At 47.6% G+C, this 143,097-nt stretch overlaps 5 protein-coding genes across 10 annotated transcripts; 1 reads left to right on the forward strand and 4 right to left on the reverse strand.

Moving 5' to 3' along the window:
• Positions 1 to 4,911: 4,911 nt before the first annotated feature.
• MAFF (MAF bZIP transcription factor F) lies at positions 4,912 to 14,642 on the forward strand. 3 transcript variants are annotated; one of them, XM_077829743.1, is made up of 4 exons: positions 4,912 to 5,063; positions 6,703 to 6,794; positions 10,953 to 11,022; positions 11,649 to 14,642. In XM_077829743.1, the coding sequence occupies exons 3-4, from the start codon at positions 10,987 to 10,989 to the stop codon at positions 12,060 to 12,062; spliced, it is 450 nt and encodes a 149-aa protein (XP_077685869.1). In that variant the 5' UTR covers positions 4,912 to 5,063; positions 6,703 to 6,794; positions 10,953 to 10,986; the 3' UTR covers positions 12,063 to 14,642. The 3 variants fall into 3 exon arrangements, with proteins under 3 accessions (XP_077685869.1, XP_077685865.1, XP_077685877.1); XM_077829739.1 differs by lacking the exon at positions 6,703 to 6,794; XM_077829751.1 differs by lacking the exons at positions 4,912 to 5,063; positions 6,703 to 6,794 and adding an exon at positions 7,789 to 7,896.
• Positions 14,643 to 20,473: 5,831 nt separating this feature from the next.
• TMEM184B (transmembrane protein 184B) lies at positions 20,474 to 60,873 on the reverse strand. Of its 3 annotated transcripts, none has more exons than XM_077829764.1 (10): positions 60,681 to 60,873; positions 45,479 to 45,604; positions 43,228 to 43,487; positions 36,422 to 36,587; positions 32,903 to 32,993; positions 32,206 to 32,281; positions 28,494 to 28,585; positions 27,958 to 28,127; positions 26,911 to 27,105; positions 20,474 to 24,018 (listed from the first exon to the last, which is right to left on the reverse strand). In XM_077829764.1, exons 3-10 carry the CDS (start codon positions 43,426 to 43,428, stop codon positions 23,777 to 23,779), a joined length of 1,233 nt encoding a protein of 410 aa, XP_077685890.1. In that variant the 5' UTR covers positions 43,429 to 43,487; positions 45,479 to 45,604; positions 60,681 to 60,873; the 3' UTR covers positions 20,474 to 23,776. The 3 variants fall into 3 exon arrangements, with proteins under 3 accessions (XP_077685890.1, XP_077685900.1, XP_077685909.1); XM_077829774.1 differs by lacking the exon at positions 60,681 to 60,873 and adding an exon at positions 56,854 to 56,958; XM_077829783.1 differs by lacking the exon at positions 45,479 to 45,604.
• A 6,509-nt stretch (positions 60,874 to 67,382) lies between these two features.
• CSNK1E (casein kinase 1 epsilon) lies at positions 67,383 to 94,845 on the reverse strand. 2 transcript variants are annotated; one of them, XM_077829806.1, is made up of 12 exons: positions 94,640 to 94,845; positions 91,375 to 91,509; positions 90,292 to 90,379; positions 81,900 to 82,010; positions 80,919 to 81,067; positions 79,966 to 80,194; positions 72,612 to 72,782; positions 71,667 to 71,815; positions 70,126 to 70,318; positions 69,873 to 70,012; positions 69,395 to 69,460; positions 67,383 to 68,761 (listed from the first exon to the last, which is right to left on the reverse strand). In XM_077829806.1, exons 3-11 carry the CDS (start codon positions 90,365 to 90,367, stop codon positions 69,428 to 69,430), a joined length of 1,251 nt encoding a protein of 416 aa, XP_077685932.1. In that variant the 5' UTR covers positions 90,368 to 90,379; positions 91,375 to 91,509; positions 94,640 to 94,845; the 3' UTR covers positions 67,383 to 68,761; positions 69,395 to 69,427. The 2 variants fall into 2 exon arrangements, with proteins under 2 accessions (XP_077685932.1, XP_077685923.1); XM_077829797.1 differs by lacking the exon at positions 91,375 to 91,509.
• Positions 94,846 to 120,770: 25,925 nt separating this feature from the next.
• On the reverse strand, positions 120,771 to 124,688 carry KCNJ4 (potassium inwardly rectifying channel subfamily J member 4). Its single transcript, XM_077807586.1, has 2 exons — positions 124,651 to 124,688; positions 120,771 to 122,106 (listed from the first exon to the last, which is right to left on the reverse strand). The coding sequence occupies exons 1-2, from the start codon at positions 124,686 to 124,688 to the stop codon at positions 120,771 to 120,773; spliced, it is 1,374 nt and encodes a 457-aa protein (XP_077663712.1).
• A 2,932-nt stretch (positions 124,689 to 127,620) lies between these two features.
• Positions 127,621 to 128,775, reverse strand: LOC144259373 (endosome-associated-trafficking regulator 1-like). Its single transcript, XM_077807587.1, has one exon. It carries the CDS (start codon positions 128,773 to 128,775, stop codon positions 127,621 to 127,623), a length of 1,155 nt encoding a protein of 384 aa, XP_077663713.1.
• Between the last annotated feature and the right edge of the window lie 14,322 nt (positions 128,776 to 143,097).

Here is a 143,097-nt window from a genome sequence, read left to right on the forward strand (position 1 = left end):
TCCCATCCAGCTCGAAGCACCGAGACTGGCCTCCTTGCCAGTCTCATGCTTTGAGCTAGGCAGGGCCGGGAAAGGACAATTAATTCTCCCCCGGACGTTTTGCAAATCTGTTTTTTACTTCCTTACAATTTTCTGTGAAAATGTTTCAGTTTTGGGTAAAAAAAATGTCCAGTGTCAGAAAATGTTTCCATTTTAAAACACCCAGAACCGGAAAAACAGGCCCCCTTCCTACCACAGATAGACCTTTCCACTGAACATCTTTCAGGTTTTGTATTTTGTCAACCACAATTAAAATGCTCGTTCTGAGACAAAAGCCCCTGCTCTTTAAAAAAAAAAGGGGGGGGGGAGCAGTTAACTAAAATATTTCAATTACCTTTCCTAAAGTCATAGATTTTAAGGCCAGAAGAGGGGTCATTAGATCATCTAGTCCAGGGGTGGGCAAACTTTTTGGCCTGAGGGCCACATCAGGGTTGCAAAACTGTATGGAGGGCTGGGTAGGGAAGGCTGTGCCTCCCCAAACAGACTGGCCCCCACCCCCTATCCGCCCCCTCCCATTTCCCACCCCCTGACTGCCCCCCTCAGAACCCCCGACCCATCCAACCCCCCCTGCTCCTTGTCCCCTGACCGCCCCCTCCCAGGACCTCCATCCCTAACTGCCCCCCAGGACCCCACCCCCTATCCAACCCCCCCTCCAGCTCCCTGTCCCCCCTCTCCTGGGACCCCCCGGGACCCTACCCCCATCCAACCCCCCCTGCTCCATCTCCTGACCGCTCCTGCCCCGAACCTCCGCCCCATCCAACCGCCCCCTGTCCCCTGACTGCCACCCCAGGACCTCCTGCCCCTTATTTAACCACCCCTCCCCCCACCCCCTTACCATGCCGGCGGCAGGACAAGCTTATTGGAAAGCTTGGGAGGTGGGTAGGCACAAGCTGCGTTGCCCGTATGGCGGCGTGTCTCGGGAGAGGGGGGACAGCAGAGGAGGGGCTGGGGACGAGCCACCCCATCCGGGAGCTCAGGGGCCGGGCAGGATGGTCCTGCGTGCCGGAAGTGGCCCACAGGCCGTAGTTTGCCCACCTCTAATCAAGTCTGACCTCTTGTAGATCACAGGCCATAAAATTTCACCCAGTCACCCCTGTACTGAGCCTAGTAACAGGTGTCTGACTAACGTATATCTTCCAGAAGGGCATCCAGTCTTGATTTGAAGATAACAAGAGATGAAGAGCTCTAGTCACTGTGCAACAACATGATGTCCTGGCTGAAGTCAAAAAGACCCTTTTTACAGAGTTGCCAACTCCCATGATTTTGTCATGAGTCTCAGCATAATTACAGTTTTCCTTAAAGCCCCAGATCCTGTAGTCAGGTGACTATGTGATGATTTCAGCCTTCATTCTAAAAGAAAAAGTAAATTTCTAGCCCTCATGGCTGTGGAGAAAGCTTCAAAATGTGACTCCAGTGCCCCCTAAAGCAGCAGTTCTCAACTAGGGATACGGGTACCCCTGGGGATACACAGAGGTCTTCCAGGGCTACATCAACTCCTCTAGATATTTGCCTAGTTTTACAACAGGCTACATAAAAATCACTAACGAAGTCAGTACAAACTAAAATTTCATACAGTGACTTGTATATACTGATCTGTATACGATACACTGAAATGGAAGTCCAGTATTTATATTCCAATTGATTTATTTTATAATTATAGGGTAAAAATGAGAAAGTGAAAATTTTTTCAGTAATAGTGGCTGTGATACTTTTGTATTTTTATGTCTGGTTTTGTAAGCAAGTACTTTTTAAGAGAGGTAAAACTTGGTGTGTGCAAGACAAATCAGACTCCTGAAGAGGGGTACAGTCGTCTGGAAGATTGAGAGCCACTGCCCTAAAGGCTCAAAAAGCAGAAGGCGAATAAAAACAACACCAAATCTGTTATTGTTACATAATTTCATGATTTTAAAACCAACCTCATGATTTTTGGTGAGCCTGACTCACGATTTTTGAACATTTGGAGTTGGCAAAACTGGACCCATGAACGACAGGACTGGCCTAAAATGAGTGGAAGGATGGCAAATGTTGTCCCTCTTTTTTCCTCAAGGACTGATGCTTGCATGAACGCAAAGGAGTCTCAGCAAATGCTATGTCCTGGGGCACAGAAATCACTAGCTATGTAACCCATATGACTGAGTTTCTGGACAAGATGATAGGAAGCTGTGCCCGCAAGGGCTGGGGGGGAAGATACCAGCGAAAGGAGGACACTCAGGCCTAAGAATAGTAAACTATGCTTTATTGCAGGAAGGAAGAACTTACGCTCCAATCTGCGCGGGGAGCCCCTAGGATGCATGGAGGGGTTGCAGGGGACTCTGGCCATTCGGGACAGTTGACCAGGCAGGACTCCGCTGTGTGGGGGAGTCCTCTGCGGTGCTATATTCTCCATGCTTATTTCGGGGTTACATGAGCTCAACAGCCGGTTACATTCTTACATATATAATTTATGCTTATTACATAAACTGACTTGTTTACAGGCAAAAATATGCTGAGCTATGCTATAATATCTTTTGGCAGGGTCTGTCGGACAAAGTTCATTGAAACTGCCTGCATCCTCCGCTTACATCCAGTCACATACTCAGTCCACCACTTAGCTCCTCGCCAATCTTCCGCAACCTTGCCCCTACAGAAGCCCTGGTAAAAAAAAAACACAATACTACCCTGCAGTCCTGGCCTAACGCTTCAGTAACATCATTGCCATCATTGAATCATTACTACAGGTTAATTTTGTAAAGGAGAGAAAAGCTAAACCATGATGTTCTGATGGCTGAAATTAGCCAGGAATCATCCCCTTTACAGTTCCTTCCTTTCTGTATTTGTCCATGCAGAACTAAATGCTGTGTTGCAATGTTTATCCCCACCCAATGTAAGATGACAAGACCCCAAATAAATGCCAAAAGATTCATTCATTGTCCTCTAAACTTGGAGGCAGCAGGCCAGATGTTGGCAAATTGCGACTGCTCAGTAAATTTCAGGCAAGTCGTGTGACTAGATAATCTCAGTACCCCATGACTGGTGCACTAAATGGTACAAGGAAGGCGTGCTGTTAGAGGCAGTAGGAAATTCCTTTTTATAGTAATCTTAGACATGTCATCCCTATATGATGTGTCTTTCAACACACACAACATATTGATATAACAACTCCAGAAGGGATGGGTGAACCCTTCCATTTTTTGGTATGGATTACACCTGCCTCTAATTAAAAATACTTTCCTGTCATTATGCAAGGCACTGACTTTAGCCGTATGGAATGGAAATCCACCAACTTCATGAAAAAACTCGTACAGATACAGACAGACATCATCTTCCTTTCCAAATGCAAACAGATGGACATCATACCAAAAGGACTAAAGGTTAAAAATCCATTACAATCTACATATCACATAGACTATGCTGAGAGATTGTGCCACATACTTTCAAAGAAACTGCAAAACCACCTGAACAACATCCTATACAGCAAACAGGGAAAGATTAAGAATGAGCTCTCAAAACTGGATACTCTCATAAAAAAACAACCTTCCACACAAACTTCCTCATGGATAGATTTTACAAAAGACAGACAAGCCATTTACAACACAAACTTTGCTTCTCTACAAAGGAAAAAAGACACTAAACTATCTAAACTGCTACATGCCACCAGGAGCCACTACAGTAGTTCCCTTAACCCACCCAACAATATTGTTAATCGTTCCAGCTATACTCTTAGCCCGGCAGAAGAATCTGTCCTATCTCGGGGCCTCTCCTTTTAGTCAACTGTCTAAATGGGCCATCTTGATTATCACTACAAAAGTTTTTTGTCTTCTTCTGCTGATAATAGCTCATCTTAATTAATTAGCCTCTTACAGTTTGCATGGCAACTTCTACCTTCTCTGGATGTATATATGTATCTTCTTACTATATGTTCCATTCTATGCACCCGATGAAGTGGGCTGTAGCCCACGAAAACTTATGCTCTAATAAATTTGTTAGTCTCTAAGGTGCCACAAGTACTCCTGTTCTTTTTTCTTCAAAAAAACAAACAAAAACAAAACCCCCCACCACCAAGCAACAATGGTTCCCCTTCTTCTCCACTTTTAATATATACTCATCCAACATTTTAAAAGAAGCCATTTAAAATTCATTCCTAATCTTGAGCGCTTTGAAGTCCTCAGATGCAAGACACTGTTAATAACACAATAATAATAATGCCCACTGCTACAGTGCTTTCCACCCAAGGAGATCAATGCACTTTGCACAGGTTAATTAATTTAGCCTTACAAGAAGTCTGGGTGGCAGGGGGAACTATCAATATCCCCAGTTCACAAAGGGGAAACGTGAGAGGCTAAACGGTTTGCCTAAGTGCAACAAGGTGGGTTTGCCCAAGTGCGACAAGGTGAGGTAATGCTGTTAAGTTTTGCTTTTTTTTTTCTTCATGTTGTGGAGTTTCCATTTTGGATGGTAACATTCGATATCTTCCATTGTTGTATGCAGTGCAGTGCAGCCCTGCTGGTGCCAGGCTATGAGAAAGACAAGGCGGCTGAGGTAATATTGCCCAAACGACAAAGTCAGGACTACCACCTGCATCTTCTGATTCCCAGTGCTATGCTTTAACAACAACAAAATCATCTCTCCCTAGAAAAGTACACATATCATTATTAATTATTAATGCCAAAAGTCATAATGGTTATTGATACGCAGAAGAACAAAGGGACTTGGCCCTTTAAGATTAATGCCCAGCACCAAGATGGCCGCTTCCTGTCGCTTCCAACGCTTGTGCTGTGCCCTTCGCTAAGATGGGGAGAGAGGGAGGGGAAACAATGATGTCATCGCATGACTGTGTTTTTATGAATGAAAAGAATCCTGTGAGTGAGTAATTCCAGGAAACTCACATTACAACTCAGCAGATCTCAGCCCAGAACCCAGCTCCTCGCCAGACAACAACTTCAAACAAGCAGGTTACAGAGCAAAACCATAAAGAAAAAGGATCTCCAAGGGGATAAAGAAGGGAGGAGAGCACCAACAAAGACTCGAACCAACGCACACACGCAGTAAGTGAGAACTCTGCTTATCTCTTTCCCAGCCCTCCATAGGAGGAATGTTTACAGTCTTCAAAGAGCTTGGGGTGGTGTGTTTATGTTCCTGGCTGTGTATGTGTGCATCCCACCAGTGTGGGCTTTTTGTTTTCCTTGTGCCCAGAGAAGGATAAAAAGCCTGAATGATACAGCTCTTCTCTGTGGCGCGTTTATTTTAGGAGTGCGTGTGTACAGCTAAAGGGAGGGTTGATGTCAGCTGAAATCAAGGCGGGCGAAAGTGTGGCTGGTGAAGGACATAGTTTTATCAGGTTGGGATATTAGGGGTTTATCTTCAGAGAAGCATGTGGGGAGAGGTGCACTGGAGAGGATCAGAGTGCTCAAAATGCTCAAAAGCACAGAGTGTCTCTGTGAGTGTGCATTCATGTCTGTTTTATACACACCCATTGCTGAGCTTAGACAGCTGTGAAGGCAGGAAATCTCTCAATAACAGAGAAGTTACTCATGGCGCAAATTAACTGTGTGTGGGGCATGTATGTGTGTGAGTGAAAGAGAGGTACAACTGAGGCCCTGATCTATTGAGAATCCGCTGGCACATTTAATAAGACTAGAGATGTTAGCCCTTCTACCCTGGCCAAATCTAGGATTGCCGTCTGTCCAGGTTTTCACAGGATGATCCCTTTTTTAAGGTAGTTGTCCTGGGAAATCGGTATGGGTGCCCAGTACACACTGCCCACTGTCCAGTTTTATGGGCTCAGGATCATCCCAGATATCCCATTTTTTTGTACCTCAGAGATACACAATCACAGCCAAATGCCACCTGGGGTAAACCACAAGGACCCCATCTTGTGTTCTTTGCTTCATCTTGAGCTCCCATTGACTTCAGTGGTAGTGTTAGCTATGCAACAGTTGCAAAATTTAGCCCCTAAATTCCCTTTGAGGTTTCGGTTGGATAGATATTGTTCTTCGTTTGCCTTCTGTCCTGAATTATTGTGTAGTACTGCTGTGCACTGTTGAGCAGCTGCTGTGTTTGGGCCCAGAGGTGACTGCATTTCAGTGGCAGGCGGAGTGATCATCCCTGTGTAAACAGCATAGCTTGGAAATGAATTTACAGAGCACTTTGAATTCTTGGGATAAAAGGCGCTAGTTACATTTGCCAGCAGATGCCATACAAGTACCAGGCTTATTTCTTATTCTAAGGATATCTAGGGGGGAAATGACACTGTCACACATGCCAACATGTGATGACTTGTGGGCAAATGCTGCATTTTTAATGACTACCACTGAGTATACATTAAGCACAGGTCATACTTGTGTGGATATGTGTGTACTGTTTCTTTAAATCTCTAGCAGGAAGCCAGGCAGGAAGGGCAGGGGAAAGTTCGAGGCAGAAATTCTATAGGGAAGCTGAGAGAGTAGCTTAGGGTTAATACTTACTTCATGTTCAATGTTAGAATTAAGCGACTCATTATCACATGACAACTATTATATCAGATCCCACACAAATACTTGGAGGTAAGGTTGCTAGGCTGTGAATCCTGCTAATACAAGCCATAAAAAGCAAGGAAATAGCAGTTAAGGCAGTCACACCCTCCCACTTCACTACACTCATTAGTTCCTCTTCTGAACCTCACGTACCCCCATCTACCACCCACAGGTCATACACTGGTATCTCCATCCTCCTCCAGTGTTTGGGACGCCGCTTAGCGCCCAACATAATCAACATTGCTGGGATCTGCCTCGACTGAGGTAAGTTGGGGAGGGATTCCCTTTGGAATTCTCCCTCTCCCACAACACTGAATGGAGGTTTCTCCAGGCAGATGCCTCCCTTCAGGTGCAGCTATTGCTCACCCTTCAAAACCTGGTGCAGAGTGAGGGGAAAAGGTACAGTTTTCCCCTACTAGGACAGCCTAGTGCACCGTCCCAATGGGGAATCACTGCTAGAATTAGATGCTACTCGCAATAGTTTTACCCCATCCCCACACATTTGCCACCATTGCCACCTCCTCCCACGCAGTGTCAACCAGCTTATCTGCCTACTTTTAGTACATCCATCACAATGGTATCGAGGCACCTTTAGGTGCCAGGTCTCTTCTCTCCCCATCAAATCACAGAATTACAACCCTCCCGCCACCTCCAGATGGTAGTAAGGGAAGAGAAGACACTACCTAGGAAACCTCCTTTTCTCTTGGGGGGGGGGGACATTTTTTATTTTTATTTTTTATTGCCTTATCCTAAGACCAGTGGAGCTACATGTGACAATGCTGGGCATGAATCAACAAAGTGAGCCCAGTCTTGTATCCAGTGGAGTCAATGGAAGTTTTGCCCCTGAGTTCAATGGGAGCAGCGTCCAGCTAAGTGGGGTTGCTGCTGGAACCATGAATATTGAAGCATGGGAGTTTGGCAGCTAACTACCTTGGAGGACTAGGCCTGAATTCCCTGTCCCTTGTGTGTGTTAAATCACGCCCCTAAAGCAGGGCGGACAGGAGATAATTTATAGTCATTCCAAGATGTGGGAAAAGTCAGGGACTGAAAAACACTGATCAGCTAAACATGGTGTTTAACGTTCTGCGTTAGCGTGTGAGGCACAATGTAGCTGAGTTAATGCCACTGGGGTACCCAGATAATTGAATTTCCTGACATTTGTGCACGAGGTATCTTAGCTTTAACACCTCACCCAAGCTTCTTAAAGTAGCAGAAGACTGACTCTGGACAGACTCTGATATCCACGAGTGGGGGCCTGCTCCTGGTCTCTGATTCCATCTTCGCCAGATCAGGGAAGTTCTACCCCTGTCTCCAACTCCACAGTCTCCTGTCTCTGACAGTGTGCATCTCAAGTTGCGCGTCTCAGGTGACTATTCTTGTGAATCTGAACTAAAGTCCTTTCACTTGTGACAATGGCAGACTGAGCCCGGACGAGCATTTCCGTACTCAGCTGCAATGAACTCAGGTTACATGAGGCTCTGATTTTTTTGTCTTAGTTACTGTAACCTCTTACAGTTTGGCCTCTGCCTCTAACAGTGCCTGCCCCCTCCAGACAATCAAATATTGCACTGTCCACCTCTCCTGTTGCTCTGACCATGTCACCCCATCCATGACCCCCATTTTTAGTGTGTCTCTTATTGTATCTGATGCCAGCTCCTCACCCACATGTCTAGGGGCCCTGCATACTCCACCCCCTGCTTCCAACTCTGCTCTTATTTCCCCTTTGTTCTCCCTCACTCCCTATACTTCTCCCAACCCTCTCTTTCTTAGGGCTCCTTCTCATGCTCTTGTCTCTCCACCTTCCCTTGTTCTGCTCCCTGCGGTTGGAGCAGTCTGCCTCTTCTCAACCATCAGGCAGCCTCTCTCTGCCTTCAAGGCCACCTCTTCCAACACCACCTCCTCTTTTTCTTATCACTAGCCCTCACACCCTTGCTTACCTGGTCTGTCGCCCCTGTCCTGTCTAGCTTACACTGGAAGCTCATTGGGACAGAGAACATGTCTTGCTGGGTGAATTCACAGCGCTGTATGGCTGCTGTTTCATGATAATCATGGTCACATTTCAGCCTTGCAATCCTTCCCCTCCCTTCCACCCTGCCGCAGGGGGAGAATTACGAGAAGGGGGCATGTATAGCCTTGGTGACCTTGCTGCTCTCTATGCTGAATCACAGTGAGATGGCTTTTCTCCCTCCCACACTCCTGCTGCCTCCCTCACTCCTGCTCCTCCTCCTCTGGGACTCTCCAGACATGTGATTCACTCAGCCACAGAGCAGAGGAGTCTTTGCCACCTACCTGTTCTGCGCCAGCCTCCAGCATGGGAGGGTGGGGCAGAAAGCATGGAGTGTCCATGAAATGAGGTGATTCCTGGCTCTGACACTGTTTCGTTTCTTTCCATGTGTGTTTGAGGATGGGCTTTGTCAGAGCCCCTGGCTTCATGGCTCTGCTCATGTTTCACAGGCAGGGCAGGTGGCAAACTTGCGCATGATTGTGCAGGTCCATCTGGGCACATCCTTGTTCTGTATTAGACCCATGTGCATGTAGGTGGGACAAAAAAAGTGTCCGTATTTCTAGTGCCTTCTATCCCAAATGCTTTCTAGATAGGGCTCGCTCTGCCCCGCCCCCCGAGATGGAAGGTGGCTACTCTGCGGCAGTTTAGGGCAGGTAAAGAGAATGATACCGCTCAGCCAGGTGGAAATCTGGATGGTGTTTCTACATGCAGGCCTATGTGAGCGCCTGTATTTGTATCCTCATGGGGGTGGGGGGGTGTCACAGTCTCACTCTGGTCCCCAGAAGAGGTCCCTGCCTGCCACAGGGCAGTCAGAGCAGCCCCTGAGGGAGCTGTCCCGTTCCTGATGTGCCCTGGCAGTTGTTCCTAGCTCAGAACTGCCTCCTCCATTCCCTGTGGCATCTACATGAACCCCTGGGGTGACGTCCTGCTTGCTGCCAGGGCTCCGGTTGGCATTCAGGAGTGAAAGGGACGTGCCTCAGTCCCCTACCACCTCCAGTGCTGGGCCCTTGTGGAGAGTGTTCTCCATGAGCCTGGTTTGCCCAGGTCGTGGGCTCAGTCGAGTATCATGTCTGGGCATGTCTCAGCAGAACAAAGCGAGTGACTCCTTCCCTCTACGGCTGGCCTGTCCGTGGGAAAGACCCGTGGCTCACCTCTGCCAGCTCAGTCCCCAGAGGGTGGGGGAAGACGGCTCAGAAAGACACGTGCACCCTGAATGGCTCTTGAGGGGGACTGGGGAGGCTGAAAGAGCCCTTTGCGCTGCTTGTGACAGGGACTCCTCTGAAATCCTCTAACTCTAGGGCACAGGACTGGGGTATTTCAGACAAGTTTGTAAGTTTTGAATGGCCGCCTGGTCTCCCCCACTCCTCCTGGCCAGACTCAAACACTGATTTTGGGTCCCCGGCTTGGGTCCCCTGGTGCTTGATCTTTTAGTGGGGCTGCCCTTCAGTTTTGTGGGGGCCTGTGCCACAGCAACACGCACAGCTCCCCCAGTGGATCCCTTCTCTTATGCCTGCCCCCGACCCCCAAACCTGCCTTCATCCATCTGCCTCTTGCCTTTGCCCCCGGCCCTCCCTCTCCTATACTCGTCTGTGGGGCTCTGTCAATCTGTCAGCAAAGGTCTCCTTCCCAACTCAAGATCCAGGGAGGGAGTTTAATCTCTTCCAGGGCCCACTGAGCCAGACAGGGCAGGCCAGGTGCCTACAGGTGAGAGGGGGCCTGGAAGAACAGAGTCCCCAGGCAGTTTTATGGGTTACGCCACAACCCTACCAGCCAAAAACCCCTTTCCCCGGCCTCCCTGCTGATCTCTGGTCCTGCTGCCTGTGTTGCTTTTACTTTCCCTTTAGCCCTCCTTTCCAGGCAGGGACATTTCAATGACACTCCCACCAGCTGCCTCCCTACCACGTTTCCTGTCAGTCAGGAAACTTCTTGCCCTCCTGCAGTTTCTGGTGAAGGCAGGGCCCATCTATTTCATGGACGGATGGCGTGGGGCAGAGGGGAACCTGTCTATAACCTGCACTGGTGGGTGGGTGGGGGCTCTCAGAGGGAGCCCTGGGTTCTGGTTGCTGCTGGTCATTTGGGGGAAATAAGGGAGAGGAAGGAATTTTGGAATGTTTTGCTTTTAAAATGAAATAACTGATTAATTCAGTGCTGAGTCTCTGCGGTTCCCTAACCCCCATCTCTCTAGCAGGACAGAGGATGCACCCACACTCCCGTGAACATGTCCTTGGGGAAGGGACCAAGTGATTTATGTTCCAGGCTTGTGGGGCTGGGGCAAGAAATGCTGGGGAGCAAAGAAAGGATGTGGGAGGAATTTGTAGGGCCAGGCTGTTTTCTCCCCTCCCCCTACTAATGGAGCCTGAGGCATGAAATGAACAGGGATGGAGGGAAGTGACATGTTGCCTCTGGCTTGTTTGCAGGGTCCTCGTTTGGGGAGCACGACTGCAGGAGACAATGTCTACAGACAGTTTATCGAGCAAGGCCCTGAAGGTACGAGTGAGTTCGCACCAAAGAGCACAGCCAGCATCACCTCCTCTCTCCCTGCTCCCCCATCCCCATTCCCTCCATTCCTCTCTCCTACCCTCAGGAGCAGAGGAAGGGCCCTAAAAGTGGGGGGGACACTGGCACCTGAACCATGGCCCCGACCCCCACGCCACCCCTTCCCTGAGGCCCTGCCCCCACGCCGCCCCTTCTCCCCGAAGCCCTGCCCATGCCCCGCCCCTTCTCCCTGAAGCTCCACCCTCACCTTGCCCCTTCTTCCCGAGACCCCGCCCTCACGCCGCCCCTTCTCCCCGAGCCCCTGCCCTCATGCCGCCTCTTCTCCCCAAAGCCCTGCCCCCACACTGCGACTTCCCCCAAGGCCTCCTGCGCTGCCTCTCTTCCCCCCCAAGACCTCAGCCCCCTGTTCGCTCCTCTCTGCCCCTCCCCCCATCACTCCCCCTTACAGCCAGTAAAAATGGGGAGGGCATAGCCCTCCCACTTTTAAAAGTGATGGGCCATGGCCCCCTTGTCCCCCCTTCCAGCACCCCTGCCCACCTTGTGCTCTCTTCTGTTCCCCCACCCCTCCCCCTCTCTCCAACGCACTCTTTGCTCACCCGCTGTCCTCTCGTGGCCAGATCAAGCGCGAGCTGGGGGAGAACACGCCCCACCTGTCGGACGAGGAGCTGATGGGGCTGTCAGTGCGGGAACTGAATCACCACCTGCGGGGCCTCTCCAAGGAGGAGGTGGCACGGCTGAAGCAACGCCGGCGCACACTGAAGAACCGCGGTTACGCGGCCAGCTGCCGGGTCAAGCGGGTCTGCCAGAAGGAGGAGCTGCAGAAGCAGAAGACGGAGCTGGAGCGGGAGGTGGACAAGCTGGCCCGCGAGAACGCTGCCATGCGCCTGGAGCTGGACGCCCTGCGGGGCAAGTACGAGGCGCTGCAGGGCTTTGCCCGCACAGTCGCTGCCCATGGCTCTGCCGCCAAGGTGGCCACCGCCAGCGTCATCACCATTGTCAAATCTGGCACCAACCAGGCCACATACTCCTAGTGCCCACCCAACCCCTCCACGAACTGCGTCCTCCCTCCATGGCTGGGCCCAGCTCTTTACCCAGAATGGACAGCGGCTGCCCTGGCTTCTCCCACAATCCCTGCAGGAGACAGAATTGACTTGAAGACCTTAAAACAAGTGGTCCCTCGATTTCTCCCCACTGCTCCCATCTTCCTTGAACCAAGCAGTAGTTCAGCCCCCCCCATAACTTGGCAAGCTGGGTGAAAATGTGCCAACAGGAATCTCCTAGCTTAAATATTCCCTCCCTGACCAATTATGTACTGTTATAAAAAGTTTCCTCTTAGCTACTCCTGCTCATCGGTGCCTCCTCCCCCCATATTTACACAAGGGGCTCAGAGACTGCTCCCATTTGTTATTGGTAGGGGTACAGCTCCCACTGACGCCAAGGTCTGTGAGATTGTGCAGGGGGAGAGAATCAGGAGGCAGGCCAAGGACCTGTTCTGCTTTGTCAAGCACAGAGCAGGGGATGGGATACCCATCCAGAGAGTAGCCAGGAATTGCCAAAACCCTGCTGCCCTCTTTCCCTAACCCTGGCCCTTCTATTTCAGATTTTCTGTTGTGGCCTCCCAGGAGGGAGATAAACTGCAACCCTCCCTGCCCCCTTGTCAGTTGCATTCCGGGGTCTTCACTTCCCCAAGCTGCCACAGAAACCCCTGGATCTCCTCCCCACACCTTTTCAGGAAGGCCCCGAAACAACTGCTATTGAGAGCAAATCGCAAAGGCTCTGCTAGCTGAGTTAAGCCTGTCCTCCAGGGATTGGGCATTAAGAGGAGCTAGGGTAGTGCTGGGGGAAAGAGAGGTTGCAGTTTAATGGGGGGGGGGGGGGAAAGAGGGGACAAGCCTGTGCGTGATGGAGAGACAACAGGCTCTTTGTAGCACGTGTCAGGACTGGCTCAGCTCCTGGCCATTACAACTCAGCTCTGGGCTAGACATCAGGGTGATGAGCACACTAGAAATACAAAGACTCAGCTGCAGGGGTGAATTTAAGTTTAGCAGTGGGGCTAAATTTCCAAGATCTCCTGCACGGCAAGGAAGTGAGTTTTGAGAGAGAGAGACCAGGATGGGAAAAAAAGAGGGCGAGAGAGAGAGAGAGAGAAGGAAAGAGAGGGAGAGTAGAGACACTAGAAAGAGGAACAAAGCAAGTGAGGCAGTTGGATAGAGAAGTAGCAGCAGCACTAGGTTTGAAATACAGGAGGGAGGAGAGACTGTTTCAATCATGTTTTGTGACCGCAGCATTTAGAAGACCTGAAAAGAACAAAGGAGGCACAGCGCGTTTCGGTCCTGGTTACGTAACTGGGAGCTGGCACAATTGCCAAATGAGCTGCAGAGATAAGCAACGCAGAAGGAAGTTGTAGGATCAATCTGGTTTTTGCTGGGCGGGCTCCATTCATACAAAAACCAGCACAGCCTGAAAAGGCAGATGGAGCCAGTAACCAGTTGAAATGGGTTGGCCGCTCACATTTGATTCTTTAGCTTTAAAGATGGAATTTTAGGGGTGGGGGGAGAGACAGGGGGAGGAGAGCAGTGTCCTTTTATCTCTGCTTACACACATGCTCACACCCTTTCCTTCCAATGGTGACATTTCCTCCATGGCATGGTGGGACTCTTCAAAAGGCCAGCAGGAAGGAAATAAACACAGCTGTAGTGGAGATAAAATTACTAGTTACATGACAGTAGCACCTGGACATCCCCACCAAGACTGGCACCTTGTTGTGCTAGGCACTGTACAAACAGAGGGGGAGCGGGCTCCTGCCCCCAAGAGCGTACCCTCTGGGGGGGGGGGGAAGGGAGGGAGAAGCAGAGGCACACAGGTGAAGTAACTAGCCCAACGTTACCCAGCAGGTTGGGGGCACGCCTGGGAATTGACAAGCCAAGTCTCCTGACTCCCAGTTCGGTGCCCTTTCCCCGGAACCAGGCTGGCTCAACCCCTTAGTTGAGGGAAAGCGGGAAGGTGGAGAGCCCAGGTGGTGGCTCAGGGAGCGGGGGATAGTTCCCTGCTCCCTACCAGTCACGGGCACCTTTTCCAGTATCATTCAAATAGGAGCTTGGGCACAGGAAGGAGGCGGATTCATAAATAAACACAGACAGCATAGAGGTCAGTAAAGGTAATGCCAGGCAGTCGCCATTCCGGCATCTGCTAGGTTAGGTAATTAACCCCTTCATTTCCCCCACATCGGGTTGGTGGTCCGTGCAGCTTGCCCTGCCACCCACCACAGTGCCGCAGCCAGCTCCAGAGAGGTGTGGCCAAACTTTCCCCTCCCCGCCTCAGTGTACTTTGTGAGAGGTTCCATGGTTAGCCTCTCCCTTCCCCTTCCCCACCTTTGGTTTATTTATTGCACGAATGTAAGTTATTTTCACGTCCTCTTTGCCATTCCGCCTCTCGGCACAGCCAGGATGTTGGTACAGAGCCGTACTTTATATTTTATATATGCAAATCACATTTTATCTTATACTTATATAGAGCAAAAAAAAGGTATTTATTTTCTGACGTACAGTAAGTGATCTACCCGACTCCTCTGTATTTTGTAACTTTACAAATAAAGCAAGTTTTTTTCCACAGCGAGGGTGTGAGTTTATTAAGCTGTAGAACAGATCTCTGGCCTTATCAAACTGAATAAGTATTGCCAGCTCTTGTGGTGCTCTCAGTTGGCTGTTTTTCGCAAAGCCCTGCTTGTTGGAGTCAAGAGCTTGCATGGCAGATATCATTTTCATTAAAGAAGTTACTAGCCCTGCCAGTTGGCCAGAAAAGATTTGGTACATGAACCAGCTGCACCCAAAGTGCTCAGAACCTAGAAGGTGAATAAAAAGAACTTGGGTTCTGTGCAATCACATGATTTGGGGGTCTGAGGTCTTTTAAAACACTTGGGTTGTAGATACTAGTGAATGTGGATCCTAGTGGCAGGAGTCAGAGTGACTGGCCTCAGGGTGGACTTCACTTTTATACACAGGACAGGTCCAACATGGGAGGCAGCAACACAAATGCACACAATGCCTAGACAACATGTCTCAGCCCTAAGGTTACCACCTGGCTGGTATTCAACCAGCCTGGTCATTTTTTTTTTTTTATGGATTTGCCATTTCCCAGAAAAATAATTTAATCTGTCCTTTTTTTTTTTTTTTTTTTTTAATGTGGGTCTAAAGATTTGCATTATCATCGCAATACACTGGGCTAGCTAATGTTAAAAGTTTCTGTGTCTGGCTAAAGATGCGGCAGTGTTCCCACCTCTGCAGTTTAAGTCATAACAGATCAAAACTGGTGAAAATACAGCAGCTGTCTGCCCATCAACATGCAAGCATGCCGCACGTGTGTGTGAGAGAGGGTTTGAGTCACGTGAGAGTGAGGAGACTGGTATGTTATCAATCTCTCTAGACCAGCGGTTCTCAACCCGTGTGGCCCAATTAGCTCAATGCTGCGGCCCAGCTGTGTGGTGGGTCTGGGTTCCCAGCTGCCTGATCGCCCAGCGTGGCGGGGGTCCAGGGCTGCCAGCCGTCCCAGGGTGTCGAAGTTCTGGGGCTGCCGCCCGACCCTGTACAGTTTGGGGTTTGAGGTCCAGAGCTGCTGGCCAGCCCTGCTGTGTCTGGGGGCTGCCCCTCGGGGTTGGGGCTGCTGGCTGGCCCTGTGGGGTCAAGGTCCAGCCTGCCACCCGGCCCCACAGAGAGGGACTGGGTCCCTGCCACCGTGCCCAGGGCTCCACTCTGGGCCCCACTCTGTGGAGGGGTCTCTGGGCGGGAGGCGCTGGGCATAGGGGTCCACCTGTGAGGGGAGGGGTGCACTGTGGTTCTCAACCTGAGGTCCAGCGGCCCACAATGATAAATGTGTTAAGAACCACTGCTCTACACACTGTAAGTGGCAGCTGAAGCGGGATGAGGGCATGTTGCAGAGTTGCCTTGGGGATTGGGGTTGCGGCAGGCTTGCCTTTTGTGTGTGGATGGGGGGAGGGGGTGCCTTTTTTAATTTAAAAGTGGTAACCCTACTCAGCCCTGTCCTGCAGCAGCCACCCCTAGGGGCAAGACGACAATTTGGGCTCCTTGCCCCATTCAGTGCCCTTGCCTTCCTGCTGATTGTGCCAATGAAGGGGGCAATTAGTGCCAAGGGCTGCCAGGGTTCTCATCCTGCTAGGGATAGGCTGGAGCCTGATTGCAGCTAGGTAGCCTCTGGAAAATACAATCAGGTCACAACAACTTTCAGTAGTTTTTGAGGTGGAAGGATCTGGATACTAAGACCATTGGCTGGTGTACATAGAGTCATGGGGGCTGCAGGGAGGGAAACACTGTGGGGTCCATTCTGCTGCCTACACAGGAGTCTTGCAGCCAGGAGACTACACTGCCTTACTAATTGACTAAAGGGTGGGGGGTGGGGATGGGAGAGGGCCCTTCCTGATGGGGAACCTACAAGAAGCTAGGAGGCCCCTGTGGCAGGAATGCAGCATGCAGCAGGAAAAGCAGGTCCACGATGGAATTCCAGGAATGTTACCTAGAGGTCAATGACTGCTTGGTAGTAGGTCCCACCTGCTCCACATTCCACAGAGCTGCCATCACCACAGGAAAACAAGGATCCTCTTAACCTACATGGACAAACATGTGATGACTTTTGCTTGCCAGAGCCCAGGTGGGATGGATTACTACAGAGCTTTGCAATGTGCACAGGTAAGTTCCCAGCCTCCAGGCAATGCTGAATCCATACACCTGTTCTGCATTTGACATCCAGTCTCCATCTGCTTCCCACTGCAGCAGCCTCTAGTGCACTCCTGCCAGAATTCATGTTCTCAGCCCCCACCAGCCTACCAGGATCCCTCCTCTAGTGTCGTCTCACTATTGGTTGGGGCTGCTCCAATAAGTAGCATCTTGTTTCTTTGGGGATGCATCCATACGAAGTAGAGAGGGGGCCCCCTGTAACCCAGCTACCACATTTATCACCAATTTCATGCTGGCTAGAAGCGCATGGCAAAAATACATCAGTAAGCCTATAACCAGAGTGCATAGGATTTTAAACTGAACTCAGTTAACCTACTGTAATATGTTGCACTTATATTTCCCTTTTCCCATAAACAGATAATCTCAAAGCGTTTTGCATTATCATCCATTGTACGAACAGGGAAATGGAGGCATAGGAAGGTTAAGAACTATGTTTCCACATAGAAGTGTAGGACTGGAAGGGCTCTTGAGATGTCATCTAATCCAGTCCCCTGCACTCAGGGCAGGACTAGAAGTACTATCTAGAGAAACCATGATTTGAGGACTTCAATAGCTCAGACATAGGTTAGAGGTTTCTCACAGGAGTGGGTGGGTGAGATTCTGTGGCCTGCATTGTGCAGGAGGTCAGACTAGACGATCATAATGGCCCCTTCTGACCTTAAAGTCTATGATTCTATGAAGTCACCATTAAATATATTGCAAGCAACACAGAGAAACTGAGCGATTCATACCTAATCTCCTCATACTTATACACAACTAGAAAATATTCCCATTAGGTTTGATTTGGTTTTTAATGCAGAGAAGACCTGCAGAAGGAATCAATCAGCTGTTTGTGATACCTTACAGACCATGCAGGCTAGAGATAGTATTTAATAAGGTTAATGAAAAGGGAGAGGCAGGTTAGAGCTGAAGTATTGTTACTCCTGTGAAGCCACAGTTATAGAGGATTAATTTAATAACTACACCTAATGTTGCTTGGTACCTGAATTTAATTAAGGGCCAAACTCTGCTCACAGTTATATGAGTGCATATCTGGAGTAATGACAGGTTTCAGAGTAACAGCCGTGTTAGTCTGTATTCGCAAAAAGAAAAGGAGTCCTTGTGGCACCTTAGAGACTAACCAATTTATTTGAGCATGAGCTTTCGTGAGCTACAGCTCACTTCATCAGATGCATACCGTGGAAACTGCAGCAGACTCAATACCTATTGAGTCTGCTGCAGTTTCCACGGTATGCATCTGATGAAGTGAGCTGTAGCTCACGAAAGCTCATGCTCAAATAAATTGGTTAGTCTCTAAGGTGCCACAAGGACTCCTTTTCTTTTTATCTGGAGTAAGTGCATGGGGATCAGTCCTTATCTACAAGGATGTGCCTGAGAGCAGACTTTGGCTGTACGTGAAAATGGCTGTAGGGATTGGACCATGTATCTGCACTAATCATATGCGTCTCAAGGGCAAAGAGAGGTCTGGCCTCTGGTATAGCATAGAAAGCTGGGTGCCGCCTAAAGATCCCACCCTTGGCATGCCCCTCACAAGGGGCTTTCACACAATCCTCCCCTCCCCCAGAGACACACATTACCCCACAGGGGGTAAGGAGGAGGCAGGGCCATGGATCTGACCCCCTGCTGTGCCAGCCTCCCTGGAGTGTAATCCAGCTCACTGCTACCTCTGGGACAGTGCTGCTGCTCTGCACTGCCACCCATAGGGCCCAGTGCCTTGAAGGCACGATGGAGCCCTTGGTACATAAGCAATTTGACAGCAGCCACCCACCTGAGGACAGTAAGATGCTGTATTCTAGACCATCCCTGACAGGCGTTTGTCTAACCTGCTCTTAAAAATCTCCAATGACAGAGATTTCACGGTCTCCCTAGGCAATTTATTCCAGTGCTTAACCACCCTGACAGTTAGGAAGTTTTTCCTAATGTCCAAACTAAACCACTCTTGCTCCAATTTAAGCCCATTGCTTCTTGTCCTATCCTCAGAGGTTAAGAAGAACAATTTTTCACCCTCCTCCTTGTAACCACCTTTTACGTACTTGAAAACTGTTATCATGTCCCCTCTCAGTCTTCTCTTTTCCAGACTAAATAAACCCAGTTTTTTCAATCTTCCTTCATAGGTCATGTTTTCTAGACCTTTAACCATTTTTGTTGCTCCTCTCTGGACCTTCTCCAACTTGTCCACATCTTTCCTTGGACACAAAACTCCAGTTGAAGCCTAATCAGTGTGGAGTACAGCAAAATAATTACTTCTCATGTCTTGCTTACAACACTCCTGCTAATACATCCCAGAATGTTTGCTTTTTTTTTGCAACAGTGTTACACTGTTCACTCATATTTAGCTTGTGATTCACTATGCCCCCCAGATCCCTTTCCACAGTACTCCTTCCTATGCAGTCATTTCCCATTTTGTATGTGTGCAACTGATTGTTTCTTCCTAAGTGCAGTACTTTGCATTTGTCCTTATTGAATTTCATCCTATTTACTTCAGATCATTTCTCCAGTTTGTCCAGATCATTTTGAATTTCAATCCTATCCTCAAAGCACTTGCAACCCCTCGCAGCTTGGTATTGGCTGCAAACTTGTTAAGTGTACTCTCTATGCCATTATCTAAATCACTGATGAAGATATTGAACAGAAGTGGACCCAGGACCAATCCCTGCAGGACCCCACTCGATATGCCCTTCCAGCTTGCACCCACCTTATAGTAAGCCTCATCTAGGTTGTATTTCCCTAGTTTGTTTATGAGGTCATGCAAGACAGTACCAAAAGCCTTACTAAAGTCAAGATATACCACATCTACCACTTCCCCCCTATCCACAAGGCTCATTACCCTGTCAAAGAAAATTAGGTTGGTTTGACATGATTTGTTCTTGACAAATCCATGCCAACATGTCCACTGATTTTGGGAGCCAGGTCTGGCAGCATGATTCTCAGAAGGGCTGACCTCCTGCAGCCCCCAATGCCTTAAATAGGACCTGTGGGTGCTCAGGATATCTGAAAATCAGATTCCACCTGTCTCACATTGGGCACCCAAAATTAGGGTCCATTTCTATTCCAAATGATTTGCCCAAGGAAACACCAGTCCCAGTGGCAGAGCCAGGAATAGAAAGCAGGTCTTCTACCATCCAGCCCTGTGCTCACCTTGTTGAGGTACCGCTACTCTTCAGCACTTGTGTTTAGACACACACACACATCCCCATCACATCTGGGTGCTGCCAGGAGGAAGCGGAGATGGATGGATGCAGAGAGTGGTGAAGAGCTTTTGTCTTATGAAAGAGACTGACAGGATAGGAACTACTGACTGAGGCCATATCTACATCAGAGAGCTTACAGCTGTACCCCTGCAGCTGCGCCACTGTAAGATTGCTCGTGTAGCTGCTCTATGCTGGCAGGAGACAGCTCTCCTGTTGACATAATAAAATCACCTCCATGAGTGGTGGTAGCAGCTCTCCTGTCACCATAGCACTGTTCACACTGGTGCTTCTGCCAGTGTAACTTATGTCGCCAGGGGTGTGGTTTTTTCACAACCCCAGAGCAACACAAGTTACACCGACAAAAGCGGGAGCGTAGACATGGCCTGAGTGGCTCAGGCCACTGCAAGGGGCAAAAAAGAGGTCACAAGATCAGGGCAGGGAATGAAGGGGGGAAGTGGAGGGGGAGGGGTGACTCCACACACCATGAGGCAGAGGCAGTTTAAGTACAATCTATATTATCTATATATTTTTATTTGTCATTGTATTTGCTTGTTTCTGCAGAGTATTATAACATCACAAAGACCAAAATAGAGAGCGGCTTGTTGCTGAGCTCACATCAGTTATACACGATAAGTACAAAACTAGGTGACTCTGTCTTATTTATCATACATTTTCCCCCCAGCCATTTATATACAAAGAACTACTCTATATGGAAAAATAATAAACAAATCCCATGGGTATGTTACATGGTAAAAAAGGGAAGGGGAGAGAGAGCAGGAGAGGGCAGCTTTGAGGGCCTACTGATGGGGCTGTCCTGGGTGCTAGGGTTCTGGGCTACCATTAGCTGGATACATGTGATCACTGGGCCAATTAGCCTAGACCTCCAGCACTGAGTTTTATTCAGTATTGTTTCTTATTAGCCAGCCAGTCATTATCACATTCCGTCACTTGCCCATCTTGAAGGAGAGCAGCAAGCTTTGCAGAGAGGTTTTCGTATAGTGCTAAAAACAGATATATGGCAGCTGGCTGTGAGGTGGCTCAATTGTCTACCAAATTCCTCGTTTTTTTCCAAAGGCGGCTAGTCCCAAAAGTGTTATACTTTAAACCACTAAGCACAGGAAGCTTCAAGAATATCCAGATCCTAAACACAGCATATGCAGCATCTGCTTTAAAATAAAACGAAATAAAAAACCACCTGTCCCCAAAGCTGGAACATCTCAGGGTCAAGGGCACCTCCCCAGGCCACTCCAAACTTCAGCCACCTCCTTCCACCCAAGGGATGGACATCAGGAGACTCACCACAAATAAATTAAAGTGGGATGGGGGGTTGGGGACATGTGGCAGCTGGAAAAAGAGGGACCGGACAGCCCCGCAGAAACAGAGGCGGGGATGTGTGCGCCCAAAAAAAAGAGTTAATATAAAATAAGTAAGGAGAGAGAGGAGGGGTGGCTGTGAAGTGAAGGTCGTTGGAAAGAAGGCCTGTGTGAACTTCAGCCCTGCATGACAGTAGGATTGCAGGTGGAGAAAGGCCTGAAAATTAGTGCGTTTTGTTTCAGTTTAGCAATGACTGATTTTTTTTTTTTTTTTAAAAAGCAGCACACTATATTGCATGGGACTAAAGTTGAGGGGAACCTAGCAGTTACAGAAGCCCATTTGCTTTTAGACCTCCTGTTCCCATCTCCCACCCCCTCAGAGAACCCACCCACCCCACATTGTCCCCAGGCCCTTTGGCAGCTTTGTGGTAGGGGAGCGGAAGGTGTTGCACTGAACAGACCCACCTCTCCTCTAGCATATTCTCAATAGCAAAAAGGGGAGCGCAAACCACCCCTGCATTGACATCCCAAGGAGAAACAGGCTCACCTCCAGCCCGCATCCATTCTCCCCCAACCAGACAGGCCTCTGAATTGGTTGTTTCCGAGGGTGCTGCTGCTGGGGTCTTTGCGTGTGAAAATTAAGGCACAGACGAGAAAGGGAAGCCACATGCAAAAGAAGTCAAGCCCTAGTTCCTCCCATCAGGCCTCTCCAGCTGAGGGGCTAGACACACGATAACAGAGCGGGTGCTTGCTGACCCCAGCTAGCCAAGGGGCCTCAAGCCATAATAGCAGCTTAGAACTGGTCCTAGCGATAGCGGAAGGAATGAACAGAGGCCCAGCTGGGAGAAAAGCAGCAGCTTAATGTTAACCTCCTGGTTTCAGTTCCCTTTCGGTGGGCTGTTTTAATGCAGGCACATGTAACCACAGCAGAAGGGAAGTCCAATAAGATGCATTTCTTGGTGCCTGGCAAGATTTTTGGCTCTTCCGGGGGACTTTTTCTCCTCACTCTTGCTGGACCTTTAAGGCCAGAGTCACAGCCCACTGAAGTTAATGGAAAGAATCTCATTGACTTCAATGGCCTTTGGCTCAAGCCTTTACTGCATCAGTTACGACAAGGATTATAGCGTGTGCAGTAGCAGCTCCACCCTGAGGGATCATGGGAAACCCAGATGCATGACAGACTGGCCGCAGTGTGTAAACAACTCCAACCAGTCCAGTTAAGCCCTGAACAACAAAGAGGAAGATGAGGAGGGAGTATTTAACATCCCATCCTAGCAGCAACATGCCTTCAATTCACAAGGCAAATCAATGGACAAGATTGGCAGAAGGCTATCTGTAAGAAGAGTGGGGAAGGTGCATGTTTTTGGAATTTAACTGGAAGATACAGCTCTGGAAAGAAGAAATGGGGTATCTAAGAGAGAGACTGTTCAGAGTTAAAATATCCCCACTGCACAGAAATCCAAGAGGAGGAAATGAAGGGCCAGAATTCTGCAAATGAATATATTATATTAACTTCTAACCACAAATATTTAACTTCAGTTACTGAGTATGGCTGGTGCTAAGACTCACTAGGAGGGACAGCCAGACACGCCAAGGAGGAATCCTGCTTCTATAATGCAGGAGAGAGAGACGGAAAGCCTGACCATCCATGCGATCGTAGAACCCCTCACCCATAAAAGGAAAAAATGGTTCAAATCAGCCCACCCTGCAGGACTTACTCCCCCCACACCTCTAAAGTACAATATTGCATAATCAGGTGCACTGGGGGATGGGAAGGGGTTCCCTTCTGAGGCCTCCAACAGTGGCCATAGAGAACAGAGAAGCAGATAGGACTGATGGTCTGATACGGTCATCAGGAATTCGTACAGGTGTCTCTCTATCATGCTGCCCAAAGGGTACAGAGAAATTAATAGAGAGGAGCTGGTAGAGAGGGGAACAATGGGGGCAGGTTGTGTCCTCATCAACCACTACGGAAAAATGGAGCACAAAGTAATGTCGTTGTTCAGCTAGAAAGAAGCTTTTTTGGCCACTTCTTATTCCAGCCAATCATGTTCCACAAAGCTTGCCCAGTGGTGGGAGGATATGACCTCACTTCCTGGAGCTTTTCCTACACCCCTCCCCCACTCCACAAAAAAGAAAACGAAAACAGGGTCCACTCTTTCATAGGGCTCTGCTCCCCCTTCGCCACGTGTGTTTGGTGCTTTTTAAACACTTATTTGTGAAGGGGAAAAAACCTAGTCCAGTTGATCTTTGCTTTAGAAAATGGTTTGTGAGGATGAAATCCCAGCCAACACCCCCCCTCACCCCCAGTCATGACACTCACACCCACAAAAGCTACTGAGAAGTGGGGAAGTGCCCCATTCTGCACTGAGCACCATTCAGGAAGTGACATGACCTCTGATTCTGGTTCAATAAATAGAAGGAAGGTTCCAGGCTGCGCTGGGGTGGTTACAGCCATTGGCCTCAGGGAGGAACTCCGGGGAGGGGGCCTCTCTTAGAACTCGTCATCAGAGCTCAGCAGGAGGGTCTTCTCATTGTCCCGGGCACCCGAGCAGCTGTGGGAGCGCGAGATGATGTGGCTGCCGTTACGCCAGGGAGGGCCGTGCTCCAGAGTTGACTGCTGGGTGTACTGCTGGTAGGCGGGGGAGAAGTTGTGGATGGCGTCTTGGACGATGTCATGAGGGTTCATGGTCTCCTTGAGGCTGCTGGAGATGCTCTTCATGGGGGCACAGCGACCTGCCGAGTAAGATGGGAGAGTACAGTGAGAAAAACAAAGCCTTAAACATCAGAGAAGGGAATTTTCACACAGTGACCCACAGCCCCAGACACCCTAGCACCTTTTGCACAGGCTGTCTTCAAGTGGCTTCAAAAGAAGTGCCGTAAAAATGGTACAAGCTTTCAGGGGCATGCCCCCAGCATTTGGAAGAGGATTGGTCACAACTGGCCAAGCAATTCCACTTCAAAACAGCAGACTGGAGACATGCAGTAGGAATGGGCTACATACAAATTGCTGACAATCCTACCTTGCATCCTCACCCTGGCTGGTATGGGGGGTGTGATTGCAAGGCACAGATTGAGAAGCGTTTCTGTAAGGGACTTGGAGACGGCACAAAAGAGCAAGAGGAAGGTTCTAGGAATTCGGGGGAGATATGGGGCTTGCATTTATTAGGAAGGACAGTGGCTGCAGACAGGACTGAGGGTTCACCGCTGTGATGGGAGGCAGAAAATGTTTACAAGGAGAAGGGAGATGGGAAGGCAGGGAGGGAGAAAGCAACAGAGAAGGGCCCTCTGCATGGAGCTAGGGATGTGTGTGTGTCAGACAGCAGCAGTGAGGGAAGCTGCAGCTAGGCCAACTCCATCTGGGAGTCAGTCAGGCCTGAGCTATGTGGGGAAATTACAGGGTGCAAGACAGACAGGTACACAGTGAAGGTGGTTGCCTCCTATCTTGGAATGCTACTAATCCCATTCCTCTCTGAACTGCCAGGGGCGTCAGCACCCACATGAGCTTCTGAATTTGCTCCCTGCCTCAAAGGATGAACTCCCCAAACCACCAAGGCATGATGCTTATTTTTGGCGTTAAAAGGGGGACAGTGTCTCACACGTGAGGCTGATTGCTTCAATATACACAGCCCCATTCCCACCCTTAGACCTGTGTACAGAGCACGTGGCATTCTTCACAGGGCCCATGGTTTTAGCTAGACCTAAAACAACTAAGTGTTTCAACGTGACTGATAAGACTCTCAACCTGCTAGCCCCGCCAAAGGCACTCCAGGCTATGAAGTTATGCCACTGCCCTGTTAGGCAACCTATGATACAGGCAGGGCCGTTTCTACCCATACGCAAAGTACGCAGCTGCGTAGGGCACCAGGAAATTTGGGGCACCACATTTCCTGGTGCCCTACACAGCTGCGTGCTGCTCCAACCACTGATCCTCTTCTTCCCCATGGCCCCCAGCCCTGCCTCTTCCCACCCCTGCTCTGCCCCAGCCCCACCCCCACTCCACCCCTTCCCCAAAGCCCCTGCCCCTGCCTCACCTCTTCCTGCCCCTGCTCTGCCCCCATTCCAGCCCTTCCCCTGAGGACTGCAGCAGTAAGTGGAGGAGCGACCCAGCCCCTGCCCCTTCTGTGCTGCTGGCTCCCAGCTGCGTCTCCGATGAGTGCTGGGGGGGGGGGGGGAGTTTCCCCTGCCCCACAAGCCTGGGAGCCGGGGGAGCAGAGTTGAGCAGGCTGGGGCTGGGTCACTCCATTCCCACTGCCCCGTGAGTGCAGGGTCAGGCCTGCCCTGAAATCACCAGGCGGCAGGAAGTGGGGAGACCTGGCCCCAATCTGCTATGCTATGCTGGCTCGTACTGCGGGGTGGTTTCCTCCCTGCCCCCCAAGCCTGCTTCTGCCCCCCTGCAGAGGCCTGGGTCCCCACACAGTCCCCCCACGGAGGGGCTGCTTAGGGCACCAAAATGGCTAGGGACGGCCCTGGATACAGGAACTCTCAAGAAGCTGCATTGAGGAAGGCAAGTTCCACACACGGGATGGCAGCAGGAATCTGCCAGCTAGTGCTTCATAGGGAAGGGTTAGCATATTGGTGGAGAGAGGTGGGAAACCAGTCTGAGCAGTATCCCAGATAAGAGTGACTGAAGAATACACAGAGAGCACGGCACCTACCGTATGGCCCATACGATGGAACGGCTGCATCAGAAACCAGTAGCCAAAGCAAGGGAGAGAAAGAGAGAAAGGAAAAAGAGAGAGAGAGATAGAAAGATGGGAAACAACAGGCTGAACAAGCAAGTTATTCTCAGACCCGCCACCAAAACATCCCCACAGTGCTGGGTAGGAATTTAACCATTCATGCAGGCTCTATGGCTGTGGAAGGGCAGAACCCTTCTAATTTCCCCCCCAAGCCCCCCTATTGTTGGAGTGACCTGTCCTACCAGAGCCTCTAGGCTTGCTGGGATGGAGTGGTCATGCCATGACCTTCACATGCCATCTGTGCATGATGCGGATCCCATCTCTAAAGGGAAGGAAGCCACACCCCTTTATTTAGGGAAGGAGGGAAAAAACACCATGACAGACTGGTACAGCAGTGGGCACAAGAACATCCTCTCTTTACTGGCCAGCTTCCAAGTCCCTCTGCTGATGCCCTTCCTCTTCCCAAGAGCTGGGTCTCTGACCCCTCTGTCCTCAGAATGTCTCTGCAGGAAGATCCCCCCCTCATGCCAACGGCACACACTTCCATCTCCCTCAGTCTGAGGGAAACAGGAGCTTCCTCAGACCTCTCCCCCGACTCCCTTGTGTCTGCTGCCCAACCTGACCATGTGGTGTTCCCGCACAGGAACACAGGAAAGAGGCCACTATGCCATCCTCTGACAGGAGACTAATTCTTACAGCCCTGAAGTCTGCAGCGAGCAGTCCTGGGTGGAGTACTGGGGAATTGAAAAGGAAACACTGAAGATCAAATTATGTTCTGCCCTGTAGGGCCCTTGCACACCGCGTCTGTGCAAATGTAACTGGGGAGAGAATACTTTCCTGAGTATCCAGAGCCTAGGACCCAAAAAAACAGCTAGGGTATTGATTGCCGCCCCCTCCTTGACACCAAAGTGTATGCACGCCCTCCCAGGGAGGCTGGCTCCTATACCTTGTGCGTCAAGACGCTTGTCTGCATAGACCTTGTAGGTGAAGGCATGGCGCAGGGCGAGGGCTGCGAAGAACATCTCCACGCAGATGATGAAGTCCTGGTAGCCGGCGGCCACAGTACCTTCGCCCACAGACACATTGGCTGAGTGGATCTTGGGAATGGCACCACACTTCTCAAGAATAGCCAGCAGCATCCCTGAGCAGGGCAACAGATTAAAAAAAAAGTGAGGGAAAAAAAAAAAAAGCTGACCTCACAACTCCCCACAGAATAAGCATCGCCAGTTGTCTGTGCACATGTCCAGGCAAACTTGTTCAACAAAATGACTGCTACAGGAAGTTAGCTGGATGCTCCCATTTATCCTGTTTTGTAGTACAAGAGAAAAGCAGCACCTCGTGAAATTAAATAGCAACAAACCTGAGCACAGATAGCACTTAAATAGATACATTTTTCTAATGACAACATATAAATGAATCGCACAAGCATCGCGCAAGTACATGAATTGAGTTTTCTGCTTTCTCTGTAGCACGTGACAACGTTGCTAATGCCATAGCAATATAGTAGACTACACAGACTATTAGTTTGTTCTGATGGAGTATCTCCTTGTTTCTATGTATCTTGCCCTGATCCACTGGGGGTTCTGAAACTACATGACATGTGTTTCAGTTTGTGTGTCATTTAGCAAAAAGGTATAGGAGCTTGTGACTGAAGATTGTTGATAATCTTTAAAGGAGACCCATGATTTCAGGTTTTGTCACAATACAATTGCAATATGCAAATGAACTCATGCCAGCTGCATCTTGCCACTGGCAGAGCTGCCCAAGGCCACCATGAAACAAGCAGCTGGTTTGTGAGGCAGGTGTGTGTCAAAGACAGTGGGGGAGGTACAAAGATGACAAAGGGGGAGAGAGTTTCTCCTGGGACGATCAACAACATACTAAAGGATCACAATAGAGACTCGGTGGCTACTCAACAATTGTTTCATCAGCTTTTACTTCCCCGGGGGCCTCTCTAATGAGATCTGCAGGGTAGGGAGAGGAGGTGCCTCACCTTGCCAGAAGGACAGGAAGATGACGGACTTGACCATGAAGAACTTGAGAACAGGGCTGTAGGGGCTGAGCAGCTCGCGTGTGGCAAAGTAGAAGAGGAAGAGGGCGTAGAGTGCCAGGCTGACTGAAATATTGTAGATGATCGTCACATAGAGGTAGCCGCGGGTGACACTGAAATGAGAGGAAACACAAACCCTCTGCAGTTCACAAATATCCTCCATCCCTCGCCTCTTTGAGACAAGGGTACAACCTTACTCTCCCATCTGGCACCCCCACCCAACTCCCTTCCCTGAGGTAACATGAAACTCATCTGCTCCACTCTTAAATGCCTCTTTTCCCCTCCATGCTGCTCTCCCTCTTCTCATGCACAGCCCAAGAACCCCCTTTCTCCACACATCCCCTCGCCCCACCATGACCCTGTGCAGTCACTCAGGCCCCAAGGCAGCCAGACTCTTTCCTTCACAAACTCATGGAACATCAGGCACATGACAGGCTTGCTTGCTGAAGAAATCCCACGACGATAAACAGTTTGCTTACTCGAAGTCACCATCCCGGTACTTGCCAAAGGCCTGGAGGATGACGGTGCTGATTGCCATAAGGGGCTTCACCACACAGAACTGCAGGGTGGCCTAAGGGAAAGAGGAATGAGATGGAGAAGGAGAGAGAACAAAGTGCCACATACATACACACAGGCTTTGATCCAGAGGCAACCAATACCATACATCAGTCACCATCAGAGCCGTTCAACAGCATAGTGTGGTTCCAGTCCTAACAATTACACTGGTCCCACTGGTCCTTAACTGCAGTTCTCCAGGAGCAGAAGGTGAGGAAGAGTGAGATTGTGTGCATCCATCTGGCTGCCCTTCCTCCTCCACAACAGGTGAAGCCCACCCCCAGGCTGGAGGTGGCAAGAGACTGCTCACTGACGGAGTCAGTTCAGAGGCTGGGTTGCTCCAGAGGTAGGGAGACCGCCCATCCTGCATTTTAAGCGAAGGTCCTTAACTGGGGCCTAACGTTCCATGACCAAGTCCAATGAGGAGCTACTGAGAAACGTTTGATCAGATAAAAATGCACGTTTCCACGTGATAACCACACATGATCCTACCCTGGGACATGGTACACACACGATTCTGTATAATGAACAAAATGTGTCCTGGGATATAGGCAGGGAGGGGAAGAAAGGACTCTGGTCCATATTTTTCATCACCATATTCTCTGTCTGCTTGCGATGCAGGTGGTCACCTTAGATGGGAGAAAAGAGGAAGCAACTCCAGACTCTTCTTAGAAAGGGATATCTCAGCAAATAAAACTGAGTAAGGTGGTTTCAGATACCACAGTGACAAGGGCTGTCTAAATGCTTAGCTAGGTTAGATTCGTTCTGCTTTCACTCGCACGAGCTTAGAGTCAATCTGGAAGGGAGAATCGCCCTGGAGGCTCTCTAGGACTTGAGAGCAGTTCTGTCTGCTTCATCAGGTGTCCCAGGACTGAGCATGGCCTCTGAACCTCCACCCCCTCATAATTCCCTCCCACCCCAAACTTCACAGTAAGAAACATTTAACTTTGGTGAGAGAGACGAAGCTGAACTTCAAACCGGTCAGAGGTGGGGGGAAAGGGGAAGACCCTAAAATTTTCACTGGAGTCTCCCTAAAATAGACCAGGTAAGAGTTTTGCAAGGTGCTGAGGTGGGTAGAAGGAAGGCAAAACCAAAAGGAAGGTTGCTGTTGGTAAGACACAATTTGCTAGTGGTCATAAGACTTCAAGGAGATAAAAAACCCAACACAAGCCAGTGGGTGAGTCACCAAGATGAGAACTGAAAAAGGTCAAGCTAATTGGTATACAACAAATCTGTGCTTCCTCTCCCTCCAGTCCAGGGATTGTTTAACTATTTCCCTGCAATCCAAACCACACACTTTGTTTTTAGGCACTTCCTGGGGAAGAAAGCATTAAGACATATGGGAAATGCACTAAGGATGCATGACCCAGACATCATGAAGGTCACTGGGCACAAGTCGGGAAAGAACCTCTGCATAATACCCTACTGTGAAGATAAGTGTCTGCCCAGGCTTTTAGACCACACCCACCGCTGTGGCCTCTGAGGGTATCTACAATGCAACACAAAATCCACAGCACCAAGTCTCAGAGGCCAAGTCAACTGATTTAGACTAATGGGACTCAGGCTGCGGGGCTAAAAATTGCAGTGTAGACATTTGGGCTCAGGCTGGAGCCCGGGCTCTGAAACTCCACAAGGGGGGTGGGTCTCAGAGCCTGGGCTCCAACCCAAATGACTACACTGCAGTTTTTAGCCCCACAGCCTGAGTAAGCTGCATCTGTGCCACAGGTCTTTTATTGCAGTGTAGATGTACCCTGAGTGCTCAAGATACACATGGCTGATACAGACGGATACAGCAGACGCCTGTCTGAGAACAGCCCAGTACAAGAGAGGGGAGGGGAAGGATAGTTGCGCGGTGAAGAGGCCTTCAGCACTAACAAGGCTGACGAGAACCGACAGGGCGACACCACTACCAGACAGGCTCAGAGTGGAGCTGAGAACAGCCAAGGTGTTCCTTTTAACAGGGTTTCCCCTCAGTGGGTCATCAAGGAGATAAACTTGGCAGTCAGGTGGCCCTGGAAGTTTTCCTGCTCCAACAGTGTTGGAATCCCAAGGAGGTCCCAGAGGCTGGGCTTGGTGCCACATATTGCCCATTGAGCTGCTGTCAGCCCAACTTCCATGGAGTGAGAGGGAAGTGCTTCACATCCCTCTGGCAGGCTAGAAAGCGGTGCCACCAGTTTGCAAAGGGCAGTCTCATCTGGAAGAACTGCTACCACGTTGCGGGGAAGTGAGGGAGCCTAGAAAAATATCCATCCAAGACAGAACTGTCAAACCCTCGGCCCGCTTGATCCATTTGTGAAACCTGCGCAACATACTCAGAGTTCACAAAATTTCAGCTTTCATTAAACAAACCAAAAAGTTGCTATTCCTCATGGTTGAGAAGAAAACCTTCCAGACATGAGCTGAGTGTTACTCACGTAGTGATGTCGGCCTAAGTCTGCAGACGGACTGAAACAATGGCGCTAAGAGGAGTGAACTACCCTATGCCCTATCATTGAGGTGTTACTCGAAAGCCAGTTGAGGACACTTGAAATGTCATTGATCACAGTTTTAATGGGGGAAATGGAGAATGGGGTGGGAGTGAAGCCCAGGTGAGGAAGGACTTAGGAGTTCCTTAGGGAAGGAAAAAACAGAGGGAAGAATGGAAATACATAACGCAGGAAAGAGCAAGAGGAACAAATAAAGGAGGATAAGGAAGGAAGAAAATAGCCATAGCCCTAAAGGTCACTAAGCTTCCCAGGGGGTAATGCTGAATGCAATAATCACGCTCTTTTCACTCTTGATCTTAATGCAAACTTTTCTTTGAGATCAGCTGGAGCTCTGGTGTGGAGTAAGGGTAGCAAATGGGCCTAAATTCATAGTGAGACCCGAAGACTATAATTAAAAATGGAATTCAGCCCTTTTTCAGAGAATGAAAGCAATGCCCCAATCTAACCAACCTGTTTCAGTCACTATCTACAGAGAGATCCTGCATGTCACTTTCAGCAGCTTAGCAAATCTCTACCTTTATTGCTACATTGTGACAGCCAGCAGTGACAGCCTCCTGGACCCCATAACCGAACGCATGATGGATTTGTCGTCATTTAGATTTCTCTCTCTTCCTGACATAACCACTTCATCATGCACCCCCCCACAACCCCGGAGTGAGCAATATGCTGGAGAAGTTCCTCCTGCAAAGTGTTGTGTCACGATGATCAGACTCCAGACTCCCACTCCTAACCACACTGACAAAGCTGGGAACTCAAGAGACACTTACACAACTACTGGGGATGTCTGGGACCCAAGAAGGCACCAAGTTCTCATAGGGGATCTGGGACCTGCCCATCCCAGGAGGGGAAGAGGAAACAAACATCAGCTCCCAGGAATTCCTGGGGTAGATCCTGTAGAGAAGACATGTCATTTCCCTTGCTAAGAGCCTTTCTAGTTTTTGGGTGGGCAGAGTAACATGGTATATCTGCTTCAGCGCTATTACAACACGATAACAGATTTATTTTCTCCCAGCCTTTCTCAGCTTGATCTCATAAACCCATTGAACAGAGGTCGGCCCAAAGGAACCCTCATCTCAGAAACTCCACGGGCCAGGCATTACTGCCTCCTCTCCCGCTTCTTGCGCACAGCCCAGCTTTCCTCAGCCAGTACCTGTTTGCAGAACCTCAGGAATCCGATGGAATACGTCTTCCCCCACAGGCAGCAAGTCCCATACATGCAACTGGACCTGAAAATGCAACACAGCAGGACAGCCAGAGAAAGAGGAATCAGAGGGCAGAGCTCAGGATATGGCAAGCAGTGAGATGCAGGCCCTTGCCTGCCCATTGTCTTCTGATGAAAATGTAAGAGTCTTCCTTTCACCAGGCCAAATTAGTCATTGCCATAGCGACAACAGCCTTAATCTCCTTCAGAGATGCAGACTGAACAGAGATGTGGTTTTGCACTCCTATCTCTGCCCCCCAAAACCGATTTTTGGCAAGGAAGTCGTTGGCTAGCATGGTACGGCACGAGAAAAGGAGAGCAGGCAGCCACAACCAGCATGGGCTAGAGAAAGGAAACACATACTGGGGGAAGGGGAGAAGAAACTACGGGGGAGCCAGATGAACATGAAAGCTCTACATAGGCTCGGTTCACACGTGATGATCTGAATGACAAGCACCCACTTGCACTGGATGAGGCAAGTCCATTTGAGGCTTCTGTGTAATGAGCTAGGTGGTATCATCCAGTTCCAGGGTACACTTGTTGCACCACACAGTTTCCAGTGGCAGGGGTTAAAACAAACCATGTGACACACAAGCCCCTGGGGAAGGATGGGTTAGAGTGCTGTAAAGAGACTTGGAGTACTCACTCGATAGATTTCCCTCTGATCTCAGACATGATGGAGCTCTCCCCCCCAAGGTACTCATAGCAGAGGCTGAGGAAGTTGTAGATTACGAAGGCTGCAAAGACAGATTAACCAGATCAAAATCTGACACCCACTGAATGGGGACAAGCAGCTTGGGTGCAGGGGAGAAGCAAAGCCAGCAGCAATGACATTCTGTTTTTACAGGGTGCACTCCTCCTCCTGCTTCAGCAGTTACACAACAATCTGCGTCAAAACCCAGCATGGGCACCCAAGCTAATGCCCCTACTCGTCCCCAGAAAGTGCCATGGGACCTTTAGCCACCATCCCTCTGGTCAAGACCTCTGTTTTATATCTCCTCCAAGACAGCTCAGTGGTTTGAGCACTGGCCTGCTAAACCCAAGGTTGTGAGTTCAATCCTTGAGGGGCCATTTAGGGATCTGGGGCAAAAATTGGGGATTGGTCCTGCTTTGAGCAGGGGGTTGGACTAGATGATCTCCTGAGGTCCCTTCCAACCCTCATATTCTATGAAATGCCATTCCCAGACTTGCAGCGCTCCCTCGCACTATTCTGGGGCATGAGCCTAGTACTCACTCACATGGAAAAGCATCCCTAATGAATCGTCCATCTCACTTCTTTCCGCACCCTCCATTCACCTGGCTCTCAGGCACCCCTGCCCAGCCTGACTTCTCCACTGCTGCTAGAGCTGGGTGCCCGGCCAGCAGCCGCCAGTCTCTCTGCTCTGCCGTCAGAGCTGGGCAGCCAGAGAGCAGCAGCTGCTACGGGGTGGCTACAGAGGGGTAAGTCAAATTTTGGGGGTGGCTATAGCCCCCCACATTCCCCCTCAGCACCGCCCCATAAATGACTGGTAGGGACTTTCATTTATCATAGATAATGTAATAAATAAATACATGACAACCATTTAGCAATGCACATGGTTAGCCTGTTCTCATTCCCTTATTCTAGTCCTCCCACCTCTCTCCTACTGTTACAGCCACTCTTGTATCCTGATTTAAATTAGACTGTGAGCTCCCTGGGGCAGGGTCTGTCCTTCTCTATGTTTGTACAGCACCTAGCACAATGGGGCCCAAATCCTGACTGTATTACGGTAACATCAACTTGCCCTGAACAAATAATAAACTCAGGAGAGAGACACTGTACCCAAGGAATTTCAAGACAAGAACAAAACAAAATCAAATGCATAAAGCCAAGAATCTGACCTCAGCAAGGAGCTGGATACCAGACATCAAGGAGGTTATCCCACTTGAAAAGACATCCATGATCGGAGACAGCTCGTGGACTTTTACCTCCTCTGGGCCCTTGTAATCACCCAACTATGCCCTTACACAAAGGGATACACAGATCCCATGAGGAAACACCCCCCAAAGATCTAACAAAAGGATTAGACACAACGGAAGCACTTCCAGACATTTCTAGCACAACAGAATAGCACAGTGCATAAACGGCCATGATCTACTTGCTTCTATTTATACAATAAGGCAAACTTGTATTCCACCTGTAATCCTGGTTATTGAACAGGCCCATTGATTATATTTGGGTATTGGTATCAATGAAATAATCAATTAAAAAGACACAACACAAAAAACATTTATTAAAAAAACCTGTGGTAAATTACCTGGTCTGCAAACTTCCTGCATCTTCCTTAACTTTAGGCCTATGGAGGCAGCTCTCAGCTGCTGGGGGAGGAGAAGCTTAGCTTCTCATATTGTTCTCCAGTGGTGCCCTCCACTACTCTCCGATGCAGTCACTGCAACACCAGCTGCCCATCCAACAGCGTTGGGCAGGAGATGAAATCAGAGGGAGAAGAATGGGGACATTTGCCCCCACTCTCCCCCTACATTCCCCAAAAGAAACAAGTGCTAATTATTAAAGATGGCTGTGCTAGAATAACAGCGCTTCCCCTCCTAGCTCATATTCGCCTTTGTCATCAAAAGTGCTTATCACACATCACCACAAAAGAACACAAACTCTTATGTCACAGACTGAGGCCCCAGATTTCATGTGTGTGGAGGCAGGATAAAAGAGCAGGACCAAAAAAGTATACCCCACCCGCCAAAAGACATACCACAGAGAACCACCCACGATTGGTACAACACAGATTTGAAGTTTAGTTATGGATTTTTTAATTAATTACTATTTTTATTGTTTTCAAGTGGAGCTATTCCCCAAGAGTAAAAATCTCCACTGAAAGCGAGAAGGATATCCCTCCCGTCCTCTCCAATCTCCTGCTTTTCCTAGGCATAGTTTTGAAATTGTTCAGAGAATAGACGGGGGCAAGGGATGCACCTCCACACAGCACAACAAGTGGGCCAAGCAGGTGAACTTTAGAACACAGGCTGACCCCTTGAGCAGATGTTGTGATGTTTGCAAACTCCCTAGGCAAGGCGGAGGGGTAAATAACCGTTGCTAGGAGAAGAGTTTCTCAGAGCAGCAGGCTTCCTGCTAGGCCTTTACACACAAACACAGGGAGAGCAGGGGAGAGAAAAAGTGGCCTCTGGATTATGTGCATGAGTTTGCCATCTGCTATTGCATCTCAGTGCATTGTCACTGGTCCCTTGAGCAGATTAACTTGTTGACACACTCAGGGGCCTCTCTCCCAGAAACACAGATCTCACTAACAACAAACCCTACAAACAAGGAGCAGTTTAGTCAGGACAGACAGACAGACAAACACACACAATAATAGTGATCCAACACGATATTCTGCCACAGTGTAACACAGGATGCTGTTGGGGGCAGGGGGGAGAGGCTCCTTTTTTGAATGGGGTGAGGGGGCAGATTTTAGGAGAAGTGTTTATTTCAGAGACTGACCGTTTCTTTCTCATATGCCCCAAGGGTGAGTTTTCCTTTGCTAGCCAGGTGGGTCACATCCTTAGAAAAGTGCAATAACTAACCGATACTAATCCTCACTCCTTTCTGCCAGTGGGATCCTAAAGCACATTCCAGCTCTCTCACATACCAGGACCACAGTGGCGACTGTAGTGGAATGCAGCAGCCATTCTGTGCCAGGGAAACGATGCAAACAGTTACCGGATGGGAAGAGAGTAAGTAACATTGCCAACAGAAACTGCCATGGGGATTTAGGGGCCACATGAGGAGGGGCAGCATACAATTGGCCTGCCTGAAGTCTGCTCGGATGTTTGGGAGACCTTTGGGACCTTTAACATCGATGGGCGTTCAGACCTTCGGCTTTACACCTCCTCTGAAAGAATGAGTACAAGTCTGCCACGTGAGAAAATCTCTTCAGAAGCTGCATGTCTTTCTAAACCGTATCCTAGGGGAATCCCAATATACCCTGCCACTCCTATAGCAGCCAGGAAGACAGAAGACCTTGTTCCCCAGTCACTAAGCCAGACTTCAAACCATGGATCTAGTTCGATATCAGAACAAATCATAGCCATATGACAGAGGTACGCCCTCCACACTTCCTGTCCACATGCAGGACCAGTCCCTGCACTCCAGCCTGCAGCAGAAAAACCCCATACTCCGCCATCCCCGCCTTACCTTCGTAGCAGTCCCGGACAGTGCCGAAGTAAACATAGTACTGGTCATTGGTGAAGAAAAGGAGGCTGAGCCATGAGTCGAAGGCATAAATGGGCACAATGAAGAGGATCCGGACGATGTAGCGCTGCTCATTGGGGCAGCTGTAACAGCGCAGATGCATGTAGATCTGAATGGGGGAAGATGGAGAACAGGGCCAGTGACAATCAAACAGAGGAAAGGGTGGGACTGGATGGCAGCGGGGGACCGAGAATGGAACACAGAACTCCTCACTGGAGCAGGTGATCTAACGCAGCCTTATGACGGCAGGAATAAAAAATTGTTTCTTTCTTATGGTCACTCGCAGTGGCCTGTGTGAAGTGAATTGGGGGCTGCAGTCCAGTTTCTAATGAGATGGGATTAAATTCATTTTTATTATTTTTTGCTAATTACTACCAAGTGTGGCCTCATGTTCTCTTGTTCATACTTAATTCCCAGATAGCAGAATCTTGGGATGGACTATCTCCTTTCAGGCACTTAAGATTCCCAACCCTGCAACCTCCTCTTTTCCTCAACCATACAGAACTGAGCACATCAGGCTGTCACCATGGTTAAGGCCCTCTTTCCTCAGAGCAGTTTTATATATTTTTCCATGACTTTTTCCATGAAAGAACCCCAGAAAATTCATTCATATATGTTTTAAGTAGATGGATAAGCCCCAAACCCCACTGCCTGCTGGCAAGAGTCATACTACTGCTTTAACAGTAAAGCCATAAAATGCCAGCCTCTTGCCCTCCTACCAGAGCAGTACATCTCACAGCTCTGAAATTGGACTCTCTTCTGAGCAATAAAGTCAAAAAACGTGTGCAGCCTGATAACCAATAGAACTGCAAATTCTCTACTCACCCAGGAACATGGGCTGAGACAACTATGATGTCACAATCCTACCCACTCCCTCCAAAAATCAGGGCGCTCATTAATCATCTCAAAATTAAACTGTCATACCCTTAAAAAATTTCTTCCCCAGAATATCCATCTTCTAACAACAAAGTTCACCTTTACCAAAAAATACACACCAGGAACACTGAATTTGTCAACTTGAAATATACAATCAACCTTCCTTAATGGCCAGGACAATTAAAGGACTCCAGGCAAAAGCCTACATAAAGAAAGAGGCCTGACAGCAAGTCCTGATGGTCAGTGGACACAGGTTTGGTTGAACCAGCAGGGAACATGTTCTCCAGAGGCAAAGTCTTTTACATGTAGTTTTAATTTCAACAACAAAAAACAGAACACACAACCAACCGGCGTGATTTTTAATTCTTACAATCCAGTTACACTCCTTCAAATTCCTCTCCTCCCATTCCATATCTCACCCTCTCCAATGTGGCTCCCACCCCTTGCACTCAACTGAAACTGATCTCACCAAAGTTTTTAATGACCTCTTCCTAGCCAAAGCTCAAAATGCATCCTCATTCTCCTTGACCTGTCAGGCACCTTCAACACAGTCAACCACACTCTTCTTGAAATCATGTCCCTTCCTTGGCCCCCGTGACTGTCCTCTCCTGGTTCTCATCCTACCTCTCTAATTGTTCCTTCAGTGTCTCCTCCTCATCCCTCCTTCCAGCTTTCAGTAAGGGTTCCACAGGACTTTGTCCTTGTTCCCATCTCTTCTCCCTTTATACCTTGTCTATAAGCAATCTCAACCAGAAACTCAAACTGAACAACTACTTTCATGCAGCTGATTCATAGATCTACCTCTCTACTCCAGACCTGTCTCCTTCTGTCCAATCAAAAATCTCAGCCTCTCTCTCTGACCTCTCCTCATGGATGACTAGCTGCCAGTTCAAACTCAACAGGGCTAAAAGAGAGTTCTTCATCTTCACCCCCAATCCCTCCTTGCTACCTCCTTTTTGGATGATTGCAGACACCACTACCATGCTGCCCATAACTTGGGTGTCTGTCATCTTTGACTCAGACCAACACCCTCACATCCAGGCTATTTCTAAATCATGCAGATTCTTTCTGCATAACATCTCAGATACGGCCTTTCCTATCTGTCCACATGGCTAAAACTCCTCCACGTTCTCATCACCTCATATCTCAATTACCACAACACCCTTTTCTCTGGCCTTGACAAATGTAATCTTCCCCATTCATCCATTCAGAATGCTGCTGCAAAGATCATTTTCCTAGCTCGTCACTTGGACCACGTCACCTGTCTCCTTGAATCCCTTTACTGGCTCCCTCTTTTCTACCATATCAAACATAAGCAATTTGCATTCACTTTTGAGGCTCATTTATGACCTAACCCCACCCCACCTATCATCTTTCATTCAGTATCAAAAGGTAAGCTCTCACCTCCAGCCCCCACTTGTTAAATTCTGAAACAAGCACCTTCGTGGCTCTGTGCCTCTCACACTTGGCAGAAGCTGGCCATGAACATTCACAAAGCTACCTTGTTATCCACCTTCAAATCCTTCCTCAAAACTCTCCTCTGCTATGAAACCTATCAAATACTTGATGGTGAGGAAGCTGGTGTGCTAAAACCACTGCCTGTCATACTGACCAACATTGTCTCATTGTTTCTTGTACTCCCGTCTCTCATCTTATACTTAGATTGTCAGCTCCTTGGGGCAGGGACCATCTCTTTGTTTGCACAGCACCTGGCACAATGGGGTCCTGGTCCAGGGCTGGGGCTCCTAGGTGCCATGATAATACAAATGATACATAATACCTACCCAGCCCCAGGGATACTGAGTGTCACAGTTCAAGTGACTCCAGGTTTCCCTCTCAGAGTTACAGGGATGTCCCTAGAGCCTTTCACTGTGTGCACAATCACAAGAGCACATCAGGCAGGGAATGCCATATGGCAGACCAATGACACATTTAATCCAGTCCCCTGCCTCTCACATTTAGCAACACTGGATTCTGAAGAGCAGCAATTCTCAAACTGGGGGTCCCTGAGGATACCCCAGGGGGTCTGCAGGCCTCACTGATCAACTCTTTCCCCTCCCTCCACTCCTCCCACTCCCTCCCAGTGCCTCCTGCATGCTAAAAGTCCGGTGGCACAGCGGGGCTAAGGCAGGCTCCCTACCTGCCCCAGCTCCGTGACATTCCCAGAAACGGCTGGCACATCCCTGTGGGGCAAGGGGTCTTCGCACACTGCCCCTGCCCCAAGTGCCAACTGTGCAGCTCCCATTGGCCACGAACTGCTGCCAATGGGAGCTGCGGGGATGGGAGCTGCGGGCAGGGGCAACGCGCGGAGACTCCTTGATCTGCCGCCCACCTAGGAGTCTCTGTCAGAGAGATGTGCTGGTGGCTTTCGGGAGTTGCCCGAGGTAAGCGCCACCTGGCTGGAGCCCACACTCCTCACCACCTCCTGCACCCCAACCCCCTGCCCCAGCCCAGAGCCCACACCCAAACTCCCAACCAGAGCCTGCACCCCTCCCACCCTCCTGCACCCAAACTCCCTCCCAGAGCCCGCACCCCACACCCCCTCCTGCACCCAAACTCTCTCCCACAGCCCACCCCCAAATTCCTTCCCAGAGACTGCACCCGCTCCTGTACCCCAACCCTCTGCCCCAGCCTGGTGAAAGTGAATGAGAGTGGGGGAGAGTGAGACACAGAAGAAGGGGGGGATGGAGTGAGAGGGGGTGGGGCCCCAAAGAAGGGCTGGGGCCTCAGGGAAGGGGGCATGGCAAGGGCTGAGTGGGGGGGGGGGGGCGTGCTGGGGATCCTCAAATTTTTTTTAATCCAAATAGGGTTCCTCAGGTTGCTAAAAAGTTTGAGAACCGCTGTGGTAGAGAACAGCAGAAAACCCTAGCTGTGCAACGCTATATCAGGGAGAAGAATTTTTCCCTACTCCCAGCAGGTGATCAATGCGCACCCTGAAGCAGGAGGATGATAGCGCTTATTGTTCCCTAAGCTAGTGGCACTACAGGTCTTACTCTTATTCATCAGTGACTAATCTCTTTTCAAACCCCCCTAGACTATTTGCCTCTGCAATACACTGTCATTTTCCAACTCCTACTCAGCTCTCTGGAATCCAGCAACACAGAGGTACGAAACACAGGTTGATACATTTCTGGGCATGTATTTCCCACTGTGTTACAGTCCACAAGATGATTACATTAGAGAAGAGGGTGTTGGATTGGACTTGTGCTGACACCCAGAGAATACTGAATGAGATAGGGTGGCCAGGCGTTGCCCCAGAAAGAAAAGGAGAAAAAGCAAAACAAACATTTCCTGCTACTCCTTTCCGTAGCAGAATTCAGCTAGTGGAATTCACTGGCACGGAAGGTCATCAAGGCAGGTACTGTAGGCTGGATGATTTAAAACAATAAATGGCTGATCATTTAATGAACTAACAGCTGACATAACTATAAAATGGCCAGCTAAGAATAGAGAGTAATTAAGCCTCATAAATCATGGCACAATCTCATCACCTACATATCCTGCCCTGTGATGGGATGTGCACCCCACACTGGCCCTGCAAAAGAGCTGAGTTGGACCCAACCAGCTAATTAGGCAGCAAAGGAGGGGGGAACGTTAGGCTGGAGGCAGCTAATTAGAGAGAAGCTCACCTGTGAGAGACAGGCAGCGTTCTTCCAAAAGACAGGAAAATGGAGACAGAAAGAGCAGTAGGCTACATCACTTTCTGGGAGATGTGTTTGAGTAGCTGCAGAGATGAGTTGCCTACAATTACTCCCTGGGAGGAGAAAGTGAAGAGACTGCCAAACCCAGAGGAGTGGGGAGGGCAAGGAGGTAAAGAAGTAGCTCAGGGAATGGACCTTGGCTGCTGGGTAGAGGGTCCCTGAGCAGGAACCTGGAGTAGAGAGTGGGCTGGGGTTTCCTGCCAGCCACTGCAGTAGTGGTACTGTGAGGCAGTGAAGCAGAAGACTGCCTAAGCCTGCTGGAAAGCAGGAACCTTGATGCACTCCACTTGTAGAGGGGAAACCACAATCGTGACCTGACTGGAGGGCTGAGTCAGGAAGAGGACAGCTCCTGGGAGTGAGAGAGGAGCTGAAGAGGAGAAATGGATGGGGGTGTAACGGCTGGAAGGGCCTGACTGAGCTAATCTCCAGAAATTCCAGGAGGTGACCGTATCCAGTGGTGAGCAGAGCCCACTATCACATGCCCCCACCTCCACTTGCAGCACTACTCAAAAGGCCAAGTGTATTCTTGAGGGGGAGGTGGGTGTTCACATGCCTCTGAAAGAACAGGTGTGATGGATTTGGAGCAGCTCTGTAATAACTTACGAAGACCATATGGTGGTCTGGTAATTGGGGTGTTTTCTGTGTGATTGTATTGGTTTAACACAATAGAGGCTGTCAGAAAAACAGGCAGGAAGGAAAACAGCAGCTTGGGATAAGCCACCTCTCTGCAAACACTTAAATTGTTAAGGGACAATGGCAGGACTACTTGCTTTGACGATTTTGGCTCCTCTCCAGGTAGCCATATAAAACAGGCCTTTTCCTCTCCTGATTCAAGCCAGCAAAACACAGAAGATTGATAGGACTCTAGCAGGTTTAAAAAGCAACACTCGAGAGGGCAGGATTTTGTCCGGCATCTTAGTCTGTTTCTTCTGAAAAACTGTTGTAAGTGTCTGAAGAAGTGTGGCTTGCAGGAGGTGGCAGGCCAGTAGGTAAGAGCTGCATGAAGACTGTTTAAATCCTTGTTCTCTAAATTCCTTTTCCTGTTGAACGAAACAATACCTTCGCTGTAAGAAGCTGACTGGTCACAGACTCTCAAGTGAAGAACTGCAGGTGCCAGAACTCCATCAGGCCTCGTAGGCACTAATGGTAAGGAGAACCTTTGGCCTAAGAGTAGGAGAGCTGCAGAATTCCTCTCCGGAACGGGTAAGGCACGAAGGGGTGCACTCAGAGACCAGAAGGGGGACAGATCTGATAGCTATCCCAGTAACTGTGACGACAGGTATTAGCTGCTGCCAAAGGCAGGATACCAGACTGACTGGGCTAATGGCCTTACCTGATACAGCTATCCCCTTGTGCCTCTGCTAATGAGAGCCAGGCAGAAAGGTGCTTGATCTTTTATAATGCCCTCCCTCTCCTCACCTGCCAGTACCCTGGGGCTCCTTGCTAGGCAAAGTTTGATTATTACAAGCCTGAAGACAAAGGGAAAGATGTGACATTGTGTAAGCAGCTAGCTGGCCACTACAATCTTAGGCACAGAATGGTGCCATCTGCACCAAGCCTCAGACTCACATGTTTCTCTTCCCCAAACACACACAAACACTGCTCCTCTCCAGGGAGGTGGAGTTCTGTTTCTCCTGATGCTTCCTCCCTATATATTCGCCTACTCTCAGGGAACAGAGCTGATCATTAAGCAACAAGGAGTAAACCTCTCCACAACTCATACTGCCCTTCTACCAAACCCCTGGATCCACCTGAAGCAAAAGAACCCCTCAAACATTCCCTTGGTACAGTTTTGTGCAGTACTGAGCACAGCTCCCTTTATTGAGTTATAGGTGGTGAATAACTTGCTAGGGTGACCAGACAACAAGTGTGAAAAGTTAGGGGTGGAGGGTAATAGGAGCCTATATAAGAAAAAGACCCTAAAAATCAGGACTGTCCCTACAGAATTGGGACATCTGGTCACCCTACCCCTCTCCAAGATGCAAAATTAGCTCACACTGCAACTCCTCAAAGTGGAGGGGTGAGAGTCATAAGCTGAGCCAGTGACAACAGCAGGAATGATTCTAACAAACCCGCACAGCTGGCAAAGACACCCCTCACACCATGTGTATTCACCCAGTTTGGGGGAGGGGGGTAGACGGTTACAGGGATCAAACACCAAGAGATTCTTACCTGATGGCAGGTGATGAGCAAAGCTGTCCACACAAAGAAACCTGAGATGGCCTGAGCAGCAGTGGTCATTAGGAATATCGGCTGCTCCATAGCCGTGGGGCTGCCATCATCAGACATCCAGGAGAAATTTGGGGCTGCAACTGGGGTGGTGGCAGTGGAACCCAGCTCGGGCGCTGACATGACTCCAGTCACCACTATCATTGTGCCTTTTGGGAAGCGGTTCCACCTGGGTTAATACAGAGCCGCCTCCAAGCTGAGCCCTGTCAAACCCAAAGGGGAGATACAAAAAGGCAGATTAATCTCAGCCAAATGGATGCAAAGGTAAGAACATTCTGCATTTATACCATGCCTTTCATGTGGGATTTTAGAATGCTGTCCAAATAGAACTCGGTTAAGCATTCATAGCACCCTGTGAGCTGATTAGGTAAGGACACAAGGATCACTCTTACCCACCTGTGAAACACAGCCACCTCTAAGGTGAAACCCAGCAGTTATTTAACAGCACAAACACCACCACCCTCCTCCTACAAAGCAGCTTAGGCAGGAAGTGAAGAATACTGCATCCATCGGGCACTACAGAGGAATTCAGGTAGGCAGAATTTAAATTACCCAGGTTGGAATGTGGCCGGGACACCCCAGTTTAACACCCACCCTTTAGAGAGGTGTCGGAGTCCTTTTACAGGGAATGGCCAGAGCCTTAGATTTACATCTGAAACAGCACCACAAGCAGCCCAATATGTAGTAATGCAGAGGGGAACTTGTTCAGCACCAGCTCCAAAGGCAAGTGTCCTTTATTAATTACCAACACCACTTGGGGTGTGTGTACACATGCCAAATGCACATACTCCTAGGGTCACATTGCTAAGGCCACACTGCTTCCAAATCAGAGACTTGCATGTGTGACCAATAATGTTCCTGATGTAACCTATGGCAATAATTCTACCTGCTTTCTTCCCACTTTGCAAGGAGAAGGAAAACAAGGTAAGTTGGGGGAACTTTTTAATTAGTTTATTCATGAATATAGGTCACCAACATTTGCAGGAACTTTAATTTATTAATCTCTCTAATGAAATGCACCGACCACTGGCTGAGAAGAAAATGTAGTACATGGATCTGCAGAAGGGCTAGAATTCCCACCCCCCCCCCTTCCGGTTGCTGCACTTTTTCTGACACATTCCCCTTCTGGGCTGAAATTTTCTATGCTTCGTCTCTGCCCAAGGATGTCTTTTTCTTTTTTTTTTAAAAGGGAAAACAGTTCAGCTATTTTTGAGCATGAGAACATACTTTTCCCATTTATTAAAAAAAGAAATTCTTATTACTTGTTCAAACAACCCTGCAGGAAAAAATGGCCAAAGGTTTGAACACAAACTTGAATGGAAGCTGTCCTCATTAAGCAGCAGAATCGTTGCTGATTCTGGAGGAAACTGGTTTCGATTTGACAGTGTTCTAAGCCTTTGATAAGCCCATATGAAGACAAGCAATAAATATTTCTACAAAGCTCATAAGGTGCCTATCTAGAAAGGGTTCACAGCAGATGGTTAACTCTGTGAAAAGTCCCATCAGCCATGATATGGCAAATCTGGAGGGACAGAAGGGGCAAGTACTTCTGCAGATGTGAAGGGGTTGAACGAGGGCTCCTGCACACCAGTGCAGTCTACACTAGGAAACTTGTACCAAAAAACTCCTACCCTAGTTAACACTGATGCAGCTGCACCAGCATTAGCAACACTGGGAATCCTAGTACAGATAAGGTTTTAATCCCCCTCCCCCCCAGCCTTTTAAAAGCCCCATGTCTCCTGCAGGGATCAAGTTTAACCATAACGGTACTAAAAACCATATTGGCAGCCTTAACCACATCCATGCTAGGGATTCCAACATTGCGGCTAACACAAGCTCAGCTGTGTCAGCATTAGCAGTGTGGAAGTTCAGACATTCACCTAGTGTAAAAGGACAACTGCAAAATGAACTAGGACCACAATAAGAACTGCTGCTACCCCTGCAGACCTTAAGCCATGCAAGTGTTGAGGGAGGGTCTGTGGACCTCATAAGTTGTGAAGTAGGGATCCTTGTTCCAATGCACTCATGGGCTCTGCAGATGAGGAAGATGCTAAGCACCCTTCCAACCTACAGCACTCCTAAAGGGCCTGGGACTGGCTCTCCATTGTGGACCTTGAGGCATGCAGGAATGGGGGCAGGGGTTTCTATTATCTTACCAAACTGTAAATTCTGTGATCTGCAACACACTACTTACAATTTTTTGCAAGCCAGCAGAAGTTCAAAGGCCTGGAAAGTGAAAATTCTCCTTTTGATTTCTCTTCCCCCCCCCAGCCCGCCCTTCTGTAAGGGGGGAGGGAACGGAGTGTTTTCCTCAAATTTCCTATTATAACAGAATATAAAGGTTGTATAGTTAAGCACTCAAAAGTCAGGAAAATGCTCAAGTTGAGGCTGTATGTGCAATCTTAATACTGCCCCCTTGTGATTATACATTACAGCACAGTCTAATTATGATTAGCTACTATTTTTCAAATTGCATTTTGTAATCCTTTTTTCCCTACAGCTTTAAACACATGTAACATTTTGGAGTAGTATGTTCTACTGTGTAGACTAGAGTCCAGGAAAGTCATTTATATGAAAAGTGTGCAGTAAGTTTGAGAACTGACTACAGATTAAGAAATAGTACAATGTTGATTGCACATGTAGGTCCCAAATTTGCAGGTAAATTAGCTTCACAGCTAACTTTCTCTCTACTGAAATGCACCAAAGGCAGGCTGTGCTGCTGGTTGAGAAGAAAACATAGCGTATGGATCTTGAAAAATTAACAGAATACATAATTTAGAGGGAAGAAGTTTATCCTGTCTAACTTAGTAAAGGTATAGAGGATTGTTACAATGACATTAGCATGAATAGAAAAGAATGAGAAAACCACTATCAGTCTGACGCACATATTTGCTTGTAGCAAAAATTGATTACATTGTGTTTGAGAAGTAGGAGGTGATCATGTAATTCAAGACTTAATTGTAAGGTATACACGAGGGGGCAATCTTAACTTTGGAACTACTTCCAAAGTCTGCTCAGTCTTCTGCTCTTCTCTGCCCATCCTTCTGTAACTCTCAATCACTCTGGGGTGAAGGGGGGCAGATCTGCTCTTGCATATTCTGGTCCACCTATCAGGAATTGTCCCCCATTTCCTGCCTCCGAGTCACTTCCCCTCTTTAAATCTCACCATAAAACCTTCTCTGTTTTCAATTCACAGCTACACTCTCCCTGGAAAGTGTCTTTGCAATACAATGCGTGATGAACACTATAGAAAAATATGTACATTTCCTGGTGAATGGAAAATCCAATTTCTTTAACAAGAATTCATCTAGGTGGGTGTGTGGGCCTCAGTCTAACAGGGATGTAATCTATAATTCCTAACCCTCATACAGGATTCTTCAGACAACTGCTCTGAGACTCACTGCCACGTAACTATCTAGGAAATCTCTCAAGCAGCACAAGGGAGGGGGGGGAAGGAGTAGGATGTTCTCTCCTGGACACCATTGCCCTCTACCCACTAATGTATTCTTTACAGTGGGATAGGAACCATTTCACTTCTCAGGCACTGGTTTAGATACAAACCAAATTGGTAGTGCCTGAAGTTATCATCTAACATCTACATGAAGTCAGTTTGGGAATATCTGGCTATGCCTTCACTATAGGAAAAGTGGGTTTGCATCAATCTCACTGTAAAATCCTACTGGAAACAATGCAGTGTAGTTTTACCTGCATGCAGCTAACAAAGGTAAATCCCAGGGTGTGCGTGTGTGTGTGTGTAAATATAGGGGTAGAAGGGATCTTGAGAGGTGATCAAATCCAGCCCCCTGTGCTGAGGTAGAACCAAGTAAACCTAGACCATCCCTGTCAGGTGTGTGTCCAACCTGTTCTTAAAAACCTCTAGTAATAGCAATTCCACAACCTCCCTTGGAAGCACGTTCCAAAGCTTACCTGCCTTTATAATCAAAGTTTTTCCTAATATCTAACCAATTTGAAGCAAGAAAGCTTTAAGTCCATTAATTCTCGTCCTGCCCTCAGTAGACATGGAAAACTATTGATCCCTGGGGTCTTTATGATATCCCTTAACATAGTTGAAGACTCATAAGGTCCCCCCGCCTCAGTCTTCTTTTCTCAAGACTAAACATGCCCAGGGTTTTTGTTTTTTTAATACCTTTTATCATTTTTGTTGCTCAAGGGTTGACTTTGACTGACTACACGGAGGTAAAACTACCTGTTCCCATCTACACTAGGATTTTACATCAGGATAACATGTCAGGGCTTAGGAACATATACGCTTTGCTACTGTCAATCCCACACCATTTCTGGAAACAAGGGGGGCCTTCACTCTAACACCATCAAACCAGCATCTTTCACCAAATGCAAGTTTAGAATTCAAAACAGTTAACTAAAAGGGGCATTCATTACACAAAGCGCACTTCTAGTGCAGCAGCCTAGCAAAACAAGTGCAACAGGAAGGAGGAATCTGAGCTCAGACACACGTCACCCAGCAGACTTCCTCAAGCCAACCAGGCATGCACAGGGTCCTGCAGAACTTAACTCTGTCCTTGTAAGTATCTATGTCCCATTTGCCCTGCTCTGAACTGGACACAGTTTGTACCAAGAGTAGCTGTATTCTGATCACCATGGAGAGCTAACTTTGCCCCTGAAGTAATTAGAAAAAAGGGAACAGGGAATTATATGTGGTTCTTTGCCAACTGCAAATGCAATCTGTGTTTTTAAAATAGATAGTCTCAGCTGAGGTTAAAGCACTTCCCCCTCAAGGAGCGATATTCAAAGCTAGGCTGAAAAGGGAATGCATTAGCTAAGCCTCCTTCCAGCAAGCGAAACTTGATCTAACAAGATACTCCCACCCCATCAATATTATTATCCTGGAAACTCTATATGGGATTCCTTGTGGGTCAAATTCCACATTTCAATCTTGCCCATATTATAAATTTGGACATGTCTGAGTATACACACAAACACCTGTGGTGATGTTGAGGGGACAAACAGAACCTCTCATGCACTTGTCTCACCTGTCCTCTGCCCACTAATCCATCTCCACAGCATTCCAAACTTCTAAGCAGCTTCAAACCACCATCACATTTAATTTTTGTTTAAATTCACCTGCCACAAAAAATGTTTCCTTCCCTCTCTCCTTCCCGCCCCAGCTAGTGGGATTTCTCCCTAAAATCACCCTGGTCAGTGGCCCAGGAGAGACCATACTCAGTCCAAGGTCTGAATTCTTGCAATTAACCTAAAACTGAGAACTTTATACCACTGGAAAAGGGTGCTTTACAGCTTCCCAATGGGGAGAGTGGATTGAGTTACATCAGGGTGATTTAAATCACTGATTTAAAAATTATCAAGTGGAAAGCCTTGATTAAAACTGATGATTTAAGTCAACTTTTCCATTTGTACTTCAGTTACCTTAAAAGGTGCATTCTCATTAGTTGATATAACCGTTAAAACATGTTGATTTATAGTCAAATACACCTTTTATTCGAGAATTGATACACCTTTCTGCTAGGAGGGTACATTAAAGATATACATTTGAGCAATTTTATAGCTTAATATTTTCAGATTCTTATTAATTGCACATTTTAGTATGTTAGAAAATGGTGAATGATACATTGCTTATTTACTAGATCATTTTTGCTCGTGATTTGTGTCAAGCTGCATTAGGATGGTAGCTAGAATTTAATTAAACACACAACAGCATACATTTATTTTTATTAAACAAAACGAGCTCTTAATACATAAGATGACCTACTGTGCCAAATTTATAAAGCTTGACCTCAAAAGTTAGTTGCACCCCTTCCCCGATTCTTTCTTTATACAGAAAAACAGCCTTTAACTCAGTTTTTGATAAAGCCTTATGGATTTAGCATTTTTAAAATTTAAATGTTTCAAGAGTACGTTTAGCCTTAATGTATTTTATATTATATTCAGATTTCATTTCAAACAGATTTAAAAAAATTTTTTTTTAATCTACCCTGCCAATGGGTCACACAATCCACTTTTACCTCTGGATGATCCTCAGAATTTGGAATTTAAAAAGATTATTTTTATATAAATAATTAACTTCTAAAAATTACCTAAGAGGTTTTTTTATTTTCATTATAGTAGTTGCCTAGAGTTGCCCACGGGTATCAGGGCCTCATTGTGCTAAGTACTGTACAAATACAGAGTAAATGACAGTCTTTGTCCCAAACAGCTTACACTTTAAAAAGACAAGACATAATCAGTGGATCAGACAAATGAGCAGACCGGAAGGAGGGAGGAAAACATAACAAGAGGAGGTTTTAGTACAAACTAGCTGTGTGTACATTTCATAGGCGGAGGCCTTGTCTACATGGCAAGTTCCTGTATTGCTAGCCAAGGTGTGAATCTATAATATACCTGCTTGCCATGCAGTAACGGCTGGGACTTTCGCTGTGCAGTGTCAGTGTCCACATGGGATGTTTACTGCAAGGCAAGCTGGTACACTGTAGATTCACCCTCATAGACTTCAAGGTCAGGAGGGACCATTATGATCATATTGTCTGACCTCTTCCATGTTACAGGCCACAAAACCTCGCCCTCCCACTCCTGTAATAGATCTAGGCTGACCAGATGTTCCCTGTAGACAAGCCCAGAGTCAGCAAAATAGATAGTAGCAATCAAAGAAATCAAGAGTTTTAAACTTTACTAGTTTTAATTTTTCTCCCTCTGAGACCTGTACAACTGGACTCACAACAAAAGCACCTGGCTTTACAAGTGGTGAGATACAAGACAGTCTCAATAATATTACTTAAAACTCTCTAAAATAGTGTCAGTTAAATATATGGTCTATGCAGACTACTTGATCGCATGGTATAAAAGTTTGATTGGGATGACCCATGTAACTCACTCATTGATTCACCACTCACAAGAAATAAAGCCTTTCGAACCTCAGGCCAATAAGAGTCATACCACATCATCTATTACACATACTTTGGAATTCACAGGTGTCCGAAAATTCAACACACACACACACACACACTGAACTCCACCCAAGCATATGTACTTAAATATATAACTTGCATAAACATATAAGAATTCTGTGGTTCCAAACTGCTTAACAAATAGATGTCCAAATGTGGCTTTTTACATTGTTAGCACTTTGGGAGACTGAACAGTCTGAATTCTCATGAGATTCTGTCCATTCATCATTTCCTTTCTAAACAGCTATCAGTACATGCAGTAAAACAAAAGACAGAAAATACATGGTTGGAACATGAGCATTTTTCCTGCAAGGGTGAGATGAATGAGCAAAACATTAACCTTAGCAGAGAGAACATACAACTGTTCAGTCCTCTAAATGCCAGACTTCAGGTAGTGGCATTATTCCCGCTAAATGCACATTCACGGGATGTTCCCATGGCTATGCACATAAACCGAGTACATTGTACACAAACAATTTAATCTTCTACAAAGTGACAAGCAAATCCTACCTCCCTCCACCTAACACACTAAAGTTCCCCCCCCCATTTGCTTACCCTATTGGTCGTACCTCAATTACTCTTTCTGCTATTAATCTCCCCCCTCTTCTTACTAATCAAATACACAGTCATCCTGAAAAAGAGCTCCCACTACTCCCACCTCAGAAACTCAGGATAGACAATAAATCCCTTTTACCCGAAGCCACGCTCTCATCCTCCCACAGAGTTTTTTCTGCTCTATTAATTTCTGTTGTCTCTCTCCCTGCCTTTTTTTTTTGGTGGACTGACCCACATTATAATAGGTCAGCATCCCACAACCAGTCCCCTTTTTGGAAGGAGACAGGAAACAAGAGAGGAGGAGGAGGAGGGGATATTCCCGCAGCCTTCCAGTCCCTGTTTTCAAACACGATAAAAACCACATTTGTGTGGTTCGGATATCCCCCCAGCCCCAACCCACATATACACTCCAGTCCTGTCCTCTCCCCCCCGACCCCCACAAGGAGACAACAAAGTGCAGGTTCCATGATAGCAGGTGGGAAGACTGAATTCAAGAGGGTGGTGTTTGAAATGAGTATTTACAAAACATGACAGGAGGTTTCTGTTCAATTTTCCAAATTCTCACAAACAAAAGATGTGACAGGAACTTGTAATCCAGATTTCCTTTCACTTGTATCATATCCCCTTCCACCTTGCTCCCATTCATTTCTGAGAAGCAAGATGAAGGGACCAGGGAGAAGGTTGAATAAAATGGTCAACTGCATTTAAACAGGCTAGTGCACTATCAAAAGTGAAACCGTTCAGCAGCACGCAACTAGTGGCAGCCACACATCAAGTTGCACAAGGCAGTAACTTTTTCATACTAGACCAGGCGTTTACTCCAATTGCCACACAGGATCTGCCATATGAGATCCAGCCATCATTTTATCAAACAGCTTCCGATGCCTCAGAACAAGCTGGACACCTCATTATGCACCTAGTCAACTGTGTAGTGATGTACATGGAGGAGAGCAGGGGCACGAACACCCCTTCTGACTTCTGTGGCATGAGATTCCCTGATGCAAAGATGCTCAGATACTATAGTGATATGCACTATAAACATACCTACAAATAAATTCAAATGCCCTTTTCTTAGCACACATAGCTTCAAACATTACTACTAACCATAAAATCATCTTCTTGTTTTTAATTCAGCATTTGAGGTGGTTGAGCTCTGTTGTCCTAAAGTCCTCAAGAGAAGAGTACATCCACTCGGTAATTCCCAGGAACACTGGGCTCCACCAATTTCTTCAGTCCTGTCCCCCCCTCCTCCGTCTCTCCCTCACTTGATCAAGAGCAATGAAAAAGATCAAGTTGTATTATAATCAATGTAAGTTTTTAATAGCAGAATCAGGACTCACTGGGCTCTTAGACGGGGAGTTCTTTCCCCTTAGAGATGAACAAGGCTAGATGTTTCTGTGACACTTTAGCTATTTAAAAGATAAGCCAGTGGCCCGTCACTGTAGGATGTCATCCTTTAAATACTTAAGTTCAGATGTTCAAAAACAGAACAACTCTTGAAGGCAGAAGCTATTCTCATATCTCAACAAGGAAAACAGAGAAAGACAGCACCAGTGGGCCAACCACAGCCAACCATTCAACAAAAAGTCCTAGGCCCAACCCCTCCTTCCCAGGGCTACTTGTGCTGTCTGAGTGGCTAGAAGCAATTTAATCTTTCCTGCCAGCCACAGCATGGGAGACTAGAGAGGTTGCAGATCTGTGAAAAAGTCAAAGATATTGTTTTTCAAGCTGACAGACACCAACAGATAGAGTAATATATTCCAAAGCAATTCTACATCCCGCACTATGCCAGACTTAAGTAATAATAATCCATTTGCTAGCCACAGAAACTATATGCTGGGACGGGGAGACATTTAAAAAAAAATTAAGTTCAACATTTTCAAACATGGGTGCCTGATCAGACCCCCCCCTTTGATGTATGCATCTAAACAGGAATTTAAGTGACTAACTTTAGGCAGTCAAATTTGAAAATTTCAGCCTAAAGTTATTGCCATTTGATAGTCTGAGCGAAAGTAGCAGGGCAGGTGGCCACATGTCTAAACAACCCTCACAATTAGCATTAACTTATACCCTTGTTGACAAAGGCAAACAGAGGCAACAAGGACTGGATAGGCCATGGAGTCAGAAACACCTGCCTCATCTGTCATAGGAAATGCTTCATCCAGAGCCATTTGAGGTGCACTGGCTAGAGGCAACTTGGGCGTAGCTTACAGATAAACAGACAACTGCCACTGTAGACTCTTGAGCAATCAACCCAGCAGCTTCAAACAGTGCTAATTTCAAGTTTTTAAAACCCCACAAGTGGAGCGGAGGGCATCAGTCCTTAAGAAGGAGAAGGGGCTGACCAACATTCTAAGGCTTTACTGCAACTCTAGACAACACACTGCAATTATTCATTCATTCCTAAACTGTGAAGACTGCCCTTTGCCACCAAATCCAGGTGGGGATGCTATAACAACAACATCCCTAGAAGGAGGGGAGTCTCTTTAGCTTGGAATCAGGAAGTCGAGACAATGACACCGTCACTCCGTGCTCTTGGTCACCTTCTATTATTCAGCAGTTCCTGCTGGCTGATCATAGAAAGGTCATCTACTCCACCTTCCCCTTTCTCACCCCCACATGCTGAAGCAGGACCAAGTAAACCTAGACCATCCCTGACAGGTGTTTGTCTAACCTGTTCTTAAAAACCTCCAGTGACAAAGATTCCACAACCTCCCTTGGTAACCTCTTCCAATACTTACCTAACCTTACAGGTGGAAAGTTTTTCCTAATATTTAACCTACCTCTCCCTTATTGCCAGGGTGGATTGATTTAAATCACCAAGAGGCAAGCCTCAAGTTAAAATCAATTGTAATAAACTTTTCTATTTGTACTCATTTTCTAAGAAAGGTGCATTTTCATTGGTTGATATAACCATTAAAACTTGATGATTTACACTAAAGAGAGCCTTTTAACTAGATTTTGTAGATCTTTTTGCTATCTCAAAGGGGTAGCTAAATATAATTGTTTAAATAAACGTATAGCTTAATATTTTCAGATTCTTATTAATGGTACATTTTAGTATGTTAGAAAATAGTGAAAGATATATTGCTTATTTACTAGATAATTTTTGCTCATGATTTGTGTCAAGCTGCACTGGGAACATAACTGGAATTTAATTAAATATTATATGTTACAGTATTTAATTTGTTTTTTTATTAAATGAAACAACCTTAAATGTTTTAGCTACATACACTTCTCTTATGAAAAGATGTTCCACATTTACAAATAAATGATTTATTAAAGGAACACAGGGATTAACTGTAGTCCATGAATTAAACTGATTATTTCAGGTCATCATGGGAAAATTTTCATATATATCTAAGTGAAACTGACTGGAGTTTAAGTTCCTACTTGCCTAGATCTCTTGAAAATGAGACAGTCTCCCAAATTACTTACACTATCCTTCAAACTTTAAAAACTAACAGATCTCATTCCCTCCCTCCTCATTTTTATTCATTTTAAACAGGTCTACTTTTAAAACAGAAAAAATTATAATTTAAACAATAAAAAGATTGATTTTTATCCACTCTGATTAATATTAAGCCAACTGCTTCTTGTAATACCTTCTGTGGAAATGAAGAACAACTGATCCTGTCCTCTTTATAATAGATCTTAACATATTTGAAGATTTATCGAGTTCCCTGCCTCAGCCTTCTTTTCAAGACTAAATGTGCCCAGTTTTTTTAACCTTTCCTCACAGGTTAGGTTTTCTAAACCTTTTATCATTTTTGTTGCTCTCCTCTGGAGTCTCTGCAATTTGCTCACATCTTTCTTAAAGTGTGACGCTCAGAACGGGACACAGTACTCCACTGAAGTCTCACCAGTGCCAAGCAGAGTGGGACAACTACCTCCCATGTCTTACATAGCACACTCCTGGTCCCTCAAATATTGCTGCTGTCACTGCTGAGTGACAGCCTTGAGTGTGTGTGGCGGGGGAGGAGACAGGGAGAAATAAAAATTCAACACCACCCATTGTGTGGCTTAAAGAACATTCGATGCTGCAGGCAGAATGTGTTAGTTATTCTCCCTTTCAAGTTTCCTGTAAATTATGCACCTCAGGGGTTAAAAAGGCATTGTCATGCCCAGCTGCAGTGAGGTTCTCAGGGACTTGTCTGCACAATGCATCATCCCTGGATACAGGTTGCTCCATTGCCTACTCAGCCACTTCACTTGCACTATAATAAAAAACAAACAAACAAAAAAACCCAGTTGGTTTTAAAATAGTGAAAGACCTAGATATAACCAAGATCTTCTCCTTGAACCTCATCCCAACTGATACTGGAGAGTGTTATGAAACTCTGCTTACTTTTCAGAAGTCCCACTATCATTGCTTAAACTGATTGAGTTCATGCTGCAATGACCTTCAGGGGGTGGAACATGCAGCATCTAGATATGGGCCTCAAACTCTCCCTCCCAATTTTTAGACTATAACTGGAAAAGCTTTACTAAGTGATGGTTTCTAGTCACAACTGCTGTTATGTTTTAATGGCTATTTTAGCTAAATATTTTGTTTAACCTATGTTATGACTATAATCAGTTTCAGATTACTTTAACCAACTCCCAAGTGCTTTGGCAGAACGCTGGTCTGCCAGCACAGGGCTCATGAGAGAAGAGATGTAGCACCTGAAGTCAACACAAAAGGTAAAACCAATGGGTGGGCAAGACAGTAGAACACTACTCTCTAGAGCACCCAGACCTTCAAGAGGCTGATATCAGAGTGCAGTCACTATAGCCCTCAAGAGGCAAAGAGGCTTTCGTTTCTAAACCTCCACGTACAATTACACACAGAAGCTTCGTTATAAGAGTAGTCAGTGATGTTCATATGCACAAGCAAGCTTCTATAGCAGGAGTGGCCAAACTGTGGCTCCCAAGCCACATGTGACTCTTTTACTGTTAAAGTTCAGCTCACGGCGCTCCACACATTCTCCACCCACCAGGTGGGGAGCGGGGGGTGAGCTTGGGACCTCTGCCTTGCAGTGGGGTGGTGAGGTAGGGGCTTCTGCCCTGCAGGCAGCGGGGGTCTCAGGGCTCCTTCCCCGCAGGGTGCACCTGCCAGGGCTCGGGGCTTCAGCACGAACAGGGCTGAAGCCCTGAGGCCCATCAGGTGCCTCCCACGGGGCTGAAGCTCCAAGCCCCAGCAATGCACCCTGGCTTTCGAACTTTTTAAGATTGTTGTATGCAGTTCGAAGGCTCAGTAAGTTTGGCCACCCCTATTCTATAGCACAGCAGCAAAGTACAATTACTCAGTGAGGGGATGCTATGTAATCCATGCTTGCACAGACCAAACTGAAGCCTCAGACAAGAGAAATAGGTAGTGCTTCATAGCCTCAGTGCTATGAAACATTCACAGAGCAGTCAGAAAGGAGGTGAAAGGCAGCGGGAGTGGAAAAGCAGCATTCACATTTCACTTTTTGAAAGGTCGTCTTCGTCATGCCACTTTTCCTGGTGGGGGTCGCGGCAACAGCATGGAGTTGGAAGGAACAGACCTCCCTTACGTCCGCAACAGGTTCCAGCTCCTCCTGGGGCGCTCTCAGGCCAGCTGGGAGATATAATCCCTCTAGCGTGTCCTGGGTCAGCCTCGGGGTCTTCTCCCAGTGGGATGTGCCCAGTAGAGTTCCAAAAGAAGCCTCCTTGTCAGGTACCGGAACCACCTCAGATGGCTCCTCTCATTCCGGAGGAGTATGGGCTCTACTCCAGGCTCTCCCGAACAGCCAAGCCCCTCACCCTGTCTCGGAGAATAAGCCCAGCCACTCTGTGGAGAAATCTCATTTCCACCATTTGTACCTGCAATCTCATTCTTTAAGTCATTACCCAAAGTTCATGACCACAGTTGAGGATGGGGACATAGACTGGCCTGTCAACAGAGAGCTTCGGCCAAGAGTTTCCACTTTACCACCACAGATCAGTACAGCGCCTGCATCATTGCTGCCACTGCAGCAATCCGCCAGTCAATCTCCCATTCTCAATCACTTGTGAACAAGACTCCTAGATTCCTGAACTCTTCCACTAAGGGCAGCTGCTCCCCACTCACCTGGAGAGAACAGTCCACTTTCTTCCAAGAGAGGACCAAGACCTCTGATTTGGAGGTACTGATTCTCACTCCAGCAGCTTCACACTCAGCAGTTAAATGTCCTAACTTTAAATGAAACAGATTCCTTAAAAAAAAAAAAATCACAGGTAGGTGGGAAAAGGCCGATTGTCAGTGTGTCATTTTACCCCCCCTCCCACACACATACCTAATTGTTCCATGCAGCACATTCTCCAGTGCTCAGTCTAGTCTTAATGACTTAAAAGACATTTGAGAAGCAGCCACAGTAGATTCCTGCATAACTGACACATGTGAGAATGCTTGTCTTACCTGACTTCAATATATAACCATTACAAGGATAGGGTTGTGGGTTATGGCACTGACCAGAGACTTGGGACACCTGAGTTTAATTCTCTGCTTTGCCACAGACTTCCTGTGTGATCCTGGTCAAGTCACTTAGGGTTTCTCTATACGAAGAATTAATGCGCAGCAAGCTGGGGTATAAATCTTCCTCACACTAGTCTGCTGTGCACCGTCAGTGTGGACCTTGCTGCCATGCGCTAAAAGTTCTGGAATATGCTTTGCTCTACTCCACTTCGAAAAGTGCACAGGCAGAGGGTGGCTATGGCTAGAGGCGGCTCAGCCCTCCCCAATCAATCTCTGCATTGCCATTTTCTGACCCACCCAGGTTGGCAGACGAAGTCCCACATCTGGTGATGCCAGAGCCAGGAAGGGGGCAGAGTGGGATGGGGCAGTGGTTCTCAACTAGGGGGTCCATGGCACCCTGGGGGGCTGTGAGCAGGGTTCAGGGGGCCCATCAAGCAGGGTCAGCATCAGACTCACTGGGGCCCAGGGCAGAAAGCCAAATCCTCACTGCATGGGGCTGAAGCCCTGGGCCCTGAGCCCTGTCACCTGGGGCTGAAGCTGAAGCCTGAGCAGCTTAGCTTCATGGGACTCCCTGTGGCATGGGTCCCCAAGCAATTTCCCTGTTTGCTATGCCCTAACGCCGGCCCTGGCTTTTATATGCAGAAAATCAGTTGTTGTGACGACACATGTGGGCCGTGCAGGTTTTATAGCATGCTGGGGGGCCCTCAGAAAGAAAAAGGTTGAGAACCCTCAGGATGGAGCATTGCAAAGGGAGGGCCCTGCCTGTGGGCTGGACTGCCAGCAAGTTCAGCTCGATACCTCAATCCCAACAGGGGGTGCTGGCTCCTGGCTCTCAGCAGCACTTCCCTGGAAGATTGAAGTTTCAAGAGTGCCATTTGCAGAAGGCTCTGACAGGCAGGGAGGCTCAGGAGCAGTGTCTGGATCAGACCAGGAGGAAGAGGAACTGTGGTGTCTGGGGAGCCGCGGCAGGTGAGCCGGAGAGACCTGTGCAATGGGATCCTGGGAGGGGGGGCAGGGTTCAAAAAAGAGGAATTGGGGGTTGGCATGGAGTAGACTCCCCTGTTGAGGACTGGGATGAGGTTTGCTGTGACAAGGCAAGAGTCCCACGGGAAGAGAGGAAATCTGAGGCCCCACATTCACCAGCAGGATCAGGATGAAAGGGGCGGGGTGGGTGGGATATTGCTGGGGAGGGGTTCTACCTGCATGCAAATTGCACGTCAAGTGACACTGTTAGGCTCTTTCAAACTTGCGAGCAGTGAGAGCCAATGGGTTGAAACGGGGAGCTGGACCCAGCCCTGCGGGACAGGAGCTGCCACTGTGGGTGAGTGCAGGCAGGCAGGAAGCCTCCACCAAAAAAATATTTTCACAAGCTGCCTATGGAAACTGGAGTAGATCAAAGCGCACTAGAGAACTTTTAGTGTTCAGCAGCAGGGTTCATACAGTCAGTCACTGCATGGCAGGCCAGCATGATGTAGATTTAAACCCCGGCTTGCCGTGCACTAACTGTTCATGTAGACAAGCCCTTACCCTGCTGTACGTTAGTTCCCCATCTGTAAATGGGGATACTCACTCTCACCAGTCTTGTGTATTTAGACTGTATACTCTTCTGGGCAGGGACTCTCTCCCTTGCTATGTGTTTGTGCAGCTCCTAGCACAGTGGGATCCTGAACTAAGCTGGTGCTAAATAGCAATAAAAATGCAAAATAAAATTCATTTCTCCTACCAGCCATTTCTGTCACTAGCAAGAGCTTTATGACTTCCTTTGAACTGCTGGGAATAGAAAAAGACACCTCTACTAAGAGGAATATGCAGGTAAAGAAAGGGGCCCATCTTCATATCCATCAGTGCAAATATAAACTATTTAAAATGAGGACATGAAATGAAAGAAGAATAAGCCCCCCAATCACAGAACTCAAAAGGCCACTGGTTTCAGACTAGCACAGCTAGTAAAGTGCTTTTCTAAATCAACAAAGAAGAACGGGGCGGAGAAAGGTAATTCCATTTCACAGAGGACTAGCATCTTGAAATTTGGTTTTATTCCGATTAGGAAACAAATATTTCAAAATTCTCTGCAAAAGGGAAAGAAATCCTGGCCCTGTAGTAGTCTGCGTGGCAGGCAGCTCCAGTGCCATAGACCCTGGAAAGCCCAGGCTCCCCACACTGCTAGGCAGGTTGCAGAATAGCTGGACAGGCCAACTGGCAGAAAATTTGGTGAAACTGAACCGTCTCCACAGTGTGTTTTGATTTTTCCAGCCAGCTCCACACACATCATTTTCATTGCTCCTCTCTTGAGTCCCTTCTATTTTTACTGTGTCCTTTTGTTAGTATTCCATATGATCACATACATTGATTTATACCAGCACTACATTTTCAATGTTTTCCTTAGTTATCCCAGCTTGCCTTCTTCCCACACCTGTTTTGCTGCATGCAGACTAGAGGTTTTTATGGAGCTGTCCACAGTGCTCAGCTCCTTTTCCTGAGTTACAGTTAACACATGAGTTTTTCAAATTATTCCTTCCAAAGTACATCACCTTGCATCGGCCAGCACTGAATTTCATCTTACACAGGAACCGAAGTCCTAAGAACACAGTAGTGCTCCACTAGATTTGTTACGTTACACAGGCAATATGAGTACCATTACCATAGGTCCATACTACTGTTTCTCTAACTGCATGCTATAGACCAGACAGCACACATACAATGTATTCTCCAATGTTTGTCACATTGTATATCACCCCCATATGCCACAAGCACACCTCACACTGTATAATGTACACTACATAAGCTACATACATACACGCTTCACATACACAGCCCCCTTATTGTTCTAAATACACACCTTCTAAATCTACAACTCATCATATAAACATACACGTGACTAATAATACAGTTTACATCCTGTTCCACAGACCACTCAGCGTTGTCATGCCACACTGCCCCATGCCTCTAGACACAGCTCAGTGCAGTTCAGAACCAAGCTGTGCCACAGAGCACCGTGCTATGTAATTCAGTGTCACCCCGCACCACGCCATGGGTCACCCCACGGGCCAATCGCTACCACTCAGGGCCAACCCAGTACCACACACACTGTGCCACCCAGCCCCTGAGCATCCAACATCACATTTTGCAACTCAGCACCCTGCGCCACACCAACCAGTACCACACTGTACCCCCCAGCACCGCGCCACCCAGCACCACTTCACACGTACTGTTCCGTACCATGCCACACCACGCCATCCTGCACCACCCAGCACCATGCCAATCAGTGCTATACAGCACCACCCTGTACTACCCCGCAGCTTACCAGCCAGCACCCCATTGTGCCACGCAGCCCCACTCTACACCCCCCAGCACCCCGCCACAGCGTAGCGCCCAGCCCCGTGCTACCCGGTGCCCTACGGTGCCAGCCGGCGCCGCGTCCCGCCCGCAGCGCCCCGGCTCACCGTGCGGCGGGGCCGGGCTCTCTCCGGCGCCGCCGCGTCCCGCGGGGCTGCTCTGTCCCGCTCGCTCGGGGGGGAGGGGAGGGGCCCTCACGAGCCCATGCCGCGGCCGCGCGCCCCCGGTAGGTCCCCGGCTGCCCCTGGCGCTGCCCGGCGTCCGTGTCTGTGTCTGCGCCGCAGCCCGGGGGAAGGTGGGAACCGGGTCTCTCGGGGAGACAACACGGCGCAAGCGCAGAGAGCGCGCGAGGCCCCGCCCAGCCCGGGGGGGGCGGAGCGAAAGGATGACCTAACCAGCGCGCTCTTAAAGGGGCAGCGCCTCCTTCCCCGCGCTCTCTTCCCCCCTCCTCCCCACCCGGAGGCTCTTAAAGGGGCAGCGCCTCCTTCCCCTGCGCTACCCCCGCCACAGCCCCCCAGCTAGCGGCGTGAAGTTATGGGGCCCCCTGCCTTCCTGACAGGGGCGGGAAGGGTTTGTGTTCACACGCCCAGGGCGAGTAAGGGAGGATCCCAAGGTTCGAGCCCGGCCCCTGGGAGGCTGGGGCGGGCCACCCCTGCCCTGCCCCCCAGGGGAGCCTCACGCGGCTTCGCGGTTGGAGCTCGCGGGCGGGCTCCTCACACCCAGGCTGCAGGTCGCGCTCCGGGCATCCCCCGTCTACCCCGGCGCTGGGCCAGCCCGGGCTGCCCGCTTTCTCGCGCCAGAGAACCCAACCCCCTTGTCCCGCCCCGCCCGCCCCGAGGCTTTATTTGGTGCAGGACACCAGAGCGGGCAGCAAAGTAGTCAAAAAGGGTCATTAAAAAAAAAAAAAAGAAAAGAAAAATTTCACACAGCTTTTTACGGATTCTTTCCCCTCCCCTCTTCCCATTTTTCATAACCAGCTTCATGGTTTTTGTTCACGAAAGTTATTGTAGGTGGGCTGGAGGGGGAAGAAGATGGGGCTGGGGGTAGAGGAGAGAGGATGGGGAGGGAAAGAGGCCAAGGCCAAGAGCAGGGTGAGGAGGGGGTAGGGAAGGAGAGGGGGTGCAGGGAGGGGGATGGGAGTGCGGGGGGTTGGGACAGGGAGGGATGCAGTGAGGGGGGTGGGGCGGTGCAGCTCCATTCCCAGCACTGGACGACAGGGATACACATACCTCCAACTCCTGGGTGCCAGCGATGGGGCGACAGGCCGCGGTTCACAGCAGGGCACAGGCCGCAGCTCGAGCCCAGTCCCCGTGAGGAGCATAGGGCCCGGCAGCAGCAGGAGATGCACCCCTCAATAGCTGCCTGCTGAGTGCTTGCGTGTGGCTCTAGTTCCTCCCCTGCCCTGACCCAGCCCATGGAAGCTGTGCCTGAGGGCAGGGCAACATGCAGCCCCCCTGGCAGCTCCTAAGGCTAGGAGCCGGACGTGCTGTCTGCTTCCAGATTTGGGAGCAGCGGTACGGTACTAGTAGGGAGCCCGCCAGCCCCACTGTGGCACCGCAAACTGGTCATTCAATGGCCTAGTCAGCAATGCTGACCAGAGCGGTCAGGATTCCTTTTTAACTGGGTGGTCCAGTTGAAGCATCACCAGGACAAAACCGGACACCTGGTCACCCTAGGTCCAGCAGCCCTCACTCCAGCAGCTTATTTGCAAGCCACCAGTCACATACTGGTTTCCAGCCACCTTGGTTACTAGTTGCAGGGTTATTTCAATGTACTCTCACTACTGGATTTTCCCCAGCCCTCTTCTGGACGGTCTGGATATATTAGGTCTGTTATTCCTAAAGGAGTCAATATACAAACAGTCTGCTACCCTAAGTGGAGTTACCCACATAATTCTACATTTGTAAATTCAACTTTCATGACAAAGAGATTTCACTACAGTACTTGTATTAGGTGAAAAATACTACTTCTTTTGGTTTATTACAGTGCAAATATTTGTAATAAAAATATAAAGTGAGCACTGTACACTTTGTATTCTGTGTTGTAACTGAAATTAATACATTTGAAAATATAGAAAATATCCAAAATATTTAAATAAATGGTATTCTATTATTAATAGCACAATTAAGCGAGATTAATTTTTTTTAAATCGCTTGACAGCCCTAAATTAGATACAGGTTAATACAAAAATGCCAAGAATTTCAAGCAGTCTGACTAAGATTCCCTACCTCTCATCATAGCTGTTTTAACTCTTAACTCTTGAGATATCATTGCACTACTTCTGTCAAGTTAATTGTCCATCCTGACCAGGTCCTGAATTTCTAATATAAAACAAGCAATCGATAAATTAAAAACCCTTCTAGTTTCTATATTTCATAAAGTACAAGCCCAACTTTTTGTAAGTTTTATCTTTAAAGAGGCAGTTCCTCCTCATGCCCTGGGCAACCAGATGACCACAACCGCTGCTTAAGAGGGACATCCCCCTAATTACACCCTGCAACCAGATGTCACCAGTGGCTTCACTATAAAAGGAAGTTACCCTAATAACTCTCTCTCTCCAGAATCAGCCAAGCTATTATTTGACTACACCTTGGTACCTCTCTCCCTGCAAAAGCAGGCAGCCACTACTTAAAGAGCCAGTTCACCAATTCCTATTTTAAGAGGTACCCTTCCTAATCCATTCAGCTGTAAACGGGCGCTTCTTAAAAGGATAGCATACCCTTCTCCCAAGACTACAATACACGAAATACCTCTAGAGTTATTTTATCCAAACTTGTCCAGATATCAACACCATCCTCGGCCTGCTGAAAACATGTTTGGTCCCTTGTCTATTTCTGTTCATGTCTCTCCCTTTGACAAAGTATTTTGAGATAATTGAACTCTGTACAAATTTTTTTTTAAATATAAAACAGCTGTGTCTCAAGAGACAATAGGATCCCCACTAACCAAATACTCCCTCTAATCCACGCACACATAACTAGCTGATCTTTAATAAGGTGGTGCACACACCTCTTTTTTTTTTTTTTTTTCATATTCACCAACCAGAGAAGGAATGTGCAAGAAATACCTAAAGAGAAACTCAGCCATGCTGGACACAGAGCAAGAATGCAGTAGTCTCCCAACCACTACAGCATCAAAGGCAGAGGGAACAAGCAGAGCACAAGCTGCTGGGCCTGAAGATTTTGGGAAGGGAACATTTAGCTTCATGGTCTGAAATCAGCATTGGTTATAGCATGTGCAACTGAATAAAGCATCACCTAGATGTTGGAGTCTTTTGAGATGTGTGTGTTTTAATGTCTAGAAAGTGTGTAAAGTGTTTTGGGATTCTCCAGAAAGAGACTGGATTTCCAATACGTCATGCCCAAGCTCTTAGCATATAGATCCTCTCTTTTCCCGCCCCACCCAATCTAACGAAGATTTACTTCCAGAATAATCCATCAGAATACCTACTGCTGGATTACTGGGATAGCACAGGCATCAAAATACACATACATGAAGGATGTGACAGCGTATACAATTTCTATAAAAGAATGTAAATAGTGTGCGTGTGTGTGCACGCACACACACACTTACTTCAGATGCTCTTTACACATACCATCAAGTAATAGAATTACTTCATGGAACTCCTTAGTAGCCTATAATAAACCTGTGGAACTCACCACCACATGAAATTATTGAAGTAAGATTTTAACAAGGATTAGTTGTTTCTTTGACTAAGAATAGCATTGGCAATGATACATGACAGGATAGCAATTACAAAGGCTATTAATCCACCCATTCCATGGCATACATTGATGAGCAGCTGATGTCAGAAAGAAACTCACCTCCTCCACTTCAGCAATATAACATTGCCCTTTTAGGTGTGTGGAGACTGGAAGTAATTTTCCTCTGAAGCAGTCTGCATTGTCATCATCAGAGACAGGCCAGTGGACTAGAAAGATCATTGGTTTGGTCTCATGTGGTGTTCCCTATGTTCCTAATAAATTTTAAAAATTAAAGCTAATGTTTAAAATCAAGTTTACACAAGTTAAAAAGGAAGGTACTATACATCTGGGATCAGGCTTGAGTTATAAGAGATTACAAGCATCAGTTACAAGGTTCACAAGATACATACATAGTACATGAGCAGCATAGACCTAGCTTAGGGTGGGTGCTGGAGTTTACTACACAAATGGGAGACCATTTGCCTGTCTCGCCATCTTAGCCTTCCCCTGCCACCTTCAGTTGCTTTTACTCTTAATACATAATAAAGAAAAGGAATAAATACTGTCTCACCACTAAGCCCTGCCCTCCCTGATTTCCCGGCACACATCTGAATTTTTAGTTAGAAATAGCAGGTCTTCCTTCCTGTTTGCTAGAGGACCTTGGGGATATTATTGGAGGACCTAGATTGTGATGAGGCCGCAACGTGAACCACAGCTCTTGCACTACAACCAAAGACCCAGCATCCACTCATAGCTCAGTGGTTTGAACATTGGCCTGCTAAAGCCAGGGTTGTGAGTTCAATCCTTGAGGTGGCCATTTGGGCCAAAAATTGGGGATTGGTCCTGCTTTGAGGAGGGGGTTGGACTAGATGACCTCCAGAGGTCCCGTCCAACCCTGATATTCTATGATTCTGCCCTCAGCTAGGAGAGTGGCAGCTTCACTCCAGGGGCAGCCTTGGGCCAAACCACTATTCTCGTCCTCCAAGGATCTGACCAAGGTCCTTCCGGCAAAGAGAGGGATACAAGAACCCCACTGTGGAATTCTACATCTTTACAGAAACAGTAAGAGAAAACTTTTCTTTGCACTTCACCTTTAACACTTTCTGCAAGTTCTCCACTAACAGAGAGAACCAAACCCAGCCTAGCTGTTCCCTTCCACCAAACTGCAGGGCAAAAGCCAAAGCTGATTAGCTGTGCTTTATTGCTGGCGAGAGCAAACAACCCCAATTCTAACCTAGTCCTCTAACAAGGATGATAGATCCCTAAGCAAATGCTGTGGCTGTGTTTATTTTTGATTTTAAATTGCAAATTGGTAAGCAATTCAGGGCAGCAGCTGGCCCTCAGCTCCCTACTGTCACAGAACTCTCTCAGCTCTTTTGTACAGCGGGTGAATACTACAGACATCTAGGTAATTTTAATTAAACATCTGTAAAATTTACTAGCATTTATTATACTGCTCTAAGTTTCAGTTACATTAAGAACGGCAACCTCTGAGTGAGACCTTCCCATTTGCGTCAGATTAATTCTTTCCACGAGCAGGTGGGAGTGGGCAAATCTGAAAGACAAAGTTACAAGAGAACAGTAGGAAAAGAGGATCTTCTGCCCGAGCGATAAAGTATAAACAGATTTTGATCCATCCCTGTGGGAAAAAATAAACGTTGCTGGGCCCCAGGACTGGACTAGCAGGAAGTGCTCCACGTCAGGACTGAAGTGCAGTGACAGTGCTTTCTGCTGCTGCTTTTAGAGATTGGTCCTTGTCACCAGCAAGACAGAGGTGAACTTTACAGATATATTCTTATTATCCAAATAATTATCTGAAAATTGGAAGTGCCCCCACAGAATGAGAATTGTGATTATCCAAGCTGCGGCACTGCCCTCCAAGCCATTCAGACAAGATGTACCACCACCACATGTCCAGGTACTGCTTTTCATCGGTATGTAGATCAAGGGACTTCACTGAGGGAGGCAAGTATCATTATCCCCACACAGCCTCAGTTTTCAGGAATAGAGGACATGCAGAAAGGCAGCAGTCTAGGGCTAAGTTACCTCTAAGCCCCCACCGGCCTTCCACGGGAAACAGAAGGTAGAAAAGGAAGGAGACAAGTTTCACTCCATTACCTTGGAAAGCACAGGGAGGGATGCTACAGGGGTTCCAAAACACACTTGTGAGTCTCCTGATTTTGGGGATGGGTTCTAACACTCCATGGCTACCATGCACAGACGCTGTCGGAGCGGGCTGCTACATGGCCCAACAAATTACAGGCTTTTAAGTTGAAGGTGCAGCTGTCTTCACACGGCTAACAGATGAAGCTGGAAGGATTCATGAGTTGACAGTCATTTATTCCCAGGTTTGTTATTTTTTTTAAAAAAAAAATTAATTTAAAAAGTTTTATGACTAGCAGGAAATTGAACTCTCATCTGGTTGTTTATTCAGAACGGTGTAACTGTAGGAGTCAGTACTTAGAAATAAAATATTTCAATATTAAAATTGACTCACAGGGAGAGCACCACAGGGACCAGATGCAGACATGGAAGAATGAACTTCAAGAGCAGTTAGTCCCACTTACACCAGGTCCAAATTTGGATCTCAGTTGTCTGGAACTACAACATGGACTTTCCCCTGCCCCATACATTTATATTTATGACAACATTTTTCAGGCTGGAGGGAGAAACTGACAGATTATCGACAGAATGATTTGATTTTGATCGATCAAAGCCTTGACAGAGACAAATCATGTTTAACAGGGGACAAAAATGTGTACATAACTGCACAAGGTGGAAACCTCGCTATCTTTCTTTCCTGGAGTCAGTCAGTCACGCCCTCCCCTGCAAACTTCTTCAGTCCAGGCATCAAAAGACCCCCCGAATCATATTTCTCACAGCTCTCCCAACACCAAGGCCACAGTGCTGGTTGCACCATGACTCTGAAGACCAGATCAGCTTTATTTTTAGGTGCTCCAACCATGTGCTTTTTTCCCAGTAATTCTAATCAAACATGTTCCTGGAACTTGGGAACATAATCAGCAGCAAGATGACACTTCCTGTCTGTATATCACATCACCAGAAAAACGGTGGGGAGGAGAGAAGAAAGGACAGATACTTGCATCACTTTATCATTTTCTACTTTATTACTTCAAATTAACAACCACGATAAAGCTCAAAAAAGTCCAATATTTACACAGGAAAAAAGTACAAAATCCCCCCCACCCCCAAAGTTCTTCAGGTTTTTTTTTTTTCTTCTTCAGTTTTTTTAAATTACAAAGTAATAAAAAGTTTTGCTCTTTAATTAAAAAAAGAGAGTAAGAGGGGTAAATAAATTAGGGAAAAAAAACCAGTGTTAAATAGAAAGGAATAAAACCAAAAATGAACCCCCCCACCCCCCCACCGGCTCCACATTAGTGTCAGTGCGCCAGCTACAGGCCATACGTCGCAGCGGTGATCATCGCATTTTAAAACCCAAGAACCATGTGGTGTCTTGAGTATTCCTAAAATACATTTAAAACAACTAAAGTGGGGGGAAAAGGAGGTGGTCAGGGATTGTGCATACGCACTGGGATATCAGATCTTTTATTTGGGGCGGGGGGGAGCTGGAAGAGGAAAGCCATCCCCTAAGTTTCTGCACACCCCTCACTTCTCCTCAGATCCCACACTTTCCCCTCAGTAATTAAAACAAAACAAAAACAAAACCTAACATCACATGCAGCCTGATGTAAAAGACCCCACCTCCAGTATGGGAAGCGGATTACAATCTCCCTGTCCTTCAGCTCCACTTTCACCTCCTCCGCTCAACCGTGCACCCCCTCTGAAAAGAAACCCTTGGCATGCCAGGACCGTGTCTTATTTATCCATGCCTGGTGCGTCCGCTACCTCCCCACATGGTGTGGAGGTGCCACTAGGGAAAAAGGATGCCTGAATAAGTGGCAGGCCTTTCCCGTGACTCCTCTCACGGCTTGCCATCCATTTCTTTTAATGCTTGTAAACACACAGTTTCTACCACCAGCCATGACTGGAATAAGGGATTTTCTACCTGCCCAGGAGATTCCTGCAAAACAAGTGCAACCCCTCCCTCAAAAAGAATTTAAAAAAATTGCATTAGAAACCACTTGATCTTAAAATCAACCAAAATTTTAAAAAGACAGGAAGTTGTTCTAAAAACAAAAAACAAAAACAAGAGCAGAGTCGAGGGAGGGTGGGGTGCAGTCAGCCAGGAAGACGGTGGGCTGGGGGGAAAGCTGCACAAAGGCAGCAGAGGCATTTCTGCAGGGTTCCCGCGTCGTCGGCTTCTCGTAGGCGCTCGTGTTGGGGAACACAGGCGGCGAGCTCAGAAACGTTTCATGCCGGCACGGGGGGCAGCTCATCTCCTCAGTGTTGGCAAAAAAAACGAAACAAAAAAAGCTGTTTTGTGGGGTTTTTTTAAGTTTTTTTGTTGTTGTTTTTGGGGTTTTTTTGTTTTTGTTTTTTAAAAGAAAAATACAGTGAAGACACTAAAAGAAAGAGGGGGAAGAGAGTGTTAGAGAAAGGAGGGCTCCCTGGCCATCTCCTATGACGAGAGCTTGATACCCCAAATTATCCATTTCTTTTTCCCTTTCCCCTCCCCATAGAGAAGCCCTAAGAACTATTTCCCATTTAAAGATACACGCACCGGTTTAAAAAAAAAAAAAAAAGAAAAGTCTACAAACAGATCTTGCCTCTTACGGTGCATACCCTTCCTACATCCCCACTCAGCACTATCACACTGCCTCAAAGATGAATCAGGAGAGCACGAACTGGAAAGCAACAAAATGGCTTTATGGACTTACAGCCCCCCCCAGGCACAGGGAAGTGGCTTTTACAGCATTCCCACCCCCCAGGAGCAATGGAATGAACTTCCAAAACCCACACCACCACCAAGCGCTGCCACTGAACCAGCCGTATGGATCGGAGCACCACAGTGTTGCTCTCCATTCCCAGCCAACGAAGCTCAAGCATCCCATCCCCAAGACCAAAGGGCATCCCCCCCAAGATAAGAGAGGGAAGGGAAGTGCACTGACCCACCACAGCGGCACTCAGGCTTCAGGCCAACAGCTGGCACCAGAGTCTCAGGGCACCAGCAACCGGGCATTGGGGAGAGCACTCACCTAAGCAAACACTGGTCCGGGGGCATCTTCTCCTCACTTCCCAAGGTGATCAAATGGCACGCTCGTCTGGGAAAGAGCAAGAGAGTATGAGTGGACACAGGAGGCAGAACCAGAGACAGGGTTGGGGAGAAAGCAGGAGACAAACATTCCTCTACCTCGATGTGTTTGTTGGTTCCCGCCTCCCTCGAAACCATTATTGCCCAGGAGCCAGCCTGAAGGACACTTGCTCCAAGGGAATCCTGAAAGCTGGGCTAGGAAGATTTCATCAAGTACTAGGCTCTGGAACCACAGGGGGCAGGGCAGGGGCCTTACATAACAGGGTCCTTCTTGTGGGAGTAGGACAACCCCTTAGTGGCTGAAATCCAGCTCAACAGTTCAGCCAGCAACTCCCGTGGCCCCTTTTGGGTCACCAGAACTGCAGGTGATCTGGGGCACGGTGTGGACAGGCCGAAGCCATGTGCAACAGGCAGGGACTCACCTGTGACGCTGAAATCCGTGACACCTCTTGCCGCCCTGTGAGGTCGGAGGAAGAGACGTTGGCAGGAGCTCCTCTGTGTAACCTCATGCTGACCTTCCGCTCCCTGTCCACCCGTGAGATTGCCCTGGGGGACGTGTTTCCTGTCAGAGGGAAAGAAGTAGAAAATAAGAGAAATGCGTTCAGCACCCTCAGCTTCCAGTCACTCCCAACACACCCTGGGTTCGCACGCGCCTTGGCTCCCTGCCCCACTCACCGGACTGTTGGATTCGGGCAGCGGGCGTGGAGGCCATGGGCTCGGCAACGTTGCGAAGGCGGTTGGCTGTGGCTCCAGCAGGGGGGCCGGGTGGCAGCGCCCGTGTGGCGGAACCCCGGAGTTGCCCCATCCTCTCTTCTCGCTCATGCTCTCGCCGCTCCCGATCCATGTCCTCAGGATTTCGGGCTGCTCCCTGAAAGACAGATACCGCCCCCCCCCACCGCAACAAGCTCAGCCTTCAGGGCAAGTCGGAAAACCCTGTGCCCACCCATGCCAAGAAACAGGCCTGGCCCAGGGACTAGCCAAAGAAACAGAGGGGATCCCATCTCTCTAGAACCTTCCATCCCATGGGGAGGAGGCTTCTATCTCCTCCTTAAGGAAGCAAGCGAGGGGGCGATGCGTGTTACTGTTTAGACTGCAGTAGCAGCTACAAGGTGCTAGGTCAGAGGTGGGCAAACTTCAGCCTGCGGGCCGCATCTGGCCTGCCAGCTGTTTTAAGCCAGTCCTCGAGCTCCTGCTGGGGAGCGGGTTCTGGGACCTGCCCAGCTCCAGTGCTCTAGCCAGGGCGCAAGGTCAGGGGCCGCTCCACACAGCTCCTGGAAGCTTTAGCATGGCCCCCCTCCGGCTCCTATGCACTCTAGTGGCTCCACTCCTGCGGGAGCTGCAAGGGCGGTGCCTGCGGATGGGACAGTGTGCAGAGCCACCTGGCCACGCCTCCGCATAGGAGTTGGAGAAGGGACATGCCACTGCTTCTGGGAGCCACTTGAGGTAAGCGCTGCCCAGAGCCTGCACCACTGAGACTTTCCCCACACCCCAACCCCCTGCCCCAGCCCTGATCCTCCTCCCACTCTCTGAACCCCTTGATCCCAGCCCGGAACACCCTCCTGCACCAAAAACCCCTCAACCCCAGCCCCACCCCAGAGCCTGCACCCCAACCCCCTGCTCCAGCCCCAATCCCACTCCCACCTGCCGAACCCATCAGTCCCAGTCCAGAGCACCCCCCTACACCCCAAACTCTTCATCCTCAGCCCCACTCCAGAGGCCGCACCCCCAGCCGGAGCCCCCACTCCCCCTCCCCAGCCTGGAGCCCCCTCCCATACCCTGAGCTCCTCATTTCTGGCCCCACCCCAGAGCCTGCACCCCCAGCCAGAGCCCTCACCCCATCCTGCACCCCAACCCCAATTTTGTGAGCATTCATGGCCCACCGTACAATTTCTATTCCCATATGTGGCCCTTGGGCCAAAAGGTTTGCCCACCCCTCTGCTAGGTACTTGCCAAACAAACAGACAGAGCCAGAGTCCCAGCCCCGAAGAACGTACAAGGCTGCAATGGGAGTGTCAGACCTGATGCCCCAGGGATAGCAGTAGTGATTCCCAATTAATGCTGCTGAGCGCCCCTCCTGCTACCCAGGCTGCACACCTGTCCCACTTACTGCTCACTAGGGACGAGCACCTGATGTGCTCTCAGCGAGCGCCGTCAGCTTCTGCCCCCTGCCCTCCCCAGGGAGTACCATGCCCCTTGCAAAGGCCTGTGCCACTCACAAATTTGAGCATGTTCCAGTCGAAGACATAGTCATAGGAGAAGCCCTGGCGGTGGAAGAGGTTACGGAAGAGCTGCCGCAGGTACGAGTAGTCAGGTTTGTCATCAAACCGCAGTGAGCGGCAAAAATTGAGGTAGGTGGAAAACTCAGCTGGAGGAGAGAGAGAGAGATAATGACTGATTGTTAAACAACTCCACCCTGACGAGGCACCTCCATTCCCCCACTCCGCTCTCCCTGCAGCAAGCCTCAGGTACAGCCACAGGACTAGGGCCACCCCCCAAAAGCATTGCTTCAGACCAGAGGGGCATCAGTGCAGAGCCACACAATATGCACCTTCTCCGCTAAGGAACGCTCTGCTTTGGCCATGGAGGACAGCCAACCAATCCTTCAGGGGGAAATCCTTGCTCGCCTCCCCTCTTTGGCTGCTTTTCAAGCCAGAGGTAGCATGCAGGTTGTATGGGATCCCCAGAGGGGAGAACATATCATTAACAAAAGAGGCAGAACGGAAATTTGGGAAGCAGGTCCCATGTGGGGAAAAAGTGGCCACAGCAGTCCAGAGCAGCATGGGCTGCACACTGGCTTCAGTATCCCCCACAGATCCAAACACCTCAGTGTCACTAGACATCAACAGCATGAGCCCCGAACCTTCTTCTCATCGCAGCCTGCCTCTAAACTGGGCCACCTCAAAAATACCAAGACCACCCAAACCCAGCTCCCTAGGGATTTCTGTGCCAGGACTGCAGTGCCACAGTTCTCTCATCCCTTCTAATTGTTACCATTAGCAATGCGCCGGGTTCCTTCCCCGCCACCCCCTGTACTGCAGTGACATGTGCCATGCCTCCCGCTGCTATAGGGGGTCAGATTCTGTAGGGTTCCAGCAGGAGACGGGGAGCATACATGCACAGGTGTATTATGAAGGTACCCATCAGGAGCGCACAGCACTTACAAGGGTACCCTTTGCAGAGCACCTCAATGGGTGTTGACATCTTCTTCTCACTGATACGCTCATACTTTTGGCGCTTGGTGGCAGCCTTGAGGCCCTGCCAGGGCAGCGAACCCAGGTTGAAGTACATGAGCACGTAGCCCAAGCTCTCCAGGTCATCACGGCGACTTTGTTCTGAAGGAGGAGGAGGAGGAGGAGGAGAAGGCGAAGAGAGTTACACATGGGCAGGGAAGTGAGATGTGCCTGGAGTTGCTTAATTAGTCCCTGTGGTCAGGGGCAAGTAAGAGGAAACAACAGACCACCTCCTTTTCGCTTCCAATACACAACCAATTGCCCACCTGCTTCAGGCTCAATTTTCTGTGGAAAGTTTAACCAAAATGGTTCAGTCACTTCAGAGAAGGAGCTTAGGGCAAACCACCACATTATGTATTTTTTTAAAACAAGAGCAAAACCACCTTCCAAGCACTTTTTCTGAGAAGCCTCCATAATTCAGAGCAGGGGCCTGAAATTTGGTATTGGCGGGGGAGGTTCACCCTGGTGTCAAGGATGTGCCTCTTGCCATCCCATGACAATTTGCCCAAGTTTTCCAAGTTATAAGCCTCTGAATAACTGCAGTTCACACATTCTCAGTAGAGACCTGGTAGAGTTTGGCAGCTAAATTCTCAGAAGATTCTCTGCACTGAGCAGGTTCCTAACCCTGGGCTGCTGGAGTGGAACAGGACTTTCCCTTCGATGGCTCCTCTCGGCAGCTGGGGACCACTGTGGCATCAGGCACAGGAACTGAAAGTGGGGAGACCACCTCTCCTAGGCTCTCGATGCCTGGCTGTCAGCAGCGAGAGCAATGAGGAAGAGAAGGCAAAAGTGGGCCAACTAGAACGTGGCGAGGTGAGGAATGGAGGGGTGGATGGAGAGGGACACAGGGAACAAAGTCAGGCTAGGAACAGAAGGGTCTGTAATCACTGACGCACACGCCCCCGCAGTACCCGCAACAGAACCCTGGAACCCTCAGACTCTACATTTCTCTGCTGTCGGGAAGTAGCTGTGAAACTCACTGGCAGGGTGTCTCTCATCCCCCACTAGTGGGTGGTCCGCACAGAGGATAAGAACCTACTACTGCTACCATTTACTCTGAGAGTTCAAGTGGTGGAGGTCTGGGTTGTGGATCTAAACCCTGCTGATGAGCCAAGCTGGGTGTCAATATGGTAACATGGATGGAATTCCTGGTTTTTCAATTTGTTTAAAACAAAACACCATGTTAAAAAGATCTAAAATAGAAGAACATTAAGGTTGCAAAATCAAGCTCTCAGGCATTAAGAAATATCAGAATTAAGGTTGCCTGTACAACTTTAATTTGGTCCTCTTTGAGTATGCCTTAGCAGACCATCTTTAATGACATGATCACATACTGCTTTTTGCACAGGGCCCCTGCCCAATTCAATGTTTATTTTTGATCCTCTACATTTAACATGCAGCCCAGGCCTTACTGGCTTACTTACACAGCATTCAAACCTTACAAAGTTATTTGTTTCCTTATAGGCATTTCTATGGTGTTCTCTCCATGGTATGAGTATTTCGCAAACATAAATGCATTTATCTTCAAAAACACTCCTGAGAGATTAGTTGGTATTATGCCTATTTTTGTGTGTGTGTGGGAAACTGAGGCGGAGAAAGAGTAAGGCCCAAAACTTTTTCAGAGTACTTCACGCCTTATATGTTCGAAACACAGCTCCCATTGATTTGCAGGAGTGCAGAGTGCTCACAGCTACAAGTGAAATCAGGCCTCAGCTATCTTTGGTTGGGCACTCAGAAAATGAGAAACACACAATACGTGACCACCTGTGAAAAATTTGGTTTAACAATCACTTGCCCAGTATTTCACAGAAACTGTGGGTCAGAGGCAGAACGAATTTTCCCAGGGTGGCATTCAACTGTCTAGCACATGATTCCATCCTCTCTTCCTGCAATCCCCAGCTTAGTTCACTACACGCCTTCCAACTTCAGCAACAAATTAAGCAGGTGAACTACTGACCAAACCTCCTTCCCTACAATTCTGATTCCTCCTCAGAACAGATCTATCCTGTGCACTGACGGGGGCGGTGGTGTCCTCAGGAAAAACTATAATACAGTCTCTAATTATACGATCATATACTAATGCGGACATACCAAGGACTGAATTAAGGTTGCACAGGTAATCTTAATACTGGAAATTCTCAACTTTTGAGTGCCTGACTTTGCAACTTTCACATTAAGAGAAAAAAACAACAACAAAAAAGCTACATTATTTTTAAATTGGCCATGTGAAGTGAGGCCCACGCACCGCTTGATGGCATTTAACTTTTGTTCAGATGCAGCGTTCAAGTCCAAAATTTCAGGGAATGTTCTAAGCATCACTGGACATAATCTTGTTGGTTTTGGTGTGTGTAAAAATCAAAAAAAACCCAAAAGGGAGAAATGGAGGACACATGGAGACCACTGTTCCCTCTAAGCTGTGCGTGCGCACACACAGATCATAGAATATCAGGGTTGGAAGGGACCTCAGGAGGTATCTAGTCCAACCCCCTGCTCAAAGCAGGACCAATCCCCAATTTTTGCCCTGATCCCTAAATGGCCCCCTCAAGGATTGAACTCACCACCCTGGGTATAGCAGGCCAATGCTCAAACCACTGAGCTATCCCTCCCCCAAATCCTTAACCCAGTGCACATGGTGAAACACCGCATGCACAAAAATTTGCACAGAAGAAATTTTTTGCACACACAGCCTGTCAGAAATTAGAGGGAACATTGATGGAGACCCTGGCACATGGTTAGAAGAGCCATCAGCTTCAACCACCTCTGAAAAGGTCTATAGCTCCAACAGATTGATGGCTGCCATTACAACATCTTCCAGGATATTGGTACCTCCTCCCACCAAAGCACGGTCTTGGCTATGCCCGTACAATTTAAAGTGTTGACCTCCTGAATTACTTAAATAGTAATGGGGAGGAAATAAATGAGGGTTCACAGAGCCCCTGGCATGGGGGCAGAGAATGGAATATATAAAACCCTGGCATAAGAAGAAGGGGCAGGGAGTCTATATAGGAGGATGGGAGAGAGTGGTAAGGAGCCCCCGGTGAGTGCAATGAGCTAGGCCTTTCAAAGCAAGGAAGTGTGCAAACCTCTAGTATCTATTATACCAATGCATCCCCTGCCCCCATAACCCTGCCCTGAAGGGGCACCATGATTGGGAGAAGTGGACGGAGGGCAATATGAAAAAAAGTCTGATTTGTCTTTAAAAAACAGTTTAATTTAATTTGGATCCATAAACACTAAAACCACTGTAATCATAATGGTGGGATTATTTTTTGCGTGGTGTCACCAGAGGGCAGAAGAACAAATTTTCAGTTATGAAGAACAATGGGGAAGTGACCATTAATCCTTAAAAGTACACCTGTATCACTTTAAAGCCTGTGCACAACATTTCGGTGAGTTTTAATTCCATGGGAAGTTTGAAGAGGCTGACAGGGCAGCCCTAAGGTTGTTTTGGTGCCCTGACCGCATTTCAGTAACTTAACATGTTTAGATTTCTTTTAAGTGTAACTTAACTGTGAGCTTCCTGGGTTTATAACTCTTGGTTGTGGGATAATTACAACAGCCCTATAATGTATATCATCCTAAACTGACGAGTACTCTCAACGTTAACAGTTTCTGTCTGGGAATATATATTAAAAGAACAAATAAAATATAAATAAGATTGAACAGTACATCAATCTGACAATATAAGACAGCTTCAACCTTCGCAATATCCTCATTCATCCTAGCCAACTGAGGACATGGGGGGAGGGATAGCTCAGTGGTTTGAGCATTGGCCTGCTAAACCCCGGGTTGTGAGTTCAATCCTTGAGGGGGCCATTTAGGGAACTGGGGCAAAAATTGGGGCTTGGTCCTGCTTTGAGTAGGGGGTTGGACTAGATACCTCCTGAGGTCCCTTCCAACCCTGATATTCTATGATTCTACACACACTCAGGAACATTTCTTAGCAGGCACACTTTTAGTGTATACAATAGTCACTTCAGCCTCACAAGATTCCTGAGAGGTAGAAAAAAATCACATCTCCGTTTTACAGGCAGGAAGCAGTGGAAGAGAAGGATTTACTCATGTTCTCAGAGGGAATCAGTGTCAGAGCTCGCATCATAACTCAGGAGTTCCTGGTTCCCAGTCCTATGTTTAGCCTACTACATCACACTTCCTCTCTGTGTTTTACTCATCTTCAGCTCCTCAGTCTTCCCTTGGACACCTGGAACAGCATCCACACACTCTCCAACCTACTGATCCTCTTCCTCTCTACAAAATAACCTCTTCCCCACACCTCCAGAAAGCCCCCAAAGCCAATCTGTACCTTGGAATGAAATATTCTTTCCGTTCCCATTTCTAAGATTGCTATCCTACTTCCATGCCAATTCCCTCCCCCTCACAGACACAGGCTCCTAGTCACTCCTTCCCTCCCCGAGATGGTGCCCAGACAAAGGCTGGGTCAGGAATTGACAGCAGGGAGACCAAGTGCCTGAGCAAAGGGAGGCTATTTAGGACTTGCAGCAGATAAGATTCATGAGCTGACCTGCTTCCCTGCAGCCACAGAGGCTCCCCAATTCCCAGCACACTGCTACTCACCTGACCCTTCCAAAAGCTATGCTATTTCCATGCGTTTGTGACTGGGATAATCCTTGGGAAGGGAGCCAGACTCCCCCCAACCCCTGTTCATTCCTCACCAAATTATGTTCTGATTACAAATTTGTATCAGATTTTGTGAACTCTGAGGTTGCACAGCCCAGAACTAGTGTCTTTAATAGTGCATGAAGCTGGAAATAGTGCCAGGGACAGAACCAGCAGAAAAACAGGGCCCAGTCTGATGTCATCTATAAAAGGAATTTAGGGTGGTGGCGGGGAGAGTTATTACTCTCATGCTTCCCATACTCACTATTCAGACAGAATATGCTAGGCCCCTTCTGTGTCTGTCTCCTGGGCACCCTGGGTGTCTATTTCAGATGTTACACACTCTGACGGGCACAGGGGATTCTCATCCCCAGAGCATGTGAAAATTGATTGGAATGTATGAGCCAAGGGCCACATAGTCAAACGACTCCCCTGGTAACCGTGGAAAACCTCCCAGATCTCCCCACCCACGTTTTCACCCCTGGTCTCTGGGAAGGGAAGGAAAAAAAAAAAGTACTCCATACACTGGAATGTATGATCCTTAGCTTGCAGAGTCAAATATAAGGCTCTCATTTGATTGCTATTCCACTCAAGGGTTCCTCCCTTGCCTCTCAACTACATGAAGGCAATGGTAAGACCAAGTATTTAGTAACCGAAACAGTCAAATTTCAGAGTGAACCCCTGGCAATACTGTTAACTCAGAAACATATGTCAGTTGTCCAGTGGGGAGGTCTCATGGACTGGGCACAGCACTGGGAGCCAGGAAGTGCAGAGTTTTGATTGTTGTTCCGACACCAACTTCCCAGGCAGCCTTGGGCATGTCACTTACCCTCTCTGCAACTCCACTTGTAAAATGGACAGTGATTCTGGGAGTTGTTGCAAGGATTAATGTTTTCAGCTTCAAAATTTTGTGCAGAGTGCTGTGTGAGAGTTACAAGTTTATAGCATATGCAATCTTCCCTTTGAAGAGCAAACAAGATCTAAACATTCAGCAGGATAGGCAAGCCAGACTCAAGAATCAAAGGCTAAAGATTTAAGACCATGGTGGAAAATTAAATAAGCAAAACAGACATATTAGTCCCACATTCACACAAGTCTGACAGAGCAGCCCAAAAACCCAGTCCCTGACAGACACAGTAGGTGAAGCACACATGAAGTAATCCCAGTGTGGCAGTTACCCTGGTTGTGGGAACCCTGAGTAAGCAGCACACTGAAATTATATCACACGCACACGCACACACACACACAGGTGGCCAAAATATGGTCCATAGGGTTCTACCAGGCTGGCTATATTTTTAATATGGAGCGGAAGCCAGGAGAGACCTTCATACTCCCAGCTATGGCAATGCTCTCTGTTTTGATACATAGCCTTCAAAGGCTGCAGCTACATATTATTAAAGATGAAGGCAATCAGAACCTCCTCTATTTCTGCAGAATAGGTCCAGACTCTATGGCTTCTAGAAAATCAGTGCCAGTGGAGAGGGGAAAGCTTTCCCTGATGACTTTGGGGGCCCAAGCCTTCAGTTTCTGGAGGATTTAAGTTCTTAGCTCATAAAAAACTGGAGAAAACCTTCCAAATGTGAATCAAATGTAGCCAACAGCTGCCTTCCCGAGCCTGCGGACAGATAGCTTCAATGCTTCTGTTGCTCACAGCTTTGCCAAGCAGCAGCAGCATAGTTAAACAAGAGTCTGATCATTTTTATTGCGGGTATTCAGAATTCCATGGGCAGCTGTGAAACTGTCAGAGAATCATGTCAATTTCACTCTGCTATTGACTGACAAAGTTATGCCTAAGGCTGCAAGTCTGTCATGGAGGTCACAGAAGTCACAGGTTCCATGACTTTCCGGGACCTCTGTGATTTCTGCATCAGCCAGTGCAGCCTAAGCAGCCCCCTGGGGCCAGCCGCACCAATTGCTGCTGGGAAGGTCTTGCGCCACCACACCCCTCTCCCACCACCACCAGCAGGAGTTTGGGCTGAAACAGGGGGTTGCGGGGTGCGGAAAGGGGTGAGGGCGCTGGGCTGCGCTTACCTCAGCAGGTTCTCCCTGGAAGCGGCAACATCCTGTTGGCTCCTAGGCGGAGGCTCAGTGCGCTGTTTCTGCCCGCAGGCACTGCCCCCGCAGCTCCCACTGGCTGCAGTTCTTGGCCAATGGGAGCTGTGGAGCAAGTACTCGGGAGGGGGCAGTGCCTGGAGCCCCGGTGACCATGCCTCCGCTTAGGGGCTGCAGGGACATGCCAGGAGCCACATGGAGCTGGGTAGGGAGCCTGCCAGCCTGCCCAGCAGGGGCCCTGGGCTGCACAGCCCCCCTGCTCCGCTCCCCCAGCAGCAGCAGGGATCCTGGGCCACCCATGTGTCGTTCCCCGCCCCCCCCAAGCACCCAAGTTTTAGTCAGGGGTATATAGTACAAGTCATGGACAGGTCACAGGCAGCGAATTTTTGTTTACTGCCCGTGACCTGTCCATGACTTTTACTAAAAAATACCCGTGACTAAAACGTAGCCTTAATTATGAGCAACTGAAATCCAGGGATTAGGAAGGAAACCACTATGCAACCTTCACTATGGCACCTGCTGCCCCTCCCACGATATTGCAACCTACAGCACATGGCACACACAAAAAGACATGCAGAATCCCCACAGACATGGGCACATGCCACAGCAGGCTCACCAATTCCCAAGTGGGTGTTGATGGAGGCGTAGCGGGCCGTGCCAGTCAGGTTCTTGTTTTCCCGGTAGGGGATGTGCTGGTGGGTCCGGGCGTCTCGGTACTTCTTGGCCAGGCCAAAGTCGATTATGTACACAAGGTTGCCCTTTTTGCCAAGCCCCATGAGGAAATTGTCTGGCTTCACATCCCGGTGGATGAAGTTCTTGGAATGAATGTACTCTATACGGCTGATCTGGAGCGGGAGGGTGAACACAGCAGGAGAAGTGGGAAAGAAGCTTGTTATGATTGTATGAGTTACAACCCTCACCCTTAAAAGAGAGCATGGTCAGATGGGCCTGGCAAGTATCAGCCACGGGAGTGGGCTTGAACTGCTAGCTTTCTGGTGCTCTGCAATGAGGGTCACTGCCCAAGAAAGGACTCTTCTCCCCAACTCCTGGGAACTGAAAAGCAGCTGAATTTGGAAACATCCATTCCCACCAACGCTCCCCCCCTTCCTCAGAGGGGAAGTTGCCATTAACACTCCAGGGAGGGAAGGGAAGAGAGTTTGGCAGGAATATTAAGCTTCAGGGCATTGAGCCAATCTTTAACTATTCAAGACCAGGATGAGACCTAACTGGATGGGGAGGGGCATAGATTATCCTACATCTGCCTATTTGAGGGTCTTAACCTTCCTCTGGGACTTCTGGTGCCAACCACTGCCAGAGGCAGGATACTCAGCTAGATGGACCTCAGGTTTGATCCAGTCTGGCAACTCCTATGAGTGGGTGGCCTGGTTCTCCATCTTCTTCAAGAGCAAACACCCTGGAAGCCACTTGAGCTCCTTCTCCATCTTCACTCAGACAAATAGCCCGGGGGTACAGCAGCTCAGAACTGCTACTGAGTGGAGTGGGCAGGAAAAGCCAAAAGTAAGGTATGGGGATGGAGCTGAGGTGCTGACACCTTTGGAAGAAACTCACCATCTGGTCTGCCAGGAGCAGAACAGTCTTGAGACTGAACTTGCGGGAGCAGAAATTGAAGAGATCCTCCAGGCTGGGTCCCAGGAGTTCCATCACCATCACATTATAGTCACCCTCTGCCCCACACCATTTAATGGAGGGAATACCCACTGCGGAAAGAGAGACCAACCCCATGAATAAGAGGTAGACAAGAGACATCCACAGTGATTCCCCACCTCCCAGAGTATTCCTTGCTGAGAAGGGCATATCCAACACTGAAGTATCCAGCAATAATTTCTCTCCCTCCTCCTAAAACTACCCTGGAACAATTTCTGCTTTTACTTTCTTTCTAATTCAGCTGTTTTTTGCTTTTCCAGCAATCGAATGTCTGCTAGTTTCTGTTCATGCTCAAGTTGCAGTTTATTTGCTGCCTTTTGCATTCTAATTTTTTCTGCATCTTCTGTAGCCTCAGGTAAGGGCTGCGCTCCTGCCTCCTGATCACTGGCCATTAACTGATCTCTCAGTTCTTGATTTGTAGCTTTCTTTCTAAAGCTTATCCCCTTTTCTGAACACAAATCTTCCAGGGCTTTTTTTGGTAAGGCCCTCATATGCTCTTCGCTCACCCATTGCAACTGCTCTTTAATAAACCAAACTCTCACTACCAAAATTCAAATTTGGATAGCGTGGGGTTCTGACCCAAAGTTTAATTGACCTGGTTCTGTGGATCCTTGCACGACTATGCTACTGTGATGGTGCTGCCTGTGGGAGCCAGCTGAGGTCACTCAACCAGGGTGAGCTGCAAACAGAACGGGGCAAACAAACCCCAAACACTGGTGGATATTCCAGTACTTAGATTTACCAAGCCAGCACAAAACAGCTTCTATTGTACCTCACTGGTTACTAAGAAGTCCAAATAATGCAGTTCCCTTAAAGTACCCAGCCTCAGACCTCCATCCAGACATGCATGTCAAACACTAGGCATGGCAACCTCGCTGATCTCACCTCCTCCCTGCATCATCTTGTAGAACTTGCTCTCGATGTGGAGCTGGGGGTGCTTGGTTTTAACACATTCCAATTTGATGGCAACTTCTTCCCCAGTGGCAATATTGGCACCTGGCATAGGAAAAAAGGGCAAAAAGCTTAGAAACATGCTTGGAATTAAGTGAGGCACCCATGATGAGCTTTATGCAAATTCTACGCTGCCACCACTGCAGAATTTGTCCTGGAATCTACTCTTTGACACAGAATTGTGTGCCACAGTTTAAACTTTCATTTTAAAAATCACAGTGTCTAGCTCTTATGTTTGCAAAGAAAATCTTGAGGAGACAAAATAAAAGGAAGCCAGTGCAGACAGCCTGGAACAGCAGTTCTGAAAAGTGCAAACTGCCTCACTGTATCAGCAGGTTAAGTCTACAGTGACAATGTGTAGGTCAACATGGTTAAAACAATCGACACTGAAATAGTTAAACATCCAACTAATGTGCATATCCCACAATTCCAAACCGCCTATCAGCCCAGGTGACCCCCCCACACTCCACAGTGTAATTATTGTTCACCAATACAATTTGGGATATGTCAAAGACTTTTTCATAAGTGTGAAGAAATAAAAGGAATGCAATAGCAAAATAAACCACACAGGGACTCCTATATTGAGGGTATTTCTATATTTCTGAAGTAAATAATTTTTAAAAACGCTGTATTTTTAAATTGAGGCTAGCTGACACAGAATACAGGAATCTTGCTGCGGAGTACACCGGGCCATCAGCTGAGATGGATTTTCTGTTGGCTGTGGGAGGAGGACTGAAGGGGAGAGGGAGGAGGGACATTCCACCCCTTCCACATATTAACAGAGGAGGGGTTCCATTTGTTTCCTGCCACCCTACAATGGCAAGAACTGAAAGATCTGTGCATAGGCCACAAGAATGACACCCCAGACCTCTCTCTAATCCCAACCCACCCCTGCACTGGAATTAGGGATTACTAAAATTTACACAAACTAACTGCCAGTTGCACAGGGGACTGGCAGTCAAAACCATTGATTATCACTACGAAAGTTTTTTTTTCCTCCTGCTGATAATAGCCCATCTTAATTGATTAGTCTTGTTACAGTTGGTATGGCAACACCCATTTTTTTGTGTTCTCCGCGTATATACATCTTCCTACTGTATTTTCCATTGCATGCATCCGATGAAGTGGGTTTTAGCCCACAAAAGCTTATGCCCAAATAAATTTGTTAGTCTCTAAGGTGCCACAAACACTCCTTGTTTGTTTGGTTTTGGGTTTTTTTGCTGATGCAGAATAACACGGCTTCCACTCTGAAATCAGAAGATGGAGTCAGAAGGAAAGGGATGGTAGGGGGAATTTATTCAGCCATAGGAATAGAAGAGACATGGACAAGATAGTATACTGAGTTGGGGCACAGCAAAAAACAACCCAAACAAACCTCTGGCCTTAAAGCTAGTCTTGGCAGATAAAATTAATTCTTGCCCTCCACTCCAGGCTTCAGAAAATACAAAGTCCCTGGTGAGGGACACAGAAAGAGCACCTTTTATCTATCCATCCACCCGTCGCCACCCCTCATCCGAAACTGGGACCAAGTAGGGAGAAAATGGTCGAGAGAAAAAAGCACCACTTGATTTCCTCTCCCATCCTAGATCCACAAGATAAAGCAAATGCCTCCAGACTCCATTCCCTTTGGGGCAGTTGTGGAGAACACCAATTAGCTTGAGGCAGCCTGTTAGCAGAAAGGTGTCGCCGAGACACTACAGTATCAGGGCTGAGACAGGCAAGTTGGTAGGAATTTGTGAGAGACACAAATGTCATTAGGGGCCAGGAGGGACAGATTTATGAAGAACAATTAAAAAGAGCTAAATACATATCTTGTCAGAGACAACTAAGCAGGGTGGGGAGGGAGAATGGGACATGACAACAGCCTGCAAATATTTGCAGACTGTAAACACCAAGGAGAGCGAGGAATTATTTCTGGTGCTCTGAGGGAGTGGAAATAGGATCAACAGGATGAAATTAAGAAATATTTGTACTCAATATCTGGGGTTGGGGGTGTCGGAGGAGAGGCCTTCTTGAGACTCATTCGGCCAAGGGTCATTTTTGGACACAGACAAATTCCATGTTTAAATTATGGTCTGTGAGCCAGGTGTAAATTTAGGACCACGTACTCCCTACACTTCACAATGGAACCCCTCCTACTAATTTCAGTGGGGAGTTTGCTCAAAGATCAAGGTTACAGCATAACTGTTGCATAGTCACTAAGGCCTTGTCTACCCTTCAGATACTGCAGCAGTGCATCTGTACCCCTGCAGTGCTTCAGTGAAGACATTACCTACACTGATGGGAGGGATCGTCCCATGGGGTAGGTGATCCACCTCCCTGAGAGGCAGTAGATAGGTCAACTCGAGAATTCTCCCATCAACCTAGCACTGTCTAGGGTGTTAGGTGGATTTAGCTGCATTGCTCAGGGTGTGGAAGTTTCACACCGATGTAGTTATACCAACCTAATTTCCTAGTGTAGACCAGGCTTCAGCTTTTAATTAGTCATTGCTTGTTCAGTCACTTAAGGCTTGTCTACGCTACCAAGTTTTGTTGACAAATCTTATGTCGACACCCAAAAGTCGACAAAAACAAAAATCGCCAAAGGGTGTTGACAGTTGCTCCCTCTGTTGACAGACCGTGTCCACATTGGGGACACCATCATCAACAGGGTGAGCAATGCTCTGTGGGTATGTATCCCTCCGTGCGGTATTGTGGGAAGGAAGAGCTGATCGCTGCGCACCTTGGGAGGATTCTCTCCCAGTTCTCCCACAGCCCCCTCAGCTGCCAAGAGCAGCATCACAAGGAGCTCGGTGAGCTCTCCGTGCTGAGGAAAGGCAAAGCAGCACAGCAGCCGTCTGCCTGCTGCTGTGTTCCTAGTGCCGGGCAGAACAGGAGCATGCCAATGATTTGCTCTTTGTCCGTCCCCCAAACCAAGCAGCACACAGATACTTCCCGCAGCTTTGAAAGGGGAGGGGCACATCCCAGCAGGGCAGCAGAGATCAAAACACTGAGCAGAGCAGTCAGGCATTGTGGGATACTGGCAGAAGCCAGTTCTGTGGACAAAACAATTAGCAGCATCTACACTGGCTTTTTGTCGACAATAAAGGGAGGGGAAAAGATAAAAGTCTCTCCTAGGGGTGGAAGGTTTGTGTCGCCAAAGCCGGACTTTTTCGCGACAAAAGCCTATTGGAGTGTGTATGCTCTTGCTGTTTTGTCGCCAAAAGGCAGTTTTTGGTGACAAAACTTGCCAGTGTAGACAAGCCCTGGCAGATTCATTATTACCCAATGGGAAAACACTTACAGCTATTTCCAATTTGTCTCTCTCTGCCTTCACCTCAACTCTCTTCCTTTCATTCCTCTCCATTTCATTCCCTGCAGCAACTCCCTGTTCCCTCCCAACTCCACCCACTAACACAACGAACTATGAAAGTTAATGCTGACACTTAAAAAAAAAACAAAAAACAAAACCATGACAGCTTAGATTCTGCAAAACCTGGACATGCCAGATAGGCAAACATCTCAAGAGGGCCATACCTGGCCTTCAGGCCCAATGTTTTCTAAAGACTGCTCCAGAGGTGTCAGTCTCCCATGGGAAGTAGAAGCAGCACCACTGCTTGGGGCATTTTAGAACTAGACTGGACAAAACACTGGAAAACGTGCAGCAGGGAATAATCCTTTACTGATCAGGATGACTGATTAAACGCTTTTCACTCAGAGCCCTGTACATCTTCATAGCACTCTGTAGGCATTGGCTGATAATCCTCACTGCTGAAGTAGATGCATATCCTTTCCCAGACACAGGCATGGAGAGGCTACATTACTTGCTTAATGCTAGAGAGGGAGTCAGCGACAGACTCAGGAGAAGAATTCAGGAGTTCCTGGCCCTTTGCTCCATGCATTAACCATGCACCCTCTTTTACTATCTGATAGACTTGTGGAAGTTGCAGGCTGCTGACATCTCTGATTCTCCTCCTTCCCCAGAGGTTGCTCCTAGTGTTTCAGACACAAATGCTATTTAGACTTCTAGCTTCAGCCATCAGAGAGATTTAGGAATTATCCACAATCCTACATAACATCCACCCCCAGTCTCGCTCAGCTGTAGGGGCTGTCTGAATTCAGAATTCATTTGTCTTGAGCTTTTTAAACTGGGTAGGGAGGGGGGAGACATCACCTGCAGAACAAGGAGACATTCTCCACAAGGGGTCCTTTTAGAGAAGGAACAGATGTAAAGAACTAAGATACAACGCCCATTGAGGATGGTGTTTATTAGCTACATTCTTCCCTCTCCCCACATCCTTCCCCTTCCACCACCTTCTTTCTTGCCAGCTTAGGGAGGGAAGAAAGGATGGCCGCTGAACAGATGGGAGAAGTCAGCTAGGGCAAGAGAGAGTTAACAGGCTGGGAAACAAAGGGAACTCCCTCCATGCGAAGGAGGGGCATGCAACCAGGAACTGTCCAAGCACACACCACCAGTGTCCCAGCATGCTTTGCCTGCCAGTCAATCCTCAGCTCATACTCCTTTCTATGGTTCCTCTCTGAAGCAATCCAGTCCCTTCACCACCACAATCTCACTGCTGACTTGCGACAGCTCCTGTATTCCAGTCCTGGGCCCCCAACCCCAGTTCTGCTAATGCATCTCACTTCTGACTCATACAATCAAAACCACTTCCTCACCAAGCCCATTCAAAAGCAAACTGCACGTTCTGCAGAAACGTTTACACACCCATTGAATTACAGAACCATGGAAAATAGTTAAGGCCCACTGGATTGTCTGGGCCATCTCCAGCCAATGTAGTGCTGTTCCCCACGTCCTCAAGATGGGGAAGGGGGCACCATCATTTGAAATCACTCAGTTTAAGATATATGTATGTGCAAGAGGAAAAAAATATTGCCCCTCTTCCAAAAAACGATCCATGAAGTGCATTTCCCACAGCACCATTGCTTAGGAGAAAACACACTGCTGCACGTGTGGTCAGGTGAAAGGGGAGAGGTCAGGAGTTTAGCTGTACAAACCCAGGCTCCTCATCTCACACCAAGACAAAGTTTATTTGTTTCACTTCATTCCCTCTATCTCCAGGCCACAAAAGAGAAATATTAGGCGAATCTAGTGCAGCACTGACAGAGATATTCGTTCATTAGAGGAGGGCCTGGGTACACTACAGCATGCCTGATCCCAAGTGGAGGGATCACCTAGGCTCCAACACAGCCAGCTAACACTGCTTAGTGTTAAGCAACTTGATTGAGTGAAAAACAATTTAAAAACCATTCCCCTTTTGCCTATCAAGACAGGGCATCACAGCCTCCACTGCCTTGCCTAGCTGTTACCACTCAGGACAGAGATCTTGGAGTCATTGTTTTCAGTGAACTATCCACATCTGCTCAATGTGCAGCAGCAGTAAAAAAAAAAAAAAAAAAAAAACCACCTAACAAAAGGTTAGGAACCATTAAGAAAGGGATAGATAATAAGACAAAGTATCAATATTTCAATCCATGGTACGCCCACACCTTGAATACTGCATGCAGTTCTAGTCACCTTGTCTCAAAAAAGATATTAAAAATGGAAAAGGTTCAGAGAAGGGAAACAAAAACGATTAGGACTATGGAACAGCTTCCATATGTGGAGAGATTAAAAAGACCGAGACTGTCCATCTTGGAAGAGAGACACCTCAGGGGGTATTATAGAGGTCTATAAAATCATGAATGGTGTAGAGCAGTGGAGCTCAAACTGTGGGTTGGAACCCCAACTGGACCCATTTTAAGGGGTTCGCCAGGGCTGGTGTTAGACTTGCTGGGGTCCAGGGCCGAAGCCTGAGCCCCACTGCCTGGGGCCGAAGCCCATGGGCTTCAGCCCTGGGTGGCAGGGCTCAGGCTTCCGCTTCAGCCCTGGGCTGCGGGGCTCAGGTTACAGCCCTGAATCCCCAGGACTGAAGCCCTTGTGGTTTGGCTTTGGCCCCCTGGCCAGGGACAGCAGGGCTTGGGCAGGCTCAGGCTTCGGTCCCCCATTCTGGAGCGTGTAGTAATTTTTGTTGTCAGAAGGGGGTCGTGGCACAATGAAGTTTGAGAACCCAGGTGCAAAGAAAGTAAATAGGGAAGTGTTATTTATCCCTTTACATAACACGAGAACCAAGAGTCACCCAACAAAATGAATAGGCAGCACATTGAAAAAAACAAAAAACAAAAAAAGGAAAGTACTTCACACAACACACAGTCAACTGTGGCTCTTGTTGCCGGGGATACTGCGAAGGCCAAAGTATAACGGGGCTCAAAAGAATTAGGTTAGTTCATGGAGGAAATAACCATCAATGGCTATTAGCCAAGATGGTCAGGGATGCAACCCCATGCTCTGGGTGTCCCTAAGCCTCTGACTGCCAGAAACGGGGATAGGACAAAAGTCACTCAATTGCCCTGTTCTGTTCATTCCCTCTGAAGCATCTGGCACTGGTGGAAGACAGGATACTGGGCTAGATGGACCATTGATCTGACCCAGTATGGCTGTTCTTATGTTAGTCACTTACGCCTTGCAAAGTGGGCGTGCAACAATTCCAGAATGTTTTACACTCACTTTGCACAGGTGCAGGTGACTACACGAACTCCAAGGGAGTGAAGGATCAGAACCATTATCTCTCTGTATCGCCATCTCCTCACCCACATACACACACACTCCTGATCTACAGCAGGAGGTACTTACCTAACGCAAAGGGGAGGTTTAGATTGTGTAACATGCTTGAAGGCAAAAGGTATTATTGCCCCTTGTTCCCTGCTTCACTTGGTTACCAACACCGTCACCTGAGTTGGCAGCTAACTAGAGGACCACAAACAAATGACATACAGTCATAAATTGAGGGAGAGGTAGTGTGCAGGGGGATACAGCAGGGAATCTCACTTTGCTTTTACCCATCATCTTTATTAGAGACCTGGGCAAAGGCAGTAAATAGCCATTCGTGACATTCACAAGACACTACACATGGAGGAGTTGCAAACACCCATGAGGACAGAGAAAATAATAAAAAGGGAACGGAAACATGGGCAGAATATAAAAACTGAGATTCATCTTGGAAAAAGAAGCTGAACACAATGTTCAACAGGAGGAACTGAGGAGCAGTAAAGCTGAGAGTGATCCTGTGGCAATAGTGGACAGCAAGTTAGAGCGGAGTTTGCAATGTGATACAGTAGTGGTAGTGCGGGGGGAAGCCAAGGAGATCCAAGGAAGCCCTCTATGCAGAGGCATCACATTACAGAGCACTCATGAGGAGAGCCCTTTGCTCGACCACATCTAGAATACTGTACTGGTTGCTGGACATCTCAGCAGATCAACAAAATGGAAGGAATTCACAGAACAGCAACAATACCGACAAGTGGCTAGGTGGACTGATTTATGAGGAAAGCTGGAAAGAGCTAAACATGTATCACCTGGCAACATGACAATCAAGGGAGCACATGATAATCACTTACAAAGTATCTGAAGGGTGTAAATATCAAGAGGGAGGGGAATTGTTTAGGGTGGTCTCTAGAGGGTCTATAACTCGAAGTAATGAGAGAAAAACTGAGCAAAGGGTAAATTATGGCAGTTCTGAAGAAGTTTTTTTTTTTTTTTTTATCAGAGGGGCTCTATTAAACTGTGGAATAGACTCGCAAACAAATCCCTATTGTTTGGGCCACTAAAAACGGAAGTGGACTGGGGGCAGCATAAGAGTTTGGGAGAAGAATAGACAAGACGTAAGCTAGTATTGGAGGGTCTCTCTTCTTCTTTGGACCCCTCCCCGCCTTCATCCCTGAGCGACAACAGCAGGAATCATAGCACCGCCTGGAGGTCTTCCTGGTGGCCCTGAACAGCTCTGTGCTCCGACACCCCAGCTGGCGACTGGAGTTATAAGTATCTTTCTACTCAACATGGAGCCAGCAAACCTCCACTAAAGAGATTTTACCAGATCAGTCTCTCTGTCCTGGTATAACAGACCATCCCTTCGCCAAACCACCGCTCCCACAACCAACAATCCCCATAGGTTAACAGACACAAGCTTGTGAGAGGAGAAGGGGATGGGGTGGGAGTCTGACAAACACGATCGATACAGCCCACTTCGTAGCCAGTCTGGCCAGAGACCCAGTTCCTTTCACCACTCCCTGGCCTGAACTGGCTTTTGGCACATCTCAGCATCCTCACTTAAGGAGACCGCCAGTAGCAGGGAAGGCCAGAGAAGCAGCCAGTATCCGCAGCATAATCCTTGAGGATCGCCCTCAGAATCCTTCCCCACACAAGCCAGCTTTGCCCCATTAGCAGGGAAGGAGCATCACAGAGTTTAGAAGATACATCTTGATGGCTAGACGGGCTAACAGAGAGACTCACCCAGGTAAATGTCTCCAAAGGAGCCACTGCCAATCTTTCGGCCCAGCCGATACTTGTTCCCCACTCGGAGCTCCATGGTTCAGTCGCACTGGGGAGGAAGCAAAGGAAATGCAGAGTCAGAGCAGAAACAGGAACTTAATCTGTACCCCACATGCAACTGCACAGGAGATCTGGAGCTTACTGGCAGGTCCCTTTCCCCAGCGCTGCAAGTTCTGCAGGGGGTCAGGCTTGGTGCCCTAGGGTTTAGTCTCCTGAATTGCCACGTAGGAAAACAGGGATCCATTTCCTGTCCCAGCCCATTGGCTGTCCAAGGCCAGCAGAGCCAGGAATGCTGCAGGGACAAGACCCAAACCCATTTACTTTAGCAATCTGCACAGCCATGTGGGAGAACCAGAGTGAATCCCTGCTCCATCATTTCTTCAGAGATGTGGGGGGGGAGGGAGGGAGGAGGGGGGAAGGGAACGACACTGGAGTGTTTAATGGTGTGGAGAGGTACCCCCAGAGAAGCAGCATTAGCACCAGGACCAGCCTCACACATGGCAGCCTAAAGTAACCTGAACCTGGAAGAGTTCTGGTCTCCAGCATCAGAGACCAAGCTGGCTAGGTACGAATCCCATAGCAAGGAGTCCAAGCTGAGCAAGGAATGGGACCAGCACCCCTGTGGCAGGTGTACTTTGGAACGTACAGCTCTGAGAGACCGACCCACTATTACTAGCAAGTTGTTCCACAGGGGGCTGGGGAAGGAGGAAAATAAATAAATAAAGGAAACGTTCCATTAAAATTATGTCAATCTATGCATTACTTTCCTATTTTAGTGCACTTCAAGGACAGACTGCAGCCTCCATTGCCCTATTGGCTCCCTCTGTCTGCACTACAATACGCCACAGTGGGTGTCCTTTACTGCTCCCTCCTCCCCCTCACCACCTTGGCATGGTCTAGGAACACAAGGCTTTTACCTGCTACCTCTATAAATGCACAGCAGGACACCAGACTCAACCTAGTCACTTTCCTTACACTTCGCTCTGGGTGGAAGGCCCACAACCATGGCACTCATTCCCACCAGAGATCCAGCCTGAGCCTTACCACCTTTAGGGTGCACTGCAGGACCCATCTCTTTGCGCAGGCCTTCGCCAAATGGAGTTCTGGAGGCTCCCCGGCAATGTCACCCTGGATGGCCACCACCTCGAGCTTTCCCCTGTTCAAGTAATGTGGCTCTGTCTAAAGGAGGGGAGGAGAGAATGTGGCTCCTTTTAGAGGATTCTGCTGTACAGTTAGTTGACGTAATGCCATATTATTAGTGTACAGAACGCAAGACGCTGGGTGTATTGGGGATGGGCACCTTGGAAAGGGAGGGAATGAGTCAGATGTTCAGAACAAGGTAAGAGGAACTTTCCTTTGCTGGGGCACAATGCACAGGAAGTATCTTCGAGAGGGGAATGTCTCCTCTGGCGGAGACAAAAAATAATGCCAGTGACAGGGGTTCTCGGCACATGATAGACCCCAACCCAGAGTTGTTTCTCCCACCCCGGGAGAAGGGATTACAGAAAGAGTAATGGATGAGCTGCATTGACCCACAGGAAAAGTTGTCCCACCAAGACATTCAGGGGGCATCACAAATCCTGAGAGTGCAGCCACTAGAAACCACACACAAACACCAGGAGGTGGAGTCCTCTTGCCTAATATTTACCTAGGTGCCTGGGCTTCTTTATGCTTAGAGACTACAAAGCCCCATTACTATTGAAAACTTCTGCTGAATGAGAAATAGGCACAGCCCTGGGAACAGACCTGTGAGGCAGGTCTGCCTGCGCAAGGGCACAACACCAGCCTCGGTTTTATCCACTGCCTGCTATTCTGAGACTACGACCACAGGTACATACACCTGACTCACCCTCCTGCTCCAGTATAGGAGCAAAGGCACAAACTGCACTAATGACACTGTGGCACGCTGAACCCAGCATCCACTGAGGCCGAGCTTGGCCAGGCCTGGTGCCACGAAGGGTTAGCGCTCGGCTCAGGTTCTGTTCCCAGCGCTGGTCAGCAGGCCCTACGAACACTGCAGAGGCTGGGCCCCATGTCTTAGCGTGTGGAGCACCACCTAATATGCAGGAGACCCAGGTTCCAGTCCCTGGCTCAGACACTGGCAGCTCACCAAAGGCTGTGCCCAGCGGTTTGTGCCCATGCTCAGTTGTGGTTCCTCACTTCCTTGGACAGACAGGGGCAAAGTTCAGGGCCTATTGCACACAAGTGTGCAACAACCCCCGTGCTGACTAAGGAACAGGGTCAACAGTCTCTAAAAGGGAATCCAAGAAGGAAGAATGGAGGCACCCACGGGGGCTTGGGGGAGGGAGGGTGTAGGGAGAGCAAAGAAGGATGGATATTTCCTCCTGTAAATGCATCCCTTCCCTCCCCCCCCACTGCAGCATTGGAAACAGTCTTACATGGAGGGTACACTGCAGATGGGTACACAGACGGTAGCAGGATGAACTCATGCCAAGGGCAAAAACATACACTCACCCCCTGGAACTGCTCCAGGGGTTAGAAGATTTACTAGCTCACCCCCACACGCCCTACAGTTTCCACTTTCTTTTGTAGTCTGGCCTCCAGATCTGTCATAAAAAGACACCTTTGCCCCTTTCCCTCCACCCTGCCAGCACTCTCCAATCAAAGCAATATTCCCAAGGTCCAGAGGACAACCATTTAGTTCTCCATTTAATTCACAGCCCCTTCCCCACGAAAACTTAAAGCAAGTGTGCACTCTGCATGAGTGAATGTGTAGAACATATTAATATCCTCATTACACACATACACCTACAGCACACTATACAACCCTAGAAATACTATATTCCCCTCAGTGTTGCATACCCACAGATAGGTTCCAATCCCATTTATGTAATATAAATACACATGTACATACACACACAGGACATTATGTAAACACATGATATGCACACACAAGCTGCAGACCCCTCCCCCCACTTACATGTCAGCACAGGCTATCAGGAAGCACACAAACCATTTACAAATAAAACAGATAAATAAAAATGACACTACCCCCACCCCACCTGAACAGCTAGGAGACCCGAATGTACCCAGGGATACCACAGGCCAGAGAATATTAAACACACAGTGAGAGTTGACCGCTACATAATGGAGGCTGCTAGGCTGAATCTGGCATTAAGGGGAAAGGGGGGGGGAAGAGAAGCTGGCTAGTACACAGATCATGAAGGCTTTACATAGCTTTTTCTTAAAAGAGAGGGGGGATAAGGAGAGAGGCAGAGAGAAAATAGAATTTAAATAGGAAAAAATGACATTTTTCTTTGCATACAAAATGTCAAATATAAATACAGGTCCCTCTGGCCCCTGGCCCCCTTTCACAGTTACAAAAAAAAAGCAAGAGGGAGATGGAAGAAAACACAACAAATACAGGCATTAAAATAAAATAATAATAAAGGGAGAAAGAAATAAACAAGGTAGAAAAATTCCTTGTCATGGTTCTCCACAAGCAAAATACTAAATTAAGTCAGATTCTAACAGTGGATTTTTTTTAAAGGCACCAGCCAATTAAAAATGATAACAAAGTAATATTTTCTATCCATTCCTAGCCATGTTCATTTCAGAAGGTGAAATAATTCCAGATAAACAGTTTCTCCCCCTTCCCTCCCCCACGAATCTTTTCGGTGCACAAAAGGAAATACTTATTTTCCCAGCTGATTCTCAGCACCATTCCCCCTCCAACCTCAAAAACACACCCTGTTTGTCAGACATAATACTTTATAAATATACAATGCAGGGGCCACCACTATAGTTTATGGCCACCCCTAAAATAAATAACACCCAGAAAAGCAAGAAGAAGTATCAGTTACTCAGGGCAAAATGTTTTAAAATTATGGACAGATGTTATTAAGAGAAGTAGAAATGAGCAGATTTCCTTGCCCCCTTCCCCAAATACAACAGCCTAGTAACATACAAAGATCTAATCCCACCCCCCCCCCCACAAAAAACCCCAACAAAAGAGAATAAATTAGAGCCACTTCAACATGCAGAGAGCAAAAAAAAACCCTTCACAGCTCTGAAAGGGGGAGATCAGGGCCCCTAAAATGCCCTTGCAAAAGTGGGGAGCAGGGGGCTCTGTTGGGGGTCCCCCCCTCGCTTTGTCTCCGTAAAAACGCTTTTGTCCTCCTTTCTTCCAGTTTGTCTTATTTGCCTGTGACACATTCCCCCAGCCCTGTCTCCCTCCCCTCCCCCAGCCTCCTCCTCCTCCTCTCTCAGCAAAAACAAAGAGCCAGAGGGGCTGCCTTTCCCCCCGGATTTGCACCCCAAGATAGATACAGATGCTTGCAATATTTACCCTGTCTGGAAGGGGTCTGTGTCCGGCTGCTGCTCCGCTGGCTGTCAGGAAGGCAGGTGGCTGGGATGGGAAGGATGAAGGAGGATTGGGACAGGGTGTTCGCGGCTGTCCCCGGCTCCAAGCCCGGAGCTCCCTCCTTGTCTCTCTGCTCTGCCTGCTGAGCGCCTCCCTCCCTCTCGCCTGCCCCTTCAGCCTGTGTACGCTGAGTGCTCGCTTCTCTCATTGAGTTTCCATTGAGTCTCAGGGCCAAACCCACTGATGTCATCCTGCGAAGCTCGGGCCCGCCCTGTGAGATTTAAAGGGGCAACGCCGCGTTTTCCCGCCGGCGTCTGGGTTTCTGAGCCTCCTGCACGAAGTAACACGCGCACCGCCAACGCAAATAGGCGAGAGCACACACACCATACCGTAGACCCCAATGTGCAAACACAGCTGACGCGCACACTCAAATAAACACGCGCATCTTTCTACACACCAACATCCACAGTAGCACACATACACACCCAGATACATTTAACACTTTTCAGCTACAGCTCTCATTTTACAGACTCTGTGCACTTGTGCTGGTGTACATGACTACACAAGGCACAGAGTAATGAAAAAATAGACTCCCTGGGGCCTGGTCCTGGGGCCTATGTACTGCAACCCACTGTCTTTCATAACACATACACACAAATCCAAAATATAAACAAAGCTGCACAAACACTGACCCAAATATACAAATAAATACATATATACAAGCATGCATGCATTCAAAGAAACACAAATTCACCAACATAAACACAAATAAAAGTACACACACACATATACAAGCTCACATAACCATACACATAGACTCTCTCTGTAGCGGTAGGCATCTGGTTTTTGGAGTCAGAGGATCTAAGTCCCATCCTTGCTACTGTGAAGCTCCAACACACCATGGCATGCAGAGCAGTGACAGATGTGAAGTTCTGCCAAGACCATGGATTTACAAGATAGTTACAAATATTTACTCTTAACCATAAACATTAGGGCTGTAGAGCAATTAAAAAAATGAATTGCGATTAATCGCACTGTTGAACAATAATAGAATACCATTTATTTAAATATTTTTGAATGTTTCCTACATTTTCAAATATATTGATTTCAATTAGAACACAGAATACAAAGTGTACAGTGCTCATTTTATCTTTATTTTTTATTACAACCTAATACAAGTACTGTAAAGCAATCTCTTTAAAATGAAAGTTGAACTTACAAATGTAGACTTATGTACAAAAAATAACTGCATTCAAAAATAAAACAATGTAAAACTTTAGAACCTACAAGTCCACTCAGTCCTACTTCAGCCTATCTCTCAGACAAAAAAGTTTGGTTACAATTTGCAGGAGATAATGCTGCCCACGTCTTTTTTACAATGTCACCTGAAAGTAAGAACAGGCTCTCACGTGGCACTGTGGTAGCCGGCATCGCAAGATATTTACATGCCAGATGCACTCAAAATTCATGTGTCCCTTCATGCCTCAATCACCATTCCAGAGGACATGCATCCATGCTGATGACGGGTTCTGCTTGATAACAATCCAAAGCAGTCCAGACCAATACATGTTCACGTTCATCATCTGAGTCAGATGCCACCAGCAGAAGGTGGATTTTCTTTTTTGGTGGTTCGGGTTCTGTAGTTTCCGCATCGAAGCGTTGCTCTTTTAAGACATCTGAAAGCATTCTCCACACCTCCTCCCTCTCAGATTTTGGACGGCACTTCAGATTCTTAAACCTTGGGTCGAGTGCTGTATCTATCCTTAGAAATCTCACATTGGTACCTTCTTTGCGTTTTGTCAAATCTGCTGTGAAAGTGTTCTTAAAACGAACATGTGCTGGGTCATCATCCAAGACTGATAGAACATGAAATACAGAATGTGGGTAAAACAGAACAGGAGACATACAATTCTCCCCCAAGGAGTTCAGTCACAAATTTAATTAATGCATTTTTTTTTAATGAGCATCATCAACACAGAAGCATGTCCTCTGGGGTGGTGGCCGAAGCACAAAGAGGCATATGAATGTTTAACATATCTGGCACCTAAATACCTTGCAATGCCGGCTACCAAAGTGCCGTGTGAATGCCTGTTCTCACTTTCAGGTGACATTGTAAATAAGAAGAGGTTTCAGATTAGGAGCCGTGTTAGTCTGTATTCGCGAAAAGAACAGGAGTACTTGTGGCACCTCAGAGACTCACAAATTTATTTTAGCATGAGCTTTCGTGAGCTACAGCTCACTTCATCGGATGCACACAGTGGAAAATATAGTAGGAATATTTTATATACCATTGTTTCATGTTCTCTGTGTATATAAAATCTTCCTACTATATTTTCCACTGCATGCATCCGATGAAGTGGGCTGTAGCCCACGAAAGCTTATGCTCAAATAAATTTGTGAGTCTCTAAGGTGCCCAAGTACTCCTGTTCTTTTTGTAAATAAGAAGCAGTCAGCAGTATCTCCCATAAATTTAAACAAACTTGTTTGTCTTAGCAATTGGCTGAACAAGAAGTAGGACTGAGTAGACTTGTAGGCTCTAAAGTTTTACATTGTTTTGTTTTTGTGTGCAGTTATGTAAGAAAAAAATCTACATTTGTAAGGGCTAGTCTACACTGGCAACATTTTAACGTTCCTCGTGGGGTTGTGGTGCAGTGCTGGGAGAGAGCTCTCCCAGTGCTTTAAAAAAACCACCTCCACGAGGGGCTGGTGCACTGTCTACACGGGCACTTTACAGCGCTGAAACTTGCCACACTCAGGGGGGTGTTTTTTCACCCCCCTGAGCGAGAAAGTTGCAGCGCTGTAAAGTGCCAGTGTAGACAAGCCCTAAGTTACACTTTCACGATAAAGAGATCGCACTACAGTACTTGTATGAGGTGAATTGAAAAATACTGTTTCTTTTGTTTATCATTTTTACAGTGCAAATATTTGTAATCAAAAATAATAATATAAGTAAGCACTATACGCTTTGTATTCTGCGTTGTAATAGAAATCAATAGATTTGAAAATGTAGAAAAACATCCAAAAATATTTAATACATTTCAATTGGTATGCTATTGTTTAACCGTGCGATGAATCGCAATTAATTTTTTTAATCGCAGTTAATTTTTTTGAGTTAATCGCGTGAGTTAACGGTGATTAATTGACAGCCCTAATAAACATACAAAAAAACCTCACATAAATACACACCAATATAGTCCCACAAACATGTCACAATAACATTTTACAAAGCACAAAGAAACATGTACACAAATGCAATCCTTCTCTCCTGCTTTACTTTATTTACTTGGCATCCAAACCCTGTAATCACAAAAACCAGTCAGAATACCTCCACCCACTGCAAAAGGGAACCCAGAGGTATTCTGTAAGGGTGGAGGGTAGCTGTAGGACAGGAATACCAGGAGGAGCTATGTGCTAGAACTGAGGAGCGCTGGAAGAGCTGAGTGTGAATTTCAGGTTTGTGATAGCAGAGGCTGGAGAAGGAAACTTCTGAGGTGGCTTGGCAGAACTACTGTGTGTGGAGTGGAAGACCAGGGGTATTTCAGATCAACATTGGATTGCAATAGCAGAACTGTGTGGGCTATTCTAGGGCTAGAATAGAAGGGATTGTACAGATAAGACTTGAGGTGCATTGGAAGAGGAGTGGGGGGGTCGAGACTGGAAAATGGCAAGGAGTATGACTGCAGGGAAGGACTGAAGTGCAACGGTAGATTGGTGTGGGGAGGCAGGACTAGACTAAGAAGGGGTGTTGCAGACAAGGACTGAAGTATTTTGCTAGAGCGGTAAGATTTGAGGACAGGAATATTAAGCCAAATGAGGAGTCAGGTGCTTCGGCAGAGCGACCCAATAGTTGCATGCGTGGAAGTGCATGGGAACAGGTGTGTTGAGTACCAATACAGTGCTCACTTGGATTTTCTTTACAAGGCGGAACTTCTATTAAACACAAGAAGAAAGACTCCCAAGGAATCTTAAAGAATAAAGAGCAGCCTCTGTTACCAGCACCTCCTGCACCTATGCATGCAGCCTATCCCAGACTCAGACTAAATTACTTGTACACACAACTGCGGACTAGAACATGCTGTAACACCGCACTGTGTTACCCTTGAGTACTCCCAACCCCCTGTCACCAATAGGAACATAGGAACTCACACAAACTCTGCAACTCATTTAACCCTTTCATTATTGGACTAAAGCATTGTGCAAAATACCTGTCTGACGAGGTGCGTCACTAGAGCTATGCGGCTGCGCCAGGACTGATAGACGCAGTGTTGCAGGTCCGGATTGAGGCGCATTATCAATGGGTGAGTCAGCAGGACTGGACTGGCAAGGGGCGATGTCGGTAAGAATTCAGGTGCACAGGCAGAACGGTGTGAGGTCCCAGTGTTCTGGTTTTGAAAGGTCAGACTGAGGTATATTTATAGAGGTGGTCAGAGGGCCCAGGAAGGGAATAGCACTGTGGGCTGCAAAAGAACTGAGGTGCATCAGTGGAAGTACGGGAGGGTGCAGGGGGTCAGCAGAGAGGTGTGTTAGCAGAGGTGTGGGAAGGGCTGGCGCAGACGTGCTGCAGATCAGGTTTGAGATGCATCAGCCGGTGCAGATGGCTAGGGGCCTTAGAACAGCACGTTCACATTAGGATTGAGCTGCATGAGCAGAACTACCTGGGAAGCAGCGGACTGGAATTGTGGGGAGGGTCAGATTTTAGGGTGACTGGGCCAGGGCCTACTGCTTTCAGGCTAATTTAATCTCTGAATTTTTCCTCTGCTCTTAGACATTAAACATGTTTTGTTTTTATATTGATGGCAGCTTTTAAATAGCTTTACTGAACGTTGACAGTTTTATGGCTAATGTAACAGTAAATGGATGGAAATGCAAATTATAAAATGTATAGCTCCATGCAAAAGCCTGGGGGCTCAACTCAACCCAGGGTATTCCCCAGTAGTTTGAAGTTCCTGGCAGAAGAAAGTTAGCCGGGGTGAAGCTGCAGCAGCTTACAATAGCTACAACTGCCCCTTTGCTGGGAAGCTTGAAGAAGGCCAGCACAGACAAAAAAAAGTGGGTGGCACTGAGTAGAAAGGGGATGGGGCCAGGGAACGACCTGATTCATATCCCAGCAGATTCTAAAGCTGCCCATGCAGGAAAGCAAGCAGTGTGAGTATCATTAGGGAATTCTCCGACCCGTGCGGCTCTGTCGGTGCCAATGGCAGTCGGAGTGCTGGTGTTCCTCTCAGGTTCAGACAACTCTGTTGCATGGGTGCTCTGAGCAGGGTTGGAGGACGCTGCAGCTAACTTGCCTACAGTCTGTCTACATTAGCTCTTTCACTGTCACAAGCACTGGTGGTGTGGAGGCAGTGCTAGAGCAACCGGGGGAGAATATGAAGAAATCCTAAGTGTAGATGCAGCCCATTGGGGAGAATCCCCCTCCAATGCTGTGAACCAGAGGGATGTAATTTACCCTGTGTCAAGTTCAGTGAATCTGGCCCTAAATCTTTCACGTTAATTAAAGATAATGCAATCTGTACGTGTGTGCGGACACTTCAGTGCTTTTATTTTAAAGGCTTAAAATAAATGCTTTAATTTTTAAAAAAATCCTCTAATTGAATCATAATCAAGCTGTGCATGCAAACCCTGTGATCTGATCACTGCTGCCCTCATTCTCCCACCCCTGCTCTCTCCTATGTATTTGTCTGCTACACCCACTTGTTGCATCCTGACTTAGATTGCAGTGTTAGTTCCTCTGGGCAGGGACCGTATCTTGATTGGTACTTGTTCTACACCCAGTACAATGGGGACCCTCTCTTGATTGGGGCTTTAATTGCTACAGTAATATACATAATAATAAAAGGAGGACTTGTGGCACCTTAGAGACTAACCAATTTATTTGAGCATAAGCTTTCGTGAGCTACAGCTCACGAAAGCTTATGCTCAAATAAATTGGTTAGTCTCTAAGGTGCCACAAGTACTCCTTTTCTTTTTGTGAATACAGACTAACATGGCTGCTACTCTGAAACCATACATAATAATAATAATTAATAATTAATGGCTGCCCCAGTGTCTAAAATAAAGAGGCACCTGAATAAAGGCAGCTTCTCAAGCTGAACCCACGCTAGATGGGCATGATAGTTATAGAGAAAGGGAAGCGTTTAAAAGAACTGGCAGAATCCATGACCACATCCTCTAGCAGGGGCATCTCCACTTCCCCCCAGTTGTCAAACTGGGGCTCAGTCTTGTAGACCTATTTCACTCATCACTAAAGAATGGCACCTAAAGACTAATGGTGACCAGAAATGTATTTTGCCATCTACACAACCCTCCAAGGATACTTGGATCCCCAAGGACACCGGGACAGCTTGCACAGGTTTAAAACAAACAAAAGGAAGTATTTTTTCACACAACGCACAGTCAACCTGTGGAACTTCTTGCCAGAGGATGTTGTGAAGGCCAAGACTATAACAGGGTTCAAAAAAGAACTAGATAAGTTCATGGAGGATAGGTCCATCAATGGCTATTAGCCAGGATGGGCAGGGATGGTGTCCCTAGCTTCTGTTTGCCAGAAGCTGGGAATGGGCAACAGGGAATGGATCACTTGATGATTACCTGTTCTGTTCATTCCCTCTGAAGCACCTGGTATTGGCCACTCTTGGAAGACAGGATACTGGGCTAGATGGACCTTTGGTATGACCCAGTATGGCCGTTCTTATGTTCTTATGCCCAAAGTGCATCTCTCAGCCACTTGGGGAAGGATCTGGAATATACAGGAGGTCAGTCAAGATGATCCGGTGGTCCCTTCTGGACTTAAACTCTATGACATTTTTGGAAGAGGCTCCCCAGCTATGGAACCCTCTACCACCTGAGATCAGGATGATCCCATGTCTCTCCTCTGTTAGGCCTGGTCCAAAACCCATTGAAATCATTTAAAAGACTCTCATTGCCTACAATATGCTGTGGATCATGCTCTCAGAACAAAATGCAAAACACACTTTTCCTTCTCTGGAGGAGTCAGCACACACACACTCAATTCTGTTCCCTCCCTCTAGATACTGACACGCACAAGATGCCATAGATGTTCCATATATTCTCTCCATCCTGTGGGAACAGCAGAGTTAATGGCCTGTTTGCAGACTACCAACTACCAATTCTTTATAATTACTTTTTAATTTTGGCTGTCTTATTTATGCAGAGTAGCATGTTATTCCACCCATGGCCCCATTGGAGCCAGTGAGACCACCTGTGGAGTAAGGTGCTATTCAGAATTCAAGGAATCTGGTCCTGTATCAGATGCCAAGATATTATGATGAAGGGCACATTAAAAGTCCTAAAATAGATAGACAGAGTGCAGTTGTTGAATGCAGTTAGCGGGAGGATGGGAGGAGAGAGGTCTGTGCAGGGTGGATGTGTTGATCTGCTTCTTATTTTCATGGGAATGTCTTCAGAAAGAGACCAGTATTTATACTCTGAAGAGTGTAGATTAAACCTAGGATGTCTACCTGGACTGGGCCAGGTGAGAATGTACTTAAATAGAACATTCTTATGAATGAGAACAGCTAGACCTCTTCTTTTAGAATGGAGTTAAATGATGTATGAAGGGCAGGGACAACTAATTTTCTTTTCAATTTTTCTCCTTCTGGGATAAAATGAGTTTCTTAGAAAAAGCCAATGCTGTTGGAAGAATATTAGATCATTCACAGGAATTATTTAAACCTCTCACATTCCAACAGACAAATTCAGAGAGATCCATCAGGTAGTGAAATTAAGAAGCCTAACTGGGTTGTCTCCGTTTAATTTTGGAGGCACGATTGCATAAGAAGGAGCTACAGGATGATCAAGCACAAGCAGGGCTTAGATTGCATTGGTACGTGGCAGTACAGCATGTAAAATATGGCTGCTATCTTGTTCTCCACAATCTCAACTTTCATTTTTAAAAAGAGTAAGGCTCTAGGTGTTATGGTTGCAAAGAAAACCTCAACAACGTGAATCAATGCGGACGTGTCTAGCTGAGAAGCAAGCCTGGAACAATAGCTCTGAGAAGTGTGAGCTGCCCTATTCATCTCAGCGAGGTGTTAACACATATGCCCAGTGAGTCATTCTTCATGTAAGGAAGGAGAGGGAAGCTCACAGATCTGCACAAGTTACTGTCAGTGCCACAAGTTAGTGGCATTTGGGAGATATCAATTATCTTTTTTCCCCAATCAAGCAGGATCTAAGCCCAAGAAGCCTAGCGGCGCCGATGAATATATTCAGGCCACAGTGAGGGTGAGCCAAGCTTAAGGAGCTTGATATTAGTACAGATCAGAGTGCTGCAAAATCATATTTTGAACAGCTGCATAATCTACAGCGAGCAGCATCCCATTTCATCCACTCTCTTGGCAGCTTGGAAGAGTAGCCCCACCTGGTTTCCCCCAATTTGACCCCTGAGTGAAGGAGAATTCAGTGTAGAAAGTATGAGAAATAGAATGGAAAACTTCAGAATACGTTGTGAGAGACTGATAAAGAGTAGATTTAAGTGATAAGGATGTTAAGTGAGATGAATCATAGACTTTAAGGTCAGAAGGGACCATTATGATCGTCTAGTCTGACCTCCTGCACAACGCAGGCCACAGAATCTCACCCACCCACTCCTACAAGAAAAACCTCACACCTATATCTGTGCTATTGAAGTCCTCAAATCGTGGTTTAAAGACTTCCAGGAGCAGAGAATCCTCCAGCAAGTGACCCGTGCCCCACACTGCAGAGGAAGGCGAAAAAACCCCAGGGCCTCTGCCAATCTGCCCTAGAGGAAAATTCCTTCCCCACCCCAAATATGACGATCAGCTAAACCCTGAGCATGTGGGCAAGACTCACCAGCCAGACACCCAGCAAAGAATTCTCTGTAGTAACTCAGATCCCACCCCCTCTAACATCCCATCACAGGCCATTGGGTATATCTACCGCTAATAGTTGAAGATCAATTAATTGCCAAAATTAGGTTATCCCACCATATCATCTCCTCCATAAATTTATCAAGCTTAGTCTTGAAACCAGATATGTCTTTTGCCCCCACTGCTTCCCTTGGAAGGCTGTTCCAGAACTTCACTCCTCTGATGGTTAGAAACCTTCATCTAATTTCAATTCTAAACTTCCTGATGGCCAGTTTATATCCATTTGTTCTTGTGTCCACATTGGTACTGACCTTAAATAATTAATGAAATAGACATGCCAGAGTGAATTCAAGAAGAGAGGTTCCCAAAGAGGCACAATAGCCTAGACCTCTCCCACTGAGGGCTGCAGAGCAAGATAAACATTTAGGAATGACAAAAGAGGTGACTGAAGTCAAGCCTTTGCAGTTTCACTGATATATGCCTGCTCAGGATATGGCTCTGACTCAAGGTCATCAGCAGTATATCGGATTACAATTTTGGATCAGACTCCCATCACAAACTTTGTAGAAATGTGTTGTCCACTAAAAATCCAGCTTTGGGAGATTTAATTTATCCCTATTTAAGGACACAATATTCATACAAACAATTTCAAAGATCATCTCAGACTACACATAATTCATCAAAGGCTCTCATGGGAAGCTCTCAAAGCCACTATCAGAGGGATGTACATTAGTTCAGTACACACAATACCAGAAAGAAGCAAACCAGTCTTCTCCAGCAGACAAACTTGGGGAATGAGATTAAATCTGTGGAGACCCAGACAATGACCACCTCCAGAACAGCTTAGTAAAACTGAACTATGATTTAAACTCCCTTTTATCCTCCAAAAGTGAGCGCTATATAAAAATGATATAACAAAACTGTTCCACATATGGGCAAAGAGCATGCAAACAGGATTGAAAAGCAGCAGACTGCTTCCATGATTACTTCAATCCTCACTCATCAAAGGCCTTAAAAGACATTGCCAAAGCCTTTGAAAACAATTTACTGGTCCTGAGATGAAATGCTTCCCTGCTGTCCATTGGCAGCAAGAAGGCATTTCACAGAGTCAGGAGGCTGTGCCTACTTATTACCCTAAAGGAGTTTGGATTTGGTCAGACCTTTTTCAAATAGGTTTCAATAATCTATAACTAACAGCTAAGACACCGTTTCTCAAAGGGAGGTGCATGTCCTCCCTCCGCTCCCCCACCCAGGAGTGGGATAGTGCCGGACAAAGCTCTGTTGTCCTCTCGAATCTCAGCTTTCATTTAAAAAAAGGGTCTAGCTGGTATGGTTACGAAGAAAACCTTCCAAACACGAAGCAAAATGTCGGGCTTAGTGTGCAGAGCACCTGAGACTATAGCTCTGAGATGGAAACTGCCCTGGTCATTTCAATGGATGTTAACTCAGACGCCTACTCCTCATCTAACATCCCACCTTAGAATAACAAGGCAAACTGATGCTACTCGAACTTAACTACACTAATTCATAATATACATTGCTTAGGGGACATGTTTACAGAAACCAAACTCGAGGGCTCTCATGCAAGTGAATGAAAAATATCAGCTCCATGACTCACATCTCCTGTTTGTCAAGTATTACAGCCATTTATAGAATCAAATCTTGGAAATCAGCTTATCTTTAGAAGACATGGCTGCCAGTTTTGGGGACTCAGTCAACTCATTTTGTTGACAACTTCTACTTTTGGCTCGATAATTACAGAATATGAACTTACCCCAATCCAGAGAAAAATGAGATGCAAAATGTAGCCTTATTGTGCCAGAAGATTGGGCTAAGATATTGTGAAAGACTCTGACTCTCTCTCTCCTTATTCCAAAACTAAATTTTAGAAAGATATTGTCAGATTTCAGCAAGCTTATCTTGCTGTCAGCTAAACTAATAATCTATGCAAACTGTTAGAGATGACAGCAATCCCTACCATCTCGTTCATAGGATGGCCAGGTGTCTGGTTTTCGACTAGAAAGTCCAGATCTACTGACCGGACACCCAAAGTACGGTTACTGTGGGCAGGGGAGGCGCCAAGTCATCACCTGCACCAGCCCCTACTCAGCCAGGGTCACCTTCTACCTACGTCAAGCAGCTGCAGCTCCCAGCCCTGGCTCTGCAGATGACCCAGGCCAGGCCGGCAGTGGGAGAAAGAGGAGCGAATAGGGGGCAGATCCTCAGGGGGAAGAGGCGGGGCAGGAGTGGGGCCTCGGGGGGGAAGGGGAGGTTCCAGCACTCCTGCTGGAGTGTCCTTTTTTAAAATATTACAAAGTTGGAAACCCTACTTGTTCATTATGTGACCGGCCCTGTGACAAAGATATCTCTGGGATATATAAGAGAGTTAATCTGATGCATCTTCAGAAGAGCTCCATCCTGAATGTGGTTTATTTACCTTTTCCTTGCCCTTTGTGCTCTGCACACAGGTCTTAGGGATTGTGTCTGGCCCTTACAGTTCGGGAGATTGCCAAATAGAAAGCAGCCAACACAGAAAGAGAGCTTTTCGAGGTGGAGCCAGGGAGGCCAGATCTACAGTATCAGAGGCTGAGGCCTCATCCAGCAGACAAAATTGCTCACTTCTCGCATGAAATCTGTAACCTTTCATCTGAAGAGCTAAACTCTCCCACCACACCACAGCCCATGCTGTTGGAGGCCTAAGTGCAGACATCCCTACTCCAGAATAGGGGTTCTCACCCTTTTTCAGAATGTGGATTACCTCATAAAAACAGCTTGTTATGTTCCGCTCCTCCATGAAGTACTTCATTTAGGAAGATCCAGACTCTGACCTCACAACTGGCTTAAGTCCCAATGGTAACTCCTGGCACTTCTCCTGCTGGTGGACATTGACTTATCTCCCCAATCCTTCTTTAAGGGCTAGTCTACGCTTGAAATGCTACTGTAGCACTTCAGTGTAGCCACCATTACAGCGACGGGAGGGGTTTTCCCGTCGACATAGGTAATCTACCTTCCTGAGCAGTGGTAGCTAGGTCGATGCAAGAATTCTTCCACGGTCTACGCGCCAGGGGTTAGGTCGACTTAACTGCATCACTCATGGGTGTGGATTTTTCATACCCCTGCATGACATAGCTGAATTGACTCAACATTTGAGTGTAGACCTGGCCTTAGCTGCTAGAGCCCTTAGTGGAGGCTGCTAGCACCTCACCTGCTTCTACAGCCAACCAAACTCTTTGGCCAAAATTTTCAAAAGTAGCCTCAGATTTCGGTTGCCTCCCTTTTGAGTGCTCAGCTTGAGACACTTTGTGCCGGTCTTTCTGAGGCCCTGAGCACCCACAGCTCCCATTGATTTCAGGCGGAGCTGCAGGTGCCCGCTGCATCTAAAAATCTGGTCAAAGGTGTCTCGTCTGGGAACCAAACCACTAAAACCCCCAGAACGAGTGGCTTTGATGAAGTTCCTGGATGCTTGCAGGGGCAGCTGTAAAAGGTAGAGTCTCCTTCACATGACTCATATGTGCACTCTGCCAGTGTGGGTTACACAAATGCTCCACAGACTACCAGTGGACTGTGGACCAGAGTTAGGACCACTGTCTTAGAAAACCAGCCTTAAACCTTCCTATGCCTCTGGAAAAACAAGATCCTCCCTTTTATGTGAATGGGAGTAAGTCCTCACCTCAACATTCATCATGAAGATTACTTTTTCAGAGACCATTCTGGATCAATTTTTTGTCTCAGAGTGCGTCATGCACATATAGTACATTTGTGAGGAATGTGTCTTGTAAGTTTGTGGTGAGTGTGTCATTTGTACGTGTGGTGTATTTGTGAGGACTTGGTGTAGTAAGTTTGCAGTGAGTGTGTGTACATGTGGTATATTGGTGAGGAACGTGCTTGTCCTGAGTACGTGTGGTATTTTGGCGAGAAGTGTGCATATCATGTCTGGGTATATATGTGTGGTGTATTGGTGGTGAATGTGCTTGTGAGTTTGCAGTGAATATGTGTATCGTGTGAGTTCTGTGTGAGCATGTGGGCACGGTGACTAAATATGTGTGCCATGTGCAGGTACTGTGGAGGGGTGCTGCTGTACATGTCGTGTGTGCTGTGTTTGCTTGAGCTTGTTTTTCACACCATGCTCAATGCGGTTGGCCTTAATCCTGGAAAGACTTCAGTTTGCGTGCTGCCCCCATGCGGCCTGAGGAGGACAGGCGGTTATGAAACCAGCTTTCTCAGGATAATTCACATACTGTACCTCCTCCGTGGGAGGGGCAGGAGCGATAAACAACACGTGGAGAGAAGGGAGGGCAGAGAGAACAGCTTTAATATGCGGCTTCCCACCATGCCCCAATGGATTAGTTCAACATCTCAAGCCAGCTTCACTTTAATACTTATACAAGGGGCTTCTCCGGCAGGGACAGCTTGTCCTGGCCAGCCAAATGCCAGGCACGGGGTACCGATTAAGAAAGGGCATCTCAACAGCCTGCTCACACAGCACAGGGTGGGAGGTGGCAGGGAATTACTTCCTGCAATAGCTCAGGAGGGTGGGTTTTTTTGCTCAGCTAACATGCCTTTTGGATGACCAGTTCCCACAATAGAAACACATGGAGGCCTTCCCCTAGTTGTGCCGGATAGGCCCCGGTCAACTCCAGGACTAACCTTGGATTAGTGCAGTCCTCCCTACAGGGGCCTGCGCTTGGCCACTCAGATGCCCAGTGTAGATTGCAGCTGCCTCCTTGCATTGTGCTGTCAATCAGGAAACATACCCGACCTGTTCTCCAGAGGCTGCAATGGCCCCCTGTTCACTTCTAGATATAATGCAAGGTGTTGATTTTTATCTCTAAAGTCCTATATGGTCAGATGGCTGATGGAAACCTCCTCTCTTCTCAAGAGCAGCTGAGGTATTTTAGCTAACAGTCCCTGGATCTGAATGGCTGCAGGCAGGGCATTCTCAGCACAGGGTCTCAGCCTCTGGAATATGCGCCTCGCCTTTGGTCCGTCAAAGCTTGTTTGGTTATCTAGTTAGGGGCTAAAATACTATAATGTAAGGCTCATCTTTTCCTTGAAGCTTTTGATTGAAGGGAGGGCCGAAAACTATTTTTTGGAGGAGGGGGCACTTAATCAGTATTCATGAGTTATTATTTTATATTTCTTGACGTGTGTATAGAGTTTGTTGGATAAACTCAGGTCGACTGAGACTCAGGAGACCTGGGTTCAGTTCCTGGCTTTACCACTTACCTGCAGCAAGTCACTTCACTTCACTGTGCCTCTGTTTCCCCTCACATCCGTTGCCTGTCTTGTCTATTTAGATCAGGGTGGGCAAACTTTTTGGCCTGAGGGCCACATCGGGTTTCCAAAATTGTATGGAGGGCTGGTTAGGGGAGGCTGTGCCTCCCCAAACAGCCAGGCGTGGGCTGGCCCCCAACCCCTATCCAACCTCCCCTGCTTCTCGCCCCCTGACAGCCCCCCCCGGACTCCTACCCCATCCAACCCACTCTGTTCCCTGATGCCCCCCCCGTTCCCTGATGCCCCCCCCGGGACTCCTGCTCCATCCACCCCCCCCCGCTCCCTGTCCCCTGACCGCCCCTGGACCTTCTGTCCCTGACTGCCCCCCACCGCCCCATCCAACCCCTCCTCTCATTCCTGACTGCCCCCGCAGGACCTCTGCCTCATCCAACCACCCCTTTTCCCTGTCCCCTGGCCACGCCCGGAACCCCTGCCCCTGACTGCCCCCTGCCGCCCCATCCAACCCCCCTCTCCTTCCTGACTGTCCCCCCTGGAACCCCTACTCTCATTCAATCCCCTGTTCCCTGCCTTCTGACCGCCCTGACCCCTGACCACCCCCTCGAACTCCCTTGCCCTCTATCCAACCCCCACGGCTCCCTGCCCCCTTACCGCGCTGCCTGGAGCACCAGTAGCTGGCGGTGCTACAGCCATGCCACCCAGAGCACCAGGTCAGCCCGCGGCTCTGCAGCTGCGTTGCCCAGCCACCCAGCGGCGCGGAGAGCTGAGGCTGTGGGGGAGGGGGAACAGCAGGGGAGGGGCTGGGGGCTAGCCTCCAGGGCCAGGAGCTCAGGGGCCGGGCAAGAGGGTCCCGCGGGCCGGATGTGGTCCACGGGCCATAGTCTGCCCACCTCTGATTTAGATTGTAAGTTCTTTGGGGCAGGGACTGTCTCTGATTATGTGATTGTACAATAGCTATCACAACGGAGCCTCAGTCATGGCTGGGGCCTTTAGGTGCTATCATAATATAAATTAATAGTGTAAATAAATAAACATGTGAGCCTGGAAAATTCTGTGGGTGGCACAGACTTGTTCCTTCTTTTTTAGAAAGTGCTACGCATTTAGAACTTCAATGTGATAATGTCAATGCTGCAGAATAGACAGAATCTGAAACAGAGCAGACAAGGACCATGCATTTCCCGCCTTGCACCACACAATCCTGCCAATGCCCCTCACTCCTGATCTGCAGCAATCTCAGCTATTGTAGCCCAGGGAACCTCTAATAGCTCTACCAACACTCCTCAATCAAGGATAAAAAAAATCTCACTGGGATAGCATTCCCAGACTTGCTATTTTAAGTCCTGGGATGGAGCCAGAATAGTCCTGCTAGTTCAAGGGGCCAGTGACTATTTTAACATCCAATGTCTCACAACTATTCCACTGGAGCATTCATTTCCATCCTGGATTTCATCACAAAGTACAGGGCACTGAACTCACATCATTCCAGTTAGCAATGTGCCTTGCCTCCTCCTCGGATTCTGCCCTGATTTTAGTAGCTGCTATCCTGACATCTGTTTGATTGAGAGTCAAGACTGTACCTTCTCAAAGCTTGCAAGCTGATATCTCGAAGAGTATATAGCCCTCTAGGGGGTATTGAGACTATTTGTTGCTATAATAATGTACAAATTAAAGTATGGGCATGAAGCAAAACTGTAATCAAAATGACTTGACTTTAAACCCCATGTTTCTCCATTTACTTCATTGGTCTCCTCTTGAACGTGGACACATTCAAGCATGGGGCTGAAACTGCTTCTCAGACTCACCTGAGAGAAGGAACCAAGTGGAAGTACAAACATTAACTTGTTAAAAGTTACTTTTACTTTGTTAGTGAAACTTTGCTTTAGGTTTTTGCTGCAGATGCATGGACGTGATTGGAGCTACGTACAAACTTCCGGTATCCTGGTCTGAATGATCTCCCATTTGCCCTTTTGTCAAGTCACGCTGTTAAGCACATTGAAATAGTAGCCATATAATAAAAGTATTAATTTTAAATAAGCCAATCTGGTAAAAAAATCAATCCCAAAATGTCAGTGTTTAAAGGTCTAAAGTGTAAAAGAACAGTGACTTCATTTAAATATGGATGGCTGGATGAGACTATAGAGATGATTACACCGAAGTCACATAGTGTTAAACTTTGTGAAATATTCACATATGATGAGGACAACAGAGTGGTTTGTGTATATTGTTGAGATGCCAGAGCTTTGGGAGAATTTTCAACAGGAAGAATGTGGAATGATGTATGGAAGTTGGATTTCTTAAAGCGTCATCTGTCAAATCCCCATGTTCAAAATACAAGACTTCCTTGCTGAAGAGATTGTTATAGTCAGTCAGTACAATGACTTCAAGTTTGCAGTAGCCGAAAGAATCAAAAGCCAACTGGTTTTAAGTATCCCGGAAATGGTGACATTTGCTCACCAGAACGAACAGTTTCAGGATCTTGCGAAGTTGATGGATATGGGAGGAACATTCCTAGTATCAAGTGCAGACTGTGAGCGTGGCTTTAGCTTAATGAACACTCTAAAAAACAAACTACGGAATCGTTTACAAGTAAAGTAGATTATATGGACATGCTGATGTGTATTAAGAGTTACCAGCTGGATGGAGGACTGATAGATCTGGACTGAGTTTATATTGAATGGGCAAATGAAAAAGATCGTAGGGAAAAATAGTAAGGTTAGTTTAGCAGTCTTTGACATTTCGACCAATAAGGGAATTAAAATGCATTTTTAATTACCTATCTTATTCTTGGCTGATAATCATTTAAATTTAAAACACAAACTCTTGTTTTTCTTTTTTTACTTATGATGTCTCTATCTGAAAACCCATATAAATTGACATAATGGCATACTTATTAAATTGTCTTTATTATATGTTTATCAAAATCTTTTCGGATATGTGTATAGAATGAAAGGTGAAAGCGGACACCAACGGGCAGAAGCCTATGGACTGATAATGATCATGATTAATATGTGCTTGATATATGCTCGTGATTGTCTATAAAAAAGATCATAAAACATAATGCTTAAAACTAACTTCTGCTTCATGAAGAATGGTTAAATTTCCTTTTTCTAAGTATTTAAAAATGACATTTATAAAATAACATGGTGTAAAACTATTATCACAAATTGTAAATTAAAACTTTTTAAATGTATAAGCATTTTACTCGCTTGGGCGCATTTGCCTCATGGCACACAAATTTGAACTCTGCTTCAAAAATTTGCACAGAATAAATTTTTTGCGCACACAGCCTGTCAAGCAGTTCAAATCTTTGCAATCAAGAAGGCACGGAAAGCACCACTCTGATTATTCAAACAGATAAAAATGCCAGTGTTTACTATGCAGACAAGAAGAGTTACATTTGCTGTTCAGGCATTTGAAAGTTAAATGATACTTAAAATTTTTGAACAAGGCATTTTAAGTTGTTAGTTCTCCTTTATTGGGGTAGGTAGCAGAGCAGTACCATGAGTAGAACAGGAAGATGGCAGAATTGAGACCTTTCAAAGTTTTGGCCCAAGCGAGGGGGCATGGGGGCATCATTTGAGCTCCCTGCCTCAGGTGCCAAAATATTGTGGGCTGGCCCTGCTCTTAAGGTCTCTTCCAGTCCTATGATTCTACGGTTTTGAGCTGCACTCTACCCTTTGGTCCCTAGGTGGTGCTCTTAGGACAAACAATGGGCCAGGTTTCTTCAGTAAAGTGTTCCAGTCAAACCTCATTGTAGTTTCTCTCCCCTCAGGGTGTGATTTAGTCTCCTGGGAGTGGGGAAAGCAAGAAGCAGCATCTAACTGTAAGGGTGATTTCTGCCTTGCTAATGAATTTGGCATCTACGTGAGCAGGGATAGAAATTTAGGTTGGAACGGAGAAGGCAATGGGCTGAGTGAGCTGAGGTTGTCAATAGTAAAAGCCAGGATACAATGTTCACCCCTCCATACCCAGGGTTCTTCCCACCTCCTGCTTATTTCCATTTCCTTACTGGAATTTTTAGAAACACCCATTGTCACTGGGAGATCACTGCATAGATCTCTGGCTGTAGGAGGGTTCCTTCCCGCAACGCATCCTCCCTACTGGGCGTTTTCTTATCTCCTCCTCCACCCCCCCAACCCCTCCATCCCATTCAACTGAGTAGCAACACGGACTGGAGCCCTTTGCAATGCTGTAACAGTCTGACCAAGGCCATCTCCAGGCCTGAATGAGGAATTCAACTCCCCAGTGCCAGATTCCTCCCTAGCTTAATCCCCCCTCCGCAGCCTGGAATAGTTAATCCCAACTTCACAGATTCAGTGCACAGTTGGTGCCCTGTGGGCTTTTCCAATGCTGTCACTATTAGTCATTAGGGCCTAATTCTGCTCTTCCTGAAGTCAGTGGCGAAACTCCCATTGACTTTCATGGGAGCAGGAGCAAGCCCTTAATAGCTTGTGAAGGCAGGTTCACTCTTCCCCTGGCCCCTATAACCATGGCCACCTAGTATTTCACATGGACAAGTAATGAGAGAACTCAAGACCTCTGCTGCAAAAATACAGGATCTCTGGAAGACCTGAAGACCCGCTGTAGAAGGCAGCGACCTACACCAGTACAACGTGTTAACAGCCCTGCCCAGACGTGACCCAATCAGGGGCTGGTTGACAAAATAGTACATTTGCTTTTCAGTGTGAAAGATGTCAAATGTGTTTCCATTTTGCAGAATTCAAATTGGACCCATTTTTTTCACTATTTTGAACCTTTATGCAAAAAATGTTTTTTAGTCAACACTTTTCATTTGCCAGGCTTTTGGTAAATTGCAAAATGCTGAGAGTGGTTTCAACAAAAAAAAGACGTTTTTTTTTTTTTTCATTTTGGCGGAAAAAAGACCATTTCTCAAAAATGAAAAAATGTTCCTTCAGCAAATGTCAGCGAAGGCAGTGATGCAGCTGTTACAGCAATTTTCCATAAGCTGTGGGGTTGGGCCCTGAGTCTTGATCATGAGGTTAAAGGTAGGATGAAGCCCTTTGTTTGCTCCCTGGGCCCAGTGTGGAGGGGCTTAACAGTAAGTTAAAAGAGGATGGGGGAAGTACCCACAGAACGGGGGTGGGGGGGGTGGCGGCAAGCAAAGAGAGGGAGAAACCCTCCAGAGCACTGGGGCTTTAAGAGATCCTGCCGAAGGGAAGAAGTCCAATATTGTGCCCTAGCAGGTAGTAGGACCAATCTGCTTTAGTCAAAGCTGGGGTGAGGTGGTGCGGAGTCTGTTATGGAGAAGCAGGTGTAGTGCTCTGAATGTCACATACATAGCACCATCGGCAAAACTCCACGTGTGTTGAGTATATCTATGAAGTTTGACTAGCTGGCATCTGTGGTGTGTGGGTACGTCTGCGATGGGAGTGCGCGTGTGTTAGGAGTTTGTGGTGTGTATGGGGACGCTGTGTGGTTTATGTATTCGTGGTGGGCGTGTGTATGCTAGGAGGCTATGAAAGGGTAGTTTGTGTTTATATCTCTAATTTATGTAGCTGATAGGTGTTGCAGTTGGGCACCAATCCCCTTAGCTAAGGGGGCGGAATCACTGAGCCCAGGTTACTAGTGATTACAGGGGCCAACAAAAGAGAAAACAGGAGTAGAAATGGAGTAAAGGTTAATAACGAGGGATCCTGAGGGGGATACCGAGGAGAGCCCCTCAGATGACACCCACTGCTACACAAAGGCATCTAAGCAGTCAGTGGACACCATCCAGAGGAACTCTGCCCAGAGGCATGATGTGAGAAGGGAACAGAAAGGGGCCCCACTGTCACAGAGCGCCCCACCCCACCCAGCTTCCTCCTGATGGACAGCCGAGTCGGCCAGCCCCAGGAGGCAGTTGCTGAGGAGGTCTCGCAACTTTGTGGGGCCACCGATGGGGCGTGGGTAGAGCAGGAGCTGTGGGGAGAAGTGCAGCCAGAACCGCAGCTGGAGGTTCTGAAGGAGCCGGAGGAGGGGCTGCAATCTGATGCACTCGACGTAGAGATGCGCTAGGGTCTCCCTCTCACCGCAAAAAGGGACAAGTGTTTGTGAGCCATGCCCATGCTCATGGCTCCATGAAGGACCAGAGTGGAGTACAGACTGGCCTGCCGGGGTTCCTCACCCTCCTCAGGTGGAAGCAGGTCCCACCACCTGGTGTCAGGGCAGGACATGAGGGCAAGGAAGTGGATGGTGTGAAGTACAAGCACATACAGATGTTTCCTGGGTGCAGTTCAGAGGCAGACCATCTGTTTCTTGTGTAGCCAATTTAGGTTGCATGTAAGGGGCAGCCGGGGAGGCTTGCAGGACGGGCCCGATGACAAAGTCTGGAGGGCCAGAGATGAGAGGCAGGTGGGAAGCACTCTCCTGCGGGACCTGCTTCAGGAAAGCAAGCATCCTGGAGCATATGACAGGGGACATGTGGGCTGGACAGCCCCATGCGCTGTATAGTAGTGTATGCAGAGGAGATTGTGGTGTCTGCATGTGTAGGGAGCGTTTGTGTCTCGGTGTTTATATGTCTGTGGGGAATTGGCAGTGTGTGCGTGTGCTGTGGGAGTGGATTTGTTCTAGGTGATTATACATGGTGTGAGTGATGTATCTTTGTGGAGCTTATGGTGACAGTATGTTTGTGGGAAGAGGTTGTGGTATGCCTGGGAAGTGTTAATGTATGTGTAGAGTAAGTGAGTGTGGTGTACAAGTGTTTGTGTGTGGGAGAGTATGTTCCACCAGGCTTTGGCTTGTCCTCTCCTTCTTCACCTGTGGTTTTGCTGCTAGGTGCCTGGGGAAGGCTGCTGTGAGGACTTGGCTGGAGAGCTGGGGAAGGGCTTCACAGGGAGTCCTCTTTGCAGAGGGGAAGGGAGCAACGTGTGACAGGTATGCTAGGGGGGATACATTGTTCCTAAAGTGCACACGCTCCCAGCCACACCAGGCTGTCCTGAATATCACCCACTCAGGCGGCCAGTCTGCAGGCGTTACACAAATCACTACCAGACAGTTTTTGTACAGGCAACAGGGACAAGCAGTGAAAGAAACTCCAAGCATGGAAGTAGCATGAGTCAGGCCCCACAACATCTGAAGATTTAAAAAAATAATAAATATTGGAGATCTTTTTATTTGCCATCTTGTTTCTGAGTCTCTAGTTTTCAAGCTTTTCTTTGCAACCATGCGGGATAGAAACGTACTGTACTTTGTTTTTAAAATGAAAGCAGAGACTCTCAGGTATTCACAAGACTCCAGGAGCTGGGGGTTTAAGAAATACAACAAATTGTGGGAGTTGGCTGCAACCCTGGGTGACCAGGGCAAGGCCTGGAAACAGGCACCCTCCTCATTTTTAGGGACATATGGGAGCCCTTCTCAAGGGTGTCATGCCCTGGTCTAAGAGTTCTCCAGGGAAATAATAACAACTCAGTAAGGTTTTGGTTTCCATGGCAACACCATAGGCCAGACTGCAGGGTTTCCATATATTTACCAGGCCACAGGGCTTCAATGATGCCATTTTCACTGGCTTTGCACTCCCAGAGTTGAGGTTGAGTTGTGACTGTGGTTATGGTGTTTGGGGGTTAGAGGGTAGCAGATCTTATTTCTGTCTTAACTCCATATCACTCCACCGGAGAGAGCACTCACCTCACCATTGGGCATTCAGTTTCCCTTTTTTCCCGAGAGAGGCACTCCCTCCCGTGGTGCAATGGAGGGGCTGGAGCAAGGCAGGGTGTCATGTGAAAGCAAAGGGAAAGAGAGGAAGAATTAGGAGCTCATTCTCCTCCTTTCATCTCTCTTTTCCTTCTTCTCTCCACCATTCCTTCCATCTGTCTCCCTCAGCTTTCTCTTCTGTTCTTTCTGTACGTGTGGCAATGTTGCCAGCTCTCACAGTTTGATTGCGAGTCTCTCAATATTTGGTGTTTTTTTCCTTAAAGCCCCAGCTGCTCGGATCATGTGATTCAATGAGACTCTCAGCTTTCATTTTTTAAAAAGTATATTTCTAGTCCTCCTGGTTACAGAGAAAATATAAAAACAGAAACCAGAAGACAAATAAAATGATCCCCAAACCTACTATTTTTTAAAAGTCTCACGATTTGTAGCCGATCTTATGATATTTTTGAGGCCATACTCCCAATACCTGAATGCTATGAGTTGTCAATTCGGGTGTAGTGCCTTGTTTACCTACCCCATCTCTACATGTTTGCTTGTACACACCTCTGCCTCTGCATGCTTGCACATTTATTGCATTGTACACACCTCATCTTTACACATCAGAGTATTGCACACTTTCCCCATCTCTATACATTTGCACACATAGACCTTTGTGTGCATGCTTTCTCTGTATGTGTGCACATGGATAGCTGTGTGCACAGGCCCAAACCAACGTTTGCTCAAGCTGAGTCCTGTGCAAAGAGCACAGGGCCCCATATTGATGTATTTGCCCACGTAGACCATTTTCACATTCCCCTAAGGCTGCATGTCTGCGTGCACTGAGCATTGTACACACACTCATGTCACCATGTTTGCACGTGTACGTATTTGTGCACATCCTTATGTCTGCATGTGCAGAGTCTTGTGCACATGCAGACACATGACGATCTTGTGAGCATCCTGTGTCTGCACACTCACTGCCTTATCTCTGGTGTACACTGCTACATGGCACACAGGTGCACAGCTGTGTGGGTTCCTCTCCCTGTGTACACCTCCCCAGTCTGTGGATGTGTGTCCTGGATTTCTGTGTCCTCACACAGGGAGTCCTTCCTTCTCGGTCCATTAGTTGTTTCCAGTACAGTGCCCCAGCGACAGGCACAAGCCTCTGAAAGCTATATTAAAAGCCAGGTCAATACTGAGCCTTGTTTATGCCCTCAAGGGGAAAAACAAACAAACAAAACCCTTCATTAATTAGCAGCTGGGAGAGAAGAGAGGAGAAGTAGGGACAGGGACACACATGGATCAGCAAGTGGTACATGAGGGTGCATGTCATGCTAGCGATGGGAAAATCCATTAGAGACACAATAATCTATGTGGCTCCTACGCACATTTACTAATATGTACCTTCCAAGGGGGGAGGTATGAATGAATCATTGCTGACCTATTTAGGAAGGTGGGTGAAGGACCATTTACACATCTACCCTCGTTCCTCCTCCTCATTCCTGGCGGTTCTCACCTACTCCCCCTTCCTTTCTCCTCCTCCTAACTCTCCTTTACCTATTCCCTGATCCCCTCACAACCTCGCTCCCTTCATCTTTCTTATTCCTTCATCCCCCCCACTTTCACTTCATCCTTCTCCTACTCTTGCTCCCTAAGCTTCTCCTTCTCATCCCCTCCTCCTAATCTCCTCTCTTCTACTCCCTGTGCTATCCATTCCCTCCTTCCCTTCCCCCATTTTGTACCAGTTACAAATGTTGTCATGCTACATGTGTATTTTGTTCCAGTTTCCTTGTGTCATAGGTGCCCCAGGAGATGGGGTGGGAGGTCATTCTCTCATGTAAAGCAGCTGCTCTCCCATGGGGTTTAGCTGTATGGACCAAGAGCAGCTATTCCGTCAATCTGGTTGTTTTTTCTCTCTTGTATTTTTTCTCTGTAGTTTTGAAGGACTGTCTCCACAGCTTCCATTTCCTGGGTGGAAAGCATCTCCATAGTTCCCGTAGGCCACACTGAACCACTAAGCAGCAGTGCAGTGCACTCACAGATTCCTCACTCCCCCCCCCCTTCTCTGCACATATTTTATATGCCCACTAATGGAGGAGTTTTTGCTATTGTTAATAAAACCTACCAATAGTTGCTGTAACCCCCATTTCTTCACCTACCTAGTAAGCATGCCTGTAATATAACTGGTGACCTGGAACCCTTTCTCAGGCAAAACTCCCCTTGACTTCAGTGAGAATCTTATCTGAGCAAAACTTGAGTAATGACTTCAGGCTCTGGCCTAGTGAGAAGAGGAAAATACATCTCCTTGGGCTGGGAAGCTAGTGAATGCTTAGAACCAAGGAAGAGACAATTAGTAGGGGGAGGATTTCCCTGGCTTCCTCCTGTATAAATAAATCACTGGGTGGCAGTAGTGGGATAACTTCCAAGACAGTCTCTTTTAGGCCTTGTCTTCACGACCAAAAAAAGGTGTGTTTGAGTTAATGAACTTGAGATAAAATCCTAGTGAAGACAAAGCAGTTTGTAGTCTTCTTCCAAGTTTGCAGGTTGAATTAAAGAGTATGGCAGGGGTGGGCTTTAACTCAACCTGCCAATGTGTGTGACAACTATAAAGTGCCTTGTGTTCACTAGGATTATACGTCCAGTTAGCTAACTCAAGTTAAGAGCACACCACTTTACTGAAGTAAGAGAAAGCTTTAGATAGATCTGGTGCTTTGGCCTGCTGCTCACTAAGGTTCTAATTCTGCTGCTGTTGACGTCGCTGGCAGAACTCCCATTGGCTTCAACAAGAGCAGGATTGATCTCCTCATGGGCATAGCTGACACTTCACGTATCATAATTTTTAAGCAAAGGTATGTACATGTATAATACAATGAATATGTCTGTAACCCTGGGTGGGCTATTGGCAATATGATTGAACCTGGGACCTGTGGTTCTTAATGCATGAACCTCTCCTGCCTGAGCTAAAAGACCCCGCTCTCCCCTAGGAGGCTCATCAACCTCTAGGTGGCCTTGCCCCCATCCGAAGGGCACCGAGTGCTATACCAAGTGGATATGTTTATGTGTATATAATGGGTGGTATCCCTGTCCCAACACTTTTCATATGCCACTTGTGTTCTTAGACTGCAAACTCTTTAGGGTAGGGTCCATCTTCGTATGGGCATCTCCAGGACCTAGGCCAATGTGGCCCTGATTGGGGCTCCCGGGCATTACTGCAATATAAATATCAAATAGATCCTAGCAGTAATAATACTGCACACTACCTCAGCCATGGGGTCTCTTTCTCTCTCTTCTTTCCAGACTTCCCCTGGGGCATTATACTTTATTAAAAATAAATAGGTTTCAGAATAGCAGCCATGTTAGTCTGTATTCACAAAAAGAAAAGGAGTACTTGTGGCACCTCAGAGACTAACCAATTTATCCGAGCATAGGCTTTTGTGAGCTACAGCTCATGCTGTAGCTCACAAAAGCCTATGCTCAGATAAATTGGTTAGTCTCTGAGGTGCCACAAGTACTCCTTTTCTTTTTAAAAATAAATAGTTACAGCTGTTGTACAGCAGTTGTACAGCTGCTCACAGAGGGAGGAGGACAGAGGAGGTGGAAAGAGTTTGTGGAGGAACCACTGTCCTGAACGAGTCATTTGTCTGTCATCCAGACACTGCCCCAGTTAACATTCCCTCTGCACACACAGAGCTCTGCCTCCTCTGGTGGGTGTCTCTGGGAAAAGTCGGGAATAGTTTTTAAAAAGAACCAAGGGAGACTTGGGATGGGTAGGTGGAGTCAACCTGCCTCTGAGAGTCAAGGATGCCAAGGGCCAGAGAGAGAGTCAAGAGGGCTACTGAGTCCTTGACTCCTGATCTAGGATTTTAAATGGAAGAATATGGATTTTGGTTCTTGATCTGTTTTATATACAATAATATCATGTACAACAAGCAAAAAACATGCAAAATACACCCCACTTCCCGGATCCTTTTCACTCTTTCCCCATGACCCCCAGATTCTCCTGGCCTCCCAGTTTGGTTGACATTTATAGCCTACTTCGTCCCTGGTAACAAGCTGGACCCATTTAGTGGCCAACGGTTGTACTGAGGTGATTGCTTTGGGTCCAAGCCTGTCTTCCCATGGTTCCAGCCCCAAACAGTGGTGGGGCTTGTGGGGGCATTCCCTCACATCAGCTGTCAATGTGGGAGTTCAAAATACACATATTGCTCTCCCATCTGGTTGCAAGAAGTCTGTTCCAGTGTGGGTTGTGCCCACTGGAAACATGAACATGTCTCACACTGTACATGCTCAGGGGCTGAGACATAGGCAAAGGAGGTTCTCTGGGGAATAGTTCAATTAAGCACTGGAATGAAAGGGAGAAGGAGATGGTGGGCAATAGACGTGGAATGGAAAGGCAGGAGGAGTCAGATGGCTGACTCTCTGCGGTAGGAGATGGTGTCCAGGGGGATGGTAGCCTGTAGCCGTTCCAGATCCAAGTGACTCCCAAATTCCGTCATCTGGATGACTCCTCCATCCTTCTTGGTGCTTCCTCCTAACCCGGGCCCCACTTCCACCTCATCCTCATCCTCATCTTCATCTTGGCTGACTAAGGCCAACTCGTTCTCATAACAGAAGGCACTAGGAGGTGGCGGAGAAGACAGGATAGTGATCTTGCTCTCTTGCAGCTCCCGGGCTGAGCAGCAAGGGGTGCCAGCCACCTCGTAGGTCTTGTGGAAGTGTGAGTAGTCCACTTTGTAGCGGTTCTTCTCCTCAAAGACCACAGGCTCGAAACGGTGGCCCCAGAGGATCTCACTGGCCAGGTAGGAGCTGCGAGCCTGGGTGGTCATGGCTGTGGCCTCCACCATCCCCTCCAGGATGACCACAATCTCAAAGTCCTCCATCTCAAGCTCCTCCTTGCCCATTCCATAGAGTGGGCTCTCCTCATCAATCTCATGGACAATGATAATGGGGGACACCAGGAATATGCGGTCAAGGCCTATGTCATAGCCCACGTTGAGGTCCCGCTGGTCCAGCGGGAGGTACTCACCTTCCTGTGTCATGTAGGGCTTGATGAGCTGAGCCCGGACATGAGCCTCCACAATGTGACTCCTCCGCAAGTTTCCCACTCGCCACATGAGGCACAGTTTGCCATCGCGCACAGAGATGACAGCATGATGGCTGAAAAGGAGGGTCTGGGCCCGTTTCTTGGGCCGCGCCATCTTGGCCATGATGGTGCCGATCATGAAGGAGTCGATGACACAGCCCACGATGGACTGGACCACTACTGCCATGATGGCCAGCGGGCACTCCTCAGTCACACAACGGAACCCATACCCAATGGTGGTCTGTGTCTCCACCGAGAAGAGAAAGGCTCCTAGGAAGCCATTGACATGCATGATGCAGGGTTTTGCAGTACTGGGGACACCGCCCACCCCAGTGGCACCCAGATCACCATGGAAGAAAGCAATGCACCAGAAGAGGAAGCCGAAGAAGAGCCAGGAGACCAGGAAGGCTGCTGAGAAGATCATAAACATGTAGCGCCAGCGAGTGTCCACACATGTGGTGAAGATGTCGGCCATGTAGCGTTGGGACTTGTTGCTCAGGTTGGCAAAGTACACGTTGCACTGGCCATTCTTCTTCACAAAACGGTTACGGCGTTTCCGCCTGGGAACATGTCCTTTCCCATTCCAGCTGTGCCCATTCATGTTGCCCAGAGCAGAGACCTTGTGCCCATCCTCTTCAGTTGAGACAATGCTGTACCTTTCAGAGAAAAAAAACTGCTGAGGTATAAACAAAAAGAGTGTGTGTGGGGGGGGAACCTGAGCACGTACAGGGTCACTGGCTCCCCAGGAGGAAGCTCATGCTCTCAGAGACAAAGCCCTGCTGTGAAGAAGTGGAAACAACTGAAGTTGTGGCCTGCTGGGCACTGCCAAGGGAGAGCTCTGAGGAAGAGCACGAGTCCTCCTCTGGCACTGTCTGGGTCCTCTGTGGCATTGTCAGGATGCTGCTGTGAGGAAGTGTTGGAGTCCTGACAGGGCACTGTCATGAGGAAGTTCACAACACTGGATTCCCCAGCTGGTTCTACCAAGACAGGCAGTAAGATTGGTAGAGCCCTGCAAATCCACAAGTTTCTGCTTTATGTCCATGGACAGCAGCGCGGATGTGGATGCAAATGTATCCACAAAGGGCTCTGACGGTAAGAGCCGGGCGAGCAGCTGTGAGGAACTGAGTGCAGGGTCTGGGGGGCAGGGACCAGGTGCTGCTCAGGCCCCCCACCCAGGGCAGGTGGAAGGTCCTCTGTGGCTGCCCCCCTGGCTCTTACTGTGGCTGGGCTGCGGCTCTGGGCCCTCCCCCCCGTTCCCCCACTGGAGCCCGGTCTGGGAGAGCCACACGGGCAGCTGTGGGGAGCCTGGGTTGCCCCACCTGTCCTGGGCGGGAGGCCTGCGGGGCAGGGACAGGGGCCGGGGGCTGCTTGGGCCCCTCGCCCGGGGCAGGTGGAGGGAGTCAGCTGCCAGCACAGCTCTCTGGCTCCGGCCAGCTCGGAGCAGCAGCCCGGCCACAGTCAGAGCCAGGCGGGGAGCTGAGGGAAGCTGCGGCGGACCCTCCACCTGCCCTGGGCTGGGGACCCGAGCACCCCTCGGACAGCTCCCCAGGTCACCCCCCTCCCCAGGCCAGGCCGTGTGAAGCCCAACTGGGGAGCCGTGAGGAGCCGTGGCGGACCCTCCACCTGCCCGTGATGCGGGGGGGACCTAAGAGCAGCTCCCGGCTGTGGCCCCGCCCCTCAGACTCCCCGCCTGGCCAAGGGCAGGTGGAGGGTCCACAACTCCAGGCGGGCTCCTCACAGCTGCCTGCGTGGCTCTCCCCGACTGGGCTCCGGTGGGGCGGGGGGGTGCGGTACCTCAGAGCCTCAGCCCGGCCCCCGGTGTAGAGACCTGCAAATCTGCGGATATCCGCAGATAAATTGTGCGGGTTACAGCTTGGATGCAGATACACGTGTTTGTATCCACGCAGGGCTCTAAAGATTGGTGGATCCCTGGTTGGACATTTTGCAGAGCATTGCTGCAAGGAAACTCATTCTACCCAAGTCCTGACTGAACTCCACTGTGAGGAAGCTCACAGCACTGAAATCTTGACTTGCCTTAACTCTGAGAAAATACCTCAAAGCCCCGCGAGTCTTAATTTACAATGAGGTGCAGATGCAGCCAGCAGAGAAGACTAAGCACAAGGGCCTGGGATCTTATAACATTTTGGCCCTGAATTATATAAGGTTGGAAGTTTCTATTTTCTGTTGCCTTCTCCTCACTGATCTAATTGTGCATCTGTGACAATGTTTATACACTTCCTGAGTTCAGGACAATTCTGTTGCCACAGCAACGAACATGGCTCCCAGCATCCTGTATCCAGAGCCAAAGGTGTAATTTAGAGATCAACAACAGCCAAAGTGCTGGCAGATTCCCTGTGAGAAACTCCCTCTCTCTGAGAGCTGCTTGTCCCGCTCTCACGCTCCCCTCTCCCTCAGAATATCCCAACCACTTCCCTGCTCCCTGTCAGGAAGAAAGCTGCTACTGTTAGGTCACATAAGGCTCTCTATGACATCACAGTTGTTCCCTGATCCCATAATCAGAGTGGATGCTCTGACCATTGGTAGAATTAAGTTGATAGACTTTCAGGAGGAGGGAGCCCACAGGGGGCATCCTGGCTTTCAGTGCCTCTCCTTCAAGGACCGTCTCTGTACTCCATTGATCTCCCTAGGTTAGCATACCATCTGGAGTTCTCCAAGATGGCTTCCTTGACCCCGTCTCTAACTGTTCCTGAGATGCCACATGAATCAAACATGGGGGTCTCTTCAAGGCGATAATAATCATCTCTCAAATCATTCACCCTCTTCCGTTCATTTGGGAAGGGCAAAGTGAGGTCTAGGGAAGGTGGGCATTTATCTCCTGATGATTACAGGCAGAAATCTGTAATTCATCTCCCCTCTTGGTGGGCAACTGCCTCAGCCCGTCACCTTCCCCTCATCTGCTTCCCCTTTCCACTAAAGGGACTGATCTGGCTGAGAACTGGTAACTCCTCACATATGTGTGGCACATTCCTAATAAGGTGGGAGCAGGGGAAAAGGGCCATAAAGTTGGAGTGGAGAAGCGGAGCAGGTGTGGCCTGGCAGCCATTGACACTGTGGGGAGTGATGAGGTGTAGTTTGGAATAGATTTAAAGAGACACACATGCCGCTGAGGGGAGAAGGGGTTGGGCAAGGAATCCCATAATCCCAAGGATGATGACAGCCTTTGAGAAAGGGTCACTCACCTGTTAACTCGGACGCTACCCATGGCTCGCTTTATCATCAGGGTATCTCAGATCGTGAAATGCAGTGGGAGTTGTACGTGTCACGAGTCTCAAACAGCGGAGCTCACATGGGACCAGGTGAGGCTGGGACCCACCCCTGATGAGCTGTGGCTCCAGCCATACCTGTGATTGGTGCCGAGCACACACCTTAGAGACAAACAACAAAGGAAAATCCCATCAACATGACAACCAAAAAGAGCAGTCCCTGGCCAAGCGAGCAGAGCGTGGAGTTCCCAGGTCTCTGTGATCACTCAGGAGAGGCCTCATAATGTTGCTCTATCTCGCCAAGACTTGGTCTCAATCCACTAGTTGTAAAAACAGGTATAAAGAACTGATTTATACAGACAGTACAGCAGTTCCCAGCAATCACCATACTGCAACCCCCTTTGCCATACCACAGCCCCCAAGGCTCCCGTGTACCTAACCCAGTCTCCCCTCCCAGTTAGCAATATGGGAAGGGCAGGTCAGTCATAACTCCCAGGTCAAGAACCCATGATTTAGCACTTTTCTAAGGCACCTAGCATTATGTACTACAGTAACATAAAAGCTTACATGGTGATTAGAGATCAGATGGTCAGAATACACCAAAAACAAGGGCTAAAGGAGCTCAGAAGCCTTCAGGCAAACCACCTCCACCACCCCAGGCAAAAGGGAACGCTTCCTAGTGAACACACCCCAAAGACAGAGAAGGAAAGTGGTTAACGGATACAAAAAAGCAAAGTGATACACAGGAGGTATCCGGAGATAGGGATAAGGCTGCAGTAATAAACAGGCCTTACAACATGCCCCAAAACAGCCAAGGAAGGACTCTGGTAGACAACCAGCTGCAGAGGGTTCAGTGGACTGAGAAAGCCATGCCCCTGGCCTGGTCTTGATTAAACCAAAGAACCAGGAACCCGAAGGACAAGAATCAACTTGTCCTGGCTGACTGGAGCTGCAGTAACATACTGCAAGGGGTGATGACTCTTAGATGAGGAAGGGCTTTGTATACCAGTGCTAATCCTGCACTGTACTCTTTGGGTTCCTGGCAGCCATTGCAGAATGCAGGCATAACCAGCCCACTCCCATCATCAGGAGCAAGTAAGCAACCATTTTTCCAGAGCAAATTCAAGGAAAGCGCGATTAGGAACACATTACAGTGGACTAGCCTGGATGTGAGAAAGGCATGGTGGATGATTTGGTCACGGTCCAAGTCTAAGCGAAACATCTGGGTTTCTAAGCCAGGGACAGTAATAGCCGCTTCTGATCACTGGTGCAAAATGGAGTTCCACGCTGCTAAGGGTGATCCCCAGGTTCTGCTTCTGGCTAACTAGTGGTGGACACACTCCCTGAATAATGAACATGGACAAACCACAAGCCAGCTCCTCAAAACACTTCCTCCCACCTCTGGCTTGGCTGGGCTGAGTTTCAACCAGCTGCCTCACAGCCAGATAAAAATGTTGCTCAGGCACTTTGGTATCTGAGACCATCCATACATGGCCACTTGAAGAGGAGCATGGACAGAATGGAATCATGAGTGAACAGCAGTGAAGACATGATAGAACCTTGGGTACTCTACTGGCTGGGCTCAAGGTGAAGACAAATAATTGTCCATAATTACCCTCTTAGCCTACCTGGGCAGAAATAAACACAGCCACTTTAGAGCCACCCCACCCAGCTCCATCAGGGGCTGGAGACTTGCCACCTTTCCCTGGTGGCCAAGAGCATTAAAGGCTGTTGAGAAAATTCTAGTAAAATAGATGAGGCCCTCTGTGTAAAATGCAATTGTGCAGTTGCATAAATTGCAGCAGAATTGTGGTTGATAATCTAATCCCAACAGAAAAGCTAAAGGGTGATGGAGACTATCCCCCCTCATCCCTGGAGATGGTCCCACCAGAGCAAGGACAAGACTGCCTGTGCTGTATATTCTTTAGCAAACTGCAATAGGTAGGAGATTCAGAGTTAGGGTTGCCACATCAACACACGCAGGTCTAGCAGTGGGAGGAGGAGCATCCCCTTCTTGAGATAGTACAGCTACCGTGATGGCTAAATCTCAGCACTTTCCCTTTCTGCCATGGGACAAGGACATGGAAATCAAAGCATTTTCACACACAGTTAGGCCGCACTGGAGCTAGTAGTGTGAAGAAAGGGACATTGTCTCAGCTCACACTTGGATATTTAACAAATTCATAAAGATGACTGAGCAAGTCCCTCTCGTCCTTATCCATGCATGGATGTAAAGGTTCCAGGGAGAGGAACCCTCTGCATCTAAAGGGACAGACTGTGATTGACCCTGAGTTCAAGGGAAGTGCTAAGAGGGTATAAGGAGCTTTCCCTTCGTTGTAACCCTATGCAAACATGCCCAGAACTCTGGTTCCCTCCATTCCCCAAGCCACCAACAGGGGCAGGGGGAGAGGGACAGGTGAGATGTGCACAGAGTTGAGGCCCAGCCACCTTCTATGCCAGCCAGCACAAATAAGCCAGGTGGGAGTGTAGATTGCTATCTGATAAAGGATAACACAGCCCCCTCTGGCGTGCTCTGCCCCAGCTCCCGTGAAAGAACTCTGGTTGAGTCAGCCAGTGCATCTGCAGGGCCTTCTGCTGGTACCGAGCCTCTGTGCCACCACCTTCCCAATGTGGGCTCTGGTTTGTAGCCCAAAGCCTGTAAAATACCTCGACACGGGACCTCTGTCGAGGACAGAACAAAGAGCTGGTTCTCCCAGCCTGTAGCACTGCACTATTGAAACAGAGCACCGGAGGCTAACACTCCATTAGTACATGAAATTCATATTTAATTACAATAAAAGTACTTCTGGGAAGGATAAAGGCCACCTATTTGAAGACACGCAACATTTCAGCATGTGAAAGCAAACATTGCATTACTGATTGCAGTCTGGGAACAATGTGATCTCAGTCTATACACTCACAGGTGGGAGCCCCGTAAGTGCTGTTTCATGCATCATCTTCCTTTTTGACTTCAGAAATCTTGTCTATGGATTTCAGGAGGTCAGCCACAAAATGCAGCATTTCCGTTCCTGAGACCAGCTGTTTGATTGACAAGTGTGCATTGGCTATAACCTGGCAGAGATTCTGCAAGGCAACGTCTACATTTTGTTGCACTGCCCCCAGGCTGGCAGACTGGCCTGCACGCAGCACGTCATTCTCTGCCTTGAAGCTCTCCAGCTCCACCTGGAGAAGGGACATCTCCTGCTTCAGCTTTGCAGCCTTACTTTCTGCCTTCAGGGCCCGTTGGGTCATCCCCTGCAGATTCCGTTCTGCCTGATGGACAATGGATTCTAAACCCTTAGCCTCTTTCTCCTCTTTGACCACACTGGCTCTCAGTCTTCTCTCCAGGTTTCTCACCATGCGTGTCTGACTTTCTGAGAAGCTCTGGATACTTTTGATCTTCCTCCTGAGCATGGAATTCTCCTCTCTGAGTTCTGCATAGCTCAGCTGCAGAGATGGATACTCCCTGTCTCCTATGGATTCTTCATGAAGAGCACAACTTTCAGGTGCCTTGTCATGAGCTGTGCAGGAAACATACAAGTTGCTGGGATGGAGGCAGGGAGCAAATGTCTCAATTCCCAACTGTCTGGCTGTGTTGTGATATAAAGAATCGTGTGGGCTACAAGGTGACATGCTGTCAAACCTGGACTTACGGGCTTTTTCAAGGGCAGGGTGATGATAGCTCCCACCCCAGTCATCATCCTCATCATCTGATAAGGTATCACACATCTCCAGGTCTTTGTAAAATGGTTCCTGAAATTCCAAGCTCAAGCCCAGTGCTTCTGGAGATAAGGAGTCATCTTCAAGGCCTAGATTGTGTCTGGCCAATTTCTTTGCGAACATTCTATTTTTCGACTCTTCTTCTTTTGCTGTGCCACGAGTTTTCGTTTTTACAAATCCCTTTAAGGAAAATGGAATGGCTCCCTCTGGATCTTCCAGATGATTGTCCCCTGGGCTGATGAGGCTCTTAGTATGGTCTGGAGGAGGTGGCGGGTGATGCGGGTAACAGCATATGGGTTCCTCCTCCTCCTCATTAGCTAGGCCTTGGGACTGTGGACAGGCCCTCTCCAATGTTCCTGAGGGGAAAAGCGGCCGTGGCATTTTTGAAGTGCTGTAGACTCCAACAGAAGTAGCAGTCTGCAAATTAGCTCCAGCACAGGTCACATCTCTTCTGTGACAGGGCTGTCTGAGCCGTCCACTGTTGTGCCATCCTCTGTAGCAGTTGTCTTAGCCTAGGCACCATGCAAAGTGTGACAGTGAGTCACAGAAGTATCTGTACTTAAATCATCTCTGGGCGTGCATGTGTCTGTGGCTTTAATAATGGAGGGAGCAGAAGTCACCTAGGTTTGTGATGTCATCAGACAACTGCATTTCATGTGGTGACTTCGCAGCCAGGGGAAAGAGAAACAGCCAGATCAATGTTCACAGCGTTTCAGCCAATGAGACTGAACTATACAAATAACTGTCAAGCGTAGGACAGGCCAGGTCAGTTCTGATATCCCAGTCCCATACTCTGGGCCTCACAGCCATGGGGTTGTTCATTAATAGCCTTGACATGCAAATGAGTTTATGCAAAGCAATCTGAAATCATAAGAACATAAGAATGGCCAGACTGGGTCAGACCAAAGGTCCATCTAGCCCAGTATCCTGTCTTCTGGCAGTGGCCAGTGCCAGGTGCCTCAGAGGGAATGAGCAGAACAGGTAATCATCAAATGATCCATCTCCTCTTTTGGGATCAGGGCAGGGGGAATAGAGTAACGGGGAGGGGGAATTCAAAGCAGGAGCCTTAAGGCAGAGGGGATCATGGTCAATGGGCTATTGGCAAGACTAAGGGTTAGCCAGGGGATCATTGCAGAAGGATCTCATGGCAGGAAGATAAGGTCACTAAAGGGTACATAGCATGGGAATTTGGACCAGTAGGATTCATGCCAGGGTTGTAAGGCATTAGGTGAGGATGTTCATGGTAAAGGAATAAGGCCACGATGGTGGGGAGGGAGGTTCATGAGGATCAGGGCCAGGGGAAGAATTTGGATCTGATTTTAATAAAAACATGCATTGTGTCAAAATCTGGTGATGAAAACCTTCTGTTATAAACAACCACAATCCCGGGAAACTGTGATTGACTCAATTTATCTCTCCCAAGGATCAGGTGAGCTGAGCTTTGTTCTCAGGATTACAGGATGTCACCAGAAACCCTCAATGTGTGTGGATAGCTCAATCACCCATGTCTAAGGTTGACAACATTTATGTAAAAAATAAGGGACTGTTTTCTTAGCACCCCCACCCCACCTCCCAATATTAATTATTATCATCATTATTAATAATAAATACGCAGTCCTCACCTACATTCGCCAGGCATATTTCTTGCTGCTTTTGTAGCACCCAGCAACTCCTGATCTTGTTGTATGGAAATTAAGTACAGGACAGGCAATTATCTATTTAAATAAGGGACATCCCTTGTAATACGGGATTGCTGAAAACCCTACATGCGTCCTAGGCTTAACACACCGGGTGTGTCATTGCCCGGTGATAGGATTTCATTGGTTTACTGGGACAACTCGTCTAAATGCATTTATGATGCTGCTTCCTCTGAGGGGGCAGGGACCGCGTCTTGGGCCAGCCCAGAGGACCAGAGAGGAGACCGAGTGGATTGCCAGAGTGCTATGTGACTGCATGACCCACTGAGAGGCTGGCCAGGATAGGCCCAGAGAGGTGGTGTGGCAGTCTGAATCAGCACTCCCCTGACTGGAAAAGGGAAGCTGTAGAATCACAAAACCCGGAGCTACCCAAATCAGGAGCAAGACAGAAATAAACTCGTTAGCTGTTTCCATCTGGATATGCCCCCCCAACGTCTATCATAACCTGGAAGAGAAAGAAACATACCAGCGACTAGTCCAGGGATGGGAGGCAGCTGTCGCTCAGTGCCTTGTTGCAGGTGCTGCTTCAGAGTCTGCCATGACACTACCCCGTGGTCAATGACCAGCTTCTCTATGTCAGGGCCACCTCAGAGATCTCTGTCTTGTCTTCAGAAAGCACCATGTGATCCACTTTAATCTGAATCTCATGGGCATTATCAGATCTACGATTTATTTTTAATGGTATTACAGTAGCAGAAGAAAGAGCCAAATGGTTCCCTGGGGACAAAAATATAGTACATTTAATCTCTAAAGGCTTTATAGCTCGGCAGAACCACCGAACCGCAGTCATCTCTGGTGTAGGAGGGTGGTAGCCAGCTGGCGTGCAGTGCGCTGCACCACAGTGAAGGAGAGGGAATACTGCCTGCGGGCACAGACACTGAAGTCTACTCATGCAAAAAGTGCCAAGGGGTTTACTGCCCATGGAGAGGAAACAGGAAGGTCTCATCTAAAACACTGCCCTGCCTCCCCCCATCTATCCATACACACCCACCCACACAGGGTTTATTTACCTCAGAAAGATGAAGGGCTGACTCTAGCCTGATAGGATTCAAACCAACGGTTATGGAGGGAAAATCTAGGAGATTCATACCTGATGCCTCTGAGAAAGACAGCAATCTCCTCTCTGCTAGTGGGGATTACAGACTTTGCTGCTTGGGGCTGCTCATCTTAAGCCTTTGAGGGCTATAGAAGTTCAAGCTCCACATTGGGCATTGCTCTTATAACCTTCCCTATAGGTCTGGGTTACAAGAGCAATGTTACCTCAGCCAGGTATGAGCCCTAGGCCTTCAGCACCTAAAAGCATGATCTGCTACCATGTGAGCTATAGGACTGACTCCCCGGATTTAGCTGACCCACTAACCTCTCACGTGTGCCATCCATCAGAAGGGGACAAAGACCTCACTCTCCTAGTGTGGATAACACTTAAACCACTAAGTCACCCTCTCTAGCCCTGATTTCATCAGCAGCTTGAAACACGCCCCCCCCTGCAGCTCTTCAAGTTAATCCTCTCCCTCCTAGGCCTTTTATTTGGTGATGCCAATAATGTTGTAACAAATCTGTGGCCACCAAGGATTTCCTGGTTGCCATTTTGCTGTGCACTTTGGCTATGCCTGCGCAAGGAAACTTCATAGCTGTAATTCACCACTGGTGCACCTCCATCAGTGACTGCAATGGTGACAGCACAAGTGTGTACACGGCCCAGACATTTTCACCACTGTGTTGTCTAACTCTGCTCTGAGCCCTGCATTCCATAGTACTCCTGCCATTGCTACCACGGCTGGAGCTGCACAGCAGGTGAATTACGGATACAGAATTTGATCATGTGGAAAAGATCTATGGTTCTTTCGACCGTCACAGAAACAGCGGGCATAGAACTTTGGAACTGTACATAGAACTCAGATCCCTTAGTATTATTTATTATTTGATCCATAAATGATCTGGGAAAAGAGGTAAACAGTGAGGTGGCAAATTTTGCTGATGACACAAAATTCCTCAACATAGTTAAGTCCCAAGCAGACTGCAAAGAGTTACAAAGGGGTCTCACACAAAACTGGGTGACTGGGCAACAAACTGGCATATGAAATTCAATGTTGATCAATGCAAAGTAATGTACACTGGAAAACATAATCCCAACTATCCATACAAAATGACGGGGTCTAAATTAGCGGTTACCACTCAAGAAAGAGATCTTGGAGTCATTGTGGCGAGTTCTCTGAAAACATCCACTCAATGTGCAGCGTCAGTCAAAATAGCTAACAGAATGTTAGGAACCATTAGGAAAGGGATAAAAATAAGATTGTAAATACAGACGTTCCCCGGGTTACGCAAGACCTGACGTACGCAAATCTGCATTTACGGAAAAAGTTCCATAAGCTAGAAATAGGAGTTTGGTTTTTTGGGGGTTTTTTTTTGCGTAATGATCGGGTATACGTTTCCGACTTACGCAAAATTCGAGTTACGCAAAGCGTTCCGGAACGGAATGATTGCATAAGTCGGGGAGCATCTGTATCATAATGCCACTTTATAAATCCATGGTACACCCCCAACTTGAATACTGCAGGCAGTTCTGGTCGCCCCATCTCAAAAAAGATAGATTAGAAATGGAAAAGGTACAAAGAAGGGCAATAAAAATGATTAGGGGTATGGAACAGCTTCCAGGTGTGCAGAGATTAAAAAGACTCGGACTGTTCAACTTAGAAAAGAGACGACTAAGTGAAGATATGATAGCGGTCTATAAAATCATGAAGGGTGTGGAGAAAGTGACTAAGGAAGTGTTATTTACCTCTTCACATAACACAAGAACCAGGAGGTCACCCAATGAAATTAATAGGCAGCAGGTTTAAAACAAACAAAAAGGAAGTACTTTTTCACACTGTCAACCTGTGGAACTCATTGCCAGGGGCTGCTGTGAAGACCAAAACTATAATGGGGTTCAAAAAAGAATTAGATAAGTTCATGGAGGATTGGTCCATCAATGGCTATTAGCCAAGATGGGCAGGGATGCAACCTTGTGCTCTGGGCATCCATAGGCCTCTGACTGCCAGAACCTGGGACTGGATGACAGGGGATGGACCACTTGATAATTGCCCTGTTCTGTTCATTCCCTATGAAGCATCTGGCATTGGCCATTGTTAGAAGATAGAATACTGGGTTAGATGGATCGCTGGTCTGACCTGGTATGGCTATTTTTACATTATGTTGTTCTTATATATCACAGTCACACACAGAGGTCCCATTGTGCTAGGTGCTGTACAAAACACAAGCAAAGACACTTCCTACCCCAAACATCTTACAATCTAAGAAGAAAAGTGACAGGTGGAAGGTAAGCGGAGGAAGCTGCAATCAACTGTGCACTATTTTTACACATGCACGTATGCCTTTTCTTTCCATCATTATAAATAGATGCCTGCAATCCCCATCCGTCCCCCAAACCTTCATTAATTGACTGATTTCTTTAGGCATCCCATTCTCTGGCACCCAAATAGAGATTTTATTGACATACTTTTGCCTGAGTTATATTGCGGGGTAGCGTGAGAGGGGGAACTTTTTTTCTTTGAAGTCCCGGGGATGGGGATGGGGAATATGAAAACAAAACAAAATGATCTGATGTGAAACCAGCTCTGTGCGTGTGACTCAGAGCTATTCATAGCTCCCTGAAGCCAGCTGCAGCAACAGAGCCAGAAGGGCTCTGCCTGTATTATTATTCCAATTACCATCTGAATTAAAAGTTTGAGCAGCGATCAGCCCACATGCTGAGGGAGGGAGAGGAAGAAAACACAGCTAGAAAGGGATGTACACAAAGATCCCCTGGATGACAAAGTCAGAGGGAAAGATGCAAAAAGGTTAAGCATTCTCAGCCACCTCTGGCTTCTGCCAGCTCCCTCCCACCCCAACACACACAACCCATGTCAACTGAGGCACCATTTGCATGGGTCATGCAAAGATCACTCTGAAACAACTAGACACATACTCTAGTGCTCCCTGCGTCTCTCTGCTGAGAGGAAAGAGAATATGCCACTGTGCATCATGGTTGAGAGAGGGTATGAGGCAGGTATTGGGGCAAATGTTAAAAAGCTAACTTCTTCCAAAATTGGGGGAGAGAGAGAGAGCAAGCAAGACATCAGGGAAGGCTAGGGTCAGGAGAGAGAGATAAGCTGGGGAGAAAGAGATGGAGAAAGGAGTACAAAGGGCAAAGAGAGAGAGGGAGTTATGGGAACAGAACAGAGAATACATGTCTTTCACTCTGTGTATATAGAGCACCTAGCATAACAGAGCCCTGATCACTGATCATCAATTACTAATAAGTATGTTTATTGGGTAGGTAATTACAAAAAAGACGTTCATCTCACTCTTCCACACTGCTAAGAAAGGGTACCTCCTATCCTGGGCAGTCATGGTTTGCAGCACTGGTACTAGATCACAGCCTGATATGACAGGGTTAGTCGCAAAACATCAGCAAAGGAAAAGTGACTTTTAAGCAGGCCCTAGCAGTACCATTGTTCATGTGATATGAACGTAACCCCTCCTCCATGCTTAAGTGCAATAAGAAATGGGAAAGTTACTTCCGCCAAGTTGCCCCACACCTCAAAAATCATCATAAGCAGTGTCACTGGGAGGCTGCAGAACTGCCCATTTATAAACAAGGGATTGATGATTTAGAGCAAGCAGCTATCTAATGATGACAGGCTGCTCAGTCCAGCTAAACTAATATCACTAAATAATGTTACAGCATGGAAGAGTTGGCGTTTGCTGAGGGCAGATCACTACCACCCCTGTCTAGAATGTGTATGTAGTGGGCTATGTCCTATCCGATGGAACTGAGTGTGTTCACTATGGATGGGGGAGCGCAATGCCCCTTGTCCCTTTTCCTGCTACTCTCCGAATTGATGCTCCACCACTGAAATGCAGCCACCTCTGGGCTGGAATGCAGCAGAGATTCAGATTGCATGTAACCCTACTGTGGATTTCCAACACGATAGGGATCACTGAGCCTACAGTTCCAGACTCAGCAAGAACAGACATGCACAGCAAAACCAGCAGTGATACTGTAGATGCACCCATGTTAGGAACAGCACATAGTAGCAATGTTTGTACACCTATGATTTACCTCCACTGTGATGTTTTATTATAATCTCTCCTGGGATTCTGGGCTGCATTCCTATTTTCTACACATTTATTGCCTTTGTACCTAGTTGTGCCAATAGTATCACCTCCTACGACCTCTGTGCTATGCATAACATTTGAGCTGATTGCTATGTTTGCTGGCAATGTGATGTGTGTTGGGTCTCCAGAAACCATAAAAGAGGGTGCTTTCAGGATACATAAACAAATGCTGTCTCACCTTAACTGTCACATCTTCATGGAAATACAACCCCAGGCTGCTGCTCACTTGGCAAACTTACACAGATAATGGGGGCAGATTATACTTTCCTATTTTGGTGTAATTTTTAGAATGCCTTTTCCAGAAACACTCTCCTTTACTCCAAAGGGGATGGTCTAACACACAAGGGGATAGGAAACTAAGATTAGAGAAAAAAGAAGCAATGACTGTTGATGGAAAGAAAGACAATGTGGATGAAGTAATATCCTTTGTTGGACTAACTTCTGTTGGTGAAAGAGACAAGCTTTTGATCTACAGAGAGCTCTTCTTCAGAGTACTCAAGAATGTTGCAGCAAAATACAAGGTAGAACAGATTGTTAATGCATATGGAGTTTACACACATTGCAAGAGGCCGTTGAATGTGAAGTGGGCAACTTGTCTCTTTCACCAACAGAAGTTGGTCCAACCAAAGAAATTACCTCACCCACCTTGTGTCTGTAATAGCCTGGGACCAACACGGCTATAACTACACTGAAAAGAAAAGAAAGAAAAGAAAAGAAAAAGTTTGACTAACTCTTAAAATGTGGTTAAGATCAGATTCTATAAAAAACAAGGAGTATTTGAGGACTAACAAATTTATTTGGGCGTAAGCTTTCGTGGCTAAAACCCACTTCATCGGATGCATGCAGTGGAAAATACAGTAGGAAGATATATATATACAGAGAACATGAAAAAATGGGTGTTGCCATACACACTGTAACGAGACTAATCAATTAAGGTGAGCTATTATCAGCAGGAGAAAAAAAGCTTTTGAAGTGATAATCAGGATGGCCCATTTCCAACAGTTGACAAGAAGATGTAAGTAACAGTAGGGGAAAAATTAGCATGGGGAAATAGTTTTTACTTTGTGTAATGACCCATCAACTCCCAGTCTTTATTCAAGCCTAATTTAATGGTGTCCAGTTTGCAAATTAATTCCACTTCTACAGTTTCTCATTGGAGTCTGTTTTTGAAGTTTTTTTGTTGGAGAATTGCAACTTTTAGGTCTGAAATTGAGTGACCAGGGAGATTGAAGTGTTCTCTGACTGGTTTTTGAATGTTATAATTTTTGATGTCTGATTTGTGTCCATTTATTCTTTTGCGCAGAGACTATCCGGTTTGGCCAATGTACATGGCAGAGGGGTATTGCTGGCACATGATGGCATGTATCACATTGGCAGATGTGCAACAAAAACACTAACCCAGGAACCTATCCTTTCAACAAAACTGTCAAGGTTCCTCCCCCACTCTGAACTCTAGGGTACAGATATGGGGACCTGCATGAAAACCTCCTAAGCTTACTTTTACCAGCTTAGGTTAAAACTTCCGCAAGGTACAAATTAATTTTACCCTTTGCCCTTGGAATTTCCACTGCCACCACCAAACTTTAATTGGGTTTACTGGGAAACGTAGTTTGGACACGTCTTTCCCCCCAAAATCCTCCCAACCCTTGCACCCCATTTCCTGGGGAAGGTTTGGTAAAAATCCTCACCAATTTGCATAGGTGACCACAGACCCAAACCCTTGGATCTTAGAACAACGAAAAAACAAGAAGGCTTTTAATAGAAGTAAAGGAATCACCTCTGTAAAATGCGGATGGTAGATACCTTACAGGGTAATTAGATTCAAAACATAGAGAATCCCTCTAGGCAAAACCTTAAGTTACAAAAAAGACACACAGACAGGAATAGTCATTCTATTCAGCACAGTTCTTTTCTCAGCTATTTAAAGAAATCATAATCTAACACATACCTAGCTAGATTACTTACTAAAAGTTCTAAGACTCCATTCCTGTTCTGTCCCTGGCAAAAGCAGCATACAGACAGACACAGACCCTTTGTTTCTCTCCCTCCTCCCAGCTTTTGAAAGTATCTTGTCTCCTCATTGGTCATTTTGGTCAGGTGCCAGCGAGGTTACCTTTAGCTTCTTAACCCTTTACAGGTGAGAGGATTTTTCCTCTGGCCAGGAGGGATTTTAAAGGGGTTTACCCTTCCCTTTATATTTATGACAAAAGCCCATTGCCAACTCTGTCCACATATCTATTCCAAGGACACCATCATAGGACCTAATCACATTAGCCACACTATCAGAGGCTCGTTCACCTGCACATCTGCCAATGTGATACATGCCATCATGTGCCAGCAATGCCCCTCTGCCATGTACATTGGCCAAACTGGACAGTCTCTACGTAAAAGAATAAATGGACACAAATCAGACATCAAGAATAATAACATTCAAAAACCAGTCGGAGAACACTTCAATCTCTCTGGTCACTCAATTTCAGACCTAAAAGTCGCAATTCTCCAACAAAAAAACTTTGAAAACAAACTCCAAAGAGAAACTGCAGATTGAAATTAATTTGCAAACTGGACACCATTAAATTAGGCTTGAATAAAGACTGGGAGTGGATGAGTCATTACACAAAGTAAAACTATTTCCCCATGCTAATTTTTCCCCTACTGTTACTCACACTTCTTGTCAACTGTTGGAAATGGACCATCCTGATTATCACTACAAAAGTTTTTTTTCTCCTGCTGTTAATAGCCCACCTTAATTGATTAGTCTTGTTACAGTTGATATGGCAACACCCATTTTTTCTTGTTCTCTGTATATATATATATATATATATATATATATATATATATATATATATATATATATATATATATATATATATCTTCCTACTGTATTTTCCACTGCATGCATCCCATGAAGTGGGTTTTAGCCCACGAAAGCTTATGCCCAAATAAATTTGTTAGTCTTTAAGGTGCCACAAGGACTCCTCGGTTTTTTTGCTGATACAGACTAACATGGCACCACTCTGAAACCTATCAGATTCTATGACATAACCAAACTCTGAACTACTCAGTTGTCAGCCCCAGTTTCAAAAGCAGCCTCTTCATTCTACTATCAATGGGAAAGAATAAACAAAGAAAGAAACCTTCGCCCTTGATCCCCTCTGTGCGCTTGGGCCACTTGCAATGGCTGTGAAGTGGTAGGGAGTGGAAGAGAGAGAAAAAGGTAGATAGAGAGAAAGCCAGGGAAAGAGAGTGGAAGTGAGAGGGAAAAGTACAGTGGGCTGGCACATCCATGCACAGGAAGGGAAAGGGAAGAGGTGAAACTGACAGGACCTTTGACTGTATTAAACTCCACCCTGCACCAGTAATGATCTCTCTTGCATCAGGGCTGGGAATGTCACAGCACCCATTAAGTGGCTTGCACATTCTGAGGTTGGCTGCCCATCGCCTCTGTGCTACATCCCATTGTCAGGAGTGCGGAGATTACAGGCCAGTTTTTATAAGGGGGTGGGGAGGGGGAAGTTGCCTTTTTCATGTTGACACCAAAATTATTTGATCTGTGAAACATTTCAGGGGACATGTTGCCACAGAAATAAAACTGCAGTGCAGAGTCACAGGGGCAGCTCCTCAGCTCCTCACCCATTTACAACTGCTAGGGAGCTGGATTGTGGTTTCGAAACATTTGAACTTTTTAGTTTGGTGGCAGGATTCCTTGCCACTCTGTGTTTTCACACAGTCATAGATTCCAAGGCCAGGGACACTGTGACCCTCTGGCTGACCTCCCACATAACACAAGCCATAGAATTTCAGCCAATGATTTCTATGTCAAATTCAACAACTGGCGTTTGAACTAGAGCAGATGTTTTCAGACTGTGGGGCACTCCCCCCTGGGGAGGTGTGACAAGGTTATCAGCTGTGGGGAGGGGAGCACAGGTGGTCTCAGCTGCTGGGAACAGGCTCTATGCCCATCTGCCACAGCCGCCAACTGGCAGCTACCTTCCTCTGCTGGGGAGGCCAGTGGGGACACTGTGAGCAAAAGCCAAAGGATGCATCTCGGGAGCGCTGACCCTGCTGCCAGACAGAACCTCTCCCAGACCCTGGCCCTTCAGCACAGATCCCTGTCAGACAGGGTCCCCTCCTGACTGCGGCCTTTCAGCGCAACCCCTGGCACAGAGCCTCTGTCAGACAGAGACAGTGCAGGGGAAGTGGATGGACAGTGCTGAAGGGTCGGGGGCATTGGCAGGGGGATGTCACTGGCAGGGAGGCAGTACTCATGGGTACAGCCTTCTGCTCCCCTCCTGACCCCGGCCCTTCAGCATGGCCCCTTTTGCTTCCTACCTGGGCGGGGAGCAAGACAGGCAGAGAGACGGGTCCTGGCAGCTGAGACCACCTGACTGTTGCAGAGAGTGGAAGACTTCCTCAACTGCCACATGGTGAATACTCCCTCCATCCCTATGGGTACCGGGCATTCTTGCCCCCCACCTGTCACCCCTTGTGAATATAGGGCACCCCTTCCCCTGAGAGAGGTGGTGCTGACGGGACATAAATCTCCAAATGGGTGCTCAGCAAAAAAGTGTGGGAATCTCTGTACTAGAGCATATCTTTTGAAAAGACCTCCTGTTTTGATTTACCATCTTCAAGTGATGGAGAAGCCTCTGCATTCCTTGGTAATCTGTGTCACTGGTTAATTACCCTTTCCGGGAAAGATCTGCACCTTTTTTCCCAGTTTGAATTTGTCTAATTCCAACTTCCAGCCATAGGATCTTGCTCAGCCTTCATGTACAAAATCAAAGAGCCCTCCACTACCTTTAAGCATGCACAGTCAGTATATTCTAATGCTGTTAACCTGTTGTCAGATAGTTTTGCAGGGCTGTGAGGATTGGGGAAATTGCTTCCCCTCAATTTTTACCTTTCACAGAAAATAAGTGCTAGCAGGAGGCCGGGAAGCTACACATTTATGAATAAGGGATTGATCACTAAGACACAAGCAGCCATCTATTGATCACAGGCTGCTCCATTTGATTAAACTAATACAACTAAATAACGTCACAACACTGAAGAATTGGAACTTGCTGAGGTCAGACTCCTATTAACCAGTCTAGAATGTGTATGCATAAGGCTATGTGCCATGAGTGTAGGTCACAGGGGAGCACAGTGTCAATTGCTATGTCCTTCTCCCGATTCCTGGTACCCTCCAAAGTGATCTCACCACTGAAATGCAGCTGCCTCTGAGATGGAATGCAGCAGATACTTTGTACCTGTCACCCCATGCACCAGAATCATAGGGGGAGAAATGAAGAATAATTTCTCCATGTGAAACTGCAGAATGATTTACAGTAGCTATTAGCCAAAAGGGAGTGGATCCATAAGGAGTACATTGACAGAGTAATAACCTGGGGCCCTGGAAGAGATGCATGAAGGATCCCCCAGGACTGGAATAAGAACATAAGAACGGCCATACTGGGTCAGACTAAAGGCTCGTCTAGACCAGTATCCTTTCTTCTGACAGTGGCCAATACCAGGTGCTTCAGAGGGAATGAACAGACCAGGTAATAATCAAGTGATCCATCCCCTGTTGCCCATTCCCAGCTTCTGGCACACAGAGGTTAGGGATAATATCCCTGCCCATCCTGGCTAATAGTCATTGATGGACCTATCCTCCATAAACTTTATCTAGTTCTTTTTTGAACCGTTATAGTCTTAGCCTTCACAACATCCTCTGGCAAGGAGTTCCACAGGTTGACTGTGTGCTGTGTGAAAAAATATTTCCTTTTGTTTGTTTTAAACAAACAGGAGTTGTGAGGCAAAGCTGAGGAGCACTCACAGAGCTGTAGGGCAGGGTGGGGAGGAAGAAAGACTGAGGTGCATTGGCAAAGTGTGGTGCAAGGGCTTTGCACTGTGCAGTAGCCTCTTGTTTTCCTGAGCACCTCACACATTTTACAGAAGATAGTTTTGATTTGAAAAAAGCCAGTTTTCCTTGCAAATTACATGACGATGCTGTAAGGGGTGGGGTTTGCTGCCTCTGCTAGTCTCAGAATTGAAACAACTGATCACACCAGTCAGTTTTGGCCTCCAAAAAGGAGAGGAGAGGAGAGGAGAGGAGGGACAAAGAGAGAGGAGAAGGAAATAGAGCTCCTCCTTTCCAGCTCAACCCCTTCTCCTCCCTCTGTCTCCTTCCTCTCTATCTCCTCCCGTTCTCTCGCCTTCCTCTTCCCCTCCTATCCCCACCAGAACAGCTCTCTCTTTAAAGAATGTGTGTCCCCTGTACGATTATTATTGTCAACAGCTACATGCAGTAGGCTGCATGTTTCGATCACTCATCCCTTGTGGGGGCGCCATTTCCACTTACTAAATCAACAGCGGGGCACATTTCAATTCCTTCTGTGACAGCCAAACTCAGTATTAAGGAACCCCCTATTTAGGAAACATTTATTAAAACCTGGAACCCCATATTCCACTGGATCGCAAGGGGGCAGAACCCCCTACCACTTACTCCATGTTATCACATAGTTCCCTCACAATGCAGCCAATCCTTCTAGCTCCCACCACATGGGCAGGGTGGACAAGGCCTCATAAAACAGGGAAACCAAATGGATTTTGATTTCTGTGTTTGTACAGCCCCTAGCACCACGGAGCCCTGATTCATAATTAGCCCCGCTGGGAGCTATAGTAATGCAAATAATAAATAATATATGTACAAGAATGGGGATGTTGCTTTCTTTGTCCAGCACCAGGGCCCATCCAGATAGATCTACGCAGCATTTTAGACAGGAACCTGAGGAATGGAGGTTCCTGTGTGAGTAGGGTGGGGAGAACGGGAGCTTAGCTGAGTTCTCCCATCTCTCCATCCTGAGCTTGCTCCCAACCATGATCTCCTCAGCAGAAAAACCTAAGGAGAGCAGAGAGCTAGGAGCTCCATTAGCATGATGAGGACCATGCTCAGGTCTCGTCAGTCACGCCCCTGCAGCATACCAAAACCGCCCCGTTTTCACTCTGCCCCCTTGCAAGGGAGACAGATGGTGTGCAGGCTTCATACAGCACAGAGGCCAATATTCATTGCTTAACCTTACTTGCACCAAGGCATCACTCGCTTCTGCTCACAATCAGGCTGGTGCACAATAACTTGGCACACTGTGCTGGGCAAGGACTGGCAGTGTCTAGGCAAGGCTTGCGTTTAGACAAGCAAACACGTTTGCACTCAGTTTGCACCAAATGGGCTTGACGCACATCAACTCTGTCCCTTGTGCACAAAATGTGCAGGGGCCCAAATGGGCTTTGAGGAGGGGAGGGGCAGACAGCAAGGCCCTCACTTGGGTAATGATGCAGTGAGAATAGAGCCTCCCCCCAATATCCACACACAGACTTCAAACAAGAGGAAATCAGAGCCCACCCCTCTCAGAGCATGGTGTCCCAGGAAGCCTTCTTCCAAAGTCAGGAGCCTTGAGACCACACAGCCCCGAGAATCTGCAATATAATGACACTGTACACGTTCATGGACATAGATAGGTAAATCTAACCATTCTCCCCTCCACCCTTGGAAGCCATGGGGAGGATATATGTGCACAAGGAAGAAACAAGTTGACTGTCACTGCCACTGGCCTCTGGGCCCTTTCAGCCGCTGGCCCTGGTTCTCTCCCTCACCTGACCACACGGAACACCAGTTTTGACATCCATAGAACATAGAGAGGTAAGGCTGGAAGGGACCTGGAGAGGTCATCAAGTCCAGCTCCCTGTGCTGAGACAGGACCAAGTAAACGTAAAGGATCCCTGACAGGTGTTTGTCCAGGGTGGTCTGAAAAAAACCTCCAATGACGGGGATTCCAGCATAGATTGCCACCCTCCTTCCATG

The sequence above is a fragment of the Eretmochelys imbricata genome, chromosome 1 (genome assembly GCF_965152235.1).
Source record: "Eretmochelys imbricata isolate rEreImb1 chromosome 1, rEreImb1.hap1, whole genome shotgun sequence".
Lineage (NCBI taxonomy): Eukaryota > Metazoa > Chordata > Testudines > Cheloniidae > Eretmochelys > Eretmochelys imbricata.

Bases quoted from the DNA above. Each gene is read 5' to 3' on its own strand.
- CSNK1E (XM_077829797.1), bottom strand. From the start codon at position 90,367: ATGGAGCTCCGAGTGGGGAACAAGTATCGGCTGGGCCGAAAGATTGGC. The intron at 80,195-80,918 runs GTGAGTTTCTTC...CTCCCGCTCCAG, and splicing joins TGCTCCTGGCAGACCAGATG to ATCAGCCGTATAGAGTACAT. The intron at 71,816-72,611 runs GTAAGTGCTGTG...TCTCTCCTCCAG, and splicing joins GCTCTGCAAAGGGTACCCTT to CTGAGTTTTCCACCTACCTC.
- TMEM184B (XM_077829783.1), bottom strand. From the start codon at position 43,428: ATGATAGTGGTGACTGGAGTCATGTCAGCGCCCGAGCTGGGTTCCACT. The intron at 28,586-32,205 runs GTACTGGCTGAG...TCTTTCCCTTAG, and splicing joins TCCTGAGGTTCTGCAAACAG to GCCACCCTGCAGTTCTGTGT. The intron at 28,128-28,493 runs GTAAGCAAACTG...CTCTCATTTCAG, and splicing joins TACCGGGATGGTGACTTCGA to TGTCACCCGCGGCTACCTCT.
- MAFF (XM_077829743.1), top strand. From the start codon at position 10,987: ATGTCTACAGACAGTTTATCGAGCAAGGCCCTGAAG. The intron at 11,023-11,648 runs GTACGAGTGAGT...TCTCGTGGCCAG, and splicing joins TATCGAGCAAGGCCCTGAAG to ATCAAGCGCGAGCTGGGGGA.
- LOC144259373 (XM_077807587.1), bottom strand. From the start codon at position 128,775: ATGCCACGGCCGCTTTTCCCCTCAGGAACATTGGAGAGGGCCTGTCCA.
- KCNJ4 (XM_077807586.1), bottom strand. From the start codon at position 124,688: ATGATAAAGCGAGCCATGGGTAGCGTCCGAGTTAACAG. The intron at 122,107-124,650 runs GTGAGTGACCCT...TTTCTCTGAAAG, and splicing joins GGTAGCGTCCGAGTTAACAG to GTACAGCATTGTCTCAACTG.